The 144,179-nt window shown below is 44.0% G+C and overlaps 2 protein-coding genes across 2 annotated transcripts; both read left to right on the top strand.

Annotated features, from left to right (window-relative positions):
• The first annotated feature begins 64,673 nt into the window (after positions 1–64,673).
• On the top strand, positions 64,674–94,140 carry LOC142591406 (uncharacterized). The gene is made up of 6 exons (XM_075703734.1): positions 64,674–64,853; positions 70,902–71,017; positions 78,058–78,218; positions 83,335–83,361; positions 85,897–85,970; positions 94,058–94,140. Exons 1-6 carry the CDS (start codon positions 64,820–64,822, stop codon positions 94,138–94,140), a joined length of 495 nt encoding a protein of 164 aa, XP_075559849.1. The 5' UTR covers positions 64,674–64,819.
• Positions 94,141–96,194: 2,054 nt separating this feature from the next.
• Positions 96,195–143,934, top strand: LOC142591038 (uncharacterized). Its single transcript, XM_075703418.1, has 9 exons — positions 96,195–96,294; positions 99,898–100,044; positions 102,118–102,209; positions 111,965–112,119; positions 115,186–115,212; positions 116,493–116,519; positions 128,070–128,143; positions 133,963–134,064; positions 143,413–143,934. The coding sequence occupies exons 2-9, from the start codon at positions 99,909–99,911 to the stop codon at positions 143,604–143,606; spliced, it is 807 nt and encodes a 268-aa protein (XP_075559533.1). The 5' UTR covers positions 96,195–96,294; positions 99,898–99,908; the 3' UTR covers positions 143,607–143,934.
• The last annotated feature ends 245 nt before the right edge of the window (positions 143,935–144,179 follow it).

Below are 144,179 nucleotides of genomic sequence, written 5' to 3'. Positions count from 1 at the left end.
TGCAACTCACCAACAGATGCTCCTCGAAAGTTCGCTGTTCCTGGGGTGATGCCAACCGCCGCAACCTCCCAAAAACTTATCAGCGCGGCCGTGGTGGTGAGGTAGCTAGATCGCCTTGAATGTCAGCATGAATACGTTTACTAATTTGAATGTTTAAATTGCGTTGCGTACAATAACTGTCGTTGTTTGAAATACTTGCCGTTGATTTTCGTCTCACTTAGTGTACGTGACGGCAACGATTTCGGTGATTGCGCTTAACGGCCTCTTAGAACGAAAAGTGATGTTTTTCTGAATCCGTCTTCGTCTATTTCCTGGTGGGAGTGTGGAGTTGTTGCATCTTGTTGATGGGTGCAAGGTGGACGGTAGCTGGGGTGCTGAACTACGGAATAAAGCAGAGTTCACTTGTCCACCTCGTTCACACGTATGCCTTAATCCTGGGCCTTGATTTCTTGAAACAGAGTGGTACCATCCGAACTGCCGAGTAAGAGGAATTTTCGCATGCACCAGCTTTTTAACAACGCGGATGGAAAGCCCGCCATACCAATAAAGTATGCTTCGTTCGTGCATTGATGTTGTTGTGCCCGCCTTAACTGCTAAACGTGTTTCAGTCAACTGTTTTTCGACCACCGACGGAATGTTTGCCCCTTATTGCACGCTCGCATTTGCCCACCAGCGTAGCAGCTAACGACTCTAGGCAGTCTATTCTACCAGTTTTTCAATAATTCTAACGTTAGCCAGGACGCTCGGTAGATCAAGACTCCGACTGTACGCTGAAAATAACGTGCTGACAGCATGTAATCGTTGTTTTTGTAGCTTGACATTTCAGTGCACGTTTACGAATACCTAAGCTGTAGAAATAATCTGAAGAATAAGAATGGGCTGGCGTACGTTTGGCAGACACTCTAAGATCATGAACAGCAGGTTGTCATTATTCGTCAAGAAGAAAGTGTATAACAGCTGTGTCTTACCAGTACTCACGTACAGGGCAGAAACCTGGAGGCTTCAGAAAAGGGTTCTACTTAAATTGAGGAAGACGTAAAGAGCTATGGAAAGAAGAGTGATAGGTGTAACCTTAAAGGATAAGAAAAGAGCAGATTGGGTCAGGGAACAAACGCAAGTTAATGACATCTTAGTTGAAAACAAGAAAAAGAAATGGGCATGGGCAGGACACGTAATGAGGAGGGAAGATAACCGATGGTCATTAAGAGTTACGGAATGGATTCCAAGGGAAGGGAAGCGTAGCAGAGGGCGGCAGAAAGTTAGGTGGGTGGATGAGATTAAGAAGTTTGCAGGGGCAACATGGCAACAATTAGGAAATGAGCGGAGTAGTTGGAGAATTATGGGAGAGGCCTTTGCCCTGCAGTGGGCGTGCCGGGCTGATGATGATTATGATGAAGCTGTAGAAATACCATCATTCTTCCCGCTGGAGTGAATGGGTCACTGTTGCGTATTTAGTTATATTTGCCTTCCTGTAGAAATGTTGATTTATATACGACGAATTCTTCGTTCGTCTACAGTTATCACTAAATGTTAACGGCTTTTTTTCAATGATGGAATGATACAAATACATTGCGAGCCCAATATATATACCACTGCGACAGAGATGTGTCGAACGTCCTTTGATGGCAGGCTGGCCAGCGCTGTCTCCTTACTGATTCAGGCCACAGCTGCAGATTGCTTTGACTATCTACTCGCTAATGAATCCCTGCTTCGGGCGCGATCCGGACGTACAATATACCCTAATACACCTATTAAATATAGCTCAAACCGTACCTGTGTTTGAATTGCGTACAAGCGGGGGCTGCGGCCCCATTTCGAAAATTTCTTCAACCACCGCAAGCGGCCGCAAATAGGGACAATAATCGAATCACGCAATCAGCGCTTCATCATCAGCTTATGATACGCGGTGATATACTTTAGCCATTCTGCGAAAAGAGTGCACATTCATTAAAGTGTGAAAGTTCTGAGATGACAGACACTTTGTGTTTTCCGTTTTCGTTTCATCTATGTTTCATTTACATTAAAATTCGTAGTTGCCTATTTGTGTCCTCTCTCCAATCTTGGTTTCTCTCTCTCACTTTGAAACCTTCCGGTCCTGTTATTTCCTTTTATTTGCGATAATGTTTTCTGTGACATGTGATAATCCTTGTGTTACATAGCGATTCTTGGAAAATATGGGGAAGGGGGGAGATGGAAATTCAAGACGATGTGCAAACCAAGAACAACGTGTGAGCGGGAGCCAACGTTACGACACGTGAACTTGTCTTTTTTCAAGGCGAATTATGCTTTCCTCCGCACAGTTTATATAGGTCGGGTTATTCTAAAAGAGACAGGAGGTAAGGCGGGTGGGTGCGGCCATGAGCGAAGGTGTGTTAGCGGCGATGGTGTAGAATTGCGGATAAAGGGGTGCTGCGCACAAGGCCGGTGACACGGTCGTCTGTCAGCAGGCGTGTCAATGGCCTTGTGTCAGGTGGCGTGTCAACGGCGTGCACAGTACGCCTATATTGTGTGCTTCTCGAGTGATCGCTGGCTATCTTCTCTCTGCAAGAGATAATAGAAGGATCGGCAGTAATCGGTGCTCGTAAGAAAATATAAATAATACTGAAATGGAATAGGTAAAGAAATAAATTAAAAGGAGAAAAAGGAAGAAAGTAAAAAAAAACGCTTAGCAACCAAACTAAGTGTTGTTGTCTTTACCTTGAAATTTAGCATAGCTAATATATTCTAAAGCCCCCTTTCAAACGTTATATCTAGTGTTTTCAACGCCTCGAACTTATTGATAAAGTATCATTATCTCTACTTTGTTTTTCGTTCAGAACAGAAATTTGACTGCAAGATGTAGAGCTTAGGTTCATCAAACTTCTGACCTGGTTTGCTGAAATGCTTGGCGATGTCCTAGAAAAGCTCCTCGAATAGGAGCTGTGTCCGCGCGATGTCTGTTTAAATTGACCTTCAATAATTCTCCGGCTTGCCCGGTGTATTGTTTCTTATAGAAGTAACATTTCAGCATATAAATCACATCCGAACTTGGGCAAGTAAAGCTAGTTTTCAATTCGTGTGTGTAACTATTTCCTGTGATTTTAATTGCTGTGTCACTTCCAAGGCGCCTGCAGGTTTTGCACCGGGGGTGACAACATGCTTTTATTACGGAGGAATGATGATGGCTGACTTTTGCGTGCACTAACACGTCTTTATATTTTCTGTTGCGGCGAAAGGTAAACCTTGGTACATCTGGGAATGGTTTATCACAGACGCTGGATTCTTGGTAATATTGAGTGGTGTTTTCGTATGATGTTGTTTATGTTTGGGAGTGCACTAGTATATTTTGTTATAATGCTTGATAGTCTGCCAGATTCTGCTGTAGGTTGTTTCTCAATTCCCACTGTCGCTCCAATCTTGACGCGACATGTGAATAGTTTCTCTCTGCATGTGGATGTAGAGCGTAACTTGTGGATAGGTTCTTTCTGCTAGGGTTTTTTTAATGTCATTTAGGTGGTCGATATAATCGTTGTCTTCGCTGTAGATTTTTCTTATTCATTTCGCGTGTGCAACAAAAATTTCTTGCTTCCAGTGTCGCGGGTGATGACTGTTGTAGTCTAAAAATTGCTGACTATTTGTAGGCTTCTGGTAAACTGTCATTCTAAGTTTCCCGTTTTCTATGTAGGCCGCCCTGTTGAGGAAGTTGAATGACTAAGAGAGTGATGAGCAGTAAATGTAGTACTCGGGTGAAAGCGATTGAAATGTGTAATTAAATCGGTTAACGCGCTTCTGCCGTGTTCTAATATAATAAGTATGTCGTCAATGTAAAGAAGATAGGTGTGAGGTTTTAAAGGATAGCATTTGAATAAATCTGCTTCAAGCTGTCCCATTAAAATGTTGGCATACGTGAGACCGAAGTGTGTTTCCAAGCTATTGCCGCTAGTTTGCAGGTAGTGAATACAATGGAATTCAAAATCGTTGAGCGTGAAAATTAACCTAAAGAGCGACAGGTGAATTTCAGGAACATGAGCTTAGGGATTGATTACGAGGGATTTCGATATGGCTTAATTTCCTTCCCTTATGGGTATGTTAGTGGAATGTGCAGACACATACAGAGTGACTAGAATAACCTGGTCGGAAAGAATTTCGTTGGCGTTGCTACTGTCGATAATTAAAAGGAAGTGTGGCATGTCTTGAACAAAAGATGTGAAGGTGGTGGGGATGTTTGAAAGGAGGTGTTTTAAAAATTGAGATAATCACTCGGTAGGTGTTGAGAGTTCTTTATATAGAGTTCTTTATTGTGCATAACAATAAGGTTACAAATGGTGATTATACATACATACAGAGGTAGGTCCCATCATGAAGCGATATTCATGTTGCGTGATTAGTTCCCTGGACAGGAGCTCGGCTATTTCTGTTTGGACAGTATTGATGTAGTCAAATTTTCTGTAATAGGTAGGGTTCCTCAGTTGTTCGGAGGGCTCATTCTTGTACTTTTCCATAGTCAAGATTACGATACTGACGCCTTCGTCTGCTGGTTAATTTACAATGTCATTCCTTTCCGCGAGTCCTTTAGGGATTTGGTGCTGAGCGGGGGACAAATATTTGGTTTCCGGCAATGCCGCGCTGACAGCACAATTTCCTTTGAGATTCAATTTATGTGTAAATCAAGGTCTGGACACTGTCCGGCTCCCGATGTCCACGTGGGAGGTGGTCTAAGAGATTCTCTATCTTGGTTTGCTGCGTCTGGCCTATAAAAATAGAACTCCTCAATGCGCATGCACCTTGCAAACTTCATTATATCCTTGTGGAGTTCGTATTCGTTTACTGCTTTGTTCGTGGGACAGAACGTTCGACCACGTTTCAGGAGATCAAATCCATCGGGGCTCAGACTCAGGGATATTATCTACCACGTTGCTGCGGTGCTCTGGATGTTCGCCTGTGGCACTATCAGGGGAACTATGTGCTGTAGGCATAACATTAGTTTTCTTGGGTGGATCTGCAGCTCTAATACCTCCCCCCCCCTTTGTGTTGATATTTATCTAGTAGTTCTTCCTCCCTAATTTGGACGAATTGTCCTTTTTTATGTTCAGAGAAATTTATGCTGTTGAGTTGATTAGTAATTATCGTAAGTTGTTCCTTGCAGTGCTCTTTGAGAATACTAATGAAAGAGAGCGATGCATTTTCTAGGGCAGCACTACAATTCAATAATAGCCTGGAGGGTAAAAGCCGAGGGCACGTGTAACCTTTATTCTGAGAGCTTCTGGCAGTTTTCTTTTTTGCGCAGCTAGTGTAAGTTTTCAGGTGAAATCTGTAATGTGTGTGTTTGGCGGCAAGTTCACTGGTTTAGAGGAAAGGGCGAGATTTGTCGTTACCTGTGCTACAACAAACCTTGCCTGTGTTCTTGTGCGTGTTCCATTTTGCATTTATTTATTTATTTGGTTATAAAATCTTAGCAATTTTTTTAAATTTTTTTTCACGACCACCGGTTTCTCCCACTTTTTTCGCTGTCTCTTTCACAGACACAATAGCCCACGACCCCCAGCAAAGCAGATAATAGAAGAGCGTTGTGCCCGCCATTGACACGCTGGCTGACACAGCCGTTCACCCATGGCTGAGAGAAGGCCGTGTCACCGGCCTTGTGCACAGCACTCCTTTATTCTCAATTCTACACCCTCGCAGCTAACACACCTCCCTGGTTGCAGCACCCATCCGCTTTACCTCCTCTCCCCTTTAGAATAACCCTACTTATATAAACAGCGCCGAGGAAAGCACATGTCACCTTGTAAAAGACAAGTCCACTTGTCGAAACGTTGGGTCCCGCTCTCACCTTGTTCTAGGTTTACTCATCGTCTTTAATTTCCATATGCCGCCTTACTATACACTTTCGGAATTATAGATGCCACTTCATTGCATGTGGCTCCCGTACCCCGAACCACCATCTGTACTAGCAGACCGCTAATCCGCGACACCGCTATATTTAGCAGTTCAGGGTAGAACCACGTGAAGGATTGGATGCCCGAGCACAACCAAATAAGTGCATATAAGAAGCCGGACGAGCACGTCAAGCTCACAAACATCTTATTTCAGCTGCCTTCCCGGTCTAGATTCTCGTTTAAGGATCTAGAAGCCAACCGCATAAATTGGTCGGCTTTCTCTCAACTATGACAAGTGCTGAGCCATCCGTCCATGCACCGGCTTCACGCCCAGTAGTATGTGAGTGGTCAAGCTCAACGCAAGGTCGAGGGCTCTAGAAACTGTATCAAAATCTGCTCTGTCTTTGGAAACGCGTCAACTACAATCTATTGTCGAAGTGGAGAAAATAAAGAGCCCAATGGGAGAAATATCTGACCACATGTTCCACGTGGTGTTGTTAGAAACGCCCAGATAATATCGACTTGATTTATCTTCGATAATATAGTGATGACCTTTGCAAAAAGGGTGCCTGAGCATGCCTTGCAGCTAATGATAACGCAGACCTTTCCGCGCTCGCCCTTTGCAAATACGCCACCAACCATATGGTTCTATTCCTACAACTAAAACAATTTATCCACAAAGATGTTGCACGTGAATTTTCTCTTTTCGGTCATGCAACTGAGCCGTTGGCCTACATTCAGACCCAAGTCATCCAAGCACTAACAACTGCCCCTCTAAGCCTGCCTGTCGTTGCACCACTGACTAAAGCTGCCACTATTGCGCGACCACGTGGTACCCCTGTTTCTGGCGCGCACGAGACCACTGGAACCATTTACACGTCGTCGCCGTCTTCACGTATGGTTCCCGATGCTGAGTTCTCCACCGCACCTTCTGTGATTAGCCCATGACATATATTAATAAGCTGTCCGTATGCTGTTGACACGAACACATAATGTGAACACGAATACACACAAATCCGGACATGCATTCTAGGTTTGTATCCGTATGTTGGTTTAGATTGATTTAACGCCTTGGGACATTAGTTTCACATTAACTGCAGATGCCGGCTTTGTTTCGTGCAAGACTGAATAAATGCGGCATGCATTCATTGTTTGCCTACAATCTATACCATTTCGCGCAACCTGAATTGTAATTCTTCTTCGCTCTTTCAAATGGCACACCAAATGAATCCTCTGAAATTTCCGCACGTCCTGGAAATTTGGACATTTCCCCCTCTGCTATGTACCAAACTCCACGGCAGCGCTGGAGCGTAACTCAGTGGGCTACGTTTTTACAACCTGGTGATAAAAAAATTGGCCAAAGTTCAAGTTTTTCAAATATTAACGTTGACAGAATGCACCATTTTATACTAAGCGTATTTACGGCATTTAGTTGTGACATCTTTCATGCATTGCAGCAAAATTTCGGTCCGGACTCAAAGGCAGTTATAACGTGAAAGGAAATTTGCGAAAAAAAGGTTATAGAAGGATATACTTCCTTAAAGTTAATAACCGAACGTTGTTGAATTGTGGAGACCTTGTGGTATGGTGTTTCCAAAAATGTTGCGCAATAACTTAGGCTGGCACATCGCAACAAATTTCAGCAATTGGCTGCAGCGTGAATATTGTAAATTCTATGTTATGAATGCGGCTCAAATTTATTAAATGTACATCGTAAGTAAGTAGTGGTGACCTTCTGATAAAGAGTGGTATTCTCTCTAAATGCCCTTCAAACAGCGCACTGCAGACCGGTTAGTCGTCGAATAATATAGCACGAAATGGTGCCACATGCAAGTTGGGTATTTTGCAGTTCAGCTGATATTAGGGTGACAAATAGCAAAACTGAAAGTTGGTGGACTGGCTATTATGCATGGTAAAGTGCACAGATGTGGGTTTGTCAGCCATCTGTTGTAGTCGCTAACCTGAAGTCACCATTTGAATTGCATGTGACCTTTTAAGATTACATTTTCTGTAACCGGCACATGCTCATTGAAGTTAGCAGAGTTGACTGTATGTATAATAGTTTCCTGTAATGCGCTTATATTGAGTCAGTGGTTGCTTTTAAACAACCTTATCCGCTGTTCTTTGCGCTGCAGTTTTACTATAGCCAAGCAAAACCAATCTTAAAATGCTCTTATTTTCTTTTCAGCAATGCCCCCCCAAAACAGGAAGGGCTGTAAGTAAATTTAAATCTAACTCACTCCTAATGTAGCCCTATTCTATTTTGCGAGGAGCCACAAAAATTTCTATATCCTGCTGTGAAGAAGACATTTCTTTTATTCACAGATTTCATGTTACCTTGCTTGTCCTTATGTTAGTCTTTCTCACATAAAGCATATTCAGCGAGTTGTCATGGGTTCGACTGTAAATTCTAACAATGTGATAGCATTACCATTCAACGTTTACTGAACCGTACATTAGTAAGAAAACCAATGAGCCCTTCGCGATGTAGATGAGTCTAACATTTGTATTACGGCAAGAGAGGCTGGTAACAAAATAAAAATAGGTATTATCTCTAATATGCTTTACATCAACCATTTATTCGCCTACTTTTCTGCTTTGGTTAGTTACCTATCCGGAATTGCGTGGCGTGCTATCTCACCCGATTTCTTTATTTATTATTTATTTAAATAATGCCGCAAGCCGCGAGTTTGGCAATCAAGGCAGCGGTGGGTCACAAGAACAGCAAGGTTACTTGCGAAACAGAACCTGGAATAAATAAAGTCACAATGCGCCTGAAACTTAAATGTGGATTCATGATATTAGGCAATAAACGCATAACTAACGATAGCGCAAAATAGCAAAAGAAGATTTATAGCCACCTTGAAGAAATATGCATTTGGCCACCACAAAACAAAGAAATACAACTAGTAGCAAGAACTGAGTCAACAAAAATGAATACATTAGGCTTTACCGCAACATGCGTTCATCTGCAGCAGTTGCTGAAATGCAAGACGAAAAGACATAGAAGCATGACCATTCAAAATGCTGTCACGCAAAAAAAGGCGCAAAACTATGTCCGAGGCAAATGAGGTACAAAGATACGATAAGATCACGTGTCATGCACCAAACTGGTGACGGTACAGCCGCTACAAAAGCTGCTAAAGGCGAAAAACACGTGCCATGCTTTGGAACTTTATTCCTTTCAGAGAAACATTTCAAAAAGCAAAAGAACATTGGTAGGTGACCATTCTACTGCGAGGCGATACAACTACTGGGAACAGATTTGGTTGCGTAACCTAGCAACAATCTAGCTAAAAAATATGAATCTCGCGCATGCTATGATTAACGATGAAGTAAAGAAAGTTATGTGTCGGCGATCCAACGCATCATAAAACACGTCACTAACCCTTCCACAAATAAGATAGATACGTGTTTTAGGAGTTATAACAGGGCGCGCCAGTTGTAAGAAGAACGGCAATATGAACAAAGTCGGATTGAAAAGGTATCAGAATAATGACATGGGGCAGAAATAGAAGAAAAAGAAGGTATGGCTCTTTAACAAAAGCCATTGTCAGAAAATTTACATGCACCAATGTAGATACGCAATACGTATGCGTATATTTCTGCTTCTGTTCCTTACTGTATAACACGACATGGCGATTGACTATTATAAAGCTATCGCTCACTAAGACAGCAATTCACGCGTGGTTCTAGGCGTCGATTTCGACATTTCGCTGAACTGCATAAAACGGTCTGTATTTGTTTTTCCCGTGCCTCTCTAAATGTGTTTAAAAACAAGTTATCTCGCCATTACTGACACAACTACCATGCAATAGAGAAAATGTGAGTGCGTTGCCCTATGATAACAGCACCGAGCTTCGGTGCTAGACGTCCTTTCTCGAATCCTGTCCTTCAACAATTTTGCTCATGTTTATTGAAATTTGTATCTACTTAGATATATTCAGAACATCATCCCGGAGCTGACGCAGATGGCGAGAATTTCCCTTAGGTTTCCATGAAATTGATATCGCAGTACAATACAACATGCTGGCAAAGTCTCGTTCGTCTTTCTGAAGTTGAGGTGCATTTACCTCAAATATACTCTTGCAGTCATTCACGGTTACTTTAGTTGTCACTCTACTGAAGATTAATCCTACGTCAAATGGCACAAATATGATTTCCCAAACGATGTCAATTTATTGTTAGAAAGCACTTCTGCGGATCGTGTGTCACCTGAGGAATGATCAAGTGACCGTGTTTAGTAGCCCGGACAGCTGACCTAGGACTGAATAGGCAAATGCCACCAATGGACACAAACACTCCCCGTTAGAGAAACCAGGGAGAACCTGAAAGTGAGGAGAGATCGAAAATTAATGAAAACTGGACGCCTATATGCTTTCAACTGTGCGGATAAATTCCACGTAAGTCCTTTACAGAACTTCTTTAGGCGTGGAAAAGTTTCTTAGCTCCATTTGTTTTCCCGAATCTTCCACGGAGTAAGAGAAACAATAACGGGCTACTTTTTTTCGGTTCAAATGCAGCTACAATCTACGCTCCGTAAATTAAGATGTCTTGTTGGACAACACCTACGCATATATCACTAATTATTATTGTGACACCTTCCTTGTCTCGCAGAGCTGATTGGTAGACAGTTTCGGCATGTTTGTTTTGATACATTGTGATTTCTCTCTGAACTAAAATACGAGAGCATGCATTCTTGCCTCCATAGTTTTTGATGATGTGCTCTTAACAACAAACTACTAAATGCCAGATTTTTCATCTTTCAGGATCGGAACAGAAAGGATGATAAGAACGTACGTTGTGTATTTACTGTTTCATGATTCTTCCCCTCTCCACTAGAAAGATAAACAGTTGGAAGGCAATGCAACGTGTACTTTACGTCGATAAAAAATGATGTCTTCCTGAGCGAGTTTAGGGGAAGGCATGATGCATGATGCATATAAATTATTGTGAGAGCCATGCCGGACTTTCAACGTCTGATAGACGTTGACTATGCGTTTAATCACCTTTCAAAACCTTTTTTTCTACTTTTATTACTTCCGTTCACAATTTCTTCAGGCATGGCATGACAGTGTGAAGACGAAATGAGTGCGTGTCAGCGCTGGTCTCATTTAATGCCACTCTTCAATGTAATGACATTTCCCTGGCCCGAGCTCTACGCACAGCCCCTCAGTGGGCATAAGGCGCAGCCGCTACGTATGACCATCTATGACGTCACTCCTAGCGTGACGAGAGTAGAAGGTTTTTTTTAATATGCACTATCTCCGGCAAAGGCACATGAAAGATGCTGAGAACACAGGTACGCGATACGGAAAAGCACAGGTAATTCGCTACAGAAGCAATCGCCTTTAAAATGGCGGTACGTATAAATGTTGACTTTATGCATTCAACAATACAACTGAAGCATTTGGCAATGTAAACCATGAAGTAAAAGAACTAAAGAAATCTAAGAAAGCTTTTGTTAACCATACCCAAACTGCATGATATATCTCTCATCATCATCAGCCCACTGAAAGACGAAGGCCACTCCCTGCGATCTCCAATTACTCGTCCTGCGCCAGCCCATTCCAACTAGCGCCCGTGAATTTCCTAATTTCATCACTTCACCTAAACGTCTGCCGTCCGCAACTGCGCTTCCCTTCTCTTGGCACCCATTTTGTAACCTATGATCTACCGATTATCTAAACTATGCAATACATGACTTACCCAGCCCCGTAACCACACCCAAACTGCATGATATAACTCTCATCATCATCACCCCACTGAAAGACGAAGGCCTCTTCCTGCGATCTCCAATTACTCGTCCTGCGCCAGCCCATTCCAACGAGCGCCCGTGAATTTCCTAATTTCATCACTTCACCTAGACGTCTGCCGTCCGCAACTGCGCTTCCCTTCACTTGGCACCCATTCTGTAACCTATGATCCACCGAGTATCTAAACTATGCAATACATGACTTACCCAGCCCCGCTTTTTTATCCTAATGTCAACGAAAATATAGGCTATCCCCGTTTGCTCTCTGATCTACACCGCTTTATTTCTGTGTATAAAGGTTATGCCGAACATTCTTCGCCCCATCGCTCTTTGCGCGGTCTTTAACTTGTTCTGGAGCTTCCTTGTAAGTCTCCAAGTTTCTGCCCCATGTGTTAGTTCCGGTAGAATGCACTGATTCTGCACCTCATTTCTTTCAAAGAGAATGATAAGCTTCCAGTCAACATCTCACTTTGTCAAGCTTATGCACTAAAACACATTTTTATTATTCTGTAAATTTCATTCTCATGATCAGGGTCACCTGTAAGTAATTGACATAGGTAAAGGTACTCATACACCGACCATAGAGGCTGACTGACGATCCCGAACTTTTGTTCCCTTGCCTGACGATTTATGATTATCTTTATCTTCTGCATAATCATTTTGAACCCCACTCTTACACTCATCCGCAGTGTTCCTGAGGAGTACAATGTCATCTGAAAATCAAAGGTTACTGGGATATTCGCCGTTGATCCTCACTCCAAAATCTTCTCAGTTTAATGGCTTGAATACTTCTTCCAAGCACGCAGTGAAAAGCATTAGAGAGATTCTGTCTCTTTGTCTGACACCTTTCTTTATAGGTACCTTCCTACTTTCCTTGTGCGTAATTAAGGTAGCTGTGGAATCTCTTTAGATATTTTCTAATATATTTACATAAGCGTCCTGCACTGCTTTATTAGGTAAAGCTTCTAAAACTGCTGGCATCTCTACTGAATCAAATGCCTTTTCGTAATGCATGAAATCCAAAGCGAGAGGCTGATTGTACTCCGCGGGTTTCTCGATTACCTGATAGATGATATGGATGTGATCACGTGTAAAGTGCCCTTCCCTGGAACCAGCGGGCTCCCTTGGTTGACTAAGTTACAGCGTTATCCTTCTTCTATTGAGATAATTTTGGTAAACACTTTATGTAGCACTAGAAGTAAGCTAATGCGCATTTCATTTTTCAGTTCTTTGACCTCTTCCATTTTGTGGATTAGTATATAATTGGCATTCTTCGAGGCTTGTGGGAACATTGAAGTTGAATAAGTGCTCGTATAAAGGGCCCTGAGTATTTCAGGCATTATTTCTGTTCCATATGTCATTAAATCGTCGATTATTCCATCTTGTCCTGCCACATTCTCCCCTTTTATCTCTTATAAGGCACTACTAACTACATCGCTAGTTATAGTAGGAGCCTTTGTGACCTATTTATTAGTACCTCGAATGGAGGTATCGTGGCTGCTCTGCGAACTGAACACGTCAATAAAGAATTCCTCATATGCTTTTAGGCTATCTTCGATATTGCCGATGATGTTAACTTGCTTATCTTTCACTGCATATATATTGATTTGTCCTATGTAAAGTTTCTTCCTCACTTATCTTATGCTGTGTCTATATTTTCCTGCATCCTCAGCCTTTTTCACGATATATTTTTAATATCCCATATTTTCTCTTTATCGATCAGTTTTGACAGCTCCGCGAGTTCTCTCTGATTTCTCGAGTCGGACACTTTCATTCTTTGTAGTTTCTTTAATAGCCCTTTCTTAGTTGAGAGAGCTTACCGACTGCTTCCCTTGGTGCCATACCTCCCACATCAATTTCTGCCTTTGACGCCAGCCTAGCTACAATTTCATTCATTACCTCTATGGCATCTTCATCTCTGCGTTCTAAGGCTGCATATTTGTTTGCAAGTACCAACTTGGATCAGCCTGATTTTTCCCTCACTGCATCTAGGTTTCCCAGTTTCTTCTTGACTTGTTTTACTCTCTCGCTCTTCATATTGTGGTGAGTTCTAGACCTCACCATCCTAATATCACTGCGAGTTACGCTAACAATTCTACATGCTGCACTGTGCTGGGTTCAGCCTGAGGTACGAAATAAGTTGTCATGTGGTAGTAACGGTGAAGAAAGTAGCCAAACTGGGAAAGACTAAACTAGCGTTTTAGTGGGCGAATTTGTGCCCTCAAAAACAGGCTACTCTCAAAGAACAGCGAAAGCGGCGAACACCAGTCTGCGATAGCCGAAAATCTGATCAGCGGGTCAAGCGCATCGGCTTTGATACATCAGCCGTCAAATGTTCCAGAGTAACCTCTGGGACCCGCGTGCCTTCCACAAAGTTCTAGATTATTCGGGTCGCACACGCATGCAATTAGATTACACGAAGTTCGGTCACAGACAGCGGATAGAAGCATCCATAACATTCCAGAAACCTTCGATACACGCAGGCGCGTCCTGCGCTGTGCGATAACATTTGTTAGGCGATGAAACGTGTCGTCCGATAAAGACAAACAAGTACACGTGTAAATACCCGCCTCTTAAGAAGCATCGACACGATGCTGGAAACGAAAGTAATAATGAGAAACACCCGCAGCAAAGAGAACAACAAAGTAAGAAGTTCGTCAGCGTCCGTAAAATGAATTAAGACGCTCCACGGGGACCACTGCAGATCGTGTGCGGCGCTACTGCGAATGCGAAATGCCGCCTGGCACGACCTCATAGTGCAGTGCACCAATACGTCGAATGATGTAGGGTCGGAAATAGCATCGCAATAGTTTCTCACTCAGTCCTCGTCGGCGTATCGGGGTCCAAACCCAAACACGGTCGCCGGGCTGGCACCCGACGAAGCGCCGTGGAAGGTTGTAGCGTCGGCTGTCTGTACGCTACTGGTTTTTGATCCGTAGGTGGGCGAGCTGTCGGGCTTCTTCGGCGCACTGGAGATAGGTAGCGACGTCAATATTGTTTTCGTCAGTGACGTGCAGCAGCATGGCGTCGAGCGTCACTAGGTTCCTACCGTAAACCAGATTAAACGGCGTGATCTGTGTTAAAACAGACGTTTGGGCGAGTTGTTAAGACATTTTTGAAACAGAACAGTGCGGTTTTCAGGGGGACAAACAGGGAGAAATGACACAGACGATCGCCAATATTGACGTACAGGAAAGCATAAGCCCAAAGAGGCGAGGAAGGAACGTACCGGCTGACTAAATACACTGAACTTTAGTTAGTCATACAACGTTATCGCGCTGTAATTCTACAGATGGCTTTAGGGCGAACCTAAATACTTCTACCCACAATGCATTTGTCGTGTCCTTGGGCAAAAATATAAACCTGTCCCAGAGGTAGTGACATGCCGGGCCTTCCCACTGGGAAGGAGGTGCAGTGTTCCAGCACTAATATATTATACTTATTACAATTGTAAATAGTAATAAATGCAACAACTCAATAAAAATATTTATGTATTTTTTTGTATGTATACGTGCACAATAAGAAAGGGGAGTCTGGGCCGATTCCACAGATATCGGAACAACCCTCGGTGGAGCTAAAGCAGGCTGCAAGCCATTCGTCTCTGCTAATAGCGATAAGTAATAAAAATGACTGACATAAATAAATAAATCAAGATGCGTTGTTTCAAGTCGATGGATGTACTGGAAGTGTTTGTGAACAGCACATCAAAATGTATGTACAGCTATACACCCTTTATTTGAAAGAGGACACTGCCACGTACATTAGCAATTTTTACGTCGTACAGAAGAAAGGCAGGGTTGTGATATCCACTTTGCATAAAGACACGCCCAAGTTTGATCTCGAGAATTTCACGGCGCACTCATTTTGCATGGTTTAGCCGTGATGACACTACTCTTGTGATCATCGTTGCAAATTTCGTTGTGCACATTTCAAGAACAGACATGAAATGGCACACTTAGTGCGTGCTAGAGGAGATTCGTTTGAAGAGCCGCACCAATCCAAATCTCTCAACTACACAAAAACAGTCATGTATAAATTTAACTTTGGCCAACATTGGGCTTAATGTTGCAACCGACCCAATCAATTCATAACATAGTAATTCTAAAGCTATCATCAACAGCGTTACTTGATGAAAATAATTAAATGTACGCTTGCCTAACCAGCTGTCGTGCTTTGCTCCTTCGCAAGTCATCCACCTCCAGAGAATGAAATGGCTCCTCCATTCTTTAAGTTATGAAGGCAAAAATTGGGAAGGATTTGCCTGCGCAGCTATCTCAAATGATATGTAAAAGTACGAGAGGCATTGTCTTTTAGGCAGTGTCTGGAAATGCTACCAACTTATTCATACACGCTCATCTACTCGAAGCTCTTCTTCCACTTGACCTAATTGAGCATAGCTCCTCCCCCTGATCGAAGAAGACATTACACTTCTCATGTATATCCGGGAAATGTTTTTTTTTTCTTTCGACGGGTGGCGCTGCCATCAACGCTCGGTCGTGTAGGTGCGGTATTGAGTGTATCAGCATTCTAACTAAGGCCCCAGTGGCGTGCCCTCTGAAGGCGCGCCTATTGGAAGGAGACGCCAAGTGTCGAAATATTTGCGAAGGCCAGAAGTGGCTTCATGCCACCCAATTACATCGTGGTTACGGCACGCAAAACCCCACCCAACCACATTATACCTAGTCTGGGTTTCGGGAAGTGCGCCAGAAGGAGCGCAAGCCGCCAACCAGGTGCTGGTGACACATGCGAACCATTCATTGTTTCCGGTGTTATACTAAGAAGCAACTCACTGCCTCATTCCCCAACGAGCACGAAGACAAAGCGGCGACTGTTCAAAAATTAGAGCGACCAGATTGCCTGATTGGACTCGTCTCCATAGAAAGCGTAATTTTTACTCGCCCAAATTTACAAAGCTAGGCATCAGCGGGAGGTTGCGTCTACCCTGTGGCTGACGTGATTTCCAGAACAGGAGCGGGTGTCATGGTTCCCTGGGAGAATGTGGTGCTAGCTAAACAGACTGTGCCTACCTTCAGCGCAGGAAGGTGGGGGCGGTAAACCTGGCGTTTCTGCTGTTGCCTGTGTGCGATGCAGAACACGCCGCCGTGATAATCTGTACTATGACAGATGCACTCGCTCACATAGTCAGCCTGATTTCCGCAAATACTTGGCGGCAGCTGTAACATTCATGTTAACCCTGTGGTTGACGTGATTGACAGTACAAGATCCTGTATCACGGTTCTCTGGGAGAATTTGGTGCTGTCTGAGCAGGCTGTGCCTAGCTTCAGCTCTGCGCAGCGGTAATGGCCAACCAGACGTTTCTGCTGCTGTCTGCGTGAGATTCAGAACACTCCGCACTGATAGTCTGGGCTCTGACAAATATACTCGCTCCTGCAATCACCCGTTGTTCAGAAAATACTTGGCGGGAGCTGCAATACTGGCTTCCAGTAAAGGGAACCATATCATAGCTGTCTCTAGACTATAGTGAACGCGATGCTGCGCGCCGCAACTTTCAAAGTCGGTCGCACAATTCAAAAGTGCTTAACAACTTGAGCAGTGTTTTTAATACCTTCAGTGCTTGCCAAAACTCGTCAGGACTAGAGCCCTTGAACTTTTTCTTTAGGCCCAAATGTACACACATTCCTAGGCAGTAGTCGGTTACTGTTGAGATAAAGTCCGATCCCGAAAACTGATTCCGAGCCACAAGATTTGGTATTGGAGAAAGACTCCACAGATCAATGGCGCCACCGATAACCACGGCTGCCCACCATTGTATGCGACTGTCAATTGTCCCCAGAAGGAGAAAGCAAATACAATGTTAGCGCGTGGCAAGGGCAAGGAATCAAGTCGCACGATTTCCGTACGTATAATAGAGGGATTGCTTGTCACCCTCACACTGCACAGCAGCTGTTCGGTTTGGGGGACAATTGGCTCATGCATGTGAGCAGCGTCGTGCGTTTCTAGACTGAAGTGGAATTGGCTTGATTTTGTGGGTGTGTTTGTGTCGGCGAAGCTATGAAAACATTGAAAGATTGCCGTTTATGTCTAGAGTGTCGTCTTTTTCTGTCACAAAACAATCAAAATATCAAGCAATCGCGCGTGCTGTAGTAAGACCTGTTTTTGCTTCAAGATTTGCGCAAGTTACGACTGAAACCATCTAAATCCTTCCATCAATTCTGTCATGAAAGGCGTACTTCTCAACAATATTTTTTATTTATGACAATACCGTTTGAATTTCTTTCGTTTTTTATGACTAATGTACATCTACTCTCATGGTGCACGTTTGCTGCGCATAGAATGTATGCAAAGATTTAAGAACATATAGCAGCATGAAAGATCCGCGCATACAATATGTGCACGGATCTTTCATGTTGCGATATATTTTTAAAATTTTGCATTACTTTATTGTAATTTATTTGGGGCTATTGAGGTTTTCTTTCATGTGATTTTTACTGTTTGTTGGGCTTAGGGGTGTTTTTATTTGCTCTTGCTTTTAAAGAGCTCTATAATGACGCATCCTATATTGAAATTTGCAACTATTTCTTGATAGCAACCCCACTGTGCTTTTTTGATATTCGACAATTGCGGGTATTTGAATTAAATTCAGAAATAAAAAGCTTCATTATCATATCATAGTCTTTTTATTAGTATATTTGCAAATTATGCATTGCGATAAATGAAGCGTTATTTCAAGAGTGCCTAGTTAAATGCATGCAGCTGCAGAGTTTCTTTCAAAGCTTTTATTTTTTTTCTCAGGGAACAGATGGTTGACTTCCAAGTGACTAAAGTAGAAGGGCTGATGAGTGTCGATATCAAGAAAATAGACGGCAGTAAGATATCAATATATTTTATAACCTTCTTGCTGCAAGAGTAACAAATAAGGATAATCTTGAAACATGTATGCGGCTTAAAGTGTCACCTGGAGTGTTTATATCAGATATTTCTATATTATGTGCGCTTTCACAAAACTTAAAAAAAAATTCGTAGTTTGTTGATTACTGTAGGCAATGGCATGGTATTTACAGTTATCTTGACTAGCGTAGAGCATATATGAAGTTTGCGTTATTAGGTTAACTTCCAAAAATAAAAAAGCTATCCATCATTTACTGAAATAACTGTAAAATCAATATTCCAGAAGGCCCTAATTATAACTAGCACCGCTCATTGGAATTATATTCTTGTAGTGGTGTATTCGGTCAAGAGAATTTTTCATGAGCTGAACAACCTCCGTCAAGTATAACAGAATGTAAATCGACAATGCTGCACTTCCGCGACAGTGCTCGCAACCGTCTGGGAATATGACGGTTGGGACAGACTATCTTGCAGTAAGCCTAACGCACAAACGAAGACTCAAAGGAAGTTGCGAGGTCAGGACGCTCCTCCCCCTGTCCTAGTTATGCGTAGGCGAAAACTTCAATCGCCAGGACTGCACTGCTCTCAGGGACCGCCAAATGAGTGTCAGAATGATACCAGAAGAACATGGTTCTAAAGTGTCCTTTACTCACCCCGTGAGACGGAAATTTTGGAAATGCAAGTTGCTTTCGTCTTGATGATATCAGAACTCTTGACTCCTGAACAAACATTTCGATAAAGCGAATGTTACCTTGAGAGGAAAAATTGAGGTTACAGCTATTAATTTCTGCAGACGGTCGTAATAAGTTACGACGCTTTGATTTACGAATGCGCTATCCAGCTGAAGCCGCATCGGAAAGAGTGAAAAGTTGAAGCTGAGCAAATGTCAAAAATTTGGCGGAAAAGCAAAGCAATATTTCTAGTTATGTTGATCGTTCTTTGGTATCGTGCATAAAGAAATTATACCTGCAGGTCAAACTTTTAATCAGGCTTGACACATTGAGGCCCAAAATCGTCTGAAATATTCTGGGAGCACCGTGGGACCAAATTAATCGAATGAGGGCTGCTAGATTCTACAACAGTATAATGGTGCTGCGCACTCTAATTGATTGCCCGTAAATTTCTCGCACGCATTTTCATGACGTTTCTGCAGCGCGCTACCTTCTCTGTTAGCTCGATTTAATCACAAGAAGTGTTTCATTGGTTTCCCACTTGTAAGCTAGTGTTCTCAGGTCGTCACATTGGTGATGTGCCTAAAATTGAAAAGGAAGCGAGAGAACTGCTTAAGCGATTCAGAAAAAAAACTTCCAAGGATGTTTTAGCGATGGAAGATGAAATAGAGCCTGCCGAATGTGCCTAACAGGCAATATATTTAAGGCGACGATATTGGTGTCAGAGTTGGCAATGGAATTTTCTATGCGTACTGCGCAAAAAGCGTTTGTCAGGGTGTCGCTGTCAACGTGAATCTGCCTGTGTTGAAATCAGACAGCCATTTATGTATCACGAAAAACCGTGGGTTCTATATATTAAGCATTGTATTTTGGCAAAAACTGAATTATGCGGCATGTGCTACACGGGAGACAATGGCTCAAAGCAGAAGAATCTTTGGCCGAAATCCTTTGAATAAGGCACCGAAACGTAGGCATATTATTTCTCGAAGGAGAAATAAAGCACCTTACTCGTTTACCATACCTGGATGGACACGGTGTTTTAGAATATTGTTTCGGTTGGATCACACACAACGATTACAGCTTAGAAGAGACTGTTGCACAACTAACTCCTGAAGTTTAAAAGTGCCGAAGCTGTACATTTTATACAGAAGGTTTTATTCTGTGCAAATTGAAACACCTCTGGACTCTAACAAATATTTTATTGCATTTTATTGCTAGTTGTGCCATCAAAGGACGCACCTAAGGAGTTTCCTCACACTTACCTTGTGTTGGAGGCTCAGAAGGACTGTTTACTTGTTTCTTACAGTATAACAGAAAATGGTAAGATTTTTGCCCATCCTATAGGCACAGTAGAGGTGAATGTTTGCTAGACCACAAATCACTCCAAAAATTTGTAAATTAGTTTAACGAGTGCCATATTACTCTGTATGGGACGGCGGCATAAATATTCCGCTACTTCCGTTACGCTTATGTCTCTTTTTTTCGCCTGAAACATAATTGTGCTCTTGGCGGGAACTTCATTTCTATTTAGAAGGGATTTGGAGGGAGTGGTTGCCATTGTGCGATACTGATTTAGCAAGGCCACAAATTCGACACCCCTTTGTCATTCCTTCACTGCGTTAGTAGAGCAGGGTGGTCTGTACCAGCAAGGCAGATATAGCCTCTAGCCAAAATGTGGTCTTACATAGACTGATTTTTCCACAACAGCACTAGGCACTGAGAAGAGTGGGTTTGACAGAGAAACAGAACTGCGCAGGGCACATCAATAATCCATAAACTGTAGCTCACCTGCCAACGGTTGCTCTTATCTGCTGGGATAATTTTCTAGCAACAGTTGTGCATCTTACTCGACAGCGCAGAACAAAGAGCTGATCCTAGACTTTGATTGGCCTGGCAGCTTCTTCAATCTTTCTGGACCTGAGATAACATTAGGTGTGGAATTATGTCTTCGTGGTTCTTGAAAACTCTAAAGATTGTAATGAACACAATATTTGCTTGTGTATGATCTTATGGACTCGGCCACCGCTCAGGAATATTTGCTGTGGTGACAATTTGGGTAAGAAACTCCATCGCACTTTTGTCGAAGACTGCGTACGAGACTACTGAGCAGCTGGGGACGAACTCACAAAACATTTTCTGAAGCGGTTGCCGCCAGTGGCACGACATCTTTTCTAATATTACGTGCAGCATCAGAATTGGTCGAAATATGTTCTTAAGAGCAATTCAAATGTAGACCTCTTTTTGAATACGGGTATTCTTCTTTTGTTTCGTTAATAAAGTAACGCGCTTTGCTTTCCTTCTGACATTTTAGAATGGTACACCCTCGACATACTGGCAATGCCCTCGGTCAAAGTCAGCATATGTGCTAGTTATCAGCAATGAAGCTGTTATACTTGTCATGACGCCAGCGTCGAAACTATTCTTACGGCGTCAGAAACACCATTCATAAAAAGCGCTAACCCTGCAATAGTTCGTAGTGGCAACTTCCAGGTAATCTTCATGCTGAATATATTGCTTTAAGAACGGGAAGCCAATACCGAAAATAATTGACAAAAGAACGCTTTCTGAATATAACCCCGAATTTTCATGGTTCACGTGACTTTCAAGCGTGTCATCTTGCGGACACATGTAAGCATCCATTACTGCACCATTTTCTTTCAATGTTTGCAAGCGGTACAGTTTTGCAACGAATTGAACCGATCTTTCAAGCCTTTAAGTAGGGTGTGGTGGAAGCTCTTAGTCGTCTGCGGAGTGCAACGTATAATGAATCGATGTCATACGTTGTACCAATGCTGCAAAGGTATACCAATCAAAGCTGGTGGCTATTCTTGATTCTAGGATATCTTTGACGTATAGACTTACTCCCTCCTGTACAATATTTGTCACCAGCAAAACAAAAGCTTTACAAAAGCAATATTCGTACATGTAACAGCACGTCTCTAATTGCAGCGCAGTCTACTTTTCCTGATAATGCCGCAGCGTATGTGCAAGTGCCGGTAGCATCATTTCTGCATATTTAGGCCACTTTTGTTATCTCAAACACCTTTGCTTTGAGGATGTAGCTCACGTGATTGATCAATTCTCTCTTTGCTTGTACAGACGCTTCTGCTATATCTATAGACTGTTATGAAAAGATATATAAAAAAAGACACAGTCTTAGAAGCCAAATGAATTATTTGGGATAACCAAACAAAAATAACAATATTTCTTGCGCAATCAATAGTATTATGCGACACACAGTATAGAGATCTTTGTCAAGGTGACCTACCCCCTTTTTGTACTTATTTGCTTGTTATGCTTTATAAATGTTATTTGCAACAAGTTATTCTTTACGTAGTGTCCAGGTATATGAATATGAATATGAATACAACAATCAAACCCCGGCCCTCAGTCCCTAGAAGCCGCGAAGCAACTGACCACGGCAGCGGTCAGATCCGTGACTCTGCAGAGGGTGCTAAGAATACCTGGCTCCGGACAGGTCGCCATTGGAATCTGAACCTGGCAACGTTTAACGTTAGAACGTTATCTAGTGAGGCGAGTCTAGCAGTGTTATTGGAGGAATTAGAGGGTAGTAAATGGGATATAATAGGCCTCAGTGAGGTTAGGAGGACAAAAGAAGCATATACAGTGCTAAAAAGCGGGCACGTACTGTGCTACCGGAGCTTAGCGGAGAGACGAGAACTAGGAGTCGGATTCCTGATTAATAAGGAAATTGCTGGTAACATAGAGGAATTCTATAGCATTAACGAGAGGGTGGCAGGTCTTGTTGTGAAACTCAATAAGAGGTACAAATTGGAGGTGGTACAAGTCTATGCCCCCACATGCAGTCATGATGACCAGGAAGTCGAAAGCTTTTATTATGAAGACGTGGAATCGGCGATGGGTGAAGTCAAAACAAAATACACTATACTGATGGGCGACTTCAATGCCAGGGTAGGCAAGAAGCTGGCTGGAGACAAGTCAGTGGCGGAATATGGCATAGGCTCTAGGAATAGCAGAGGAGAGTTATTAGTAGAGTTTGCAGAACAGAATACTGTGCGGATAATGAATACCCTTTTCCGCAAGCGGGTTAGCCGAAAGTGGACGTGGAGGAGCCCGAATGGTGAGACTAGAAATGAAATAGACTTCATACTCTGCGCGAACCCTGGCATCATACAAGATGTAGACGTGCTCGGCAAGGTACGCTGCAGCGACCATAGGATGGTAAGAACTCGAATTAGCCTAGACTTGAGGAGGGAACGGAAGAAACTGGTACACAAGAAGCCAATCGATGAGTTAGCGGTAAGAGGGAAACTAGAGGAATTCCGGATCAAGCTACAGAACAGGTATTCGGCTTTAACTCAAGAAGAGGACCTTAGTGTTGAATCAATGAACGACAATCTCATCGGCATCATTAAGGAGTGCGCAATAGAAGTCGGTGGTAACGCCGTTAGACAGGAAACCAGTAAGCTATCACAGGAGACGAAAGATCTGATCAAGAAACGCCAATATATGAAAGCCTCTAACCCTACAGCTAGAACAGAACTGGCAGAACTTTCTAAGTTAATCAACAAGCGTAAGAGAGCGGACATCAGGAACTATAATATGGATAGAATTGAACAGGCTCTCAGGAACGGAGGAAGCCTAAAAACAGTGAAGAAGAAACTAGGAATAGGCAAGAATCAGATGTGTGCGTTAAGAGACAAAGCCGGCAATATCGTTACTAATGTGGATGAGATAGTTCAAGTGGCTGAGGTGTTCTATAGAGATTTATACAGTACCAGTGGCACCCACGACGATAGTGGAAGAGAGAATAGCCTAGAGGAATTTGAAATGCCACAGGTAATACCAGAAGAAGTAAAGAAAGCCTTAGGAGCTATGCAAAGGGGGAAGGCAGCTGGGGAGGATCAGCTAACAGCAGATCTGTTGAAGGATGGTGGTCAGATTGTTCTAGAGAAACTGGGCACCCTGTATACGCAATGCCTCATAACCTCGAGCGTACCGGAATCTTGGAAGAACGCTAACATAATCCTAATCCGTAAGAAAGGGGACGCCAAAGACTTGAAAAATTATAGACCGATCAGCTTACTGTGCGTTGCCTACAAAGTATTTACTAAGGTAATCGCAAATAGAATCAGGAGCACCTTAGACTTCAGTCAACCAAAGGACCAGGCAGGATTCCGTAAAGGCTACTCAAAAATAGACCATATTCACACTATCAATCAAGTGATAGAGAAATGTGCAGAATATAACCAACCCTTATATGTTGCTTTCATTGATTACGAGAAAGCGTTTGATTCAGTCGAAACCTCAGCAGTCATGGAGGCATTACGGAATCAGGGTGTAGATGAGCCATATGTAAAAATACTGGAAGACATCTATAGCGGCTCCACAGCCACCGTAGTCATCCAAAAGAAAGCAACAAAATCCCAATAAAGAAAGGCGTCAGCCAGGGAGATACGATCTCTCCAATGCTATTCACAGCATGTTTACAGGAGGTATTCAGAGACCTGGAGTGGAAAGAATCGGGGATAAATGTTGATGGAGAATACCTTAGCAACTTGCGATTCGCTGATGATATTGCCTTGCTTAGTAACTCAGGAGACCAATTGGAATGCATGCTCACTGACCTGGAGAGGCAAAGCAGAAGGGTGGGTCTGAAAGTTAATCCGCAGAAAACTAAAGTAATCTTTAACAGTCTCAGATGAGAACAGCAGTTTACGATAGGTAGCGAGGCACTGGAAGTGGTAAGGGAATACATCTACGTAGGGCCGGTAGTGACCACGGATCCGGATCATGAGACTGAAATAACCAGAAGAATAAGAATGGGCTGGGGTGCGTTTGGCAGGCATCCTCAAATCATGAACAGCAGGTTGCCACTATCCCTCAAAAGGAAAGTGTATAACAGCTGTGTGTTACCAGTACTAACATATGGGGCAGAAACGTGGAGGCTTACGAAAAGGGTTCTGCTGAAATTGAGGACGACGCAACGAGGTATGGAAAGAAGAATGATGGGTGTAACGTTAAGGGATAAGAAAAGAGCAGATTGGGTGAGGCAACAAACGCGGGTAAATGACATCTTAGTCAAGAAAAAGAAATGGGGATGGGCCGGACATGTAATGAGGAGGGAAGATAACCGATGGTCATTAAGGGTTACGGTCTGGATTTCAAGGAAAGGGAAGCGTAGCACGGGACAGCAGAAAGTTAGGTGGGCGGATGACATTAAGACGTTTGCAGGGACAACATGGCCACAATTAGTACATGACCGGGGTAGTTGGAGAAGTATGGGAGAGGCCTTTGCCCTGCAGTGGGCGTAACTAGGCTGATGATGATGATGATGAGTGTCCAAGTGTAGCCCTCTTGATAATGCAAGTTGTAACTCTGATTTCAAACATTTCGTATCGTCAGCGATATTCCTTCACACATTTGGCAGGGTTTCGCTGAGTTTTAACAAACGCGAACACAAATCAATTTTAGCTGCGGATCAGGGAACGAAATGCTATTAGGGCACAGCACAAGTGTTTCTAAAAAGTTTATCAGCATAAACCACAATCCATCAAGGCGAGTAATACTTGCAAAAATATATCAACTACATTTCTAAGAACAATTCACATTAATTCTCAAGGCTGTTGCAAAGAACGAAAGAATGATTTTGTAGGAAGCTCTGCGGAAGCTTTTAGTAATAACCGTCCCTTGTAGAGAATGTCTCTTTTATGAAGTCACACTAATATTGATTTGTTATACATGTTTATGGCTACAATATACTTTTTAAATAACCCTTATCAAAACTAATATAATGTACTTTCTACACATGTTTCAAATGCACAAGTCACTGGGTGTTATCTTCGTTTTTAGATACAGTGTAGCACATCGGATATACAATGCTACATTAGAAAGACAAAAATATAAATAAAAGTTTATTCTTTTTCCCGCAAAATTCAACCACTGTTTACGTGCCATAAATTTCGCAATGTTTATGTTTACATTCAACGCTACTAACGGTGTTTCTTCTCAAATGAAAACGACCCATTTCCGACATGAGCGCCACAGATAAGGCATAGTCTTACACTTATTTCTACTAGTTGACCAAAATGCCTGCAATAATATAACAGGCATTGACAATATTATGCACAATAGTGCAGCATTCATTCAATGCCTTAGTCCGTCTTGAAAGTACGTTATTCGTGAATAGAAAAATAAGAGTAGAAAGAAACAATTGTTGTTTATCTGGGCGGGATTCGAGAATCTGCACTTCCCTGAATCCAAATTCCATCAACTTCTCATCGTCCTAAGAGTCAGCGCCGCCAGTAGCACCCAAGTAATTGCACAAAGATGCAGCATACCAGTGTGAGCGACGTCATTCCACACGAAAGCACAGTCACCGGAGTGCCTTGTCACGGTTCGTTTATGGAAAGCGGCTTAAAATAATCGCTATCCATGTTTTCTATTCAAATGAGGGATGAGAGCGTTTGACTTCAGAAGTGAAAGAAGAATGTATATTTACATATAAAAAGTGGAAAGAAAACACACAAACAAAGGATAGAAAAAAAAACAAAAGAATAAAGAGCACTCTAGACAGATTAAAACAATCGCAGTTCTCATTATTGAAAGTCACCGCTATTCTAATCCTATGGTTGTTAGGTGTGTCCGAATACACATGGACAGCAGTCTCAGAGCGGGGTGCGGCTCCCCAACATTTGTGGCACATAATAGCGTAGGTCAAGAGCGCCGAGCCGTCGTCGAAGGAAGGCACTGGTCTGTCCTTGAGCGAACTCCAGGTTCTCACGCGGTGGGACCTTGTACTGACTGAGGAGGTTAGGCAGTACACATTCTGCCTGTGGGAATCTGAAAGCTCGAGCCCGTGGCCTGACAGCTCACTCCAGTCACGCGGTGAGACCTTGTCCTAGCTCCGGAGGCTAGGCAGTCCAGGTTCTGCCAGTAGGAGTCTGCAAGCTCAGGCCCATGCCCCGACGGCTTACTCGCGCTCCAGGCGGACGCTGGCTTCTTCGGTCAGCGTCCGCCTGGAGCGCGTGGAGCGCGTCCGCCCGGAGCGCGTCCGCCTGGAGCGTGTCCGCCTGGAATGACGTGGTGGTGTTCGGACGAAGTCCGAACACCACCACGCCATTCTAGGACCCCCACGCCCCACACCACCACGCCATTCTAGGACCCTAGACCCACGCCATTCTAGGAGACCCTAGAATGGCGTGGTGTTGTTCGGACGAAGTCCGAACACCACCACGCCGTTCTAGGGTCTCCCCCTCCTCTTTCTCTTCCATCATTTTCTTCTGCGTCACCTATCGTGCACGGCACCTAATGGGTCCTTTCTTCTGGGTATTTTGTTTTGACGGCGCGTCAGATATCACGTGCGTCGCTTCTTCGTCGTCGTCTTCCTGCGCCCACTCATTCGCTCTCGATGTTAAGTTGTCTTCGCCGCATCGCTCGCTTTATCTACGACACTGGCTTCGCGCACTGTCCCTCATTAACACACAACATGACTGTCATCTTTGCCATCACTGTGTGCCCTTTGCTAGCCACTTGGTTAACTTGCCTCTGCAATAATAAAAACAATCAATGAAGAAACGTGTACTTTCCGGAGTACTTTATAGATTGAACGGCAAGTAAATAAAAGGTTCGGTAGCTCTCAAATCATGCGTGACACTAGTAAATTGTCCCTTGCTCGTGCACGCTGATTGCAATAAAGACACGTGACCCTGTAGTGTTAACCCATCGTATTATACTGGACCTGCTTCTTCTTTGGGCCTTTTTTGTATATACCTCGAACTGGTAATTTCTGTTTTTTGCAGTCTTAGCCTCTTATTCATAAATGCGTCTAATATTGAATACCACGCTGGACTTGATTTATTTGACGCTTCTCGTGAATACGCCAGGAAAAACGCAATGAGCTCCATGGACACGTTCATAGCAGGCGCCAGCCATTTAGATGTCCAGCATTAGCTGAAAGGAGCCCCGAACGACTGTTTATTGAAGTGGAGAAAGCCATTGAAAGCGAACATGCACTATTTGAGAAATACTCTGGCGCAAAAAGTACTTCAATGCGTTCAGCAGAGCGGAGTTATTACCAGTGAAACACGGCCTGTGCAGTGTTCCCGTTCCTCCTTCACTGCCTTGCACTGTGAAGGCTACGACGCAATGGGTCGTGCCTACAAGGCGCCACCTTCTAAATATCACCATGACGCGCAGTTTAAATTTCATTTCGGATTTTAACGTGGACGCCACTTCTTCCGCCTTTGGTGTTTCCGGCGCGCTAAATGTAAGCCAAACGAGGTTGGCCTGAGCGAGCCGCAGTGCGCTTAGCCAGTGCAATCTTGGTGGCACCCTGCGGCGGCCACGGTATCCACGCCATGTAGCGCACAGCAGCTTGATGCCAACTATCAGCCAATAGCAGCCGTCTAAGGAAATGACGAAATATTGCGCCGAGGAGAGGGTGACGACCGGGTCTTCTGTTGAAAAGAGAACGTTTCAGAGAAATGTGACTTCGCTGTCCGCTTGCGAGCTCCACGCAGCACTTGTGACGGCAAAACTTGGCTGAGATGTTAACAGCAGTTTATTATACCCGCGGAATAATGTTATTTCAACAGGCCTGAAAGCTGGTTCAGGGCCCAGTTAAGATGCATTTCAGAATGGAGGAGTTAGGCTTCATATCATAACAGCCAAGCAGCTTAGGCGGATTATTCTCAATGTAGAAGAATGTTATGGCTGCCATAATGCAGCTTGCAACGAGTAGGGTAGTTTTTCACCGGCAGCGGGTTTTCTTATGTTCAGAATCTCCGTGTAGCAACGTATCGGAAACAACAATGGTTCACCGTAATATGGCTGCATGCACTGTATTATTTTTTCCTCGTTTCCCTTTCCAACTGTGATAGGGCAAAGTTTGTTTAAAAACAAACACCTATTTTTAAGGTTCCGTCATTTTGCGCTTCATACCATCTTTTATTAGAGAATGTAATACGAGACATTGTTACTTTCCTTCGCTGCATGGATTTACTTTTTATATATAAATCCTTTGGTCCTGGTGGTATAATAAATAAATAAATTAGCTCCCAGATTTTCGCGTAATATGAGCAGTTTGGGTAAAATGCGAATATAGAAGACAACACATGTCTCGGTAAATCAGTGCCGTAAATTGGTTTTTGTCTAGGTAAATGATAAAAACTAGTGAGCAGTTTATTTTGTGCGCATGTTTCCCTCTTTCAGGGGCCATTGTAATTTACAGTTTCTTATCTTTTTGAGTGTCGTTTACTGCTGCTTTCAGGAACGCAAAAATGTCTGCTTTGGGGATTATCCGGAACGAATGTTAGCGAAGAAACTGAGTGCTATAAGGCCCGACAGTCGTATTGCTCTGAAAACCTATACGATATGACAGAAACTGACAATCCTTGCCTGCTTATCGATCGTGACGAAGACAGACGTGATAAGAAAGCACAGGATGAGGAAGAAACAGATTAGCACCATGGCAAACAAATTGTTGAAAATAAAGAAACAACCTTCTCAATGTGCCCGTAGCCTTCCTATAGCATGATCTCAATACTACTTTCCCTGCCGCGGATGCGATGCGTAACTTCTGCTATTTCAACCAAAGCCTTGCACAAAGAATGCTGAACAAGTAGGACTCTGCTTAAGTGTAGAGGAAATAGGCTGGGAACAGAACCCGCGTTGGGATCCTCGAATTCATGATTGCGCTAAAGAAAAGTAGTCAAGAACTGAAAGTTACCCCTACTAATCTTAGTTAGGAGGGTAATTTTCGTAGAAAAGTTGTAAATAAATTATTGAGAAATTAAACAGGCGGAATAAAACTCGATAACTTTGTAAGTTCCAGTGTCATACATGGTAAAGCTGTAATACGGTTTGAATAGCACGCAACGCAGCTTTGGCTAGGTATACGTCTTTCATTGTTTGCATTACCGACAAAGAATGCTCCGTCTCGGTCGAAACAATATATGGTTATGAGTTGTGCATTGCAAAGGTACTATCAATGGTTTTCGATGCTCCCACTTCCATGGTGAAAATGTCCATGCAATACTTCCATAGAAGGCGTCAAACGTCCGAACCTATTCACCACAGAACAAACTCAGTGAACCTTTTCGGCAACCAGCCACGACAGCGCATTACCAACGCTAACGTGCAAAAGAATATTCCGGCGCACATTGGAAGCGCAAATATGTACACTTAAGTTAGCGGACGCAACCTGATGGTAACATGTGGAAGTTTCTTATATGAAGAAGCCATTCTGTAGAAAGTGTTGCACATTGAAAATAACTTTCTATAACGCAAGAGTTGAATGTCATCCATGCATGCGCAGCTTCCGCAGCTATGACCGCTGGGTGTGAAGAGAGAGAGAGAGAGAGAAAAAAAGAGCAGTAAAGACAGGTAGGTTTGCTAAGGTCCCTCTATAATGTTTAAGTTAGCAACATGTGCCGCGCGCGCAACCTAGGAACTTCCTGTATCAGACGGCGCCCACATTAAACCAGGGCGCCACGGCATTCATGAGGTGATAAAGTATCTGCACATACGCGGAAATACAACCTACTGGTTCCTGACTGTGGTGAAGAACGAAAGATGGCCCCGAACTGCTAAAACTAGTCGTTCAATTTCAAATGAGCGCTGAAAGAAAAATGCTCAAGAGAGCGGAATGAGTGGTTGATCGCATCGATTCCGCATGTTTACATTTCGCTCGTTCGCGCTCGTAATAAATTACATTACAATCTCACAGCATAAATTATCTGCATATATTTAAGGAGAGCGTGAAGTGTTGATTTACTTGCATTTTATAAACGAGTCGAATCACTTGACGGTGAACAACCCGGAGTCGGAGCTGAAGACGACGCGAAACGTGTGTGTATCCGCGCGAGCCTTGGTAGCTGCTTGCGCTTGATTCCGTTTGCTATGTGACTTCTTTTGCTTGTAAGTATGCTGCGTAGAAGTAGCGGTTATTTGAACGAAGAATGTGTGTAAAAAGAAGGCCGACAGTCGCTAGGACCAAAAAACTTTCGACTTAACGTGGCTGAAAAGTGCGATACTCACCGCAACTAAGCATCTTGTGTGTGCGTGTGTGTGCGTGTGTGTGTGTGTGTTTGTGTGTGTGTGTGCGGAAACGGCTGCGCGAACAGACTTCTTGTCGCTGAGAGTGTCCTGTCGTGTAGCGATTAATCGACGACTGTTCTATTTTGTGGTTCAGTGTTACGAGCAGTGCACCTGTGGTGACATTCTAAAGCGGCCATAGGGATCACGTCGGCGAGTCCCCTCGATCGTGTTCAGGCTGCCAATGCTATCTTGACTGTTCTCGTGAACCGTGCGACGTCGCCCCTAAACTTGAATCATGACGCTGATTGTTGCGTTTGTGACTTTTCGGCTTGCCTTTTCTTCTCCGCGCACCGCTAAAGCCCCGTAAGAATTAGAGGGCACCTATAGGAAACGCACGCTAAATGGCCCAGCTATTATTGCACGGTGTTTTGCTGGCAATTCGTCTATTGCTCCTGGCGTTTTTCTTTTGTTAATTTGCCGTTGTATGGTTTCATCAGTAAAATAGCACCGCCTATTACTGAAACATCTTCGAGTGTAAGGGAAACTTGGAAGGAACGAGCTCGCAGCTGTATGTAATGTACTTTGATATATCGTATTATACCTTATTATTTGATGGCCCGTAGCAGTTGCTGTGCACTATTTGTTTTTAAAAGCAGAGTAATGCAGGCATTTAGGAATATACTTATTCAAATATGCAATGCAAAAAATACGATTAGGATATACAGAGTTGGAAATAAATTTTCGGACATATTGCAAAGCGCAGTTTACAACGCATGCCCAAACACAGGAATGTGTAAAAGTAGAATTCGCTGCTGAAATTTGTTATTTTTATCATGCGTAGCGCAATGCAGATATTTATCAGCGAGTTAATGCACTTCTGCCCCGCTATCTACTTACATGCTATGTCATGATGCATGTGCTAAGTTAACAGACTCCCCCCCCCCCCCCCCCATATTGCACAAAATCCATAATCTCCACAAACTTAGGCCGTCAAAATAGGCGCGCGCGAATGAAATACTATCACAGCTCTGCACGCACACACGTGTATAGTTTTTCTGCTACCCTTGTATCACTCTACTTTACTTTCCTCGCATAGTCCTGCAGTTCCTGTCGGTTCAGTCTTTTCGTTCAATTCTATGCAACCACATTTATCTGCTGGTTATGTACTGTTTGCCGCGTGGGATGCAAAGTAACTTTTCACCGTCCTCCGTCTGATCTCGGCACACACGCGCACAGGAACAAGACAGTTCGGCCCTTCGCATCCTAGATCATACTGAGCTATTCAGCGGGCTCATAACGAACTAAAATGAACAATCTCCACAAACTTCGGCCATCAAGATTCATGCACACGAGTCGAGTAAATTCCTATCACAGCTCGACATACGCACGTGTATGCTTTCTATCGCTCCTTCGTATCGTTTTAAGTTACTTACCTCGCATAGTCGGGCAGTTACCGACGGTTCAAAGTCCCTCCGTCCAATTCTGTGAAACCATACTTCTGGTTAGGTTCTGTTCGCCACGCCGGATGCACAATAATTTCTTTCCGTCCTCCGTCCAGTTTCGGCACCCAACCGCACAGCAAGAAGGAGAAGACATTCAGGCCCTCCCTGAACGAAATTATCGCAGAAATGTGGGTAGCACAGCAGACCAAACGGGCGCTCTTTGCCTGGCGCGCAGGAAATTTCATGGCGCAAAGGGTCGGAGCAAGCTCACATTTCAGCATTCAGCCTATCGCTGGCAACGTCGGCTGTATAAAAGCCTTTCCCTAGTTGAAAATTATTGAAGCACTTTAAGGTTAGCCAGTGTAAGCACCATATAAATGTGGAAAGTTGGGCGAGTTGGTATCCATTATTAATGGTAACAATGCGAACAAGACGACGACGGCGTGAAAGTACACAGGATGAGCGCAGTCCTGTGTCCTTTCACTCCGTCGTCGTCGTCGCCGTGTTCGAGCTGTTATTATGAGTGTAGGTACCTGCTGGCTACCCTGTGGTGCGGAAAGGGTTAAAGGGAACAAAAGGAGAAAACGAGAGAGAAGAAAAAACATATATATATATATATATATATATATATATATATATATATATATATATATATATATATATATATATATGCGCTATACATTGGGATTATTTGCGCTCAGACTAATCGACAAATAACTCTGATGACAGGTATATTAAATGTGGCGATCTGGAGCGGTCAGCTGCTTAGTCGTGCTTAGGTTCGATGAGTTCCTATATTGTACTAATTCAAGTGCGGTTAAGCTAATAAAGGCAATGCGCTCAAATGGCGTTACAAGAACTTAACATCGATATTTACAAGTTATATTAGAAGCAGGCTAGGCGTTTTTTCTCCCTATCTTGAGCTTGCCGAATGGAATTAGGGGGTTCGAAGGTACGGCTTTATGCAAATGTTCTCGCTTAAACTACTGGGCTGGATGCCCTGATGCTCAAGGGCGGTCTGTCTTCCTTAACATACATTTTCGCATCTCAAGGCAGTATGAGAAGGACGACATGAAGGTTATAGTTGATAGGCTAGATGATAATACGAGGGGAAAAGACGGTGGTGCACAGGCCATGTATTGAGTTGGGAAGATAATCCGTGGTCTATCAAAATTATAGAGTGGGTACGAAGGGAAAGGAAGCGCAGTCGAGGACAGCAAAAAAAAAAACTAGGGGAAGGATGAAATCGAAAATTTCCATGCCTGAAATTGAAATCATTTAGCTCAGGGTAGGGTAGCTGAATGTCGCTGAGTGATGTCTTTATTAGGCAATATCCATCCGGGATCGTTACGTCATGTTGCGCTTGAGCCACACTGCAATTCGCATACTGACGCTGCATTCGCATTTTTACAGAATGACGTCTACTGCCGCTTGGATACACCCACCTCCACCTTGGCATCGTTGTATTTATCTGCAGTGATGGCTCCACACAAAGTACAGCGCTGTAAATATAACAATGACTTGGGCCGCTTTGTTTGGAAATCACCCAGAATGTTGAACTGTTATGTGTTTGCGTACAGTCCTCCGCAATATTCTGGCGTTCACTTGAACGTATGTTTTTATGTAGCAGCGAAATTTATAGAAGCGAAGGCGCTGATTATTGAACTAATATTGACAGACTAGCTTTCGCTTCTGCAAATGACATCCAGGCAATAAGAGGCAACGTGGTTAGACGTCGGTGTTCACATTGGTGTTCCGAAACATTCATTCTTTACCGGGCTCCAAAACTTCAATGTACGCACCTTAATGCATTTCGCTTTTCTCGGCTAGCACCCACCCGGAATCCTGAAAAATAAACTTTTGTCTTTGGGCGAGGAAACATCATCTTTTATCGGCAGCGGGGAAGCCAAGAGAAGCGATGAATGCTGATACGACGCTCAAGTGTCCCTTTGTAACATGGGCACAATCATTTCTATGACAGTGTAATGAACGGGCTAATGCAGGCCCGCTTGTTGGTGTGTTAGTAAAAGCGCAGAAAAGGAAGATGTCGAAGAGGGGTGTGCAGTAATTTGCCATGAAAATGTAGCCTCAACCAGAGACGCATGGTGTGCAATCATGCTGTCAATAGACCACGCTTCTTTCTTTCCTTCTCGCTTAATCTAACCTTTAGGTCCTTCACGTTCTCATACAGGGCCGTAAACATTCTGAATGTTGGGTGTACGGTTATCTGAGGGTAAGAACTTCATGCTATAAAATTGAGTACGAACAGCGCTCCTTAATCAATTGCGCCCCTGATGTTTCCAAGAAAGCGATTATTACCTGAATTCTCATAATACACGAAAATTTATCAATCCGTAGAATAAATAACTTCGTTTGCTCAAGATTTTAGATTTCCAGTTCCTTCGCCTTCCGAAGTGCCCGTGAACTGTACGGGCTCGTGCACTTTCCGCCGGGCAACACTGAAAAGTAATCAGATTAAGATACGTCATGTGGCAGATAAAGGTTAGTTTAGTGTCTAAGATAATATCTAAGAAGTTATGCTTGAAGTCCACAGATAGTGGTTCACTCTGGAGGCCTATGACGGGGTCCGGTAGTCCACCTCTCTTGTTCAAGAAGAGGATGCACGTATTTTTTGAGGGCTCAGTTTAAAACCGCTCTCGTTTGCCAGCTTACACAATTCAATTATTCCAAGCTGTCATTCTCGCTCGCATACACTAAAATTGCTTCATTTGAAACCTATTTGGATGTAATCCGCATATGCAGAGTAAAACATTGTACCTGGTATGACGTACGTAGCGAGCTCATTTTCACAATAAAAAAGCTTGCTCATCACACCACCTTCTAGCACAATAACCTTCGCCGTAAATTGACGGCACAGGACGTTACCAGCTCTAAACCTGAACGTTCTATAAGAGAGGTAACTGGGAATCACGTACAGTAAGTTGCCTAAAACAACCATTCCTGCCAGGTCACGTAGAACTCGAATAGCGCCCAATTATGTCGTATGCTTTTTCATTATCTAGGAATTATCATAAGAAAATATGTACACGTAAAAGCATCACGAAGCTTAGTCTCCATGCGGACAAAGCGATCTCTTGGGTTTCTACATCTCTGAAAACGCATTTAGTGGGTTCATTATATGGTTTGTTTCCCGAAAAAGGTTAAGCTGCGGGTAATCATTTTCTCGAAGACTTTGCATAGACGACCTTTAAGAGGTAAAAGCCTATATCCAGTAAATGAGTTCGGGTCCCTGCCCACATTGAGAATAGAAATTATGAATAATTTTTTTGCGAGCAGGCAGACTGTAGCCGGCGAGCAACTTGAAGTGAAACAGGCGCAGTAGTTTTTTATTGGTTGCAGGGTTTAAAAATTTCATCCTTTCATACAGTATTCTCTCGGTAGCTGGAGCGGACTTGTTACAATTTAGTTAAGCCTTGAAATCAACCGTGTTAAATGAACAATTGTATAGTTAATTTGGTGCGGCTTTGCTATCTTTAGGGGGCGAAAGCCTTGTTCGACAAACCAGAGAGTCGCGCACTGTATCTACAGATAACAATTTGAACACCTGCCAAGCTAAATAATACTACTTATTCTGTAGCAAAACAATACTGGTATCGTTCTGCTGCAGGGTTGGTAAGCTGATGGGATGGACCAAACTTCGGCACTGCTCATTACTATTAAATCACAGCCTTAACCTGTAAGGAGAGGGCCACGGTGACGACAGATTCTCAGAAATTATTACATAAACATAACTTCTGGTCTCCGAGCCAGATTATAGGCTTAAACATGCCCACACGCGCATCGCGATGCACCTTGCACAAAGGCTGGTCTACAAATGGGTACCATCGCGCAGTGGCTTCAGTGCACATATACGAAGATCTACGTGATAAGAATGCTAAATGCTAAAATTTCATGGCGGTGGTGAACAGTGTTCTACTGGAGCTGGAAGCTATGTATAAGTACGTCGCCTCAAGACTATATCACAATAATGAGAACGAGTCGTCGATAACAGTCGTCGTCGTCGGCGTAATGAAGCAGACGGTCGAACGAACAAAGCCAACACTTTTTCGACCTTTCTTACCGCTCACGCAACGATTTTGTCCATACTAAAACTGCAGGCCTTCACACCGGCTTTGTTTTTCAAATTCGACGTATTCTTTCAGCACAAACGCCTTCTATTGTGGCAATACGGCTAGTCTCAGTTATCGCCGTATTTGTTCTGCACGCAGGCTCAGTAGCTCAGTCTTTCCTCAACGTGCACTTAATTTCTCTTTGAGGCCAGTGCACTGGTGATATGGTGGAGCACAAGAACCTCGGCTAATCAACTGGCTGGCGGTTGTTGCAGCAAACTCCTCCCTTTGTTTTCAACAAGCTGAGGAGAAAAATAAATGAGTTATATAACACGCGATTCTCACTGAAATATCTCAACGATTCGAACAGTAGGCAACAAAAGACAGTTCCCATGCTGTCGCTCCCCACTCCCCGTGGTCCTCGTGAATACCATGATAGCGGAAAGAGCAAGCGTGCAAAAAAAACATACCTTACAGCAGTAACTGCATGAAGGCAGGATTCAATGAATAAAACGTAAGTTCCTCAGGACGCTAACTGTTTCCTCCATTGCAACACTTCAATTTTGCATAGTGTTTCTTTTGTTCTTTGCTTTCCATCGGTTATGTTTTTATTTATATGTTGTTTTTGATTTAGCTCTTTGTGAAAATCAAGCACTCTCTGTTGCAAGAGCCACGCCCGCTAGTTACGTCCCGTAAGGGTCATTGCGCCTATGCGTGACGCTTTGTAGAGAGTCGCTGCTGTTTCATAGGGCACCACTTCTTGATCAATGAATTCAAAATCACGTGTTTGCAACAATTTTATATGATGTATTTGTAAATATAATAATTACTTCGCTGAAAAAGGCGTCAGGTATCGTATATTTCCAAAGCTGAATTCATCATGCAAAAAGCATTTAGGTTAAGGGTACGGGGTGGGCATGGCGATGGGGCCCCGCTACTGAACCTCAAGCACGCGTGATACTTTCGCGTTGCTTCAAGCTAGGCGACATTACAAGTATTTGAACGTACGTTTATGTTATCTTTGTAGCATTGCTAGCGATATTATTGCGTAATTGGGATTGTTTTTCTGTCATACTATAGTACAACTCTGTTTGGTCGTTAAGCCCATGGCCATCTTGTTAGTTTCACTTCAAACTTTAAGGCGAATAAAATTAATGGCGCGGCGACGGCCAGGTTGCTAGCATTGAACCAAACATACGAGTTATTCAGCTTGCTGCAGTTCTGCAGCCCGCAGATCAGTAACTTTTGATAGAAAGTTGAACCAACAATGCTTAGGCAAGGAACGTGCGACAATTTCTCCAAAAGGCAATAGCGATGTCAACGGAAAGAAAAAAGTATTCACGCAACTTTAACAAATTATACATTTTTAGTGTGTCTCTCGAAATCATTGTAGCGCTAAGGAACACGGGCAAAGAAGAGTACAAGATACTACGGGCACTTCAGTTATCATCGGTCTTATTCGGTATTCATCACATAATATCTCTATCAGATCTTTCTCACGAGTATTTTCCTCCGCTACCACCTACCAAGAAACTCCGCTCATTAAGTAAGCAACCATTGCCGAAACACGTTCCTCCAAAATTTTCGTCACTCCGTTACTCCTTGATACCGCAGTCGCTTCAGCAGGCAGTCCTTGTAGCTACTGCGTGGCACTGCAATTGCTTTAGCCACACTATTGGCGGAATTACCAATCATGCTGGCTTTATATCCGCGGTCGAGGAAACTGTCTCTACCAGCGATGACGCATAGGAACAATTCTATTACTCTGCTAATCTTGTTATAATATTTGCTTTGGCAGCACTGGCCCCTTATGTGAAGTCTATGATCGGGTCATTAATAAATGGAAAAACAAAAAAAAAATAAAAAATGCGGGGAAATATACATGCCACACCTATTATACTAATAAGCTCCGATGGTGGACGAGTCACGCCGACGCTCAACGCACGAACGGGCGCCTAAGAGCCGTACTTTAAATTTTTTTTTTCAAATTTCTGGACATTTGCTGATGCTCAATTCATGGTGACATCACATTGATCGCTGAATACATGCAACGCAGCGGTATCAGATAAGATTACCGTTCGAACCTGAGTGAAGGAGAGCTCCTAGAGGGCTTGAAGGACAAGAACGCGATGCACCTACACAGAATAAAAATAAAAATGGTTGAAAACAACCATTCCAACAAAACCTCTGAGTACTTACTGTTGGTGCAAGTGAAATGTCTGACATAATCGAGACTGGGTATGTAAAGATACGCCTAAGGGCGTACATCGCAAACCCACACCGATCCTTCAAATGCCGACGCTATGGCCTCGAGACCTGTTGCCCTCGGTAGGTGGCAGCTGCTTTGTCTGGTTTGTTGGATGTCGTTTTCGGCCACTTATCAAGTAGTTTGGGCTATTAATAAGAGCATGGCGTAAAGCGTTAATGGCAATTGTACAGAGGTCCACTGACTGTCTGTAAATTGTGCGAACGTCCGAACCAGTTTTAGATGCTGGGTATAAATATGTCTGTCTGAGCATATTATCCAAGTATGAGGCACGACCATGCGGGGCCATATTGCGGCGTTAGCACGTCTTATTATTTTTTTCTTGGGAAACAAGAGATTGAGAACTGATTTTTTGGTCTTGTTCGCCCCGTTCTCTTCGACGCAAGCACCCATCTCACAGAAATTGTGTAATCACATATAGTGGCTCCATTCCATTTATGTGATCCCTTTCGCATGTTACTATTTTGCAGGCCAAAAATACGATGCCCAAATACAAAGCTTCTATATGATGCTGGGTTACCAAGCGCAGTGATCGCTCTGCTTAGTAACGTCATCGGCGTCATGCAAGCCGCTGACATAGGCATAGCACAGTAATTTCAGGCTCACTTGTCTTGAAATGCCTGAGAACGATACAGTCGGCTGACGCAAGTATCTTATAACGATTGTGGTTGGCAATTTCGGGGTTGCATTGTGCTGGCCATACGTGAGCGTGCGCTTTTATCTTTTAGTTCCGAAGGTAATCTATCATATAGTGTGAGTATTTTTCAATTATCGCGGACGATTAACAGATCCTAGTTCTCTTCACCGACTGAAAACCGATAGAGCCAAAATAGTTCACAACACGTACACTGTGGCTGATGATGTAGGTCGTTGGTTTCTGTTCGTTTGTTTGTTTTGTTTATGGCCGTTTGTTTACCCAACAGCAGTTTCCGCATAGTATAGTGTCCGATGCATTGAAAGCCCAAGTGGTGGTTTTCAAACGACCTCGTATACACTGACATCACAAACAGTTTGCGATGAACGAGCTAAACGTTTTCAAGTGATGTACTTTCACATACTTTCTTCCAACCTGGGGATTCCGCGGTACTGATATGCCATTTCCAAATTGTTCCGCAGCACGTGACAGGAAGACATTCCAACAGCACCGCAAAGGCTCAAGAGCCAGAGAGGAGGAAAGGCTCGCCACGTGCTCTCTCAAACTCGCCCTATGAAAAGGTCTTCAAAAAGGAAATACACCGCTAAAGTTTGTAGAAATGTTGATGAGGTCACCAAATCTCTAATAACAATTCTTCGGCGCGCATGCAATCGTGACTAATTTTGACGACAGATATGAATGTCTTGCCGGGGGACAGAAAGAAATAATAATATACGTCATGGAAGTTTTCATCTCCACGCCTGCTATGTCATCCGAGTCAACCTACCTCAAAGCAAAATGTTCATCATTAAAATTTGGAGAAGTTTCTTCAGAAGCAAGTCATTAAAGTACATGGAGTGTTATTTGTCATAGGCATGCAGCTGTGATATAACTCGGTGTATAAAATTGAAGAGCATCCTAAGCGATACAACGTTCTCCATGTCGTCCAACTGCGTTTCCTGATCAGTAAGCAATGTTCATATTTTTGAGGGAATGTCAGCCTCATTAGCTGTAAAATGGAGAAGGTCACAGTAACGTACCATTCCGTGTTTAATGACGCAGACGCGCATCGTGCTTACGCGGACAGCTTGAAGACGACGACCACGATGTGTGCGGTGATTGATAGAGAGCTCGTTCTCATGACTGCTAGGCTGCTGGTAGACTGATTTTCACCATTATAAATAAACCTCATTACATTCTAATTAAACGCCTGCCGTGGTTGCTTAGTTGCAATGGTGTGGGGCTCCTAAGCACGAGGTAGGGGGATCAAATCTCGGTAACGGCGGGAGCATTTCAATGAGGGCAAAATACGAAAACATCTGTGTACTTATATTTAAGTGCAGGTTAATGAACTGCAGTTGGTTCGAATTTCGGGAGTCTCTCCCCACAGAGTGTCTCATAATCATACCCTGGTTTTGTCGCGTAAAACGGCGTAATTTAGTTGTAATTAAACATCTACGCCTGCCTTCCCGTAGGGTTGGGACCGCACCAAGACCGACAACACTGACATTGGTGTGAAGCTGTCGGCACAGTTGGAACGCAATGGTGACGAATCCACGGTGAAGTCAACAACACGATGAAGTCGTTTCCGCGTTTCGGCGCCCTCTGGAGTGTTACTTGTCATAGGCATGCAGCTGTGATATGACTCAGTGTATAAAATTGAAGAGAATCCTAAGCCATACAATGTTCTCCATTTTATCCAACTGCGTTTCCTGATCAGTAAGCGATGTTCAATTTTTCGACGGAATGTCAGCCTCATTAACTGTAAAATGAAGAAGGTCACAGTAACATACCATTCCCTGTTTAATGACGCAGACGCGCATAGTGCTTGCGGGGACACCTTGAAGACGATGACCACGATGTGTGCGGTGATTGATTGAGAGCTCGTTCTCTTGACTGCTAGGCTGCTGGTAGACTGATTCTCGCCATTATAAATAAAACTAATTACATTCTAATTAAGCGCCTGCCGCGGTTGCTTAGTTACAATGGTGTTGGGCTCCTAAGCACGAGGTAGTGGGATCAAATCTCGGTGACTACGGGAGCATTTCGATGAGGGCAAAATACGAAAACGTCTGTGTACTTATATTTAAGTGCAGGTATATGAACCACAGTTGGTCCAAATTTCGGGAGTCTCTCACCACAGAGTGCCTCATAATCATACCGTGGTTTGGCGCGTAAAACCGCATAATTTAGTTGTAATTAAACATCTATGCCTGCCTTTCCGTAGGGTTGGGACCGCACCAAGACCGACAACACTGACATTAGTGTGACGCTGTCGGCACAGTTGGAGCGTAATGGCGAAGAATCGGTGGTGAAGTCAACAACACGCGTCCCTTTGCAAAAGCTTCATTGCCTACAGATGACCACGTTGAAGTACGTTTGATTGCGGTAAGCAGATTTATCAAAAATGCGATGATAAAGGCGAAGTTCGAGAAATAAGTATGAAAATAAGAACACAGGCCTAATAAACTTTGCTCAGCCTTGATGGATGTGGGCTTCGGAAACTCGGCGACTGCCCGAAGCTTACCGTGATCAGGAAGGAAGGCCGTCTTTCGAGAGAACGTGACCTGAAACAACTAATTTTCGGGCAGCAAAACGGCACTCTTTAGGGTGAGTTGTACGCCAGTTGAAGACAGGTTAAAGTGTCATGCGGACGGACGAGAAGTGTCGGTAAATCCTTTGACCAAACAACTATGTCAAGCAGGTACATAAACAAGCGTTTCACCTATAGCCGCCAAGGATGGTATCAATCATACGCTGGAACGTGGCGGGAGCGGGAACATTGCAGAGCCCGAGCAGCATGACCTTAAACTTGTACAGGCCATCGGGAGTGACGAAAGTTGTTTTGGACGGTTATACTCAGCCATCGGAACCTGCCAATAGGCAGAACAGAGATCTACAGATGCGAAGTATTCTGCACTTTGCAGGCGACAATCACGAGCGTTGTGTATCTGAGGCAATTGGTAAACTTCTTCTCATGTAATCTTCTTTAGGCGGCGATAATTGACACAGAATCGAGTGGACCCATCGTTTTTGCACCCTAGAACGACAAGTGACGGCCGAGGACTTTGACAAGACTGAAACACGCCACGCTGCAGCATGTCGTCCATTTGTTTCATGATAACGCGGCGCTCGTCTGCGGAGGCACGTTACTCACGCTGTTGAAAAGGGGCATGTATACCAATGTGAATGGTATGAGAAACACTTGAGCGAACCAAGGATGGTTGGTTGCAATCTAATAAAGAACCGAACTGTTTAGCTGGTTCATAAGGTGGGCGATGAGATGGCAAACGTCTGCGACGATGACGCAGTACATAACGCGTGGAGATGCTATTATCGAGACATGTTATGAAGTCAATACGCAAACGGCAAGGAGAGAGTTATTAGTAGACGTTGCATAACAGAATAGTGTGCGGATAATGAATATCTTCTTCCGCAAACGGGATAGCCAAATGTGGACGCGGAGAAGCGCGAATGTCGAGACTAGAAATGAAATAGACCTCCTACTTTGCACTAAACCTGGCATCATACAAGATGTGGACATGCTCGGCAAGGTGCGCTGTGGTGACCATAGGATGGTAAGGACTTGAATTAGCCTAGATTTGCGGAGGGAACGGCAGAAACTTGTGCATAAGAAGCCGATCAGTGAGTTAGCGGTAAGAGGTAAAATAGATAAATTCCAGATCAAGCTAAGGAACAGTTATTCGGCTTTAACTCAGGAAGAGCACCTTAGTGTTGAAGATATGAAGGACAGTCTTATGGGCATCATTAGGAAGGATTCAATAGTAGTCGGTGATAACTCCATAAGACAGGATGCCAGTAAGCTATCGCAGGAAACGAAAGATCTGATCAAGAAGCGCCAATGTATGAAAGCACCTAACCCTACAGGTAGAATAGAACTGGTGGAACTTTCCAAGGTAATCAACAAGCCTAAGACAGCTGACATAAGGAAGTATAATATGGATATAATTCAACGGGCTCTCAGGAACGGAGGTAGCATAAAAGCAGTGAAGAAGAAACTAGGAACAGGCAAGAATCTGATGTACACGTTAAGAGACAAAGCCGGCAATAACATTACTATTATGGATGAGATAGTTCAAGTGGCTGTGTAGTTCTGTAGAGATTTGTACAGTACCAGTGGCACCCACGACGATAGTGAAAGAGAGACTAGTCTAGAAGAATTTGAAATCCCACAAGTAACGCCAGAAGAAGTTAAGAAAGCCTTGGGAGCTTTGCAAAGGGGGAATGCAGCTGGGGAGGATCAGGTAACAGCAGATTTGTTGAAGGATGGTGGGCAGATTTTTCTAGAAAAACGGCCCACACTCTATATCCAATGCCTCATGATATCGAGCATACCGGTATCGTCGAACAACGCTAACACAATCGTAATCCATAAGAAAGGGGACGCCAAAGACTTGAAAAATTATAGACCAATCAGCTTACTGTCCATTGCCTACAAAGTGTTTACTAAGGTAACCGTAAACAGGATCAGGAACACCTTAGACTTCTGTCAACCAAAGCACTAACCAGGATTCCGTAAAAACTACTCAACAATAGACCATATTCACACTATCAATCTAGTGTTAGAAAAATGTGCGGAATATAACCAACCCCTATATATAGCTTTCATTGATTACCAGAAAGCGTTTGATTCAGTCGACACCTCAGCAGTCAAGGAGGCATTACGGAATCAGGATGTAGGCTAGCCGTATGTAAAAATATTGAAAGATATCTAAAGGGGCTCCACAGCCACTGTAGTTCTCCATAAATAAACCAACAAAATTCCAATAAAGAAAGGCGTCAGGCAGGGAGATACGATAACGCCAATGCTATTCACAGCGTGTTTACACGAGGTATTTAGATACCTGGATTGAATGGCAGAATTGGGAATAAAAGTTAATGAAGAATTCCTTAGTAACTTGCGATTGGCTGATAATAAGGCCTTGCTTAGTAACTCAGCGGACCAATTACAATGCATGCTCACTGACCTGGACAGGTGAAGCAGAAGTGTGGGTCTAAAAATAATCTGCAGAAAACTAAAGTAATGTTTAACCGCCGCGTAAGAGAACAGCAATTTACGATAGGTAGCGAGGCAATAGAAGTGGTAAGGGAATACATCTGCTTAGGGCAGGTAGTTACCGTGGATCCGGACGATGAGAATGAAATAATCAGATGAATAAGAATGGGCGCAGGCATTCTGAGATCACGAACAGCAGGTTGCCATTATCCCTCAAGAGAAAAGCTTATAACAGCTGTGTCTTACCAGTAATCGCGTACGTGGCAGAAACCTGGAAGCTTACGAAAAGGGTTCTACCTAAATTGAGGACGACGTAACGAAATATTGAAAGAAGAACGACAGGTATAACGTTAATGGATAAGAACAGGGCAGATTTGGTGAGGGAACAAACGCCAGTTAATGACATCTTAGGTGAAATCAAGAAAAATAAATGAGCATGGGCAGGACAAGTAATGAGGAGGGAAGATAACCGAGGGTCATTAAAGGTTACGGACTGGATTCCAAGGGAAGGAAAGCGTAGCAGGGCACGGCAGAAAGTTAGGTGGGCGGATGAGATTAAGAAGTTTGCAGGGACAACATAGCCACAATTAGTGCAAGACCGGCGTAGTTGCAGAAGTATGGGAGAGGCCTTTGCACGGGAGTGGGCGTAACCAGACTGATGATAATGATGTAAACGGCTGGCGCCATCTAGAACGTCAAGATGTTCAATGCACGTGATGGCTAGCACAAATCCTAAAGCCTCACTCCGCACTATGGTCACTGTGTACCGTTGAGAATTACATACGGGTATCAAAGCGGGTTCAGGCGTACCAGCGCTGACCATGAACGGGACAAAAAGGCCTTTCGATGAGCGAGCATATTAGATTGCGTAAACAGCACAACGGAATCTGGCACGACAGCACACGACAGGGTCGCAAGCGCCCACCTTTCCGGTGGTAAATCAGTATCAGCATAATCGAGGACTTGGCGAAAACCGAGGTCGGCACCAACCCATGTTTAGTCACCTAATGGCGAAAGGGGCCCATGCGCGTGAGAAAAATGGAGCATTGCACTAGGACGTGTCAGGAAGTCTCACCCGAGGATGAGATCATGATGTATTCAATGATGTACAGAAGGTCTTGGAGTACTACTCGTTCAGTGCATGCAGCTGAATGATGAATGCGCTGCGCCCTAGTAGTGAAAAGTGACATGTAAAAGAGGAAGGTATTGACCTATTTTAGTTTACGAGAAAGATTTTTCATGGATAGCAAACACTTCACTAGTATCGGCAAGCGCTTCCGCCATAGACGCCAGCGATTTTAACAGTGAAATTAAGGTCTTAGAAAGGTCTTCGAGTCGAAGTTCTTGCCTCCGGAACTGCGCTCATCAGTTGCCTTCGGATGTAGGTGGTCGCCGATGTATAGCTGACAGCGACCGTGTACATGGAGAAGGCGAACAGTGACTGTCTGAAAGGTGGTCGAGGTCAAAGAGTCACGGCAAGGAATCTCGGTAGCATGTTGTGGCGCGTAGCGAAACTGGTCCAACGCGGCATGTTTCGAGGTCAAGTTACGACGGCAGAAGCGCACAACTGGACGAGCAATTCCACAGGCGAAGAAAATTTGGCTGCTCTCTGGCGTGCGCCACGTGTCGGCTCTACGTAGAAGCTGGGGTGACCGCCACAGAAGCGGAGCAAGGGTAACCTTCCCGCGCTGCGTATGGCGCCGCCGCGCCATACGCAGCAGCCGCCTCAGTAGAACACTCTCCCCGACGCCCTAGTCTCCGGTGGCATGCGCGCGACAGACGATGGCTCGCTTCCTCACCCCTTCTCTTAACTTGTGCGCGCGATATTGGTCCGCCATCGTCGGCTCAATATTTGACGCTACCAATTCGCTCTTTATTGCGATAGCAAATTAGCATACAACTTTATGACGTAAGAATAGTAGATTTACTTGTAGTATCAACCCATTAACATTCGCTTACTTACTGAATTAAGAAGCATGGTGTCACGCACTCACAGGAAAAAAAAACGTCTCACACATCTGCAAGGTTCATTCTTTTCCGGTATTATCGTACTGACTCTGTTTCCGAAATGCTTCGGTTGCTTGATTTGCCTCCACTGGCTCAACGGCGGAAGTTGGCTAGACTTAAATTTCTTTTTTTGTTATCAAAAGGCCACTTCAATATTGAAACCACTCCCTATCCTGCTCCTAGGCAGGCTAGAAACGTCAGGTCAAGCAATCATTGCATGTTCTCAATCCCAAAAGGACATCAGGACATGCAGGCTTATTCATTTTTTCCGCGAGCGATTAAGGAATGGAACCGTTTGCCGGCATCTGTTTTGCAGTCGAGTAGCATTATAATCTTTGAGGAGCGCGTTAAAAATCTTTTATGAAATTGAATCTTAGTTGTGCCGCGCAAACATTGTCACACTATTCTAGAAATACATACAATAGACTTTGTTTTATGCTGCTTCCAATATCACTGTCACAATGTTAGAAACATGTATTTCTCAGCCAAACTACTGTATTTCGTTTTTTTTTGCATTGTATTTCCAACATTCATTGCTTCATGTCCAATTTACGTTTGTAAAGTGTTTACATTTTCACGCTATGTGCAAACTTGCTGTACCCACCCTGTTACGACCAAGACGGCCAACAGTATTTGAAATCAATAAATGAATAAAAAAACATTTCAAACAAAAATACATTTGGTGCTCTACGCAATACCACATTTGTCGCACTCTTGCTTGGTCCATTCAGAATATACCGAAACACGCGCCACTTCTGTGAATATCAAAAGGTGTAGAAAATAAAAATAAAATAGGAGGACATTCGCGTCTGCCGTCACTACAGCAAAACGATGAGCGCACAAAGCTTCACCTGTAGCTTACGGGTTCAACTTGAGAATTTAAGGAGGCGCCATGTTCCCGTTAAAGCAAATCATAAGGTTCTGCTAGGCGCAGCCGTTCGCGGCTGTGTACAGGCAAGTAACACGCAAAAAAAACGATGTTAAAACGCGTCCACTACGCAATGTGCTTACAGGCGGGGGCGGCAGTGGCTTCATCAGAAGGGTCATGCATGCCTTGTATTCCTCATGTATTTTTGGTTTTTTTTTTCGTAACAGATATCGCGTCAGTGGTCCTAGAAATATGTGCCCAGCTAGCTACAGCTGCGTGAATATGGGGGTTCCCCTTCCCTGGAGCCTAAATTCAACTCTGGAGTCTTCTAGAAAACGTTTATAAAACTTATTAAAATTGTGGTCATTTTAAGTTTTAAAAGAAAACCACTTGATATATCCCATCGGAAATACCGAAAATCTGCAAAAGCAGCTATATTACATAACGACGAAGGCATTATTTACTAGAGATATTGCTGAGTGATGGCTTAAGGAATCACTTTGTCTACTTTAGTATTTATCTACTTTTGAACAAGCCAACATTCCGCAACATTGTGCCTTGAAGTAATAGGTAAACATATGGTCTGGAGAAATCATTTGTTTATAGCCTACTTACAGAAATATGCGCACTTTACTAGTAACACGTCTTTCATGAGTGAAAAAGAGGCTTTTGTTTATACTACCACTGACAAATTGTTTACTTCCAGAGCGGTTACTCCTTGAACTACCGCCAATTTCTGTTCAGGTCAACTTCATTAGATATATCAGAAATTATTCTTCACAGTTGAGCATATCTTGAAGGAGGTCCCAAGGAAACCTTAGTCATCGTTAGCAGGACCTCTTTTGCAAGTAAATTTAGTATAACAACAAAAATAACAAAGCAGACGAAAGAGAGCATATAAATTACAAAAAAATGCATATATGAGTGCATTAATAGGGTTCGCTGGTAGATGGTATTATTTATAGTTTCAAAACATAATTGGTTTCAGCTTTTCCATATTGCTCCTTTGCAAATACCTTAAGAAATACAACGTTCACTGGCCTATACAATGCAATCAAGATAACAAAATGCACCACGGCTGTGGCGTGATGGCAAGAAAAGCGACGAAGATGGCGGCATTGTGAATCTGTGACGTTAAAGGAAAATGTTAAAGTGACCAATGAACAATCACGGCATAGACGGGGACGGAATCAGCAGAAATTCATACCGACGTCTGAGCACGCGTTGTTGAGTGTTATGGAAACCCTTGGGAACAATACCTATGTTACAAAGAGTTTATGTTTTATATGACCTACCGTTGTTGCTTAATGGCTACAGTGTTGCGCTACTAAGCACTAGGTCAGAGGACAAAATGCCGGCCATGGCGGCCGCATTTTGATGGGGACGAAATGCAAAAACGTCTGTGTTCCGTGCGTCGGGGGTAGGTTAACGAACCACAGGTGCTGAAAACTATTCCAGAGTCCCCCACAACGGCGTGCTTTTAAAGAGATTGTGGTTTTGACACGCAAATCTCCATAATTTATTATTTTGTTTTATAAAGCCTATAGAAAATACGTCTTTTCTTCAATTCTATGTTTCTTTAGTTTAAGTTTTTCATGAAAACTAAAATAACTGGCGCCTCATAATCTGTTCAATTACCCCATTATTACGCACGAGGCACCGCGATAGAACTAGCTCGTCAAAGTAGTATGGCTGTGTGAATTAAGGCTTAGCCGTAGAACGCCAATAGAGAGAGAAGGGAAGAAGGAAGGGCAGGGAGGTTACCCAAGCTGAGTCCAGTTTGCTACCCTACACGTCGAGAGAGAAACGGGGAGTGAAAGAGACAGAGAGAGAAAACATGACTCCATACCGCACTTTCACATTCACTCAGTTAGGTGAAGGATGTCTATAGTCGGGCACTCAAGTCTGTTGCTTTCAGGTAATGATGAAGCGCTCTAACTGCTTTCTGGGCTAATGAACTGTGAGGCCAGGCTCCCGAGATCTTTTCTTCTGTGATTTGCTTGTCGTCCACTCTATTCAAGGCACACTGGAGAGTCTGACGTTGGTTATGAAAGCAAGAACAGTGGCACAGAAGATGACTGATGGTCTCTTCACACTTCACCCGCCAAAAAACGATCTGCCTCATGCCTGCTGCTTAGGCGACTCATGTGTGACTTATACGTCACACATGAAGTTACCTCCCCCCCCCTCCTCCCTGAATAGTACAAATAGGAATAAGCTCGTAGGAGGAAGGAAGCGTGAAAGCAGCATCCTTTCCCGTCTTTTTTATTATGTGGCACAGCGGTTAAACTGAAAGCCGCACTCTGTTGTGCAACGTGCGCAATCAGATAAACGGAAAACCTCTCACCATTTGCTTCGGTCTAAATGTGCTCTCCTAAAACCACGTACCCCAATACTTATAAAGAACCCATTCATCTTTAAAATTACAAAAGCTACTGTACGTTTTAGGTTAGACAGAAGGGAATATTGTTATTTGTTCATGTAATAAATGACTTAGTTTTAGTTTTCTGCACTGACAATGTGGGACTGCACAGGACCCCTTGGTTAACCCCCGTTCTTGACGTTTATTAATAGTGTAGGGTGTTATCTCTCTCTCTCTCTATATATATATATATATATATATATACATATAGGGAGGTCGTACCACAGGGCGGTATATACACAAGGATGTCGTATCTGCAAAACCCTGAAGAGTTATTGGAAAATGTCTATATTATGTACATGATGTACCGTAAAGACCTAGAAAGCAAAGGCGTCCTTCCCAATCGTCACTGCGATATCGCTCGAGTAGCCGTCAACCGAGCCACGCCGTCCGATGACCTGGATAACGCCAGAAACCGATTGGGGTACGTGGTTTTAGGAGAGCACATTTAGACCGAAGGAAATGGTGAAAGGTTTTGCGTTTATCTGATTGCGCACGTTGCACAACAGAGTGCGGCTTTCAGTTTAACCCCTGTTCCACATAATAAAAAAGAGGGGAAAGGATGCTGCTTTCACGCTTCCTTCCTCCTACGAGATCACCCTCCACTACCGCGAAATGCGGTTGAGATACCCTCCCCCTAGATAAATCCTTAACAAAATTCCAACAAAGTACCTGGCGCCAGCTTCAGGCACAAACTTTTTTTTCTCCAGCTTTTCTCGCCCTGCTCCATCCAGGCCTATATCAACAGGAATGTGCGCTCTGCGGCGCGCCTAGAGCTAACTTCCATGACATAATGTTCTTATGCCCTGAGCTCCAGCCACCCTCTGAGTGGCAACTCACCGACGTCGAGAGATGGGAGACCGCGGTGTCTAGCTCAAACCCAGCCGACCAAATACGGCTGGTGGACTGGGCTCTGAGGGTCGCCGAGGGCCACAAACTCCCGGACACCCTACGCGCTCCTGAGCCCCCTCACAAGTAATGTTGTAAAAAGGCTCAAGCAATAAATGTTTACCACCACCAGCTGAACGCACTATGCCTCATTTTTGTAGAAATATTTAAATACGGTTCTTTTAAATCTTGCGAATAATGATTGTCTTGCGAACAATTCATTTACATACCATCTGCGTCATTTATATCCAGTGCCATACTAGGAGCTGGAGTTCTTGTTTCACCATTATTCGTCACATGTACGTATGTCGGGTAAGCCCCACCTCAACGAAATCCACTTTAACAGCTGCTGAGATATTGGCAAAACAACATAGTGACGTTTTTGTACAATTCTCAGTGGCTTCTTTCAATACTTCTGACAAAATAAATACTGCGGCAGCAAGGAACAAACTTGTTGGCAAGTGCTGCCTGCTTATTTTATGTCTCAGCTCTAACATACAGAAAATATCATGGGTCCGTAATGAAGAGAACAAAGCAGGCAGGTTCACTCTACCTAATTCCAATAATTAGGCGGCAGGAATAAAAAAAGTATTGGAATGTCAAAAAAAAATTTTGCTACGTTTATGTTTATATCAAGACGCTGGAGTGGCGACGATGATGCGATGACGGCAGTGTGATGACGACTGCGTGAATAGCATTGGATGACGACGCTGCAGTGATGACAATGGTATGCCGACTTTTTGATGGCGATGGCATGACGACCTTGGCATGGCGATTATGCAGAGGCGACACTGGTTCCGGGACTATCAAGGAACAGCGATGGTGTGAAGGCAATCGTGTTACGACAACGGAATGCCCATGTTGAAAAAATGCCGATGGCACGGCGACCACGGTGTGACGCCAATGATGTGACGATGATGGCGCGACGTCAAATAGATGACGACAATGGGATGGCAAAAGTGGAATCATTACCACAAAACGGTGACGACTGGACGACCACGATGGTGTAATGGTAAGCCTATGATAACTACAGGGTAATGAAAATGGCTTGACGACAGTGCAGTGATGACGATTCATCGAATGTGACGAACTAACGAGAATAAATTGACGAAGACGCTGTGGTAACAATATGCCGATGAAGTGATGGCGGCCGTGAAAAGGGCAAAAAGATGACGAGTACATGAGAACGAATAAATTATCATATCGACATAAAGGCAATGAAATTACGACGACGGAATGGAAGTTGCAGTTTCGTCCGAGAAGGAGAGAGCAGCAACGCAAGTGGCGCAGGGCCAACCGCCAGTGAACCGGCCCCGAAGTCGTCGCCAAGCGCCTGGTACGAGTGGACAAGTGCTGACCGGACGAAGCGAGCCAGCAGCCGCAAGCGAAGTGACCTTCGTGCTGTCTATGATCTCAACGCAAACGGAGCGGTGAGAACACATCATACACAAAGGTATGACCCGTCTGCACATAGTATTCGAGATACGGTGCGGGCCGCAGTGCAAGCTAGGCAGCTGCTGGCCGAATACAAGCCGCCCCCACCCGTCCCGCGCTGCCGTCCCAACCCCCTCCGTTGCGCACGATTCGGCAGCCCGTCACGTTATATAGAAAGGAATTCAGCAAGAAGGGAAACCCGGTGAAAACTGACAGCAAGAAACGCGTCACAGCTGGTGTTCACCGCATCAATTAGCTTCTGAAATGTGCGAAACAAAATGTGAAGTGTGAACTGGGATACAATGTTTCATTTTCTTTTTATGTTATTATTTCCTGCTGAAACTAAAAAAAAAAACGTTTTGCCTACGAATGAAATTTTAATGTGACATTTATTTATTATGCGTCACATAGCAACAAGCTCACGGCACGCCAGGCGGCCCAGGCGCTTGCCAAGGTCGATTCAAATAGGTTGCGAAGCTTCGGGCGAAAAGCTGGTCAGGGGCGCTATTCCGGACATTCCGCCATTTTCTTGGATGCGTGACGTAAACACGACGCGAATAAAATGGCGCCGATGGCCCCATTTTGCTTTCGTAACGTGACGCCAACTTGACGCCTTGCCTAAGCAACTGAAATGAAGGCGCTGAACGTAATGTTCTCGGTAAAGCAAAACAGTTTTCATCCGCTGTAAAAATAAAGCAGCTAGCTCAAAGCGCATGATTATTCCGTCGAAAATGCTTGTCGCTTCCGTCGTCTGCTTCATTAGGTAAGATGCGTGTTCCCGGGAAATAGAATGAGTCATCGTATGTTGGTGCGAACAAGCTTGTATTCTATCTTGAGAAAACATACGCGACCTACCAGTGGTGATGCGCGCGCGTTCTAGGCCAGGTTATCGCTATCTCGAGAAACACAAGTGCCTCAGTCCGACTCGGCTGACTGAGAAATGGCCGAATATCATCGATAGCGTTGCGCGCGCCAGAGATATCCACTAGCGCGACGCAAGCGCCAGCACTGCCATCTCTTGTTCACTTCGCTGGTTACTCGCGCCGCGGGAGGAAACTTGAAGGCGCCGCCTTGCGCACACTTCTTTTTATAAATTAGAAAGACGCCGTTGTCATAACTTTTGATTGTGCGGAAAGGCTATAATCTTGATTACAATACAAATGCAGCAGTGAAAAGTGGACAACATTGCCGAAAGTTTGCTATGTTCAATCAATATTATTTCGTATAAACGCATTCTTTTGAAAAATGATGGCCAAAACAGGAATGCCAACACCACCCGAGAGTGATGCAACTATTTGAGCATGTGTTATAAACAAAAGATTTTTATGGCGCCAAACGACGCGGGAAATGTGGCGATACGCATTCTTCTCGGCTGCCATTGCTTATGGCTGCTCATTTGCATAATTCGCGCGGCTCGTCGCACCACAAATTATGGCGGAAAATCTCAGCAATTGCGGCCCAGTGCAATGTCACGCATCGTCAAAATGACATTTACGAAACACTCCTTCCTGTGACGCTCCTCACGGGAGATTCCTGCAGCCAATCAGCAAGCTGGCATGACGGCTATCTTGGATCGCCACCACATATTCGTGAAATTGCAGATGCATTGCACTGGCTTCTGTACGCTACCGATCACTTTCTTTTTGAAGCGCTAACGTCGCAATATAGCCGCCAAGGACGAAAAAGAATGTATTAGTCGATAAAATTTGCAGCTCCACGTCGCGTTTCGTCATCTTGATGGAAACGTAAAATTGCAATTCGCCAAACTTCCGTTTCCCGGCACAAATTTCAAGGCACGTGTGCTCTCCACAGCCAATCAGAGTGTCAACATGGCGTATAATAGTGGTCGTTCAACAGCCATGCGTGTCGAGAATAGCACCCTAGTACAAATTGTCACCGACGTAAGCAAGGGTGGTTATGGGAGCAGTGATTGAACCGCGACTATGATTGGGGGGAAGAAATATTGGGAAAGAAAAAAGCGTTTTTTTTTATTTCAACCGAGACACAGATTCATTCAACGAAATAAAATTCCTGGTGAATTTTACACATTCGTGATCAGTTACGAAAATACAAGTTTTTTCATTTTATTATTATTATTAAATGCATTTCTTTTCATCACCCATCGTTACGGGGGGCGTTGACGCCGCTATCATTCGCAATGCAATGCACCTCTTGTAGGGCGCAGAAAGGCGCGCTCGTAAAGCTCCCCTGTTGAAATACGCCCCCCTCATGCGTTCTGCTTTTTTGCTTGTCCAAGTTTGTCTGAATTTGGTGACGCGGGTAGGTTCATCGCTTGATAACCTGTTCAGTCAAAAGCAGCGAGTTCCGAAACCAGATAATGGGGTAGTTGTTTTCGTGCGACTACGCTGGCAGACGGGCGGGACAACCGACGACATGATCAGCACTTTACACCTAAAGGGTTCGTCGGCCTGAAAACAAAGTATGTTCTGTGCAGCTGCGCGATTTCCACAACCGTTCGGCTGGCCTTTTCCTGCATCGCTTTCCGCGCTGAAAGCTCGAAACGCCCATCAAGTCGAATGGTGGGGCATTTGAATATATAGATCTAAATATAGGCCAGCAAAACAAATTTCGCGCCTCCGAAAACAAAATGACGTCACTACTATTTTTAACGGATATGGCGTCACATTATTTTTCCTTCCGCCGGAAATTTACCTCCACATACAGATGGCGCTAAGCATCATGAACCGCCGATGAACCGCCATGTTTTGAACGTATGGGCCAAGGTAAATATACCTGGTAGCGAAGCTTTCATAGGAACCCATGAGCCCGGCGCAGTGGCACGAAAACAATTACACAATTATCAGCCGGTCGTATCTCACTACTTTTGACTGAACAGATTAAGAAGCGATGAAGGTACCCGCGTCACCACATTCAGACAAACTTCGGCAAGCAAGAAAGCACAAACTGTGAGGGGGGACATATTTCAACAGGTGAACTTTGCTAGTGCACCTTTCCGCCCATTTCAAGACGTGCATTGCATTTCGAGTGATAGTGGCGTCAACGCCCCCTGTAACGATGAGCGTCGAAAACAAATGCATTTATAATTAATAATAAAATTGAATAAACTTGTATTTTCTTAAGTCGTCACGAATATATAAAATTGACCAGGAATTTTATTTTCGTTGAATGAATCTAACTGTGTCTCCCTTGAATTAAAAAAAAAACGCGTTTTTCCTTCCCAATGTTTCTTTCCTCCAAACATTGTCGCGCTTCAGTCGCTGCTCCCATAACCCCCCTTGCTGATGTCGGTGACAATCTGTGCTGAACCGCTTCTCGCCCGAAGCTACGCGACCTATTTGGATCGACCATGTATGGGCTCTTATGGAAGCTTAGCTACCGGGTATATTATTTATCTTGTGTATGCGTCGTGCGTCAGAGACACAACGAAGTGAGCGAAGCCGGCGGCTCATGTGAAGTTCACCTGTTCGGCGAGCCGTATCTTTGGGTGTAGCCTGTGTGTTGGCCTCCCGGCGTATTCCTTCGTTCCTTCTACTCTTCAACATGGCTCCACGGGATTGTTGCAGTACGACAAGGTGAGAAATTTTGGCAGTCTGCGAAGCATTACCAGCCACTTAGGCTTTTACGGCTAAGAAACAAGACTTGTGACGCAGTTAGTGAGATGAAGTTCTTTTTTGGAAATGCAGAGTTTAGCCAGCGTATTTTCACCTATATGCTACTCTGCAGGGAATCGGACGCACACTGAGCGATAAATAGCTCTGCCCTCCTGGCGTTGTGTGAGTTGATGACTCCTACTGCTAGATGTTAGTGACGCTTTTAATGAGCCCCAACATTAGTGCACCTTGTTTCGGTACTTTTTGGGCACCGCATGCTCGCCGCTCTCGGCTCTGTGACGAAGTTAGCGAAAAGCAGCTCGGCTGCGTGATGAAGTTTCACGCGTATTGAATTTACTGGGACAAGTTTCGCCGCTTGCTTTGACCCCCGACATTATTGTAAATAATTTCTTCACTTTTTCGGCCATTTTTGAAATAAGCACTGAACTCACAATACAGAATATGATACTGCAATACCCCAATCTGTGAATATCACTGCACAAAAGAAAATCCTCATTAAGAAAGGCGATCGTAAAATTGCAAGTGTATGCTTTGGATCAGCAATCATCCCGGCATTGTGCACTGTAACCAGTTTTTGACGCTTTCTTTAGCCCCGCAACATATACCTTGTTGCAGCACTCACGCGGCTTGTCAAAAGTGCAACGAGCGGTTGCCAAGATCGATAACACGGGAGTGTGTTGCATCGGCTAAACGCGCAGAAGATAACGCCAAGGGGGGAAAGAACCAAGAACTTGAACATTCTCTCTTCTGAACGGCTGAAAACAGGATTGGCACCCACTTATTTGTCTTGAGTGTTAATAGAATTTAATCTGCGAGCGACTAGCATGTCAGGCTGAGAGCCTGGGTTGTGGCCACCTCTTTGTATGTACCGTACCAACGAATTGGCTGAGGCCAAACTGTTTGAAATGCGCAGTCGCCCATGTATTTGTGCTCTTACAATGCAGGAAATAATTCCTGGGAATGGGGAAATGCTTGGAAATCAGATGTTTTCTTCCTATCTCATGGCAATATAAGTGATGAATCGGGCATTTTCTACGCGTTGTATGCAAAGGCGAATTGCTTTTGTTTGTGATGCCGTCCGATCACCTCTTTCGCGCATTTCATTTCTGCACAATGTATTCCTGTAAGGTCCGAATACCAAAATTACACGGGCTTGTAATTTATTTTTTCAGCTGCTGCCGTCCGGCGGAGCTTCGTACGAGAACTACTGCTGCTTGGCTAGTGTCACAACATTGGATAAATGCACGAAATGCCCGGAACAAGCATTTATATAAAGTCAAATAAACATTTACTCATACACAAGGCATCTTGCCTCTAACTCACGAAACTTTACGAGGCACAGATTAGATGTAGGCTTGTAAAGAGCATTCGCAATCATTTTTGAAAATGATAAAGTGATTGCGCACTAAGACCGCGTGCGGTTGAGCAGCAGAAGGAAAACAAAAAAGTACCACGCTGATCAGTGCAGCCGGTGTTATGGGTGCTAGCTGGCGTTGAATACGCGCGAGCCTAAAACAGAAACCGGAAGTGTGGCTAAAGTGTCAATCCCATCCGTTTGCTGCACTACAGTCAATTCGCCCTGCGGGCTTTATTGCAGCGTCCGCTCTTGTTGAATGTGTTTATCTATGGTATCACGCTTTCACTCGCACATACAGCATACGGTATACGATGTCAGAACCCTTGGACTTTATATGGAACATCGCAGCGACAATGATAGCAGAACTGCTCCTGGAGTGCCGGTATCATTGCTATCGCGATTTTATAGGAATTGCACTTATAACTTTTGCGCAAGCCGCATTCATGACATGAAACGTCGCTCTAATCTTAAAGCGAAAGCTTTACCACGCCAGCCAGCGAACCATTTCGACTCGTCGCGCCGTATGCCGTATGCAGATAGTGATCTGAAGAAGGGAAAGGCTCGATTCTGCAACCCGTGAGGGAGCACGGCAAAGCGTCGCGTATGCAGGCAGCCGTATGCCATGGGCCATCGAACGACCTTGAGCCGCCGTTGCCAAGCAACGCGGCAGCCGCGCTCCAACAGATGGTGCCGCCATCAACGCCGCTCGATCCACCAGACGTGCTCCGCTAGGCTAGAGGGAGAGGAGGCGTCACCTCATGATGTTTATATATATATATATATATATATATATATATATATATATATATATATTCACATCAGAAGCCAACAAACGGTTCCCACCGAAATGCGATGGTTGTGGGTTCGGTTCCCACCTGCGGCAAGTTGTTCTTTCATCAACTTTAATTTCCGTTACATCATCGTTCCTTTATTTCATTTATTCAGCACCAGTAATTTTTCCTATGTTGTCCTTGGTGTCAGTGTTTGTTGGCTTCTTATGATATGACTAATAAAAATCAGGCCACTCAGTTAAGCCCCTTTCTTCTCGGTTATACACAAACACACACACACATTATATATATATATATATATATATATATATATATATATATATATATATATATATATATATATATATATATATATATATATATGCTCTTCGCCTCAGTGTATTTAGTCGTTATGGAGAGCGCGAAAGAGACGCAACAACGACAGAACGAAGCGAGGAAGAGACAACGAACTCAAGAGATGCCAGAAGAACGCGCCGCACGGCTCGAGAAGCGTCATAACGAAGATGCTGCTAGACGTGCCACGTCCCGGAGCAACACGTCAACTGCGGAAGTGACTGCTTTGAGTTCTCGAGAGCGTCGGAATGAGGCGCCTTGTAGACGACGTGCCGAGGAAACGGAGGAACAACGTGCAAAAAGACTCGAGACGCTGCGGCTCGCCGATGCAGTTAAGCGAGCTCGATTGCACTCTGCGGCAACCCAAGAACCCTCAAGGTCAGAGCGTCGGATTGAGACGAGTGTCTTGTCGTGTCTATACAATAAAGCTAAACCAAACGCTTAACCACAAGCTAACACCGCAAGCATTCCCGTGCAGCTCTTGCTTTCGCATTTCAACTAGGGTGAACCTAAAGCTGAACTACAGACATTTTTTTAACGCGAAAGCCTTTCCAGGCTCATGGTGAAGTTTGTGTCAGCAGAACGTACCACCGGCGTGTCCGCCAAAGCGTCATCACGCCATAAGAAGACAGATTAAAGTATGAAAAATGATTCATAGTGACAGTTAATGAATGATGACCTTATAATAGAGATTGGTAGAGGGTAATAATGATACTGTAATGACTAATAACGACTACTAATGACTCGTAATGAATACAAGTCGCTCCGAAATGACTAATATGTATAAGTACAGCTTGTAATTAGTAGAATTGATTAGAAACGACTAGAAATGTCTAGTAATGAGTAGTAATGATTTACATTACAACTAATTACTTGTAACGACTACGAAATGACCAATATGTATAACGACGGCTTGTAATGACCACAACTGGTTACAAATGAATAAGTATGCTTACTAGTGAGCAGTAATGACTAATGAATGAAATGACTTGTAATGACTAGTAAAGATAGTGAAATTATCAATATCTCTAACGACAACTTGTAACGACTACAATTGATTAGAAATGACTAAACATGCTTAGTAAAGATCATTAAGGACTAATTATGACTCAAATGACTTGTAATGACTGTCATTGACTAGGCAATGACAAATATGTCTAATGACGAATTAAACGACTACAATTCATTACAAATTACTAATAATGCTTAATATTCACTAATAATGACTCAAACGACTTTAATTACTAGTAATGACTACGAAATGACCAATATGTGTAACGACAACTTGTAATGACTACAATTCATTAGAAATGACTAAAGATGCTTATTAATGAACAATAATGACTAATAAGGACAAATGAATTGTAATGACTACTACTGGCTATTGTAAGACCAATATGTCCAACCCCGGCTCGTAATGGCGAAATAACTGCAAATTACTAAAATGCTTACTTATTACCAGTAATGAGTAATAATGACTGAAATGACTTGTAATGACTAGCGTTGACTAGGAAGTGACAAATATGTCTAACGACGAATTTTAACGACTACAATTGATTACAAATGACTAAATATTCTTAGGGATGACTAATAATGACTGACCTGACTTGCAATTACTACTAATGACTATGAAATGACGAATATGTCAAACAACTTGTAACGGCTGCAATTCATTACAAATGACTCAAGTTGCTTATTATTGACCAGTAATGACTAACAATGACTGAAGTGACTTGTAATGACTACTGATGACTATGGAATGACCAACATGTCTAACGAAGGCTTGTGATGACCACAATTACAAGTGACTAAAGATGCTTGCTACTTAGCAGTAATGAATAAAAGAAAGAAGAGAAAGAAAAGAGGCAAAGAAAAAGAGGCGAATCATAGGAGAAAGGGTGGCTTTCACCATACACCTCATAAGGGGGTTCTTCAGCAGAGACCTTGTAATTTTCATGAGTGCCCTAAGAGCGGCAACAAAATTCATGTTCTTGTTAGGATACGGTAAGACGCAGTTTTTATTGCCAAAGGAACATCGTGAATAAGAGCAAGTCGATGAGTATTTGCATGTGTGATCACTGCAATATGAGTGTACAAGGAGGGAAGCTTTGTAACCATTTTAAGCAAATGGACTGCGCATACATTCAAATGTATTGTACTTTCTCGACAGACTGCAGTGGTGAAGAAACGAGGCAACTATCAAGATGCTGCTGCTTGTTCTCATGCTACATATATGTGAGGTTTTACCTGCTACGGCATGTAAGTGCTGTGTTTTCGAGAAAGTAGCAGTTAGGGCGTTCCTAAAGATTTCCTTGCATGAAGCGCTGAAGAGCTGCCCATAGTTGCTAAATTGACCATGAGTCACAGAGACTCGCCTAATGCAATTGCTTAGAAAGTGATAAAAACTCAGATGCATGAATAAATAAAGATACATCAATAAGTATTTCTGGGAGACATTAAGTTTCAATAGAAAGCAAACGTGCTGAGAAAGGCAACTTGCTGTGCTAAGAACAATAGTGGTATTTCTTGAAATTAATATTATTCGCGCCACTCCTCAAGAACGAGAGACAATCAAATCAGTGTTAGTGGTGGTAGATTACATTGTTACTACATTGGAATATTTACAATTATACATATGTACATTGCATGACAATGTTTTCCAATTATATTGCTTTCTTGAAAAATGCATCATACACTAATGTATGCCTGCCAAATAAATTTGATAAGATTTAGTGGCAATACACGGTAGATGATCAAGTTCAGTGTATACATGCCATATGCATTAATTATGCGGGCCCTAAAAATCTACAATTTACAGAATAATTGCATAGAGTCATTATGACTGATGGGCGCGATGTTTCTACAATCGCTTGTCAAGTTTTATGCGCAATCGTAAGTGGCTACGTGCACTGACGGACATCGTGGTGTAGTGTTAATCCACGAAGGAAGCAGAGGAGGAGGGCATCTGCAAGTGGAGCAGAGAATCAGGTGCAGGGATAATTACGAAGGAACGCGGCGCGCGCCAAGGAACACTACCTAGAGGAATGTGTAGGTCGCGTTGAGCGAAGCGGGTGAGGAGCAAAGAGGCAAACCTTCGTAGAGGAGGAGGGTAGGCGAAGCGCGCTAAAATGACCTCCTCTAGCAGTTGCCACGGGTTTTTGGTGCAATATAGAGGTACCGGGTTCATCATGTGAAGTTGCCGAGAGCCATGCTAGAAGGACAGAGCAGCAATGCAAGCGGCGGCAAGCAAACCGCGAGTCGATCGGCTCCGAAGTCGTCTGCAAGCTTTGCGCACAAGCTGAACAGTACTGGCGTGACGAAACGCGCCAGCAGCACGAAGCGAAGCGACCTTCGTGCTGTCTATCGTATGAATGCAAACGAAGTAGCGAGAACACAGCACGCAGAAAGGCATTAGCCGTCGGCACATCCCTTTCAAGATAAGGCGCGTGCCACTGCGAAAGCTACCCGCTTGATACCAGAATACATATCGCCGCCTCCCATTCACGCTGCCTTCCCGCTTTCCACCCACGAGCGTGATTAGAGCGTAAGTTCGAGACACCATTGTCTGTTCACCCTCGCGCGCTTTCACTTGCGCATTTAGCATACGGCTCGCCGCCACGACCTTATCGCGCTTCGACTTTACACGGAACATCGCGGCGACCGCGAGAGCATAAACGCACCTGGAGTGCCTATATAATTGCTATGGCAATTCTAAATTGAAATCTTACCTATAACTCAGCGCGTAACGGGCGTTGAGGAAGTGAAATACCCTTGTAATTTTTACGCGCATCAATTCCTTACATAATCTAAGGTAAGTCAATAAGCACCATAGGGGCATTCCCTATGTCTTGCTCTAAAGCGGGGCCATACGAAACATGATCTTTAACAAAGGAGACAAATCTTATACTGGAGACAACATTGCTAGACCAAAAATATCTTAGCACAGCGGCTTGTGTCATCACTTGTGATCACATGCAAAAATCATATGTGCAGCAATGCTAGCTGCAGAGGGTCGGGTGGGTCCCTATAGCGGGACTCTGTAGGACAGGTCTGGCGCCGGCTTCAGGAGGCTCCCTTGATTCTAGAGAGCGGGGCTGGACAAAGCCTTTTCCCACCCATCCCGCGTCGGCTGTGTAGTTTGTGCGATGCTGCCATTACCTTGGCAGGAGCTAAATATGTGATAAATGTCAGCCCGACGACTACAGAATTTACCCCTCACGTGAAATTGTTCCTGGTCTATTTTGGCTGCAGCATGGCCGCGCTGCCGCACGACGTTGTTTGGAGCCTGCACAGACGACTGTCATCTGTTTTAGTAAACCCGTTTGCGGGCGAAACGAGATTTCGTCTGCGCAGGCAATATAGTTGCAGTAACTGTGTTTATGCTGTAATTGTTGTTGGTAACTAAATGCCGCGGTCTGTGGTTTCCGTAGACAGAGCCCGGGGATGGGAATTATCTGGCCGAATTTCCGGCTACCTCCTGATGGCTCGGCACCCAGATGAGCTGTTTTTTCATGGCTCATATTCGTGCCTGTCATAGAATCCTCTCGTGTAGTTACTGTATGCTACCTTAGAGTCGTAATCATATAGCCTGCAGCAGAGTGCGTTGCTATGAGGGCGATGGCGGTTTCTTCGAGAATCGATGCATCCGAGGAGCTTACTGATAAACCGTCAGTTGCCTGATTTTGGTGGACAACCGCTACTGTGCCCATCCCTCTGACTGGGCACACAACGTCTACGAAGTAAGCTCCCGATGCGTTACTGTAGCGTTCATTCAGGGCTTTAGCTCGCGCTGCTCTGCTTCCTGTGTGGTATTATGGGTACAGGTTGCGCGGTAAAGGCAATGTCAGAAAACAGCCCCGCCATCCGCGGGTTATGCCTCGCCTGTCTGAATCTGTAGGAGAAAGAGAAATGTGGAGATAAATCTGGACCTTCATCCGCGCTTTGCTAGTGGTCAGTCGCATCATTTCGTTCGTGTGATGAACCTCGATGACCTCCGTACTCGTGCTGCATGCACCTAATTTGAGAAGCCGCCAGGTGGAAGTTTTAGGTGGCAGCCACAGAATCGCTTCTGAAACAACATGGCAAGGTTCTGAAGTCGACGCATTAAAGCACAGACGAAACAGTGCCCAGAAAAAATAATTCGGCAGAAACACTTTAGACTGCCTACATGCGTGCATGCGAGAGCATCAGAGTCTCTTTCGTGAAATGTTTTCGATAAATGTTTTCTTTATGCAATAAAGTTCTTTCTGTTGACTCAGTGTGCGCGTTTGCGTATATAGCACCACAGACTGGATCATTTTATAAACTCATGACGGGGCGTCGAAAGTCCATCGAAGTAGACATCGCACCGATGAAATCCAAAAAGCGAGAGACGCGCATGAGGCAGCGCGCTCATTTTATGCACTCAAGACGTCGCACCGCATTCTCCCCATAGGCAGTGCTGCCGCGTGCCCAATGGCACACACACTAGGCCACACCTTTGGTCAGCCTGACGGCTGCGATATGACATATGAAATGACGCATGCACCTTTGATCAGCCGGAAGAGTGAAGCCGCTGAGGCATCGAGGCAGCATTGATAAGAAGTATTGAGGAAGCGTGAAGTTGATATCAGTTTACTAACGCTAGCCTTTTTGTTGAGGTGTCCTTTAACAGGGCCAATTTTCGCATTTAATGAATCAACGAGACAAATGGGTGTCTTCCATGCCGCTGCATGGTAATAAATGTGGGTTGCAAAGATGGCAACAAACACAATATAAGATTACTTGGCATAGGGCTACAAAACAGGGCCCCAAAATCCTACATTTGGGTAAAGAAGTCTTCAGCGTGGACGAGACAATGTCTTTTGTTTCTATTAGTTTTTGTAGTTGTAGACTTTGCCAAGAAATTCTGTTTAAATTTCACATATCCTTGGCTATGCCGTAATTTTATGTTCATTTTTACATTTTCACAGAGCAGTGCTGCATTCACAGCTCGTCCTTTTTGAGCACGCAAGCCTTGACGCTTTGCGAAAACTATATCAGCCCCAAATTAATGGAATCGAAACGGCAACAATTTTTAAAGCATGAAATGATTTTAACTCACGTTGTCGGTCACATTCAAGTGACCTTGAGTGATCTTTGACTCCGAATTTTTTATACAACACCTCATACATGCGCGAGTTACTTCCCAATAAAGTTACAAAAAGTATTGCTTCCAAGTTCTAAAAGTATGCTTGTAAGGAACATTTTACCTGTCCCGTTTTCAAATTCCACCAGTTTCCATTGAAACTGGTGAAATCGGCAAATAGATTTTGTTCCGTGCATTTTCTGTTGATAAGCAGTTACGCCTGCTCGTTTTGCAGCGACGGAACACTGTGTCTATTATAATTAATCTATTTCTTGGGTTATCTTCATTCAGCATGTCCAGAAAATGAAGAACCAACTTTTTGCTATGGTGGTGCCTTACTAGGGCAAAGCTATTGCCCCGGAGTTGATAAAAAAGACAAGTGGATTTGTAAAAAGACAAGCTATGGAAACTGTGCGTGCAAAGGTGCTCTCCACAGATCAATGCACGATCAATGCGTAACTAAGACTCAATGCGGTAAGTAAACATACCAAGGGGCGTGGATGAAAACTTGTAACAAGTGGACAATATTTAAAAAGGCGCTAGAATATTCACTTGTATTGATAAAAAACTTGAGTTAACGTCATATGCGGTCACATGCGGCAATGCGTACAACTTGATAAACAATATTCCACCTGGTTAAAGCTCCATTCACAAAACCATCACCTTGTGAAAGACGCGTCAGTGACCTATACTACTTTCGGCATGTATTACTTAGCTGGAGTTGAAATATATTAGTAAGAATATTCATTCCGGCCATTTGATAAATTGTGCCTGTTTGGAAGGAGCTGAAATATTATAAGTACCATTGCTAACATCTCCGATTTCTCAATGATTATCCTTTCTCAAAAGTGCATTTCGGTTCTCATTTTTTGCAAGACGCTTCCTATTGCTGTTTATTTGCTTTATCTGAACTTGTTCACAAAACGATAGAAAACCTGTCATAGTCCTTGCAGCAATCCGCTTCTCTTAAGGTTAATTGTTCCTATTACAGTGTCTTGTTCTTTTTTATTCTGAGAAGTGAGTATTACACAGTTACCCAGCGTTATGTAGGGGGCCGACAGGTGGAGTATCACACTGTAGCATAAAAGGTACAAACAGGTATAAGGTGCCTCAGAAAGGCTGGTCTAAGTTTCAGTGGTTGCACCTAACTTTGTCAAATGTGGCCTTGTCATTCTCGGCAGGTTTATTTTAACAGCTTACTAGGGTGAACTCATGTTCGATTGTTGTCGGTGGCGGCTGGCTCTAAAGGAGCACTCCGGAAGGAAAATGAGTGCTGTCGTTTAACGCTTCGAGGCATAGTTTCTAAGCTAAGGGGACAAGATCACGAAAGTGGAGAGGTGGCAGGAGAAGAAGAAACAGTGAGAGCGCAGGACGAAGAGGTTATTGAAGGACGGAGAGGATGGGAAGCCTTCAGAGAACTAAGCTAAAACCATAGGTTTTGTAGCCGGTGTGGTTTTAGAACAGCCCGTCCGCACGGTAGTAACAAAGGACATGAGTTGAAAAAATGACCTGAGAGCTCAGCAGACAGGTCGCTGTCTGCTGAGCTCTGCTAATTTTTTTACGGTATTAGGTTACCGACATGGAGTCTGGGGAAAAACACTGTGCCGGTTGGAAGTAAGCTGATTGGTCTTTCAAGGGACGACAAACTCAGTAGTTCGCCGTGGTTACGTAAGCTCGGTATACAGAAGTGGCGTGAACGTGTGTGGTGGTGTGGTGGAGGCGCCGTAAAAAGCACTGACGTTTGGAATTTTGGAACGCGTCGGTGGGGGTTAAAAAATCATTGAAGATAACAAATAAGCATATCGGAGGGAAACTGTCGGGCGCCATTGTACAGGGGATCAGGTTTATATATGCGTACAAGCGTGAAGAAAAACAATAAGTTAAACGGGATGGACAGGGAGGAGTGCATATGGAGGAAAGGGTAAGCTTAGGCACCGAGATTAGCTGGTGGCGTAACATGTTCTGGCACCTTTGCTAATGATATAATTATTTAACGTTTAAATTAGAGCTTTTAGAGATGTTAAGTGATGACGTGCCAAATTTACGGCTGTCGAGTGTAAATATTAGAAATTTTGTATGAGGACAATTCCGTACATGTCCTCTCGTTTGGTGAATGAAGGTTTGTTCTTAGTATAGAGGACCTTGCGTCATGAAATATATAGGCGAGTTCATTAAGGTGGCTGGATACTGCTTTAGGTAAGCTCTTTTGTATCTGCCTGACGGCCACTGAGTATTGAATGAATTTGCTCTCCTGTTTCACTTATGCATTGATTGTTACAATTGCCACACTCTAAACACGAGAATACGCTGCTGGACCTGCAGTTGACTAGAAGTTATCATGAGAAGGTAATCTCACGCCGCCGTAATTTTTACAGTAGCAGTGAATTGTCTATCTTTGCATGTAGGGAACCTGGGGCGGCCACTCGGACCAAATGTTCTTTTCGTGTTTGTCCTTATTTTGGAATGTACAAGAACGTCATCAAAGTTAGTGTTGGGTCTGCCGGCGTCTCTCGGCAGATGGGGAAAACCTAAGTTTCTGTTTGCTTGTCACAATTGGGTAATACTTTTTCAGGACGTTGTTGATGTTTGGGAGTGCGTTTGAGAAGTTAGCAGCAAGACGAGGCGTCATTGTGTTCTTAGGAGGGCCTTTGATGACCTCGGCTCGCTCAAGTTCGGTTGTCTCCGTGTAGGCTTTTTGAAGGCCAGTGTTGAGGTGGTTCCTGTTGGATAGGGATTCTTTATGGTGATCGAGTCTATCTATGTAATTTTTGTTTTCAACACAAAGACGAGGTAGTCGTGTGGCTTGACCGTTATATATACTTTGTTTGCAATGCTTGAGACCTCTCACTGAAATGTCGAGCGAAGTGCGACATGTCGTCATCAATAATTGCTACCTAATTCTCACCAGCAAACATGAACTTAAAAAAAACTTTGGAGGACGCTAAAGCTTCGCCTTTAAGATTGCCAAGCGGTAATATTCAAAGATCGCTGACTGCTTCTAACGCTTAGCGGCAACTGGACCTTACAAAACAGTAATGTTTACCGGGAAACGCTGGCGGCAAAGGCTATGCAGGAAGGCGAACTTTCTGGTAGAAAAGCTGCCTTTTGCGTGGGGCGCGAGGCTCTGGAAGCAAGCACCATCTAGAGGTGTTGAAAGGAACCGGGCGCGCCACTTTATGGCCTTTGAGATTTGTGTATGCAAATCTGGAAAGCCTTGGCCACTGTAGGAATGGTAGAAAGGCTGGAAAAGGGTTTGTGTTCTTTTAGTTTTCGCGTAACGGATTTATCATTTCTCGAATATTCAAATCACAGTCCGACGCCATCATGTCTGTAGGTTCCTTCGATTACCCTACGATCAACCTTAATGACATGTTTACTGCTTCCGTTAATGAACGCTCCTTCCTGGGTGTTATTCTTGATGTCCATTTGAAGTACGACCACATTGCGCCCTTACGAAGAAAACTAGCTTACGGCGTTATAATTTCACTCAGACCACGTCCCTATTTTAGCACTCCAACCTTAATTACCCTATGCTATACCTGCATTCACAATCACAAACTATTGTATCACGAGATGGGGCAATGCTTAGCTAACTGATTTGTCGCCAGTAGAGCACAAGGAAATCTCTCATTCCTGTACTGATGTTCAATTCACATCGCAGCAGGGCCTCTACGTTGCTTAATAGTTCTGATATAGTTTCAGTTCGCAGTTTACTTAAATGTCACCTTGCCAGTATCCTGTTCAAGTCCTTAAATAATCATATACAATCAGGTGTATTTTCGACTGTTGGTCTTTTTACCCCTTATTCCACTAAATTTGCGTCAGACGGAAATGTTCTAGCACCGCTAGTACGGACTAATGTCCGACCATCAGCAAACTTTCCTGTGTTATCTATTCGAAGTGCTGTAACTACCTATCTCAAACACTCTTCATCGTTTCGTGAGTCTAAGAAATTATTGTTTTCAAATTTGCTGAAATATCAGGTTTATATTAATCTTCCTCAAATAATCTTCATTGTTTAAAGTTTTCGTGTCGTATCTTTATAATTATCTGCATTTATTTTCCTGTCTAATACAAGCACGTTTACTGCTGGTGTAATGGTTTTTCAGTTTACTCACTATACTTGTTTGTAGACTGAACTGCAGCTCCGCCTGCCGACTAGTACTGTATATTTATTTGGTCGCATTTTTGTGCTACTAAGTTAATAAACATGGAGTCTCATTCTAATGAGAAAAAGTGAGAGGTTGTTAAACCAACCGGGGGTTATTTAAACTACATCGGTTTTCTTTAAAAATTATTTGCGTGGATAGATTTATTGGCAATACGGACCTACTCTGCCAATAATGACGTCAGTTTCAGTAGAAAATATTGCTACGTGTAGCCGATGCAAAAGCCCTATAATGTCCCTTCCTTCAGAAGAAACATCCAGTGAGAGAGGCGTCACCAGGCGTTGATTCCAGCCGGTTGGTGAGGGCTCAAAACGAAGAACCTCGACTTTGCTAATTGCTGATATGAAGAAATTGTGACACAGACAAAACTGTAGCGATGGCATGCGCATCTGCCGCTTCTTCTTGGGGCAGCGGGTTAAAAAATATGCATCGTAGTGCGAGCGTCCCTTCTTATTTACGATGGAGAAGATCTATTGTTGCAAGCGTAAAGCCCAGAGAGAAAGTCGTCCCATGGGACCTTAAAGCAAGAGTAGTCAACAAAGGGCACGTTATCAAAGATGGCACAAAATTGGCATCCATACGAGAAGGGACAAAAATTCGAAACTGCCCTAGCAAGGTCGGGACACTCGCGCTCTGTAACTGAACAACTACGCCCGGCGGGTATAGTAGTCCGCTGGCACAGGCTATAGCGCAACTATGTCCACGCTCGTGTTGCGGTAAGTGCTCCTATGGCGAGGGCACTGGCATCCGTTTGAACTTTTGTTGGTGCAGACGGATCAAAGTAGGCCAGGATTGTAGGCGTGGTGGGGAGAATAGCTAGATGAGAAAAAGGCACGGCACCCAAGAAAGTGGATGGGAAAACAGCGCCGCGGTAGCTCAATTGGTAGAGCATCGCTCGCGAAATGCGAAGGTTGTGGGTTCGGTACCCACCTGCGGCAAGTTGTTTTTTCATCCACTTTATTTTCCATTAATTCTTCATTTCTTTATTTCATTTATTAAACACAAGTAATTTCCCCTATGTTGTCCTTGGTGTCAATGTTTGTTGGCTTCTTATGATATGACTAATAAAATCGGGACCCTCGGTTAACCCCCTTTCTTCTCGTTTATTACATAACGAGGGTCTCGAATCCGGCTACATTGATGCCTTCAGGTAGCATATGTGGGTTTATTGACAAGTTGCCTTCACCCAAAAAGATCACGTTCTCGTGACGCCTGCGGCAAAAAGGACGTCCCACGTCCGCCGCCAAGGTCTGTGTGTGGTGGCGCTGGCTAACACTCCCAGGGTTCTACTAGGACACATAAATACCCAAGAAAGTGGACGGGAAAACAGCGCCGCGGTAGCTCAATTGGTAGAGCATCGCACGCGAAATGCGAAGGTTGTGGGTTCGGTACTCACCTGCGGCAAGTTGTTTTTTCATCCACTTTATTTTCCACTAATTCTTCGTTTCTTCATTTCATTTATTAAGCACAAGTAATTTCCCCTATGTTGTCCTTGGTGTCAATGTTTGTTGGCTTCTTATGAAAGTGTTGTTCAGGAACTCTTGGACACACATGCATATGAGTTTCTTCTAATGTGCAATATAAACTACCCGCCCCAGCGTTGTTATAAGAAGTAATCAACGATGTTTGTTAATTAGTCATCAGAACACTACCTTATTTGTATGTTCACCTCACCTGTTATCTTTCTTACATAAACCCCATGTTTCCCACTCCCATACCATTCTTGTGAAAATTGTTAAAACTTTATTAAATACCCCGTGGACTAAATTCCTTGTTTTGTCAGTTTCCAAATAATAAAGACTTTGACACTTATTATTTTTTTGCGCTTGGTTTGTTACGCGGCATATTGTCATAACGGAGCTAAATATGAGCATGCCGGCCCGTTTCGTGGATATACTGCTCAGAGATCAACGTCCAACTTTCCTTGTATTGATGAAGTTTCCCACTAGCCAGGACCAATACTGCCAGGTTACTGTGGAATCTGGGAAGTGATTTCAATGCTAGCTGAGCTGGCATACTCTACAAAATGAGGTATACCACTTATATAAGAATAATCAATGTAAAGACTTGAAAAGAAAAAGAGGTAGAGAATAAAGAAATAGCTCCTAATTCAAGAGCATTAAAAAAAAACCTTTGATGAAGATCCGCAGGGCGCTAGGAAGGCCGGCCTTTATGCCCGCAGAAAACCAGCAATACCTGAATGTGTGCCCTTCTGTTATTCTGAAAGAATTGTGCTGTTTTCAGGACGTAGTCACGACTGAATGGTTTCAATGATTTATTGCGCTGCTCAAAATGGCCTGTTCTTAAGCAAGTCGTGTGCTCAGTCCAATAACCTATTCGGTTTCAACAGAAGGACTGCCGGGAAAAGCGGACGATGATGCTGGGAAAGGGCGTGAACCAAAGCCGGAAGAATATGAAATACCTGAGCAACTACAGGGATCCCCAGAAGATGCTCGCAGGGTTCTCAAGGTAAAATAATTAATCTCACAATAGGCGCTGTACAAGCTGTAAAGGCAACGCTTCGTCATTTATGAACAGCCTAGACATGAAAATGGGTGACCTACTGGCGCCCTTGATCCCCTCTGAAAGAAGAAAGCACAAGTGATAAGAGAACACATGGCTCTATATTTGTTTTTTTTTTCTCTTCAGATATTTAATTAAAACAAGAAGGACCCATTGCGTAGATGCGTTTGTTGATGGCTCTACCCTTGGGATCGCGGCCACACTGGTGGGAGAGCAGCAGTGGTAGACCGCTCGGGAGAAACTTACGTGGGCTATTGGCTTCATTATTTATAAACACCGTACAAGCTGTGCTTTGGGCATTGAGTAACAGATACCTGAACAATAAGGAGTATATGAGTAACGAAAACTAAGGTAAAAAATCAGATTATAAGCAACGTATTAAAAGCGAAAAAAGAACCAAGGACTATACGAGCAGACGTAAATACATTTCGCGAAAAAAGTAACGACTACAAAAATGAAATACCTAACACACTATACGCTATATATGAAAATTGCGCACAGGTGGTAGCGGTACGTTTTACGCGCTGTTGCAGAAACAATTTCATTAGGAATACTATTACGCTGAGCTTTGACATGGGCCCGAGCACATAAATTCAAGGCTCGCGTCTTGCCTAAAACGCGCTAGAAGCTAAGATGATTGCGCGATCAAGGTGGAGGTGCCTTCAGGGCGCTCAAGGGGTAACGATCATATGATATTGGTATAAATCGAATGTTTATTTTTTGTCTTAAGGGCAATTTCGCAGTAGCAATATATTTATTTTATCTTTATTGACGGATAGTGCCCTCTCGTTTGGAAAAATTGCAGGAGTGCGTAGAAAGGTTCTTACATACGCGATAAACTACACTTGACATAGCATACAATAGCACACATGTAAAAAAAAATAAAGCCGCAGAAGGTTAGATGCAGCAGAAGGGCATGTTACATATACACGTAGGTCGAAACAAAACAGAATCGCGTGCATAAGAGCAAATGTTGAAAGGTACCGACATCCAAATAAATAATAGTTCACACAAGTTGCTCTTAAAAATTCATGAGATATGCGATGAGGGATTTAATTATTATATTTTGTGGGAGCTAATAGCCGAAGTGATTGGTGGCAACCATTCGAAAGTTCGACTGTTGATATCAAAAATTAAAACCTAAAACGGTTCAATCCTGGTTGCACTTGAACAAGGTTAAGGTGAGAAGCCACGCACACAAGAACCTTTCTTTAAATTAGAAGCCAGGATTTAAATAACCTAGTGTATTTAGGTAACCCAACGATTTAAAGTAAAAAAAAATGTCGTCTTATTTTTGGCAGGTAATTCTTGTCATAAATTGTCTTAATATACCAGCCGCACCAGCCATATGTTGTTGATTGCTAAATTTTATATATTAATATACTGCTGAATGGAATAACGCTTTTTGCATTTCTTAAAATGAATGTAGGAACTATGCAATGAACTAGCACAAGTGGAGTGTGCCAAATATAAGGGCAGTAATGTGTGAAAACTCAGCAGAGTGAGATAAATTGCCCATTCGGACTTAATTTTTCTGCAAAATGAGCTGTTTATTCAAAAATATTGCAGCACTTTCTCTTGTCCGAGTTTGTAGCACAACCTCTATGTGCAGAACGACGGTGGAAAATTTCATTTCCTCATATTCGGTCAAGAAGCGTTATCAATGTTTGCGTATAAGGTGGCTCAAAATCTTGTTTTGAGAAAAACGTGCAGATATGCTGTTAACCATGCAATATATGTCAAAAACAACACAAGGAGGCTGCTTTATAGAACTTAAAAGAATAACAAATGCACAAATAAGTACAAAAATATGCAAAAAAAGTGTAAACACGAACACCGGCAACACACGCAAATGTGCGCATGGGTGTTCGCTTGGCAAGGGAGTCGACTGGTGTCGTTGGAATCTGTCCACTAAGAGACCCATCGGTGCTGGTGTCATGAGCTGAAGCCTAAGGTTGCCGCTTCCATAGAAGATGACTCGCCAGACATTTCGCCTGCCGCTTCGACAACGCCTGCACCGCAAGACTTCACGAAGCTACGGTGGTGTTCCCGCTAGCAATGGTCGTGCCTTTCTATACATAGCAGGAGCGCCAAACAAAGGGATTTCAGAAACGTAATGAACCATTTACGTGCCTAAATGTTTAAGTGACCACACTATTAACCAATTTAATATGACCCACAAGTTTTCGCGACTTTCCGTTAAACATAGGCAGAAATGCAGACCAAAGGTAGCTTGTCGTCCCAAAACAAACAAAAAGCCGTGCAGGTTGAACTCACTACTGCAATTCGAGAAGTGGTGCTTTGTGAAGTTGTTAAATAAGTGCCCCGTAACTCGATCATTATGTTCTTCACAGCGTTTTACATCATAGGGTTTACCTGCCTTAAAGGGAAAACGGCTAGACGCAGAAATCACGTGACCACGCAATATATCCACTGGTTACTTTTACGTTTTACCTGTATTAAGTTTGGGCACGCCAGCTAGAGCAAAGAAATCCTGAAGATAGTGCAATAGTAAGTGGCATTTTAGTTGCCAAAAGATCGATTAAAAAGACCTGCCGAACCCCAGACCCAAAGAAGAAAACGTTTCAAGCGTTTTTCGATGTCAACCTGCGCATTTGTGTCACGTCTTTTAATGCGTGGGCAAGAGGAGTATTCAAGCGCAATAAAGTGTTAACATGCACATGAGAAGCGTGGGAAGTGGGTCACGTTCTAGGTGTTCAGAATGGATGGGAGGGTTCAGGAGAGCGTGTATGTATAGAAATAGATACATAATTGTACTTCATTTTAAGGTAAAACCCGAGACCCGAGTCCTCCCTGAAATTTCCTCTCGCTCATAATAAATAGTGGTGTCGCATAACGAATTCAAGCTGCCTTTATCTGTCAGATATATATATATATATATATATATATATATATATATATATTTATATAATGTATATATGTATATGTGTATGTGTGTGTGTGTGTGTGTGTGTGTGTGTGTGTGTGTGTGTTTATATATAGGCCGCGGCGGCCGCATTTCGATGGGGGCGAGATGCGAAAACAACCGTGTACTAAAATTTAGGTGCACGTTAAAGAACCCCAGGTGGTCGAAATTTCCGGAGTCCTCCACTAAGGCGTGCCTCATAATCAGACAGTGGTTTTGGCACGTAAAACTCCATAATGTAATTTTCCTAATATATATATATATATATGTATATATATATTAGGAAAATTATATATATATATATATATATATATATATATATATTGCTTTTACAGCGGAACTGTTCGTCTCTACTTAATCGGCATTTGTCGCGGTGTCACCCTCAAGAAAAAAAACTAAATACCTTTAGGTGATTCAAGCGAGAAGGGCTTACGTTCTTTGGTATCACCTATAGAACGCAAAACACGTCGTTCGTTTCAATAACGAAGAAGCGTCCAAACCGCATTTTGTACATAAGATGCTCCTGACAACAATGCGAATCAAGTTTCGTTCCCCGTATACGTTTCCAGGCAAAGATTACTGTTGCGCAAGCTGGCGCGGCGAAGGCAGCTCGTGACGTTTCATATATAAAACAACCTGCCTAGGAATTGATTTCATTGTTGTTGGAGCACCATTATGTGTAGGCAATGTTTAATTACGACTCCTGAAGAGTAGCTTGGATACTACGAGTGGCAAACGGGAAAAACGGCGATACGACCAGCGGGGGCTTGCTGCCGTTGGTTGCATTGTCATGGAATTCCAGCACAGGGGAAGTCCACGAGTTCACATTCTCTTGTGGCTCAATAACGCACCGAAGGAGGAGTTGAGAACTAAAACATTGTGTTCCGCTGTCAGCAGTTGTAGTGCTGGTTTCCAACAGGTTTGCTGGACATGCGCTTTTGCAGAGCCGGGGAGGAGAGTCATTTTTAAGCAGCCGCCTCTAGTGAAAAATGGTGCTTTACATCGCATTCCCGCACGTCACATACTATGGTAATGCACTTTAACCCGAAATAGTGGAAGCGCTCACGCTGCTCCGCATCGGGAACGTTCGCTGCTTCACTAAGAACTGCATTGCGTTCAACAAAGGCTAACACCATTATAAATGTTGGAGCAGTGCATATTGGCAAGCAATAAAATATGGCAACAGGCAAACAGGCAAGAACGGAAAGCCCGACAGAACCCCTCACGCCAACCTTCCCTTCGCCACCCCCCCTCGTTCACGATGGACAGAGAAATAATCCCAATGAATATTATAACGTGGTAGGGTGTAATGTGTGATAATGTGGTCTACAAACCATCACGGCTTGTAGATAAGAAAAAAAGCATCACACCACCATCGAAACATGCCCATGTGCACTGATTGTTTGTACTCCTTTCCTTTGTGTAAAAACACAAAGAGAATAAAATAAGAGAAAGGAGCCACAAACTTGTCTCTATTTGTTCTTTATGTTATTGTGGTTTCTTATAGAAGTAATAATAATGCCTTACAAAGGGTGGTTCCAGAGGGATGTCTGTCATGTGAGTAGCCCGCAGCGACATTTGCGTTACATGTTCCTATGAGTGATTTCACTTGTTGAAGTAGAACCATTGCGTCCGAAAAAAGAATTGTTTACGTGTATGGCTTGAAAATGGTACGAAAAAAATGTCGAGCTTTTAGTTGCTCAGACTGCAAAAGCGCCGCTGTGGCCGATTTTCCTGTCCGACAACAAAAGCCCCAATTTCTCTCCGGTTTTCCTCTCTAAACTAAACAAGCCATTCTTATACCAAGAGGTTCTAAAGATATAACGAAAAACGCAGGGCTCAATGTCACGCAATTTTTTTCTGTCTACTCCTGACCACTGTCAATTTCACCTCGCTCCTCGGAAAAGCAGGGCGTGTCTTGAGTGAGCTCCTGTACAACATTTTTCAACGGGAAGAAGACTCGTTAAATCAACGGTGTTGGACCTCGAAGAGGGGCCACGTAAATCGTACGCAGTTGTCTTGCATTCTCCGCTGAATAGCATGTGATTTTTTATCCTTTTGATACAAAATACGAATGCGTTGAAAGGCGTTCTAATCGCGTGCAACTGCCATGGCGGAGAATATGGTAAAACTAGGAAGTAAATCTTTTAGTGCTAGCTGTTTGAAATGTATTTTCTAATTCCAAAGTTTGCGGTTACCTGTGGAGGTGTGCAAAATTTAGAACTCCGAATACCACTCCAATCCTTCTTTCTATTACATCTGCATTTGATGGAAGAATTCACTGTTAGAAATTGCGGAATAGTTCTGCCTTTCATTTAGTGATGGATGCACCTTGAAAATGTTTGTTTACCTACCGGTTTAACTTGACGTTCGCATTGTTCTTATTCTTAGTTTCACAATATTTCAATTTAATATGTTTGGAGCTGCGCCATGTAGTAAATTCGCATTAGCGTAAAACAGACTCTTGGGAGCTTATTTTAGGCTCATCCTGTGAACTTATTTGATTTGCTCAGTTTACTGTGTAACACAATATTGTCTTCGCCACCCAGACCATCCTCGAGCCAGTGCTTGATTGTCGGTCTTGTAGAACACTTGTCAATACGTTAAGGAGGTTACTCGAAATAGAAGTGAAGGCTTTTACAGTGAAATCTGTATATGACTAATCTTCCCTACTTTTTGCGGCGTCCGGCAACAGAAATGAACTTAGCTACTTCTAACAAACTCATACACAAGGTGTTTTATTGTTTGCTTTGTGTGCGATCACGCATAGATGCAGTGCGGCAGCGCAGATGTGCAAATTCAGAGCAGATTAGAACTTTCGCCGTGAAAAATAGCGTAACACCAAGGTTATCGCAGCATATAAGCACGAGAGGCATAGGCGCTAAAGACAACTGCATTGTCAATGGGGCGGCCACGTATTGTTCGTAGACCCTAAGAATAACATGCGTACGAGGAGCGCAGGAGAGAACAGCAACGAGAACGTAAACGGCACCGGCACGAAACGACCACCGATAAACAATGCTCCCGCGATGCTGAACGAAAACGATAATCGCGAACTCGCGCCACCATTCCACTCTGTGAAGATGGAATGTCAGCGAAAACACTTTGCTTTACCATTGAGAGCTTTGACTGTCGTCAGCTTTCGCTGCCGTTCCATCTTCACACAGTGGAATGGTCATTTTTTCAGTATTTTTCTCTCGTAGACATCCTTTCCGTGTGCATTTCAATAGGTCTCAATGAACGCCTTGCAGTTATAACTTGGCCACAAGTTTTTCCAGGAAGGTATATACGTTTCAAGCATGACGTAAAAACTATAAAATTGATTTGATATTTCTAAATGCGCTAAATCCGGTAAATAATTCGACCGAAACCAATTTCATTCAAATTGTTGCAAAATGAATCGGTGCTCAAAAACCACAACAAAGAAAACAATGCGTATACTCAGAACTAGATAAAGTGTTTACGTCACCATTGTATTCCTTTAGCCCCAGAAGTTACTACCTATTGACTGAAGGAATTCTGGGGTTTGACTTGCCATAATAATATCTATAATAATATCCATTATTTCTATCAAGTTTCATTAAAAACCACATATCCTAAATATTATCGCTGCAGTGATATAAGGATGATTTGCATATGTAAAGGCCAGTTGTTGCGGTCCATTTCGTGCTATACGTATTAACAGATTGAGGTTTCAAATGATAGATGAAGAGAACACCTACGCAGGAATGTCGAAATTTTCAATATAACCGATCCGTCATAATATGATTATCACTGTGGCATTATCTGGAAGCGCACGCGAAAGTTTGAGGCATAGTACCATTATTATCGTCGACACTATATCATCGGCACGTATGAATGGTAAAGAACGCAGTGTGAATCAGGTAAATATAGTTACTCGATCGTGGTATCTGCGCCGTATGTTGGTGCACACTACAGCCAGGGTAACGACAACATACTTTCATTGATTGGTGCAGTAGGATTGCGTCAATTAGCCAAAGCAATTGGTAGGAAATCGATGCGCCATTTTTAATGCTCTCGTTTATCTCTATTGTTTCAGTTCATTCAGAGTACGGAAACTTTCTGCCTTCTGATGGTTAATAAAGACCAGTTGCCTTATACTTTCAAGGACTACAGCCCTTGCTTGAAATCAAGATACATTAAAAATACTCCTTCAGGAGCTGAGCGCACGTTAGAAAGCTACGAAGAAGTGAAATTCCCGTAAGTCTCATCAAACTTTGTTTTTAATCAAGCTTCTAACAAGAGCATAAAGGTGGGTTCAAATTGCAACATTCAAAACCTAAATTGACGCAAGGATATCCGTGTGACTTCATTTTGTAGACACAATAAACCAGACATTCTTATAAATTTCAATAGTAAGCCGTCGTCGCCGCGAGAGGCTTGAACTAGCTCTAGCGTTTAGGAACAGGAAACACCAGTTTTCGAGCACTTCAACATATTCAGTTGAGTCGAACCTTTTTTCCCTACCTTGATTGGCCAGTACTGCCACATGACCATTTTCCCCTGCTTTAACTGGATAATCGCTGTATTTATGATACCACCGGGCTCAAATACTCACTTTTTTAGTGATGGTCGTATTGTTGCGTTGTAGCAATAGGTGGCTGTAGCTGGCGATCAAGGTCGGCAACCACTTCGGCTGTGCTTTTTTATTCTTTTATAAAGTTTTTGTCAATTTCACACCGATAGAGGTGTATCGAATGTGGTGAGTCTAAGGTTTATGTAACGCGTAAAGCGCGAATAACCTTATGTCAGTATGATCCTGTTATCGACTTGCCCCTGTGAGTTAAGATTCGACGGCAGACTACTTATAACTCGAGTGCTGCTCATTTTTATGAGAAAAGTGCGACCTAATATAATTTTCTTACTTGATTTGTACTTGCTGTTTCTGTTCTGTTTCTGCTAGTACAGCCCGTTGGCACATAAAATGTAACTGATCAAGCATATTAAAATGTAATCCGTTTTTAATAGCCCCTGAGGAGAGTACAGCATTGACAAAAATTGGTTGATCCCTCTGTTTGAGCATTTGATCCCTCTGTACGAGCATCGGTTGAAAGCACCTCCGTTGACCCAGCGCCTTCGGCGCTTCACCCTGCAAACAAACGAGCACTTCCTGTTGTTGGTGGCGCTGCTTTATTTTTTAAGGCTCACTCACACTAGGCCGATGCGACACCGATTTCGGACTGCCGACTGTCGGCGACAGCGTTTTTTCCTTCCTGTCGGCGCCTCTGTCGCACTGTACCAACGCCGACAATGGGTTGATGGTCGGCGGATAGCTTGGCGTTGGTACAGGTGACAGAGGCACCGACACTAAAGTAAAAGAAAACGCTGTCGCCGACAGTCGGCAGACCGAAATCGGCAGACTGAAATGCATGGCCATGAGGCTCGGCTTTTGGCATCCCAGTGGCGGTGGAGTCAAGCGCACGCGCCCATAGGGCTCCCAACCTCAAGTTTGCTGACAGATGCCAGCGCGACTCTTTTCCCTGGAGGAGAATAGCGAAAGCATGTATAAGGTCACCGGTGGGGCAGCCAAGAGGCTCGATACTGTTGCCTCGTGAACTGTCATAACAGTGACAAGAAACATCCGGAGCCTGAGTGTCCAAGTGGCCGGCTTTCATTTGCACCGAATTACATAGTATCAAGAATAACGACATGTAAGTATCCTCATTGCAAGAAATATACCTTATCAAGTGCACATTCAAAAAAAAAATTAAGCAGACCTTTCCAAACATTCCACGCCTACTTTATTAGGCACTAGGCAGACACAAAGCAGCGAAATATTGCCGTATCATGGATTTGTACGCTCATGATTCTGTTACGTGTGTACGCGGGAAAGACTTTCGCTGGAGGTTGAAACAGTGGCGGAATGAAAAGGGACACTGTAACACTTGGGTTGTTTTCTGTATGATCGCGTGAAAAATGTTTACCTGAATAGTAAACTGGCCATACTGAGCTGCGTGACCTATCGCACGAAAGAAGTCGTTGTGCCAGGTGGATTTCATATATGCTGCAGCAGCCCAAGAAACGGTATGCATACTGCATCATTTGCATGCCTCATCAAGAAAGACTGCCTCACTCAGCACTCTGCGGTAGCACGCAACATTGGCTTATGAAAGAAATGTTGGTCACCAGATGCTTGGAGCACAGACAATGCACTACAGGTGATCGTGGAGGGCACGAATAGACTTGGTAATTGGGAACGATTGCTACTGATACCTTTATAACCCCTGTGGGTTTAGGATATTGCGATGAATATTTCTTGTCAGTAAGCTGACAACAATCTTACCACCTAAAGTTGAGAATCCTGCGCCTGAAAGCCATTTCACAACAGCGGTATCACAAAAATTCGAGCAATATGACAAGGTGACGGTTTCATGTTGGTAACGGCGTGTTTCTCTAAAAACACTACTCTCGTTTTTTTATTTGCGGCCTCCCGAAATACCTGTGTAATCTTGCCAATGTAACTAAAGCAGGAGCAATCATGGTTATTGTAAGTAATTGACAAATCAGATGGAAACATTTGGTTGTGCTACCAGTGGTAAGAATCTTTAGGTCTGTATACGTCCGTATCGTAGCACGGATTTTTCTTTCGTTTCTCACTAGACATGTGTTAAGTTGCAGCATTCGAAACTAGAAAAAAATTTACCAGCCATAGAGTAAATGGATTCCAGCCAGGAAAATTCGTAACCGGCGGTGAAACCGCAAGGCAAGTGAAAATAAGCAATTTGTTCGATAAAAAAATTAAACATAAGACGTGGAATAAACAAATATCTGGGGAAGAGTGAGAATTGGCACCACGAAACGTGTGTGAAATTGCAAAACGTCTACAGCAAGCGCAGGTAATAAAGCAATGCAACAAATTTAAGAAAGAAAAACAATCCGTGCCTGCTTTCTAGTAGGTGCATCCCGCTGGTACGCCGTCGTCTTTCTTTTTTCGCGATCACAAAATCAGGCTATGAGTAGGGTTGATAATTTGGAACCCCTTTTGAGAGTACTGTTCCACACACGCGACAGGCCATGATTAATTAATTCTCTTCGCATTTTTTTTCGAACTTAGCTTTATATTCTTGTTAATGTATTGCGGAGCAAGTTCTAAACACCTTAAAAATATTTGGATGTAATGTTCTGAGATTGGAAGTTAAAAATATCAAGTTTTTGAATGTGATTCCCAATTGCATATTTGAACTGACAAAATCATGCAAGCATATATTATACTTGACACATACATTTCGCTAATGAGCTTATATACCCCCTGGTTAACCTTGTAACAAAGCACCATGGGTCGCATCGTCATATATGGAAGCAGTGTTCTCTTTTTTAACTTCTTCAGCTGTGTTAGCTGCGAAACATGGTATAATAGGTGCTGAACGCGTAGGTTTTATTTTGAAATTACTTTCTGGTAATGACTAACTTTTCATCTTCTTGGAGCCGACCAGTCTGACATCTTTTACGAATAACGGGACATATACGATTCTGAAAAAGACGACATTTAATTACACGATAATTACAGATTCCATGCACAATATACGCAAACCATAATTGTACTCATATTATGTTCACTCCCTCTTTTCTGCATCGTATTTGAAATAAGTTGTATTTTCAAACAGTTATCTTTATTACATCGAAACCGTTGACTTAAGCGGCTACTGTTTATTTTGTTTTACAAGTACTGCCGGACTTGTTACCAGGCCTCAGGCAGGAGTAGGCATTTGGAACAAAAAAAAAGTATGAAATAAGATCAAACAAGATAACAGACACTGAACAAGAATCTACATAACAAACAACATATGAGAAACCTTTTCACAATCACGATTTGACTGGTAAAGACGAGGGATGAACGCTATGGTTTATTCACAAAGTGGAGAAAGAAAGGATGAAACTGTTATACAGTCGACAGTTGTGGCGGGTAATGCTTCCATTCGGAAATCGTGCGCGGGAAAAAAGAATTTTTGAATGCGTTGGTCCTGAAGGAAAAATCTCTAACCTTTTTGTTGGGATAAGAGCGCGTGCAGCTGTGGCTAGCCTGTAGAATATATATTGTGTTATCTATTCCTGATTGTCTATTCTATTCTATTCTGATATCTATTCCTGATTGTTCATTCCACCTAAGATCTGATGTTATTGCTACTCCCAAGTATTTCTACGTAGATACGACTGATAAAGACTGGTTGTTAATGCTATAAGTAGGGGTAAGGGATTCTTTTTGCGAGTAATGGTCATTGCAACAGTCTTCTTGAGGTTAATAGTCATCTGCCATTTGGAGCACCATGTTTATAGTGTAGGCAGCGAGGTGTTTAAAGCTTCCTGATCATTTGAATTTTTTTTATACAAAATGAAGTCATCTGCAGAAGCTTTATCTTGACGCGTATATTACTGATGACGTCGTTGATGAACATAAGAAAAAGGAGCGGCCCTACTCACGGATCCCTGTGGAATGCCTGAGTCTAAACGCTAAATAATTTCGTCCAGATAAGTCGGGAAACTAATTAGTATTTCAAAATTATTAGCTTCATGGTATCAACAATTTTTTATTTTCCTCGTCCCTGATTTCGCGAATGAATCGTGTGATAAGTCCTCCATTAGTTCTGAATGCTGAACGTATAGAAATTTTAATGAATATGTAAGCAAAAGCATTGCGCCTCTTACTGAAAACAAACTTGTCATATGAACAGGAAGCACCAAAACAGTAGCATCTCTGAAATGACGATGGGGCTGATTTCAATTCTTAGGCCATATTAGTATTTCTACAAGTACAAAATTTTGTCTATGACGAACGCATGCGGGCTTCACTTTTAAATTCTTGCCACACTAAAGTGAAATATTTCCCTTCGAGAGCACCGGATATCGTTGCTAATTTTTGTGGAGTCAATACACTTGTTCATTATTCGGCTGCCGTGAGTTCCATAATTTACTCCGGCGCTACCATTTGGTAGCAGTGCCGTTATTTTAATCTCTAGAGAAGCTACCCCAACACAGGGGTGTTCTGGGCTTTGATATCGGGAACATGATCTGTTTTGGATGCCAAAGTAGAGGCCACTGGCCAAATAAAGGTAAAAAAAATTCGGAGATGTTTTAGAGTGCGTGTGTATCACTTTGCGACAATAACAAAATGTTTTGCTAAGCTGTGAATTTTTACTATGAAAAGTTTTATCGTTTCTTCCTCAGCTTTATGCAATGTTTCGTGTGGAACAATTTTGAAGAAAAGAAGCTTTAGTTACTGTTGACTGCATATTATCTTTTTGTAATTTGTCTTTAGCCAGCACGGTAAGTGCCACCAAAATGATTAACATAGCATCTATAAAAGACTTCTTATTTTCAGGGCCACACATTTCTCAATGCCGGTGAAGTAAGTATATCTCAATCAATTTGTGCTTTATGTCAGTTTCCTAGCATCTTACCAAATCAGTGGGTCTTTCATCAGGGGTTTCATATTCAAGCAATTTTACATTCTAGAATACATAATATTTAAAAACACTCTATCCGCACCTTATAAATGAACTTCTATATGTTCGAAGCTTCGATAACCATTATGGTATTTTCATCTCTGTCTCTGTAGCAGTTGAACATATTGGTGTTTAAGATTAATGGCGTAAATTCGATTAGATGCCACCATTAGCCTTTTTAACCAGGAGCATCATGTATTCATCGGACAGTCACGCTTTCCCTGTTTCAGGCAAGAGGTACTGACCCAAGAATAACTGATTTTACTCGCATCAGCATCAGATAAGCATTACTCTACTGCACCAATTGAAATTGTTCAGTTGTGTCTCTTTATTTAAACAATACCGCAGAAAATGAGCTCACTGGATAGGGAATAGGGACACTTCCGGTCCACTGACTAGGCATCGACGCAACATAAGCGCAACTGTAGCCGTTTATATAAGAACGTAGGGTTACGGTGTAAGAAAGAAGCATAGAAAGCCATCGCTAGGTATAGCGTTGCCATCCATCTTCTTCGGTGAGGTTCTGAAAGTACTAGTATTGGCGCCCGTGTGGTCAATACTGGGGCTGCACAGTCTAAAAAGTCCCGCAAGTACAAGCCATTTGATAATGCTTGTATATTTAAGAACAACCACAGCGACGTTGCTGGCGAAGCCCATTGATTATGCTGTAAACGAGACCAACAAAAAATTTTCAGCGTTTCTGAGCGCCCAATAAGAAGATGAGAGACCTTCTACTGAACGTCTTCGGCCCATTGCGCTGAATAGTGTATTGACCATGGTATGATATTAGGCCTGTGCAAAGTTACCAAAAGTTGCATCATGATACAGATAAAAGATGCTGATGCCAAACAGTCGGTACAATCTACTTGGTTCCAAAAAACGCTGCAATAAAGAAAGTTAAGCGTCATTTTGAGAAACTAGAATTGAGTGGTGTGTACCAGGGAGCAAACGCGGATAATTCTTGTCCTAGTTATTATAAGGAGAAAAAATGAAACTTTATAGGCCGTGTATAGCCTAAGGTACATAATCGATGGTCCAGTATAATCACTGAATGGCTGCCAAGGGAAGGGAAGTGCAGTCGAGGACGGCAGAAAATTATCTAGAGTGATGGAATCAGAAAATTTGGTGGGGTGCGAGCAGCATTCAGCCAGCGCATAATAGGAGTATTTGGGGATTGGTGGAAGCAGCCGTCGCCCTGCAGTGGATATGAAACTACGGTGATTATCATTATCCTAATCATGATAATAATTAAACTGAGGCGTTAAGTGTCGAACGAGCTTCTTCGCCTGGAAAGTTCACCCTTAAACAGAACACAGTGTCGGGCGGCGGTGCCTGTGGCCATTTTGATAACAGATGAATAACCAGTGGCCGCGTGCTGTTGAACCCACATTGGTCTGCTACCTAAGCATACACGTTAAGCATACCAAATTGCTAAAGAATAATCTTTAGGCTTTTGCAGGTTTCGTTCTACGTGTCTTTCACCATGGCGCGGACTAACACAAACTTAGCATCTTGCGCCTCCCTATACATCTGGCTCAACGAATCTTACCAGCGTGACATTAAATATATATCAGCTCTTCCCGAGGCACCTGGCGTCGAATTCGTGTTTCTCAAGTTCATTCGTGCTTGCATTCTTCGTATTATATAGGCTGATTGTAGATTTTGTGCTTTGTAGATTTTGTAGATTGTGATTTTGTGCGGAAGTTGTGCAGGATCAAGTTCCGCTCAACATTGATTTAAGTAATCCTGATGGACTCACGTCTTCGAAATGGTAACTGTTGCCGTTATTACTATTTCTGTGAAGGTAGGTTATAGTTATTGTGCTCTTTCTAGTTTTTTGACGCGTGGGCGTATCTGCGCCCGCCTTGAAGATTCGCGATGCGGGTGTGCCAAGCTGAGCGACAAAAGATGGCGCACCTCCAAGAGTGACGTCAGAGGCGCACTTGAGCCGCGCTGCGGATGACGGTACCGGCACGTCTGGCACGATGCAAACTCGAACAGGTAGCGCGTTTCCGAGCGGCTGGCTTTAGCGTTCACCATAGCTCAGAGTTCGGAGAGGCCCGTAATCAGTCCTGTATCTGCACTTGGAAAGAACAATTATATATGCAACAATACACCAATTAGACAAAAAATGAAGCAAGAATGAGAGAACGTGCGCTGATCCCAAATATCCTTCAGATAATCATTCAGATAAACAATAAAAAAAATTACTAGATAAAGATGACGGCAGAAATGAGACTAAGTACGCTCGCACGAAATTCGGGTTCGCTTCGTTAAACGAGGGTCATTTTTTGCTTTGTTCATATGTCCTCATCTGTATATGTAAGTGTTTCATGACATTATATGCACAGCTCTAAGATTTATGTGAACCTAATGCAGTGATCTCTTTTCGCAAAAAAGTTTTACATACACTGACCACTTTTTACAATATCTCATAGACACAGCCAAGCAGATTTTGAGCTGCTTGTTGAACATGGATGGATGAAAATAACCATCAACCTTGGTGAATATGGTAAGACTTTATTACAACTGCTGCTCTGTGTATCGTGTTACATTTAGCAGTGGCAGTTTGCAATGCTATGACTGCGCTTAGGCTAACGGGCATGGAAAATGTTTACTGCGCTCAAAACCCCGTTAAATTCTTGCCATGATAATACATATCAGGATAGGTTCTGTTAGCAGGTCAGTGCTGTAAGTTCTTTCGTGAACGATGCATATATAGAGGAATTCCATTTATTGCAGAAATAGTAGTTGGACATTCCGCTAACAGCGAATAAAAAATGCAGGTTTACTCTGCTATTATTGTAAATTATCTTTCTGGCATGGAAATAGAACAAGCTCGAAAAATATTACATATGTTTGCGTGAAATGTACAAAAGTATACTTCATTATGTAGATTAATATACAATGAGAATCATTTACGAGGTTTAAATTATTAAAAATGTGAAATATACTTCAATGCACATGGGGTGAAACTAGCACGCTCGTTTCAAATACATTAGATCCAATGAATAAATAAATATATTATTTAATCCATAAAAAATAAAACTATTCAGCCTTCTTTTAAAAACTGTAAAAGGTGTAACGTATTGTTTCTATAGCAGTTACAAGCCCAGGCTATTTGAGAAATTTCAAGTGCAGGGAGGAGCGTCTTTCGAGTGAATTGAATTCTGAAGTTTTACATGCCAAAACCACGCTGGAAATATGAAGCACGTAGTGGGTAATGAGGATAGATTTTTGGCATCACCGCATCTTTGAGGTGCCCCCAAAGCACGGGACACGGTCGTTTCTGCGCGTGACTCCCCATCGTAATGCTGCCCACGAGGCCGGAATTTTATTTCGCGAGCTCGTGATTAGAAACACAACACGGTAACCTCAAAGCCACCGCGGTGCTTGAGGCGCATCTTTCTACGAACGATAACTTTGCAACTGAGGTTAGGTTGCTGCCGACTCACTCTGCAGCGTTGTCCTGGTCGTGGGGCTCATAACGCAACAAAATCAGGCCCGGCAGAATTCAAAAAACGAATTCTCCTTAGGGATTTCCCTTTTGCAAATTTGAGAACTATAACATGATGACACCTCCTGCATAGCTCTCTAGCTTTCGAGGGCCTTTTTGAATCGCTATTTTGTGGCAGAAGTACTTCAGCCCATCTATCCTTAAGGTCCGACTCAAAGCTGCTGCTGCAGAGTTATTGATGACTTGTTTTTGCTTAACTGGCACAAAATTAGCTGACTACTTCTCATCAGGGTTAAGCAGCAGTGAATAGCCATGCTAGTTTGATTTTATTAAAACGTCTATGGCAAGTTTTATTATTTTGACGCACTAATTGAAAAGAGGTATACAGCGCTTAAGTTCAGCTTGTATCTAAAGTGGAGTCAGAAAGGTTTATGACTATTTCAATTGCATGCAGCATGCCTCTCATTAGAAGTCGGTGTTTTCCTCCCGAAGGAAATACTTCTACAGAATATTATGATTATAAAGAGGAGATAGCCGATGTACGTCAGGATATGGCTCCTTGTGCGTGCGCCTGCTATTTCAGAACTTCATCTGAAGGATATATTTCCGTGGGAGTGACTGCTGCGTTGTTGTTGCTGCATTAAAAACAAAGTGGACAAGAAGGGGTGCTTTGCCTATGTGTCCAAGATTAATTTGCGCTACTATACCATAATAATGATATCTGAGCGTCAAGAAGGATGCCTGCATTTGCCTTATCCTATGTTTGGCCCGAAACCATTGGTGATCCCGCAGTCTTGTTCATCGACGAAGATTTGAACTTGCAATACAGACAACTGCGACCAGCAGTCGGTATTGCGACGGAAGCTGCCTAATGGAAACCTTACAGTTGTCGTGTAGTACATCGTCCTGTTCGCCGGCTCTGAAAATTTGTACAGTGCTCAACTTGGATCGCGTTACGGTCGGCGCTTTCTCCAGTTTCGCTGAACCCCTTTCACCTGAGTATTACATTTACGGCTGACTAATCTCCTAGTCAGATCAACTTCCTGGACACGATGGTCTACATATGAAACGGCAAACTGAGAACGACACTTAACCGGAAGCCCGCGGATAGCAGGCAATATATAGACTACAACAGTCATCACACGCCACACTTCAAAGAACGAATTTTTGTCTGCCAAGCGAAGCGAATAAGAAGAATCTGCAGCGAAGACCACGATTATATACACCACCTAAATGACCTTAAAACAACGCTAGCAGAAAGAAAGTATCCCCAAGTAGCTCTCGATAGAGCTCACGATGCCACGTCAAGATTGAAGAGATAGTCGAAAGTGGTGAAGAAACAGCCTCAACCAGAATCTGACAGACCACCGGCCTTCATAAAAAATATTCTAATGCACACCCAAACATTAACAACATCCTACAGAAACACCACCCTATATTATCAAAAAACGAGCATCTGAGAAAAGCATTCTCGGGTGTACCTAGGGTCACCTATCACCGCTACAGGAACATTAAAGATATGTTAGTGCACGTAAATTCAGCCCACAGCATTCCCCCGAAATGAAAGTATCTTGTCGCCCCAAGTGCAATACCTGCAGGCACCTTCAAAGTGACATTAAAATTAAAAGCACCGCAAATAGTTATACACACGAAAGGAAATGCAGTTTCACTTGTGCAAGTTCGAATGTGATTTATATGCTTGAATGTTCTTTCTGTAAGAAACAATATATCGGTGAAACAGGACAATCAATGAACGTCAGGATAAACGGACATCGCACGCACACAGCTAAAACGCTTGCCCAAGCCATGGCGGAGCATGTCAACCAACCAGGTCATAACTATCATGAACATAAAGTCTGCATCTTACTCAAATTTCAGTTCTTAACGAGAAAGAAAATAGACTCATACCTTATCTGTAAGTTCAAAACATTGCAACGAATAGGCATAAACGCTTAAAAGGGAGCTTTAGAATGTATTCGCTATGCTAAATTTCAAGCTATAAGCAACAACACTTAGTTTGGTTTGCTTCCGTTCTTTTCTTTCTTTTTCTTTCCTTGTTTTCCGGCCGGCGTGTCAGACGCCGTTGACACGCCGGCTAACACGCGGCGTTGACACGTGTTTGACAGACGGCCGGGTCCCTGGCCTTGTGCACAGCAATGCTTTATTCTCAATTCGACAAGCTAACACACCTTCGCTGGTTGCCGCGCCCACCCGCCTTACACCCTCTCCCCTTTAGAAGAACCCACCTATATATATATATATATATATTATATACTGTGGTGAGGAAAACGTATGTCGCCTTGAAGAAGACAAGTCCACTTGGCGAAACGTTGGCTCCTGTTTCACCTTGTTCTCGTTTTGCTCGTCGTCTTGAATTTTCATCTCCCGTCTTCTCCGTGTTTTCCGAGCTAATTAATTGTGGTACTTACCATGAAGGTGAGAGCCCTTGCGGCACAGTACGATTCCAATTGGTCCTCAATAGACGACCCAGCGAGACTGTGTGGCGCGAAAGGCACTGCCCCCCATGAGCAGCGAGTATTGCCTCGCAATCGCTGACCAGTGAATATGGATGCAAAACATCGACGTTAAAAAACTAATTGCAAGAATACGTGACTATAATGTCTTGGCTGATCATTATGCATACAAGAGACACAATATGAAGTGGAGGAAAGTGCGCGCCAGTGCCAGAGAAAGGTGAATATGGCAGCTTTCTTTTATGTAGTCGCTATGTGAAAAGTACGTGAACTACAGAACTAAAAGTACAAATCCTCAGCAAAGAAGAGTTGGCAGAGAGGCGTCGTAAACGTGCCGAAAGCCTGGCTGACATTTATGGCAACGCAAAAACATTTATCATACGCAAATAAACCCATGCTCTCCTGTAGGTGCGAGTAGTTAGTGGCCAAGTAATCACTAGGCAGCCATCTTCTACTCTATTTTGAACAGGGCAGTCTCCGACTGTTCAGACAAAAATTCAGTTTTGTTCAGCATAATAATGCATATTTATCGCGTACGTGTCACCTTGACGCGCTCAGTTTTTGCGGTTTTGCAAAGTCGCAAGACAGGCAGGTGAAGTGGCGCAGGCCGATGTCTTTTGACCAATCGCTGAGTGCTTGTGCCAAAAGTGCTTGAAGCAGTAATAATCATTTTTCTATTGTTGGGTTTCAATTATGCATAAACAGTGTGTACACGTAATATAAGTAGGGGAGTGTACGCGGGTTTCGTTTGTCGCGTGGTAGACAGGCGAAGTAGGTGGGGTGGGGATAATAACTTTATTAAAAACCGGCAAATTCTCGGCCTGGGCCTCGGCCGCCTCCGAGGAGGGCTGGAAATCTTGTCTCCTCACCACCTCGCGGGCTTGCTGGATGGCTCATAGTTGATCTTGGATGTTTGAGCTGCGCAACGCGCCCGTCCACCACGTCGCAGCTTCATCAGGGGAAACTGCGTTTTCTCGGCATATAACCTCACATTCTCAGACAATGTGTCCAAGAGATGCGTGAGCTCCGCAGCATAGTTTGCAGTTATCGTTTGAATAGACGCCTGAATATATCCTCCTGAGATTGACGGGGTTAGGGAAGGTCTTGGTTTGTAACTGCCTCCAGTCTACCGATTGGGTCCTGTCAAGCTTAGGGTTAGGGGGTGGATAAACACGCCTGGAGTTCTGATAAAATTTTGTAATATTATAGTACCTGGTTAACTCGAAAGCTTTTTGAGCAATCGCCAGTTTTGATGCCTAATTGGAACGTTCCATGTTTTTATTGTAGTGCAAGAGTGCAGCTGTGCAAAGCGTCTAAACTCTCCATTGAAACACTTTTCACATAAGTGGCAAATAATCATGTTGTATGAAAACATTAGTGCAGAACACATTTCACAATTATTGTCAATAGCAACCAGAAAAGCAATTGAGCAGTGGCGGAAAGTGCATTGACAGTCCATATTTCTTAAGCGTTTATTCAAGAGCTGTAGCGATAATTCTGAGACCTTGCTTGCTTGGTAAACATGCAATACACTCAAATGTCGTCCAACGTTTGTAAGCCACTCGCTTGCCAAGGCCGCCCACAAGCATGGAATCATGGCGACTAATCTATGACGCTGACGAAGTGACTATAGAGTTATGAAGAAAGAACGATATCTATCGAACGACACAGGCGCATAACGGCTATGACATCACCACAACGAATTGTCGATTCTCAAGTTATGACGATGGTATAATGACGGCGACATGAAGACAATGAGATGTCGGCTAAATGATGACGATGGCACAGCGTGTACTAATGACGATGGTGTTACAACAAATGCTTGATAGCCTCTTGTGACGACAACGCAATGACGATGATGGCATTTCGGCTGCTGCATAATGATGATTCAATGAAAATAGCACGATCACAACCCAATGAATAACGAAAAAATAACATCGATAGGACAACGAAGGTAGTATGACGACGAGGACATGGCCAAAATGGCATGGCAATGGCGGCGTCCTCACCACAGAACGATGACACTTTGATTAGGATAGACTGAGGAGCAAGATATGATGTCGCTGCATCCACAAAGCTGGGATGACAGCGACGGCATGACGGAATTGAGATAACATTACTGAAGTGATGACGACGGTGAAACGACAATGTAACGCCGACAGAATGACGATAGTTGTATTTTGATGGTACAATAATTACGATGGAACGACCGCGATGGCATCCCGACGAAAGTATGACAACGAATTAAAGACGAGACGACCACTGCATAACCACGATGCAGGCACGATGATGATGAACCGGCACATAGTGGGATGATGATGAAGGCATGACGAAAATGGCTTGAATATGTCTGTATAACAAAATCTGTATAGCGACAATGGAATCGTGGCGACTGCATGACCAGTGTCGGATGGCGGAGTGACAATGATGACCCTACCACGAGGTCCAAGTGACTGTCCGACGATGACGTTCGCTATGGCAAGGGTGGAATGATCACCACTGAATGACTGAGCAGCCATCAGAATAGAATGACGCAGAAAGAATAAAGTCGATTGAAAGACGAAGGCCTCGTAGCGTTGTCATCGTGAAGCCAATAGAATAATGTTGCTGAAATGATGACAATGAAAAAAATGACAGCATAACGATGATGGCATGAACACATTCAGGTGGCGTTGCTGGAGTGATGGAAACGGTGGAACTATAGCTTGATAACGGTGGCCTGACCAAAACGGGATCAAGTTGTTGAAGTGATGATAACCATAAAACGACCACTTGAAAACAATGACCTGGCTTCAATGGGATGACGTTACTGAAGTGATGGCAATAATAAAAGGACAGCACGACGTCGATAGCATGACCACAATGGGATGACGTTACAAAAGTGATTGCAGTGAAAAACCAACCACGTGACGACAATGGGATGACATTAGTGTAGTCATGGTAATGATAAAATAACAGCTTGGCGACAATCGCATGACTACGAGTGGATGACGTTACTGAAGTGATGGCAATAATAAAATCAGAGCATGACGTCAGTGGCACGACCACAATAGGATGACATTATTGAAGTGAAGGCAATGATGAATTGACAGCGTGACGACGACGGTATGACTACTGCGTGATGATGATGGCAAAGTGAGGACATCTTGAGGAGAGCCGGACGACAAAGCTGAAATAACGATGATGCCACGACCACTATGGCGTCACGACTCGAAAAACAGACCTAATGGCCCACGCTTTTAGACGTCTTCAAATAACTGCATCGGATTGAGTGAGTGAATGAGTGAAAACGTTATTGAATATAAATAGAGTAACGCACGATGGTTGGGGCCCCTGTTCCAGAGTCCCACTGGCAAGAGCGGCTCGCTTGGTTTGGTCCAGAAAAGCCAATTGGCTCTGCCGACCCTAGTCCGCAAGCCTTGCCTCCCACTGCCTATTATTCATTAGTGGATATTGCTGTAATATTGCGGCTGTCTATATGCGGAGGCCTCCTGGGACACTCCCATGTGATGTGTTTTAGTGTGGTGTGTCTGTATACCACTGACACTCGTCAGTGAACCTCATGGGGTGTATTCTATGTAGGTGGTGCGGGTTCGGGTATGCATTCGTCTGAATACGACGCCAGTCTCTCTCCTCTTGGTATCCTGGTTGATTACGTAAAACTGTGAGTATTGATTGGGGTGCCGTTCCATTGAGAAACAGGGATCAAGCCGCTTGTGAGTGCGATAATATGACAACGGATTAGGTTTGGTGCTCGGCGTCCTGAACGGCAAAGGCGGTAGCTGCAGCATCTACCACTCGTGCCGAGCTGGTTTTGAATTTGAAGGATACCATTGTTATGTTGTGACATGTAGAGGCTATGGGGAAGGTGTCTGCGCTGGTTCGACTGGCATCCGTATAATACACTGCCGGTCCCATGCCAAAACGCTTGTGAAGAGTCTTTACACTTGGCATGCGTCATCCGAGATGGTACTTGGGGAGCATGTGTTTGGGAATTGGGGCCATCGCGATGTGCGATCGAACGTTGTGGTCTACCTGTATCGTATCCTATACGCAATACTAGGGTCTCAGGGGAAGCTTAACCACGCCAATATTTCCCTGGTTGAAGAACAAAGTCAATCTTTCTGAGCGTATACCGTCGCGACTGCTTACTCGTCAAAAGCGTTGTACAGGCACAGTCCCTCGAGTCTATCTGTGCTAGCGCATTCGGGGAGACTAAGGGCGGCTTCGAAGGCTTTTCTTATTGTGTTTGCCAGTGTGATCTCTAGGTTTGTCAAGGCCTGATACGGAAGGGCGTATGTGATGCGGCTAACTGCGAATGAGTGAACCAGGCTCATAGTCTCTCCCTCAGTTAGGCCGTCTCTACTTGTTGCCACTCTCCGTATCATTCTGGCGCCATGTTTCCTCTGACCCCCTTAAGTTTTCGAAGGGTACGGGATGTTCCAGCATTCTCCGGTATCCACATCACCAATATTCTGAGTGTCTCCACTTCACGAATCGGTGGCCCGTCGAGAGTCAGTGATTAGCACCTAGTCCTTCTTTCTTGCGTATTTCGCACGCACCCGATTGAATTCCGATTTTTCGAGTGCGCATGCCACCTCCGCCGCCCTCGCGTGTTCCGCGACTGCATCTATAGCCTTTTGAAGAGTTTCTTGCTTGTCTCTATAGGACCCCTGGTGAGCTCAGAACGCGATGTCATCGGCATATATCGCACATTCGAGATTCTGGTGTTTATCTACCTCCAGGGCTAGCTTTCTCATTCCAACAAAATAGCAGCGGGAAGAGCATAGCTCTTTGAGGGGTGCCTTTGTCAGGACAGTTGAATGTGTCGGACTTCGTGGCGCCTATTATTAGTGGCCATGCGGTCACTGAGGAACGAGCGCGTATAGTTATAAATTGGTGTTCCGCACTACACCACTACCAATCACTTCAGAATAGTGTCGTGGGAGACGCTGTAAAAGGCCTTTTTGATATCCAATCATTACAAATTGGTCGTAGGCTTTTTTCTTGGGTGCAGGACCTCGTGGTTTAGTAGTACAAGAACGTCCTGCGCAGATACGTGAGGTCGAAAACCGAGCATGTTAGAGGGGAACAAGTTGTCAGTTCTATGTGTTTCGAGAGTTCGACCTGCACAACCTTTTTAAAGAGTTTTCCTTCGCATGACGTTAGGGAGATGGGTCGAAGGTTCTTGATGTTACGAGGCTTGCCCGGTTTAGGAATGAAAATAATTTTTTGCTTCCTTCTATTCTTTTCGACGGACGCCGTCCTCTGTCTAGACCGTGTCATTAAAGAATTTGGTCAAACTATTTAGCGTGTCCTCACTTAGATTACAAATCATTGCGTTCGTGATCTGATCTAACCTTCGGGCCGTTTTTTTCCTGACGGAGTGTGCCGCTGCATAAACATTATGAAAGTTATGGGGGCGTGCAGTTTCGGTTGGTCCTGATTTCGCAAATGGGTTTGGTGGATTGCGCGGTCGGAACAGTTCTTATTCCCTTCTTATTAGATTCTTATTTTCCTTCGTGGAAAGAACACGCTCCCATCCTGGCTTCTGCTTTCCTTTCATCGACCACGGTAGCGATTTGCATGTTGTTGTTGATCGTAGCTGCCTTATTGCAGTCGTGGTGGCGTGTTGCATCACCCACTTCAGATGCATTGAAATCCATCTCTTCTTGCAGTCGTGACGTTGTAAAAAGTCGAGGGTTCAATGTCGCAGCCGGAGCTCTTAAGGTCACAATGCTCGAGTGCGTGCCCGCACGACGGTGCCGGCGCTGCTCCCCTACTCGAATGTAGGCTTAGCAGCCCGCTGCGTTTTGACGGTGGAAATTGGGCACGCCGAGATATTGTCCGACTGACCTGCAGTTGGTCTCCACAGGTGCCAGACCACTTCTTGGAGATGGCGGTGAATGTTTCGGGCCGGTCCAAGAAGGTGGTTCACCCGAAAAACAATACATGCGGATCCCTTTGTGGGAGCGGCCGTTTCGAACGGCGTCTTCTTAAACTGCGTCGGAGTGATAGGTGCGTCTATGGCACCATGACGAGAGTACGATGATGAAGATAGAATGATGAACGCATGACGACAGAATGATAGAACGACCACGGTGAGCAGACCATGATGACATCACCATGGCGGTGTGACAACGAATGCATGACCGGTATATGATTTCGAAGGCTTGACGACGACGGCATGACCAGTGCTGGATTCGGATTATATATTGACGGTACTGCAGCGACCACAACTGCATCACGACGACGTGTCCATACCAGATTTAACAAGCTATAAGTATTCTTGTGCCAATGGGTCACGATAGAAGGCGTGACGATGTGGTGCATGACGAGAATAACACATCAGGAAGTTCGATTGACAGCGGAACGACAACAATGACATCACAACCGGGAGCACATATCTAGTGGGCCAGACACTTGGGAACTTGGCCCACTGCGTCGGGGTGAGAGGATAGATAGATAGATAGATAGATAGATAGATAGATAGATAGGCTCTAAAGGGCTGAATAAGGCAAAGTATGCTATTCGTAATAACAGAAAATTTTGTTTACGTCCATCACATATATACGAAAATTTTGAACCATTTCATTTGTAAATTTTTGAGCCAGTCCTATTTGTCTCGCACTTTTAGATATATAAAATACCTACCACGATAAGGATCAGGATAATCACAGCAAGCTGCTGCCCTTCTTAGTTCTTAATGTAGGATTCTGTTGCGATATTTTTGGAAAAACAATATAAACCTGTTGCTTTTGCCAGTAGCCGTAAGCAAACTTGTTTCCTAAATGTTCCAGAGAAGCCTCTTGCGGGGTCAAGTGAGCCTGACTTGCGAGAGAAATTTGCCCTTTTAGACGTTACAGATGATTGCTTACTTCTGACATTCGGTTCATGGAGCAACCGTGAGTATGCTCACATTAACCAAACTGTTAGAGTTTCAAACAGTGTTTTAGATGCTCTATAACATGTAGATATAACATGTCGTATGTAGCCACCTCGCCGGTATTACACATAGCTTATGCATATTGAGAACAAATGAAATTTCTCTTTTATCTAAAGAAATTCTGTAGATCAAATGTGCCTTGTTGGAATCTTTATGCAGCCATGCTTTTGGTAAATGCATAAGGGTCGCTGAAACGTCTGTTTATCCTTATTTAATATGAGTGCAAAGAGAACCCATATGCTTTATTCATGTGGATGGCGCGCCGTCCCGCAGCCGAGTATGAGCTATTCGGGACAAAGCAGGAACAGCATCAACAGGCATCCACAGTCAACAGGAGAGGCCGAACGGTGTTCACAAATAAAACTTCGGTTTGAAGTATAGACCCCGTGGAACAATTATTTAATGATATATAAATGAATAATACATAACTATACGTTGTGGTTTAAAAGTCGTAAAGAGAGATTAAGTACCTGAGAAAGGCTGGCCAACGTATTGATAGGAGAATGTATCACCCTCAAACACTCCCTTGTCCTCTGCCGGTCAATTGAGCAAGTTGGTTGGGTTGCGTCACTTGTGGTCATTGTCGGTGGCGACTGGCTTGGAGGGAAACGAATGAAAAGAAATTAGGCCTCGTCGCTTCCTGTCTAAGGGAGTTCTTGCTATTTTTTGTCATTTTCTATTATCAACTTGGTATCTTTTGTTAACATAACCACAATTTTTTTACAATTCAATGTCACTGTAACTTATTCATGAATGGCTATGTCAGCTTCGTCTTTTTCTGTTATTCTGCACAGGCTCAGCGTATCTTTCTTTCCCATCAACAAGTTAAAAAATATACACAGTGATATTACCACAAGAATTCTTCAGTTTGCTAACATTTTGAAGGATATCCAGTTTTCCCCAAATGCAAAATTTGGGCGCATCTCGATGCGTGTTTTCATTTCGTGCCGTAGTGAGGCAAAGAATTGGAGACCATAAGAACGAGAAAACATTTATTCGCAATGAGATTGGGTGACTTTTTCGTAGGGTGGAGCCCTTAGTTAAGGGGCCCATAGGCTCGCGGCACTCCCCGTGCCCGCTGGATCAGCCGTCGCTGCTCTTCCGGGTCTGAGCTGGTCAGTGCAGTCTTCCAGGTGGAAGGTGAACGTGAATAAATAGGCGAGTAACCTGGAGGGTCTGGGCACTCCCAGGTACAATGATATACTGTGGGCTTTGCTCCACAACTGGGACAGTATGAGGGATATTGTGTGGGGTGGAAGAGGTTAAGGTAAAAGAGGCAGGGAAATGAATTAGTTTGAAGGTGTCGCCACGCAACGGCATCTTCTCAGTTAAGGGAATGATGTGGTGAAGGGGAGTGTCTCCTGGGGTTTTTGTATTATTGTAGAGTTTCAGTGTAGTTCAGTGGTTCTGTCGGTGCGTCGTATTGTTTCGACGGCTCTTCCAATGGCGTCCGGTTAGCAAGCTCTCTGGCTAGTGCATTAGGGCGTTTATTACCATGCAGAGAGGCGTGTCCAGGTGTCCAGACAATACGCACCCTGTGTGACGCTGTGGGTGTAATGATGTAAGGATACGGTGTGTGTAGGTTGTCACCCTCCCTTTTGCAAAAGTCTTGCAGGCGGTCGCTGAATCAGTGATCACTGTGACAGGTCCATGTGGTGGCGGCTTGGTTGAAGCGTGTACGATGGCTAGGGCGATAGCAGCCTCTTCCGCCGTGCCACTGTCCAAAACGTTGAACGTGGCCGAAGCGCTCAGAATGTCTGTACTATCCAGTACGACTAGACATAGCGCACGTTTCTGCAGGTAGTAGGCCACGTCGCTATATAGCATTGGTGTGTTCGATGTGTCATCGCCAAAGAGTCGAGCGAGGGCTTGTGCTCTGGCTCGGCCTTTATGACGGTCAGGGTGCATATACCAGGGAATTGGGGTCGCATGAATTTTGTTGTTAATGCTAAGCGCAAGAAGTGTGCTGTTTTCCTGTTGTGTTTTTTTGTGTTAAGTAACCTAGCCGGGATAGAATGTGGAACCCTGTAAGTATGCTTCTCATGTTACATGCTCCCAGTCGATTTTCTCCTAGAACTTTGTACTTTTTTACAGGAGTACGAGTATTTAGGTTAACACTTGTCCACTGGAATATGTGCAGAGGTACCGCTTTCTAGGTCAATTACTCAAAGAGCACATTTATCATGAGCAGATGATGATTGCAGTATACGCGCTGTTTTTGGCAAATCTCTTTGCTTCAACCGACAAGATATCCTGGCATGAGTGGAAGCCAGGACTATGGTATTTAATTCATGCCAGTTTCTAAAGTTATTTTGCGCGTTCGGCATGCGTGCAGCACCGATCATTCGTACGTGGCTTGTTTGAAGATTCTGATGTGATTGCGCGTAAGCGCTTTTTCACATGCTTTCAGAAATCTCGCGCGCTTTCTCTATACCGCGCAAAACAAATTACCAACGATTACGATACTCCCTAATGCTAAAATTTAGTGTAGCCTTATACGTGTTTTCACTTCGCAGTATATTGGTTGGTGCGGACAATCTATCTCGTGTCGCACGTTACAAACACACCGAAGTGTAGCGCGAGTGCGTCACTAATCGAGAGATCACGAGGCGCTTAGCGTGGGGGATGGTTGGGAGCGGGTCATGACAGCCACCTCAGACAGACCTCCGCTCACGCAGCGCTCTGTTTCCATATATGGTATCGGTAGTCGCGCTCGCCCCATGCCATTGGTCAAGAGATGACGCCGCGCTACTCTGGCGCCAGCTCGTAGCAGTCGTCGCCGCAGGAGACGTCTTGCGCGGCAATACGCTTTTCTCCTCTCGCTTTCGCCATACCTTCCTCCTCCGTTTTCCGCCTCATCGTCCTACTCCACCCCCCTCATATTCCATCATCGCGCTCTCGTCGCTATCGCTGTCTTTCAACCCATGCTGCTTTCCGAGTTTGGTCTTTCATCCTTCGCTGCGCTTGTTGTTTCGGCTACGCCGAGGGACGCCGAAGCTCAAGGCAGGAATGGTCGCATAAAGATGCATTATAAAACTTAGGACATTTCTCAATAAGCTCTAAGACTTTTTCCCTAAACGCTTCGCTTTCACATAATAATTTATGAGTAGCTTATATAATAGGTATAATTATTTAACCAAACTTAAAGTGGCTCAATGAATCAGGAACAATATTAAATTGGTTGCATTCTCGTAACTCACTCGTAATCTTCCTTTTTTTTTAATTTGGCCCGCCTTATGAAATATCATGTATGTATGTGTGTCTGTTGTACATGGCAATATAAATTGTATAGCCTAGTGTAAAATTTTAATAATTTTTATTTCTTCACTTTACTACTCCAAAGCATCTAGTTAGCATTGCATGAGAGCGTGACTTCCAGGTGATTACATGAACCTCAATTATGAACAATGTAAACTGAACAGAAAGATACTAAGAGAAAAAGAAGGACAAAGAAAAATGATTGTTAATTTACACCAAGGTGTCCCGAATATCAGTGCTAAAAAGTTATGCAGGAATGTGCGCACTTGTTCACAAGGTTTTTGTTTTATTTTTCTTCTATTAGACTTGAAGTGTATGTTGTGGGGTTTGGATCCCGAGAAAACCAGACAGACCCGGTGTCATAAAACCGCGAAAGAGATGTCCTGTTCGAATATGGAAGAATTGTGGAAGAAAGGTGGTTCTTGCGTTCCCTCTGACATGCCGGAAAGAGGTAAGAAACGAGAGACACAAAATCAGAGCAAGCCTTCTGAGCAGCTTTCACTCAGTCTCACTTTGTCATTGTACTTTTCTGCAGGAACATTATTGGTTCACAGAGTTCCTGAAAATTTTTTGACTTAGCTATGTGTAATTATTAGGGGTAATATTTTGACATGAAGTTATTTTGCGGCGATGTTTCCTTTGTCAACATCATTATGCCTCTTGCCTACTTGTCGACATCTTGAACAGTTAATCACTGTTCCCATAGTTCGCCTACCATGACGACAGCCCGTTAATTGGAAGCAGAGAAATTAGGGATTTTCATAATTTTTCTGCTAATAATGTCATAAACATCTTTTCATAGGCAAGTTGTTTTGTGGGTGCAGACTTATCAATCGCTTTGGCCTCTGCATGTCTATAACAAGGGATAACAGATTTAGCACAATTTACTTTTGTATCCCGGAGTAGGAGGGATTCGATTTCTTTCCCAAACTGATGTATAAAATTAAATTTTTGATAATAAAGCTACATGGTTAACCTGTTGCAAATGAAATACTCAGAGACTGTATTGGAAACAACTCGTGGATGTCAATAAGATGTAAATAAAAAAAACAACGTCTAAGTTTACAAAAAAGACGTTCACCGACGATTACGTTACTTCGCAATGCAAACTTTGCGTGCAGCTCGATCCGTATTTTCAATTCGCGATGTATTGGCTGGCGCGAACAATCTCTCTTGCGCGGACGTTGAAAAGGGATTGAAGTGTGGCGTAACTTTCTCGGTAATCTGAGGATCGGCAGAACAAGCGCGTTGGCGTCGCGTGGGTGCGAATCACAGCAGAAGACGTCCGCTACTCTAGCGCCCTCTGGTGGCCGTCATCGCTGCACTACTCTCAAACTTTCGCCACAACCTCCTCTTTCGCTTGGCCCCTCGCGTCTGTCATCTCTGGCTACGCTCCGCGTACGCTTGCATCTTTCGCTCTGCTTGTTCGCTCCATTGCACCGGCATCGGCGCTCGCTGAAAGAACTGGTGTGGAAAGCTTCGCTCTAAAATTGCCCGTTTCACCTGAGGAGTGTAGTAGTGACGCCAGTATTAGTGGTAACGGTAGAGCTTGGACTCATCGGAATGTGTTCCAACTATTAGCGGGATCAACAATCCGCCATAATGCAGCACGCAAGCTCACTTTTTTCAACCAGAATAAACAACGCGCTGGCAGCTACCACGAATCGCAGAAAGATGGCGCAATCATGAACGCCTTCGGTGGAGTTTGTGAAGTCCCATTATGATGGCGTACGAGAAGAAATCGACGATACAGCACCGGCGTTTTGCAGCGCCCATTTAAATATCAGATAAGGTCACCTTATCATTTACCGTCCAATCCACTGAACACAAATTAGACAAATATCAGTTCAGTATGCTCGTTATATCATACTGTATTCATGGTGCACCTTTTGGTATACAACTAATGATGTCGATAACATTAATAAAATAGTTACCCATAGTCTCAGGCACAAATAGGTACAAATACAGTATTGTTGCAAGCACTACCAAATCTTAAGAGCGAAATTATAATTAAATTCGTGGACACCATTACCTACAATACGCGTAGGTAATATATACTGGTCCGTAAGACAGTTTTATAACATTGCATGATTTGCGACTGCACCTTGAAAGAATACATATACGGTATATATTGGACACGTATAAAACATGTTAACATGCTACATCAAGCGGCAACAATGCTATCTCAAAAAGAAAAAGTGTCCATCTATTCCTTTAAAGCTTTCGCACGCTGCCATTGTCGAAAGACCGATACGTAAAATACGTACTTGAAGATAGTGCAGCGTAGTCGTTTACATGTGAGTTAAAGGTACTCAAGATTGTTATTGCAGGGTAAGTAAATTATGTCATTTGTCTACTTCTACATTCTGAGGTAATTAAAACAGAATGAGAACTGCTGACTGTTCACACCACGGACTTTAGATGTTTTTCTTATAGGGCAGTGATCGTTTGAATTAACGTATATTTTTCTTATCAAAATTGATATTCAAAACGAGTGAAAACTGATATTCAACCATTTTAATAGAGAATGTGCCTGAAGACCCGAAAAGGCCTAGTGAAAACAGCCCTCCTGTGACGACATTTAGGAGTAACGTATCCGCCCACGACGTTTTAGAGGTACGTATTGGTCGAACGGGCAAGTAAAATGATTTCGCAAATAAACAAGTACAAGAACCATAGATACTGCTTTCCTAAGGAAACTAGTGAAAGCTATTTAGGGTGACTCAGCCATAAAGCTGATGCAAACGAATTGTGCAGCTTCAGAAAAAGCTAACATGCCCCGAAGATGGTGGCGTGCGGCAACCCTGGCCGCAACTGTTTAGGTGAAGGACATCTTATGCCGAGTCAAAAATAAAGAAACAGTCTAAGTGCGAGATATGCTTGAACAATAATTCCACGTTTGTTTTTCTAGAATTACGGCCAATATATAAATCTGGATCACGTACTTCTAATTGAATGAACGAAAATAGTATGTGCAAGATAGTAACAACACTATGCTGTATGGGAAACATGATTATGCAACTCACGACGCTGTACAATACAATACAACCGCGAGCTGCGCTGCGTTTTTGCGAATATTGTTCTGCTCTCATTGCTACGGTCTGTTGGAGGAGCAAAGTAGTGTGCGAGATAACGCGAAAATTCAAGTGGGCTGGACACGAGGGCTAGAATAACATACACAAAGAGATTTGAGCAAATACAGAACAAAACCACTGTTCGAACTGAGGTTGAACAGCACGAAAAAGTCGAAGACACAAGGAAACAAATACAACAGACAAGCGCTGACTGCCACCTCCATACTTGAAAAGACAAAATTCATAGGGAAAGGAAAAGGTAAGAGGCAAAGGAAGAAATAGTAGAGGCTTTTCACATTAGAAAGGAAGCAGATAAATGTGTAAGCACTCCCTCTCTTGCCTTGTCCGGAAAAGAAATAACTTTTTTGGAAGAAAGATTAAAATGTTGCAGATTTGCAGATGTTTTTTCGACTGGTGTGCGCATGCGTATGCTGAAATATGTATAAATTTCCGGTCAATTTCAAATAAACTTCCAGCTGGCAGTCAGCGCTTGTCTGTGGTATCTGTTTCCTTGTTTTCTCGTCTTTTTCGCGCTGTTTAACCTCAGTTCTAAGTATGAACCAACTAGCCCTCATCAAGATCTTACTAAAACCATTGTCTTCAAGGGAGCAACGAGATTCATCAGAATGACCAAAAAATATCTGCACAAAGTTCTGCACTGGCCGGATATTTCTAATCGCAGCACTGCTTTGTATGGGTCGCTAAGAATAAATATGTTGTAAAAGACAACTATACATTTCCGGTCTTTAGGGCACAGCATTACTTTCAGAAATCAGGTACTTTATTTCGCATTCGATCGAACGGAATTTCTTTTCCTGTTTTTCTGGCCGTTCGTTGTTTTGCTTTGTCTTTGTTTTATATATATTACTGCACTGACAAACGCTTTAGTTGTTTTGTTCTCCACAATGTCTCCGTGGAGACAGAACTCCGTCAGAACTGTACTTCGTTGCAGCTTTGGATGTTATTATAAATCAATTTTGGGAGCTGCCGGCTGATCGATATCATTTATACAGTCTGTCGTGCAATGCTGCGTATATACGCGCTGAGGTGGCAACATGAGACCATACCCTGTGAGGTGGCATATGAAGCCATATATATATATATATATATATATATATATATATATATATATATATATATATATCGCGAATATGTCTGTGGATCCAAGGGTTTGTGAGCATTCTAGATGAAGAGAAAATAGATATTTAGCAAAATATGAATGCATGCTATACCAACACGGATTCACTTCCACTGTTTACAGCGTACACAGAAGGCAAGTAAATTGTGTGTTTAGTCTTAGCAGTTGAAGAAAACATAGCTCTATGGAATAAGCCGCATTGTCAAACACCCGCCATCCCGGACACGGCCGAGGTTTGACAAGCTTTGATATAATGATGTCCACGTTTGTCACACCAAGACATCGTCGTAGGCTGAGTCATTCCTGCTTTTCTAACGGCATCATATTCTGCAATAATGATGCCTGATGACTTCATTCATATTGGATTGGATTGGAGCCAACTTTATTTATGCCTGCAGTTAGGCGCTCGACTGCCCCGACGTAGGCCTACGTCATCCTCGAAGTCGCCGTTACTAGGCGCGGGTCTCCGCTCGCCGTTGCCGGCTCGCTGGGTCCGTGCCTTTCGAGCGCCTCGAGGACCTGCCGGACAACACAGAGCTGATCGCCTCGGTCGTAGCTCTTCGCGGCTGCCTCGAGCCGCGGTGGGAGCGTTCTTGGTTTTGCTTCCTCTGGAAATTCAACACAGTCCCACAAGATGTGCGTGTAGTCTGCGGTTTTCCTCCGGCAGACTCTGCACATATCTGTCGGATATGCCTCGGGGTACATGCGATTCATCAGTCTCGGGCTCGGTAGCGATCCGGTCTGGAGCTGTCTCAGTACTACCGTCTCCGCTCGACTCAGTCTCGGGTGCGGGGGTGGGAGAGTCCTACGAGCCAGGCGGTAGGCCTTCGTGATTTCATTGTAATCCGTCATGCGGTCCTTGGTTCCGAACGACGTAGGACGGTCTGTCACCGGGGCGCGGTTGGTTAGCGTGTGCTTTCTATTATGGTTCTCATTGCGTTCCGACGCGTCGCCCGCGTGCGTCGGGAACCACTTAAGTCGTACTTTTCGTTCTTCTAGTTTGACCGCTCGCAGTACGCACTCAGCCTCCCTGCAGATTTGGCCTTTGGCGGAGTTTAGCACCGCCTGTCTTGAGTCACTCAACACCGTGTGGCAGTCTGCGTCGGCGATGGCCAGGGCGATGGCTACCTCCTCCGCTTTTTCCGATCCGGCGCTTCTCACGCTCGCTGCCGTCATCGTGGCGCCGGTTGACGCCTCTATGACGACTGCTGCGAAGGCGTTCTCTTGGTATTCGGCCCCGTCCACGTACCGCGCGTGTTCTTCGTTGGCATGCTGGTCGATGGGATCACAATTTATGCGCACGCCATATGAAACACATATATTTTAGTAAGATCAGCTCAATTTACTGAATGATGATGTAATCTCTATTAACTACCTGGAATGCTAATTAAAAAGAAAGTTTCGGCAATCTGCTGAAAGAATAATATGCGTTGGTCTATGTCTATCAGCTACAAGAACGCAGCTAATGTATCACGCAAAGTAACGTTTCGCAATCAGATTTTAAGTTCCCAGAGTAAGTTTATTTTGCAGGAAGAGCCCATAAAATATAGTCTACAAGACGTGTTCTGCGTATGGTCCCCTGTCTATTTGTTAGGTCGCTAAAAGAACCACTTGAGAATACATGTAGCGTTCTTCATTCCCGTAACGTCTTGTTCGATGTCCTGCGTAACCACGTGCGCAAGGCGGACCTCCGCAGCGAGTGTAATCTGAAGCAGAGCCGTCGACCGAGGCCCTGTCCTCTACAACCTTCATGGTGTCGTAGCCACGGTACCCTGAATTGTGCCTGGGGCACACAGCTTTTCCTGCGGACACTGGTTGCAAACATACTATCGTGTCAGCACGCAATACGCTGGCTACTTAACAAAATTTATATGCTGGTTAACCTAGCATTTCATCTGCGAAAAAACTCAAAGGGTGCGGTTCGAAACGCAAAAAGGAGAGATTGAGAAGGGAACAGCTCAAGCGGACGTTCTGCCATTTTTTGCGCCAGCCCCAAGGACGTGCCCTGACATAACGCGAACGACATAGACACTACCGTCAGTGCGGACAAGGCTTTTGCCGCCCACACTGGCACGTTGACGCAAAGAGACACCACCTCGGATCTCTGCTTCGCCAAGGACATTACTCACGCCCGCTGGTGCAACCTATGGTAGATCTCGATAGCGATCACTTCCTACTGGTCGTACACTTCCCAACCGTCGGCAGGAAGACGAAGTCGTACACGTAGGTCGATTAGGACCTCTTTCGTAAGCCTCGCGCAAAACGATTCCCTCATGACGACGCCCCAAAGCTTGAGCCATGGACGGCTCAGCTCAAAGCGCACGTCACTCATCAATCAAAACAATAAGTACGGACCAGCCCACCGAGAAGAGGAACAGCCATCTCGCGCACCTGCTCGAGGTCAAACAGCTCCTCCTGGCCCGCTAGAAAGGCCAGCCCTTCAATCGCAGGCTGTAAACGCATATACGAGCTAAAAAGAGCATAGCGGATCACTGAAACCCCATTTTCAAGCAGCAGTAGTCTGAGATCTGTAACTCGATCGAAGGGCAGGTCAGTATAGGTAAGACGTGGGACCTCGTTAAGCATCTGCTCAACGACACCAGCCCCTTACTTACCAGTGCTATTCGCTCACGAAGATAATTAATCATGCCAAACGGTCTGCACCACAGGAAGACGTCACCAATATCTTCATACAGAAATATTTACAGCTTTCTATGGGTTCGTTGACCCCTCATCCCGAATACACCGGTCCCGGCAAGACCCTCCTCAACGCCGACTTTTGTGCCGAAGAGGTACGCGGCGCTCTCCACAAAAACAACGACCACTCCACCTCAGGTCCCTACGGTATCACTAACAAACTCATGCGCAACCGGGATGACGCCTCCGTCATTTACCTCGCTAACACATGCAACAAAGTGTGGAAGAAAGGTAAACTACCCGACGCCAGGAAACTCGACCATGTCTTCTTCATTCCCAAACGATCAAAGGCGTCTAGCCTAGATCACCTCCTCACTATCTCGCTCGCGTTGTGCGCGAGTAAGATGGCCAAACCCGTCATTTTCAACAGGATCGGTCGATACCTCGAGGACCACGAATGCCTTTCACACCACATGATCGGCTTCCGACCCGAGTTATGTACACAAAATGCTATGTTACTCCTAAAGCACCAGATTGTTGACGGTTGAAACACTCGGGGCACCCGTGCCATACTGTACCTCGATTTTTAAAAGGCATTTGATAACATCGCGCATTCGTCCACACTGAAGGCGATCACATACCTTGGCTCACGCGTCGGTTTTATGAGATTGTCCGCTCCTTCTATTCCCGGAGCAAGGCTGTCCTACGCACACGAGACCTTGTTCCGGAAGCATTCTAGCTCGGACAGCGGCACACCATCCAGGGATCAGTCCTTTCCCCGACACGCTTCAATCTCGTGATGATCGGGCGCTCCGAACAACTCTCGAAGATCGACGGGTTCCGCAGGGTCGGATGGCTTCGTCTGATCCCTCCTGCAGGAGGCGGTCAAAACCGCCGAGTCGTCCTTAGAACAGACTGGTGTCTAGTGCTCCCTTACCAAGTCGGACCTGTTTCCGTACTTGGGCAAACGTCGGGGCGCCAAATCCAGATGGCGGAAACCCCCAGCCGAACGCAACAACCCCCTCCAAAGCAGGAACGGCCATGCCGTCCTGAAGGTAGACTACATCACGGTCCTCGACAAATTCGTGGAGTCTTGCAGAAGCAACACCCAACCGGTGCATAAGCTCAGGACCTAGACGGAGAATGCCATTCCACTCGTACGCAGAGTGGCTAACTGTCACTACTGCCTCAAGGATAACCTGTTACGTCTCGTGCATGCATTTGTTCTCTGGCAGTTTATATATGCCGCTGCCATGCCCAACCGGCTATGCACTGAGCGCAATAATCGCAAAGTCCTCATTAGAAAGGTAGTGAAACGTGCCCTCGGCCTTCCGACCACCAATTCCACAAAGAAATTGCTCGAGCTCGGCATGCACAATACGCTAGAAGAGATCGCCGAGGTTCATGAGTGAATGCAGGCAATACTGCTCACGACCACTAAGGCGAGCCGCCACATTCTGCGCGAGCTCGGATTTTTCTCATCGACTACCAGGGATTCACCGAAGTTGGTGCCGGTTCCCCGAATGATGCGAGGCTTCATCACCATCACTGCTACTCCGCAAAGCAATAGAGGCAGGTTCCTTACCCGGGCGACCGCCCTTCTCCAGCGCATAGACATGAAAGCGCACGACATCACGTTCATGGACGCCGCCACCTACAGAAAAAAACTAGGCTGTCGTGGTCTCATCCATGCAGGGGACCATTGACTCCAATACGGTCCTCACCCGAGACCCCGAGGTGGCATAGCGAGTAGCCATAGACCTGTCGGTGCTGGGCGACAAACGAGCGTGATCTGTAACTACTCTAAACCTGCAATCAAAACCTTCGAACGTGGCGTCGTCTCCGACCACGCGTTACGCATCCTACATAGCGCGGATATGAGCGCCATCAAGCGCCACACTGTCATCTGGTTAACTGCCCATCTCGGTCGGGTGCCGGTCTCCTCACACAACCTCAATGACATTGCCCACCGCGCAGCGTGCGCGCTTACCGACCATGCCGTCGCCGGGCTACCCCTTCTTATCAAGTTAGAGGACAATCGGGACGCGCTGATTACCTACAGCGAAATTACATAACTCTTTTACCTGGGGCGCCGTGTCGTTCCGGCACGACACCACAAACTTAGCAGGCCGCAGGCGCCAAAAATACGCTTACTACAGATGCACATGCACCGAAACCGTGGCAAATTACGTTTTCCATCCCGACGCGTACTCCAGCGGCACATGCCCCTCATGCGGAGATACGGCGACACACACGGACACATCCTCTGGAAGTGTATAAAGGCTCTTCCCGACTCTACCTCACACAAGTGAAATAAGTCCCTCAGAAGCTAACTACTCGCCAACCAACAATGGGCTGCCCAAGAGACCCGTGAAGTGGCCTCCAGGTACACCGTGTCGGTGCCTACGTGGGAGACGCCTGTTACGGACAAGCGCGTCGTGCAGGACCACAGTAAAATTTTGCAGTCCTGTCCAGTGATTGCCACTTAGCTTCTCGAGTCTGTGAATGAGTACGTTTATCTAGGCCAAATACATACAAGGGACCCTGATCATAAGAAGGAAATGAAAAGAAAAATGCTAATGGGTTGGAGCGCATACAGTAGGCACTACCACATTCTTACAGAAAGTTACTCAGTGGTTTAATTGAAAGGTATAGAATTGCTGTATTCGACTGGTGTTAACATATGGGGAAGAAACTTGGAGGTCGACAAAGAAGCTCGAGGAGCAGTTAAGGACTGCGCAAAGAGCGACGGAAGGAAAAATGCTAGGTGGAACGGGCAAAATTTGCGCCGATACTTTTCATCTGCACCATCGTCACTGAAATGAACTCTCTACAAAACATTAGTTCGCTCCATACTAGAAGACGCGTGCGCCATTTGGGACGCGGCTAACATAACACTCATCAATAGCATATAATGCATTCAAAATCCTGCAGCGCGTTTAATCTTATCAAAGTACTCCCAATATGCCAGCGTTAACTCAATGATACGAACACTTAACTTGCGAGAACTTTTTTTCCATGCGTAGATGCCTCCGCCTTTCGCTCTTCCATAAAACCTTCCACCACAACACTTTGTTGAAAGGACAGCTTATTACCCAACCATCCTACATATCATCTTGGTTTGACCCCAGTTTCAAAGTTGGTGTGCCGTCGTCACGTACGAAAGTTTGTAGTAATACGTTCATCCCTAGCACAAGCAAAGACTGGAACCATCTTCCCGCCACCACTGCAGCCATCCTGGATACCCACACCTTCACAACCACTATTCATCAAACGCCAGGTTAAATGTTTCTGTACCTCGCACAATTTTTTGTTATGGTCATTCACTGCTTTCTGTATTGCCTTCGGGCATTGAAAATATTTTAAATAAATATATAAGTAAATCGGGAAGAGAGCACTGTGGCTCAGAGAGAAAACGCCGATAGCCAGTATTGCATTTGACATTAAGAGAAAAAATGCAACTGGGCAGGTTGCATGATGCATAGGGCAAGCAACCGGTGGACCATTAGTGTTACCAAATAGGTTTCAAGGGAACGGAAGCACCGTCGAGGATGGCCGAAAATTAGGAGAGGTTAATAAGTTAGGAAATTTGCAGGTGCAAGTTGAACTCAGCTAGCGCGAGACATGGACGATTCAAGATCTCTTAGAGAGGTCATCGTACTGCAATTGACAATGAAACAGGCTGCTGCTGCTGATCATGACGATGATGTCAACAGCGGTAGAAGCCAATGGTTGTATACTTTTCAAGAATAGTGGTAAGCTGCTAGTCATGGTTTCATAATGTATGTCCTAGGCGCTGTAACCTATTTTATAGCATTGGCATTGGGAGTTTCAAATTGGAAAATACCTGTAAGATTGTGAAGTCAAGAAAGCTAGTCACGCGGTTTAGGTAGAGACGAGATGAAGGGCTTACAAGAGGGTGTATGTGCATTCGTGTGCATGAGTATCAATGTATTGATGAGAACGGCAGAGAACTACGCGGGGGGATGAAAGTAGTAAATTTGCATACGCAAGTTGGAATAACCTAGAGTAGATTGCCCGGAGAGGCCTTTGTTGTCCAGTGGACATACAACTATTCTGATTATCACAATGATCTATATAGAGCAGAGAGAAAAAGTGACATGGACACTACATGCAACACGTAGCTACGCAAGCAAACCCCATACAGATTTACACCTAAAGTTGCACTTGGCGAAAAATTTTTTTCTGGTACGGTACTTCTGGTCATTCTGTGCGGGTCGTCCTGGTCAGCGATCAATTTTTTCTGCCAAATTTACGTTTTCTTTCAAGAGCAAACTTTTGAGTTTCCTTTCTGGCTTTCCTTTCCAACTCAATTTAGACAAACCCCTTGGAGTACATGCGACCACTTTGCGGAAACCAAAATAATACAGGATAGCCTGCTACCTCCAGAATGATTCGCCCTTTGTTTGTTATGGACAGCTCAATATAACCAATGCACATTACTCCGAAGCGCATTCCAATGGTGAATAGAAGCAGTCAAAAGCATCCACAAAGTGCTCTCTAAAGAGTAGCTGCGTTAGAATGGGAGAAGAGGAGAACGAGCGCTGTGATCCGATAGCAGGACAGGAGCAGTTTTGCTACACCGAGAGCAGTCCAAGCTGTTGTGAATGTGAAATGTGAAAGAAGCCACATCACTCATACGCCTATAATTTTATTTTGCTTGTGTTCCTGTGGTTTTTGTTCAGCGTGCGTCCGCAGTGGCAGCTGAGAAGCGAAGTCCGCATGATAATTGTCCCGTAAAATGAAAACAAATCTGGTCAGGTGATATACTTCATCTCATCTGCTCCGGAGCGCATAGAATGTTTCAACGGGGATGCATGCTATCACATTCCCTCTGAGCTACTGCTTCGCTCGTTTCTGCTCGTTGACACAGCTGCTGTTGTCTCAATAGAATGCGCAAATAGCGCCGTCGGCCACAATCGCCAAATCAACCAAATTGTTTATTTAAACATCATTTACTAACAAGCTTGCTCTGCATCGTTGTGCCTTAAGATGACCAGACATTAAAAAAAATTTTAAGCGCAATATTGATATCTTTCATTTTATAGAAGCGACATCACACCCTCAATCATATTTAAATACATGAATTAGACTTATAACAACAATATTTAAAGACTGTTTTACTTTAGTCGTCAATTTTGCTGAAATGAGTGCCACTGTCATACCTACCGAATTAACTGCATTACTTTTTTGGTTGTATTACCATGATTGGGCGAATAACATTTGTTAAATCATTCAGATGCAATGACAATGCGTAGGCCAGAGGAAGGGTGCATTAGGAAAGAACTGTTTAAGTGTAATATCCCTCAATATATGTGCTTTTTTATTTTGCCCACCGCAGCTCATCTAGCATAGTCACCAGCAAATTTTCTTTGAAAACTCTCTGTTAAGCAGCGGAATTCAAATAGACGAGATATCTGTGTGAGCTAACATGCCTATTCAATTTCGTCTTCTTTAAATAGTACTTCAGATGTCCAATAATTCCCTCTTCAATCACGCAGTTTCTTAGCAAACCGGAGACTATTCACCTGCAGATGATGGACATGGGTGACTGGCTTAGCAGTGACTGCGAGTGCGTAGAGTCGGCATCGCAAGCGGGTTACGATGAAGCATTGGTGGTGCGCACACTGGCGTGTTTCACGTACACGAATGTTTTGTGAGTGGAAATTTGTACTATTTTTTCTATAGGTAAAAACGTTACATTGATCTTTTCTTTACTTCAAAGAAATAGTGCCTTTCGCGGTAACAAAATTGCAAATTGTGAGAAACTATTCTTATAACGTATGTGAGAACATTACACGGTAACCGTAAAGTGTATGCAAGGCCTGTACTCGCAATTCACACTTGAAAGATTCGTACCTCAAAGTTTCATCTTACCGCAGCGAAAGCAGGCTCGTGAGCTAGGCTCAATACAATTATTATGCAGATGGTATATGTGTCGCAAGGCTAACTGCCATGCAGTGCAGTTGGAAGTAGAATACCTTGGTACTAATACGAGCCCATGTGATGTGTAGTTCTGAGGGTATTTGTTGGTTTTGCTTCAACATAAATTCCCTCTTCGTAACTGAGTTTGTCCTTCTTGTCTCCTTTTCGGTTTCGCGTATTTTCCCCACTGTACTTTCAAATATAGGTAGACGTTTACATCAACGAAATGAATGCGTAAAAAACAGTTCGACGTGCTAATTCTGTTAAGTTGTGTTTCGTCTATAGGTTAGAGGTAAAATAAAAAAATGCAATGCACCTGAACATAATGAGAAGGTCCCTGCCTAACACCAACCGCGAAAGTTCGAGAGCAAGAACCAAAAAAAATTGATTTTGGTGCACAAATAAATCTACCTTGAAATTGCAATGTTTCGCTATTGGTCTTTGATCATCATCTCACTAACCAAAATTTGTTGTCTAGCGATGGGGTCAGAAAGAACATTCTTAGTCTTGTGTTCTCGTGAGCTCGATGTTTTTTATGGTTGAACTATGCGCCATCTCATGCTATGTACGTAAACGATATCGCAGCAAACATGAATGTTATGTGTGAACGATATTGGAGTGCCGAAGGAAGTTCAGTGGCTACGTGTGTCACCTGCTGTCGTGGCTTAGGGGCGATGATTTTGCGCTGCTAACTATGAGGTAGCGGGATGGAATCCCCGCCGTGGCGACCGCATTTCGATAGGGGTGAAATGTAAAAAAAACGCCCGTGTCTCGTGCATTGGAGGCAGGTTAAAGATCCCCAAGCGATCGAAATTGCCGCAATCTATCGCTGTAGCATGCCTTCTAATTATATCGCTGTTGCGGCATGTAAAGCCACAGTATCATACTTTTAATATGTGTGAATAATGACAAAAATGTGTGGCATCGAAGCATCGTAAAGTAATCGAAATAAAGAAAAGCAATACGCAGGTCTAGGAAAGCATATTGCTTCAAACCTATTTAGTGTCTACATACAGTCATGAGCTTCTCGTCACCGTCAATGTAAATATTATGGCTTGTGCCAAATCTGCTGAAAGGAATTTGCAGTCACGTAGCTTATTAATGTCTAGAAACTATTCAGCTTGACTCTGAATTATTCAACATATTGAGCGCGAAGACGTACCACACCGGTGCAATTAGCATGGCACCGGCGAACCTCGATCTGGCGGCGTGGTCTACATTGAGCAAGATATTCAACAGAACGATAGCAAAGTTATAAAGAGAGATTAGCAGATAGCTAATGTATACAAACGAGTTAAAAGAGAGATTTGGCATTTTAAGATTGTAAAAAGAAGGATTACTTGCGATAACTGATTTGATCCCCGTCCACAGTTATGGCTTGATCTTAAATACACTCGTTCCTTTGTTTTGTGGGCAGAAAGTTTGACAGGCGAGTCCACCCATTCATTATAGGGGCTAGCACTCTTCTATTGATTATGATTCCATGGAGCTTACAATAGTGGACTGTTACTGACTAAAATCGGTGACAGTGAAAAACGCGGGACTTGAGTGATTTTTAATGAAGAATATAAATATTAGAATATAACGTAGAACGTACATATAGGCGCAAATTGAAGAACTTAGCGCCTGACAAAGTACAATTGAATGCACCATTCTTTCGGGGGGTTCGTTTCTTCGTCAGGGGGTATCCCAAGCCAGCAAATACTTCACTGCTCAATAGTGGCTAGACAACGTTTTGATTGAACTTATTCACTACGATGTTGCTCTTGTTAGATCCTGTGCTTCCGCGCCCATGGAGCCGTCAGGTACAGCACTGCGCGACCATTTATATAGGCCAATATAGAGTATCCCCCTGGTAGTGCTTCTATTGAAAACATTGTAATACTTAACCGCAAGTGAAGCTATGGTAACGCACAGAACGCCAGGCAAGGAGACATGGAAGAAAAAGGCAGCAATTATTACTATGGTTGAATAATGCGTACTGGTGGCCATCAGTTTTAAGCCCAGCATGAAAATTGGGTTCTGGTGAAGAAGTACTAGCAAGATAGAGACAGTGGCGTCCATTCAACTGAAAGAGGCCAGCACATTGGTCGTTTTTGGCCAACTTTGCGGATGAAGCGTAATTCAGATGGAATAATGAACCACAAAACCACCGCATAGCCTATACTTACATCACTGGATTCATTTCAGTACCATGGATGTCTTGAGAAGAGAAGAGAAGACAAGAGAAAGAGAAACTATAGCTGACCCGCTCAGTGCAAAATTATTAGAGAATACATCATATAGAAGAGCACGTGGCTATATGGTCAATTTCGCTTGGCTCTGACAATGAAGTAGACGAAGAAACTGTGAAGCCGTTTTTGCTCCTACGGTTTATGATAAAGCATAATTTATAGAATGAGCGTAAACGCAATTCTAGGAATAGCCGTTGGTTGTAGAGCATTTCTTTACAATAATCACTAAAGGCTGAATTCGTAAACCTTCCAACATGTGTGTTGCATCGGAAATTTATTTTTTTATATATGAATGGGATGTACTACATATTTCACATGTTTAGATGCACTACTAGGGGCACTTTCATGGCTTCCGAATCAAGAAAATCTGAGTTGAATGTTTCGGTAAAATTATTATTCGATATGATCAATGAAAACAAATTGCACCGCAGCATGCCTCTTGGCCCATGCAGCGTAAATATCAGGTACATGAAACTGGAGAATGCATGTTCTTTTGTAATTGTTTGTGCTAGTTTTTTCATATGCTTTCATGACAAGAATGGCATACAATCTTTTTTATTCAGGACTCTTGCAAAATATAAGAAGCCAGCGTAAGTATATTTCTTTAACTTCATCCTTATTTTGGAGAATAATACACCACATAATAATAAGGAACCTATGTTGAACATTCGTATGTATCGCGGCATAAAACAATTGTTTTCAAAATTCTATGCACTTCAAAGAGCGTTACTAGTCCCACTCATGTGTCGTTTAGAGTCAATGTCAAAATCTCCTATTACAAAAGGGCGTGAATGTGGACGTTTTGGCTGATGTTAAAGAGCAGTGCTGTTGGGTATCTTGTGGTTCATGAGTTTTTGCACCCTTTCCCGAGCCTTCTTTGGGGACCGATGATTGCGTTGTAGCAAATTTTAGCCTAGTTATCTGTGGTAGTAGTTGAGTGACTATTGTGCTGCATTGTGTTAGATCCCGGCGACGGCTCTGGTACTCCAATTACGACAGAATAACGAAGCGCTCGCGTACCGGGCATTGAGTGCAGATTATGTGTTCCCATCTGGTCAAAATTATTCTGGATGCCTAAAATGAATGCGTCCATCCTAATAGACTGCACAGTTACGGTATGTGAAACCCCACGCAGACACAAAAGCAATCAGATGGATCCTGGAGAATTAAGGTTCGCAAGCTACACTGTTCTGTGATGAATATCTCATTCTTGGTGTCAGAACTTTTCCTCCAACCTATGAAGTTTCGCTCTGGATGTGCGCTACGTACGCCAATGTTTGTGCACTTCATGTCGATCGAAATGACAACCGAAATTACTCCTGTAACCTCCCTATAGAGCAGGAAAATGCCATCACAGCTGACCTACAGCGGTGGGTGCGGAGACAGTAAGGGGTGCCCAAAAAATGTCAATGCCTCGTGATTCTGTATACAGGGCGTCCCAGCTAACATTAGCCGGAGTTTAAAATTATGCAAAAGCCACGCTGCTGGACGGAACTAAGGTAAAGTTACTTGCTGTCACTTGGAGACGCTCAGACTATTTCTTTTATTCCGCCTAATTAAATAATTAGTCTTAATGCATTACTCAACTTGTTTAATATTATAAATATATGATAAGTGTTATGTGATAAGTGATAAGTGATATATGATATGATAAGAATTGAAGACCGACATAAGAAATCCCCGATACAGCTTACTGTTGCTCAGTACATGCTACATACATCTTCTTCAGGGCGTGAAAGCAGCCCTCGAATAAACGCAAGGTGTTTCGAGCACCCAGTCGCGAATGAATTGCCTGGCTAGATCTTCTAAATTTTAGACAGTGTAGAAGCCAAATAAAGTGAGTAAAACTTGAAACTTCCTATTTTTTCAGGATTGTGCAGCAGCAAATGGTAAAAATGTACGTAAGTAATTCATCTTAAGCAAGATGAAGCGTTTTACAAGAATCTTGACGTGTTGGCGCTATATTGACGCAAACAATTTTTGTTTGTACTCTCTACACTGTAACAATTAGAAAATAACCATCACATCAACTTTACCTTTCGCCAATAATTTGGGCAGCATCAAGATTCATGCATTTTCTAAGCGTGATAAAGACTTCCAAATTATGGAAAGCACCATCTCGCTGTCAATGAAAATGTCTAGAGGCAGTGGCAAAATTGTGGATTATTGTGTGTATGAAGACATGAACCATGATTTGATATGGAGATGATACTAACAATTACTTTAAAAGACAATTGGGAGCTAATGTTCAATAACACTTTGTTGTGAAATGCGGTATCAAACTCCATTTTATAAATGATGACAGGTATGCTTACTTGTGGCCATTTGTACGCAGTATTCCAAGGCGGGAATTGTCCTTGGTATTGAACGATGTCAAAATGAAATTTGTATAAAGGACAGTGAATATTATTGAATAATTCCTAATCAGCGATGATACATCTAAAATTCCATAAATTCACGGCAACATTGGACTGCTAGGAACTGCCACTACGTGCATCTCAGCTCGAGATTTCCTTGGAGTCCATCTCACGATCAGTGTCGACGTTGATGCGATTAGCATTGACGCAGTGTAGCGAGACACCGTTTTTCCAACGCAGCAACTGGCTCATACCCTGTGCTCTTTGCTGGCAAGAAATCAATACTTTCAACCACTACACACAGATAATGTCGCATACCCAGTGACCCAAGATGTCGCCAAAGAAGTTAACTGAAGAACGGTGAATACTAATTGCCTCATATCGAGTGATTCCAGTTAGTCTTGCGGTTGGTTTTGAACCCTGCTAACACAGCATAGCAGTCGAGTAGAACCCATTCAACCTTAGACTACCCACTGATATATGTTGCCCACAATACGGTTTGAGGCAGACACACAAAAAGTCATACCCCGGAAAGTGTGTCAAATGCGTTAAAATGCTGATCGCATTAACACCGTCAAGTAGGTGTACTGGGAAATGGCAATTCTTAGTATGTTCTGATTTGTGTGATAGATAAGAAACAGACACCTCAGCTAACGAGTACCTAGCGCTTCATATTGCGTTTTTAAAATCGTTAAAGGTGCTCATGTAAGATTTTGTATTAGTTCCGAATACTAAAATAATGAAATAGGCATACGTGGCATGTTCAAAAAATGTAAACTGCTGCTTCAAAACCATTGCAGTTCTTCTCAACAAAGCAGGAATATTAGCGACTAAGATGCCTCAGGCAATATGCCAATATGCACCTCTATTTACTTCGTGCTTTCGAGATGTATTCACGATTGCAAACGTTCAAGCAACTGAACCATTTAGAATGAAAGTAGCCAGTTCTTAAATACGTACTGCACAGACAATTCGTGATATTTCAACAATCTGTGACTAGATTTAGTGACTTTCTTCTCTGTGCCGCAGCCTGTTTTTCTATTTAGCGAACGACGTCTTCTTTCACGTAGCAGGGATATTGGGGACATTTTTGCGAACTTTTAAGTGGGAGAAATTACTTTCAGATTAGCCTTGAAACCGTACTTTATTATTTAGAAGTGATACATCGGCGGCTCAAATTGGCTGTACGACGCGTGTGCTTTCAGACATCTGTGACCATGATGCAGCAAACATTGCCTAACATCGGTGATCTTCACACTGCCTCGAAACCACGGTGTCTTTCGCAGTGTTCCCAGGGTGCTCAGACACTGCGCGTTTAGGAAAAATATTTTTTTTAATTATTTGCAAAACCAAGCAATCTTAATGTATCTTAAATCTTCGAGCTGTTCACTTTCACTAAATACGTTCCATTGGTGTGCAATGACAAACAAAGTAGTAAATAAATTTATAAAAAAGCTATCGCGCTCAAATTTAAAGTGAGATGTAGAACGCAAAGAGTGAAAAAAATACAAACGTGGGGCTCGGCTCTTTCACGTTGGTCTGAAAACGCTGATTTGTTCACTTAATGTCTATTACTAACCTCAGATTGTCATAGATTGTCTCTCAATATAGCCCCACAGGCCGTCAAGGAGGGCATAATTTATTGAAGAATTAGACAGTACAAACAGCATTATGGAATAGCAGGTATGAACAAGAAATATAAATTATACAGATCCCAGGCGCTGTGGAAGTCGATGTCGAAATTTATGGGCTGCTTGCGTTGACTCGCAATAATTCACAGTGATGTCTAAGGCGAATGCTGAAGTTCATAAATAAAGTGGCGAGTTGATGGCAAAGGTTATTTGCATGCAATGTTTTCGTCTGGCTGGCCTCGAATGGATAACTGACAGTCAGACATATTTACTTGAAGTGTTGTTGCGGGCCATTACTAGTAGCCTGTGAGAAGGTTAGCAATGTACTATCATTGCTTCACTCAGCGACATGCATCGTGTTCAATGTGTCAAAACCTAAATAACTTATGGGGATTTACGTACCCAGCCCACAAGTTGATCATAAGGCACGCGACAGTGAGGAGTACCATTTTAATTTTGACCACCTGAGGTTCTTTTACTTGCACCTAAGTTTGAATACACGAGAGTTTTTCCATTTTGGCGACTGCAGTGTTCGGGATTAGCCGCTATGGTGGCCTCGACCTCAAGCAACGCTACAAGTGCAACGCTATCCTAGCCTTTACCGTTGTAATTTACTTTGCGGCCGCTTCAATGGTGTCGTATAGATGCTGCAGTTTTGCGTCTGCACGCCTTAGTTCACTTGTCTGCTTGACAAATTTACATTGTGTTTATTTTTCAAAACTGTTAGAAACGTACCGTAACCTACTTTAAATCCTAATTGATCAAGATTTTCTGTAACTGATGCCTTGCATAATAGTCGCGCTTCCTTGCCTTCTTCCGTCTCTGCTTGCCTCTCCCGAATTCCCCTTCATGTATGCAACCTGCAATCTAAGCGCAGCAAGGTTGTTATTCACACGTTTCATGACTGCGTCGGTTCTACGTCATTCTCTGCCTCATCTCCTCCCTCTCTCTACCATTCTATCTGCCTCCCCTCTGGACTGTTAAACGTTAGTACAATGTTAATCATTGTTATTTCTGCAGTGAGTTTGCAGATCGTAACGGAAAATTACAGCAATCCGGAGGGTACTCTGGCGATGCCCAGGGACTTGCAGAGGAAATCGTGCCGATGAGAGGGAAAGGCCCAAATGGCTTTATAACTGTTTTTGCTCTATACCGCGCCTTTGAAGTGTATATACACGCTCTGAATCATCTCCGCACCCGGCGTGAAAGACAGCGGGAGTAGCATCAGGAGGAGCAGCAAGTGAAAAGTTGAAGAGGAAAAAAAAGCTTCGATTTATCACAGCCAACACGTGAATATTTGTAGCCTTAAAGTTCATCATCCATTACAAATCCGTATGGGTCAGTAGGCAAACCAAAGTAAATATTAAGTAGGTTGATTGCCTTTCTTTCCCACCCGAAGACATAAGTATTGCCTAATGGATTGGTAAATCTTTTCTCGCTCTTGTGGAGAACTTCGGAAGCTTGAGTTGTGTATGCAGAACGGCTTCTGGTTAGCCACGATCAATACCGAACTCAACGTTTAGCCGTGGTTTAGCACTGTATAAGCTTGTAGTAAACAATTCAAGATTGTCGGTTGACCTCTGGATGGAGGAAAAGAACCTTACTGATGAGCCCTCGCAACAGGAGGAATGTTCACTTGCTAATAATTTGGCAAGGATTCAGAAAAAACTTGCCCGAAAACATGTCAGTTTTTATTTTTGTCATAGCGTTTCTCAGGGATTCAAAATATGCTATTCACGCGGTTCGTGGAAGCCCATAATATGTCTGTTTCACGCTCGTTAGTTTCGATGTGGAATATTTACGTGGCAATCTACCTAAGCATATCGCTGTATTTAGTGCATTCATATGAAGCAGAATGTCAAGCAACGGCTCCTATTTTGGCTGATAGTTTAGACAAAGGCTTTTTAATAATGTGCAAGCTCTTTCGCAAGGGAGCTGGAAAGCTGTTTCATCTTTAGTTTAAGGAGACTAGTTTAATTTGAAACCTTTGACACATATGAACAACCTCACAAAAAAAGAGAAATTGTATAAACATTTTGTCATGAGCCTAATGCGGAGGCCTTTGTCCCCTGAAATAAGTATTAAATATTTTATTTACAATGTGTGCGTTCTAGTGGCCGCAATATTACTAAACTGCACAGAATGATAGAGTATAAGGAATAACTTTTATTACCTGTTGTTCCCGCAAGGAAGTAGAAGATGCCAAAAGTGTATCTATTGTTGCGAAAACTTTTCTAATTGGACATGCACGATTGTCACCGTATTCTTACGGGGATGAGGCGAGTATGCAAAAACTATATTTACAATATATATGCAGAATGACTCAGAATAGCTAAGGTGGCTGACCACCAACAACACTCAGCAGCCAGCGTCTCCGATCTTCTTCCTCTCTCGTCTCTCAGCCTTCCGTAACAGGGCCCCCAGGTGGCGAAGTGCCGTCTGGGCGCATGGCAGGCGAAGAATTGCGAGCCAACTATGGCTTTAGCCGCGAAACGTTCACGACGTCGACAGGCGTCTGTATGAGAATGCATCAAACTGTAGCGGCAAAATCTGGTAATTGACGTCGTTAGTTTGGCGTAGAACTTCATAAGGCCCTGTGTAGCGCGAAAGAAGCTTCTGAGGGAGGCCAAACCGACGATATGGTGACCAGGGGAACCCTGAAGCAACAGGTGAGAACTTTTCATCCCGATAGCAGCGGGCGTAACCTCTTTCTGTATAAGCTGGGAGGTTAATAAACCAGATTGGGCGACTTGACGTGCCATGCGAGCGCGATCGATGACTTCACGAACGTACTCAGTTGCAACACGTGGCACATAAGGGAGGACGGTGTCAAACGGCAGTGTGGAGTCGCGACCATACAAGAGATAAAAGGGTGAATATCCTGTGGTGTCATGTCGGGAGGAGTTATACGCGAACCTCACGTAGGCCAGCACGGCGTCCCAGTGGTGGTAATCGTTGGAGGCGTACATCGACAGCATCTCTGTGGTTGTTCGGTTGAGAGGTTCCGTAAGGCCGTTCGTTTGTGGGTGGTAGGTGGTGGAGAGCCTGTACTCGGGAGCACAAGAGCGGATGAGGTCGTCGAGAACTCGAGACAAGAACGGGTAGCCGCGGTCTGTAAGTAACTGTCGAGGTGCACGGTGCTGGATAATGACGTCGTGAAGGAGAAACTTGGTGACGTCAGTTGCGCAACTAGTCGGCAACGCATTTGCTCTCGCGTAGCGTGGCGCGTAATCAGTAGTGACAGCGATCTACTTTTTCCCTCTAGTCCTTGTCGGAAAAGAGCCAAGCAGGTCAAGGCCTACGCGAAACAACGGTTCAGAAGGAACTTTAATGGGATGGAGTCATCTGACAGGTGCCAGGGGAGGTTTCTTTCGGTCCTGACACAATTCGCAAGTTGCTACATAACGACGCACAGAGCGGTAGAGACCCGGCCGAAAGAACAGGCATCGTACGCGGTCGTATGTACGCAAAACTCCAAGGTGTCCGGCGGTCGGTGCATCGTGAAGTTGTTTGAAAACGACGGGTCGCAGATGACAAGGAAGGACAAGCAGCAACTCGGGCCGTCAGGGTTGATATTGTGGTAATAGAAGAGGCCGTCATACAGCACAAACAAGCGGCAAGTGCCGTCGGTGCTGCCGGATTACACTCCGGCGGTGATGGACTCTAAGGATACGTCGCGTTATTGTTCAGCGCGAATGCCGGTCATGTCAGTCAAAGCCATCACCCAGGTCAACGGATCATGCGCCGCAGGATCGGGAGGATCCACTGGGTGACGAGAGAGGCAGTCAGAGTCCTTTTGGAGGCCACCAGTCTTGTAACTGACGATAAATAGAAATTCCTGGAGCCGCAAATCGCAGCGACCAAGCCGTCCAGTCGGGTCCCGGAGGAAACACAGCCAGCAGAGTGCCTGGTAGACTGTGACGACAGAAAACGTGTGACCGTATAATTATGATCTGAGGCGAAGGCGCTAAAACGACGGAGGACAAAGAAGAAACACACACACATAGTGTGTGTGTTTTATGATCATGTTTAACAAGATCATACTTTCAGGATCATGCTTAACCAACACTCCCAACTATCCATCCTAACATCGTATAATTATGACCGGAACTTGGCGACAGCCCAAACTAAAGCCAAGCGCTCACGCTCGGTGGAGTCATTTCTCTCGGCAGGTGACAGCAGGCGGCAGGCAAAAGATATCACGCACTCGGTACCATTCTGGTGTTGGGCGAGAACAGCGCCAATGACATAGCCACTTGCGTCGGTGTGGACTTTGGTCGGTGCAGACGGATCAAAGTGAGCAAGTCTGGGAGGGGTGGTCAGAAACCCGATGAGAGCGGCGAACGCGTGAGCCTGCTCCGGGCCGCATGGGAATGTCGTGTTCTTCTTTAGGAGATCTGTCAAAGGCCGAGCAACGTCGGCGAAGTTTATGACGAAACGGCGAAAGTAAGAACACAGGCCGACGAAGCCGCGCACGTCAGAGGCAGAACGTGGCACAGGGAAACTGCGTACGGCGCGAACTTTTTCTGGATGTGGTCGTACGCCGGATGCGTCAACGAGGTTTACCAACACGGTGATCTAACGGCGCCCGAATCGACACTTCGTGGAATTCACTCGAAGGACGGCTTTTCGGAAGACCTCAAGAATTGCAGCGATTCGGGTAAGGTTGCTGCCGAACCTGGTAGAAAAAACAATAACTTCGTCAAGGTAACAAAGGCAGGTGGTTCATTTGTAGCCCCGCATAAGAGAGTCCATCATGCGTTCAAATGTCGCAGGAGCGCTGCATAGGCCAAAGGGCCTTGATTTTGAACTTATATAAGCCATCCGGCGTCATACAGGCGTCTTCTCTCAGTCTATTTCCTCAACTGAAATCTGCCATTAGCGGGATCGAAGATCGATAGACGAGGAGTACTTAGCTCCGTGCAAGCATTCCAAGGCTCCACCGATGCGCGAGAGTAGGTAGACGTCTTTTCGCGTGATCTTGTTTAAGTGGCGATAATCGACGCAAAAACGCCAGGTGCCATCTTTCTTTTACACAAGGACGACAGGTGAAGCTCAAGGGCTGGATGATTACTCAATGACCCCTTTGCTGAGCATTTTGTCCGCTTCTAGTGGCATGACTCGACATTCAGCATGCGAAACACGATAGGGACGCTGATGAAAAGGGCTCGTATCTCCAGTGTTTATATGGTGGATAACAACAGATGTTTGGCCTAATGGCCTGTCGTCGAAATCAAAGATGTCACTGTACGATTCAAGCAAGAGTCGTATGTCCATGGCCTGTGGAAAGGTGAAGTCAGGTGCAATCATTTTCAGGAAGTCATCCGTTAAGGAACCAGAGTTGTCAGCTGAAATTGGCGCTAATACGCCAGTCTCGGCATTCCGGCTCTCAATGTCAAATTCGCGACCACTAGAAACACTGGCCAAGAACATGCCGAACGAAGGCACTTGAGGGCACAGACTGAAATTAGGAAGCGGTGTAACGAAGTCGTTAGTAGTTGCCGTGACCAACGTATGCGGAACGGCAACATTCTGGTTGAAAAGCACATCGATGATGGGGTAAAGCACATATTGACCGTCAGGAACCTGCCGCCGGCGGTCAAAGTAACGTAAGTAACGGCCACGAGTGACAGATGCACATCTTCAAGCGAACTCAAGCGCGGTGGGGTGGTGCTCGGAGCATCGGTGAGATGAGGCAGTTCTAACTAAAGAACGCCGGTCAAGCAGTAGATGAGCGCAGAATGAGTGTATAAAAAAGCCAATCCAAGGATAACACCGTGACGGCAGTTGCCGATCACAGCAACGAGAAGAGGAGGGCAGCTGGCTATAATTAAACGCCAACAGTCCAAACAGTCCAAGAACAACCAGCACGCCACCGTCGGCCACACGAAGAACTAGGGCATCTGCTGGGATAACAACCTTCTTTAAACATCTACGTAGGCTAGCACTCATCACAGAAACGTGGGCTCCAGAGTCGACGAGTGCTTGGATATTTACGCCGTCTATTTTAACGTCACCTACATTTCTCCTCGTGGGCACAGACAGAGGATTTGCTGCAGTAGTCGGCAATGCAGCACTACCTCCGAAGGCTGCATTTTCTAGTTTTACGAAAGCTCGCCGCCTAAACCCACAGGTGACGAAAGCGACACGGCTGCGGTGAACTAGACTGGTGTCCGCGCGGCGATGGTGAGCGGCTGTACCATGTGTTCCGAGCAGAGTTGGTGGTGCTGTTAGACTCGGCGGTGGGTCAAACATTGCAGGTACTTTCATCAAAACGGCTCAGGTTTGTCGGCGTGCAAGGTGTTGAGAGCTACGAGTTGTGGCAGTCTCGGGCGACATGGCCAATACAGCAACAGGTGAAACATATCGGCTGGTCGTCCGCAGTTCTCCACTCAGTCAGGTTGCGACAAAGTGGAGAGAAGCGTCGGGGTGGAGCAAAAATAGTAGAAGGGCGTTCGTTAGCGCTGGGATTGGTGACAGCACACACAGACTGTAAACCAATGTTTTGAAGTTCTTGGCCAACAACGGCTTGTACGAGAAGAAGTGAAAATGTGGTAGCATCAGGGCTACGCGAACAGAAATCTGCGGGCATGATCTCACAGAGTTGACGCCTAACGATTCGCACCACGTCCTCTGATGGCGACGCATACTGTTGTGCGCGTTGATCTTCACTCGTCGACGTTGCGGCAGTATTGGGAAATCTAGTGAAAGGTTGCGAGACACGTCGGCTTTTGGTCTGCTCGAATTGTCAGCACTCGTTTATGATTGCGTCAACTGTAGAGCAGGTCTTGCCCGTGAGCAGATTAAACGCGTCGTCAGCAATGCCCTTAAGCACGTGCCCGATCTTCTCAGCTGCTGTCATGTCGCAATCGGCTTTACGACAAAGTGCCAGCACGTCCTCGATGTACGAGAAATAGGACTCCATGGGGGATTGGGCACGGGAGGCCAGTTCTTGCTTTGCGGCCTTTTTACAGCCGGATGGTTTGCCAAACAACTTCGTCACTTGCTCTTTGCATTGGTCCCAACTGGTTAGCTCCTCTTCGCAGTTTTGGTGCTACACTATTGCCGTTCCTCTGGCGTAGAACAACAGGTTAGCTAGCATAAGCGTAGGGTCCCATCTGTTGATTCCACTATTGCGTTCTTAGATGGCTACCCACTCTTTAACGTCGGGGCCATCGGTCCCGCAGAAATTTCCAGAATATTTGGGTTGCACTACGACAACCGACGGTGACAGCGACGTGGCTGGTGACGGTGATATTGGAGGTAACGTCCACTGCTGAGCTCCGTTTCTAGCCGCGGTACCCCGCAGCTCTCTCCAATGTTGCGAGTATATAAAAACTATAGGATATGTATATATACAGGAGGAGTCAGAATAACTACGTTGGCTGACCACCAACAACATGCAGCAGCCAGCGGCTCCGATCTTCTTCTTCTCTCTTCTCTCATCCTTCCTTAACCATATGCTTCAGACATCGTAACAATTAACCCACTGAAGCAGAAAGCTTGAATATGGTGCAAATGCGAAGCCGTGGAGGTTTGGAGGTGAAAGTTCGGCGCTCTTGGGAGATGCACGTGCTTGTATAAGACGCCATCAGCCCAGGTATTTTTATTATTGCTGCCTGTACAAGGAGCTTCTTTCACAAGAAATTGTAGCGACTTCACTACCCTTGTAAATAGGTTGCTTCTCAGTGAGCCTGGTAGACACAGAAACTTGTAAGCACCGAAGTTCACGTCACCGTCAGACATTTCGGACAGTCGCCGCACTCAACAGCATGCACGTTGGCATCGCGATAGGTTAACAGAAACGCTTTGAGGGCTTCTTTGAATTCATAAACACAGGGCCACATCTATTCGTGGGCGTCTGGACAGTTGACGCGCCATACAAAGTCTGCACGCGTCTTCACAGCATGCGGATTTTCAGTGCTCTTGTTCTGCATCAAGCCTTGACCACATTGACGCCACCAACGTCCACTCTAAACTTCCCGTCAACGCTTACAGCATTTCCATCCCTCGTCACTAACACACAGCAGCTGATGAGCACGTTTATGTAACCATTACGATGCAAGGACTTCAAGCTTCAATTTCTCTTTCACGACGCTCATCGGCTGTAGGATCTGAAGTTATCAAGTGGGCTGCATTCTCCATCTAGTTAGAGAACGAAGAAGCATTCCCTTTTTCGTTCCACATCGTAACGCAGAAGTAAGCGAGTGTTTGAGATTGTTGGAAATAGACTCGCATTACAGCGTTGCCTAAAGCATAGAGCTGCTTCTTCGCTTTCCCCCTACAAGCCGATAACCTTGGCCAGTTGCTTCGGCAATCTAAAAGAAGTAAAGATGGCGTCATGAATTGACTACCTCCTCGGTAACAACATTAACCCTTTTAAATTTTGCGAATTGAATTCAAAGAGCCCGGCCTTCCATTGACGTTGTGGTCGACATCGTTTTCATTGTTGAACAGCCGCAGCCACCCAGTTATGGTTATTTTACTAGGTAATAACAGCAATGCCCGACAATTCATTGTTTCATGCAATTCTTAATGCAGCAGGTGGACAATCTGTTGTGTTGAGCAGATATTGTGTGGAGGGTCAGGATACCAGAATTGGTACAAAGTAACAGAAGCTGTCTACCACGGCAGGACGTTAGGCGGTGTAATGACTTCACAAGCCTATGAAGAAGTAAGCTGAACTGAGAGGGGTAGGAATTAAACATTAGGAAGTGGCTACTCGGAAACAGCTTCGCACATTGTTTTAGAGTAGCGATACGATAGGAATGGAATTTATATACGTTGCTACACAAGTAACCAGCTATTCAAATATAATTGAACCATGGTGCAGATAAAAACTTGTAGGGGGTATCCCTTTTTAAGTAGGGTGGTAGCAAAGTCTCCGAGCCGGCTTGAGTAATCACGAATACTGTAGATGTTTCTCATTTTATGATTTCCCTATACATTTCCTTATTCTCCTTTTCTCCTTTAAATTTCTATAGATACTTTCTACTGCTACCCATGCCAAGGGCGTCCTATGAATCTCATTTGTACTTTTTCCCAGCAACAGTTAAAACATATCTTCATTATGTAGATCGTTGACCTGTTGATGCTTTCTTCCGCAATCAATCCCACTGCTCATGGAATGTGTATTTACGGGTCTCATTAGGTGAGCAGCTTCGCATTCTATTAGGTTGCACTGTGTCGTCGATGGATTTTGGCTGCAGCAAAATATGCTTCATCTTCTTGCGAATGCTTGCTCCGGTACATTCATTCCAATGGTGACAACTACACTGCAACCACGTATTATCGTACAAAATGTGGACCAAAATTCTGTTTAATGAGCATTTGGCTAGTCTTGTGGGACAACAGAGGGACAGGGAGCTTTGGACGAAGACATACGCATGCTTGGGTTTTGTATCTGCCGCAGCAGCGTTTACCACTCCCAATAATATCTCTTGTTCAATATATTTGCAGTGGAAGTACTGTAGCCTTCGCTGTGACTAGCCAAGATGGAGTCACAAGTCTCAAGTTCGTCAGCACATTAGAAGGTATGAGATTTTCTTTGCTAGTCCTTGTTCGATGTCAAAACACTGCAAATATATATTAAAAATACTTTAAAGTGCATATTTCATAATATTGCCGATCTTACCTTTTCACATATGCTTTAAAAATTTAAGAAAATTCGTTCTCCGTGGCTCGCCAGTGATTAAGAACATTTTTGCAAAGAATTTGATGATGGAGTAAAATATTTTAGTTACAATCAATTTTCTGCTCCAACTCATCTAGAATTACTGTTAAAGTGATCAGTGCAGTTGTTTTCCTTATATATTTTAAGCAGCTGCATTTTCAAATGGACACGAAGTGCTACAAATGCTGAGTACGCGGTCGCGTGATCAAATCCTGGCCACGGCGGCCGCATTTCAATGGAGGCAAAATGCAATAACACCCGTGTACTTAGGTTTTGGTGCACGTTTATGAACCCTAGGTGGTTGAAATTTCCGGATTCTACGGTCTGCCTCACAATCAGAAAGAGGTTTTGGCCCGTAAAGCGCCATAATTTTTAATTAAAACGAAGTGCAGCAAAGTTTTAAGCTGACATTATTTCAGGCTTGGGTGTGTCTGGGTCAGAAACTTCCACCTTTTTCTACGAAAACAAGGGCTGCATAGCCGTATGATGACCCCCTCGATTGACATTAATCTCAAACCAAAGTTAACTTCACAACTCTGGCTATGAAAGTGAAAAGCCGGCAAATGCTACACTGATAAGCAATTGACCAACTATGAGCCGTGAATCAACGCGCTTGATTATTGCATAAATTGTAGCTCATTATATATTGAACCAGCTTCCTTGGAACCCTAATCTCCATAAAAAAGCACTCTGCTGACCTAAAAGGATTTCAGTTGAAATTTGTGAGTACGCACTGTTCATATAAAGTCTGTAGAAAAGGATAAAACTAGTTTCCGGTCATTAATAGCCTATTACTACCAACGTGAAATATATCATAACGAAACTGCTGCAGATATACAAGCTTCCTGCTCCGCTTCGTATATACATATGCATATCAAAAAATCTCGTATTAAATTATGCGTGCCAGGTATTCATTCATACGTGGCACGTATACATTCTTATGAGCCTTGTGTACATTCTTACTAGGCAGATATCGGTTCATACGTGCCACGTATCCCTTCAATATGTGCCTGATATGAAGGCATACGTGTCCTGCATTCGTTTATATGAGCCTCGTACAGAACAATGCGTGCCACATGTAGAATCTAATGTGGCTGGTACCCATTCTTCGTGCCTTATTTATAGATGCATGGGTGCCTCGTAGGTGCTTCTGTGCGGTCATGTCTGGCCCGAAGCGGATGACATGCAAACAATAGGCCTTTTAGCTATCTTAATGCAAACTTGCACGCGTCTTGTGAGAACTTTATTACATATCTGCATGCTACATGTTTTATACATATATTGTACAATTAACTCTGCAGGATCGACTGAATAGCTGTTTGCGAAATATCTACACGCCGAGGCTGTTCCTTAAGTCATAGAGCAAGCTTGCTGGTGATGTTAACAGTGCACCTACTGTAAGGTTTTATGAGAAAACTCATCACAAATTTTCTCTTCAGTAACAATTTCAAAAATTTCGTTGTTGCATCATTCTTATTCTGCACTAGTTTCTAGAAGGAAGCATATTAACTCAGAATGGGGTTAATGAAATGTAGGCTCAGCAGCTGCGATGAAGCTGCTAATTGTGGAGAGGTAGGGAGCATAGAAAAACATCAACGACACAATGTGGTGACAGGAAGAGAGAGTGGCAAGCTGAAATTTGAAAGATGGAAATCAGTGCAATGGAAACTATTGTAAGACAACTGTGCGCGCAACTTACGACAGAAAACATGAACCTAATTATGACATCGTGTGCAGTAGCATAAAGGTTTCAATGACCATTAAGTTACGCATTTGCTTTGCCATATTGCGGGATACACGAGAAAGCTGCTTTATAAAATGATGATAACTTCTGTGTATACATAAATTTATACAGTTTCAGGTAGTGTCAATTCACAATTATAATTTACCGTTAAAATTCCTTACTGTTCAACTTGTGTGACAAAAACGGAAAATTCTATGCTTAAGCTTTTTCTTGGTACAAGTAGAAGGCTCATGGGAAACAGTTAAACAATGGCGGACAAACAACTCAGTGTATATTATACTTGTTTTATCCGAGTGTCCCGCTTCTAGAGGTTGGGAAATCTGAAGCTTTCAGAAACGTGGAGAAATGCATGAAACAAAGTGCTTATGATGAATTAAACGTGTGGTTGGAGCTTTCACAAAGTTAATTTCAAATGATGAGCGCAAAGCTGTTACTCGTACCAAACACTTGTGTTTCATGCTGCTTGCTTTTACTTACGTTATATTATACAAAACATTATTTAGGGCTGCAACAAGCATTCCGCAATGTAAAGGGAAGAAAGGGCGGATATTTAATAAACACACAAACTACGCTTACAATGGATTTGCAGATGTTTAACTCGGAATTCCACAAGCACGTTCGCTAAGTAAATCTGTCATTTGAACAGAAGTGAGGCAGATGAGCTTATGTTGTAGACAGCAGGTTTGTGCTTATGTCATGACCTGTACCAGCGTCCAGACAAAAAAAAAACTAAAAATACTGTGTAAAATCATTCTATCAGTGCAGGAATTACGTTTTTGAGGGCATGGCGGGTACGTGCGCGGCCCAAGACCAACGCAGAAAATCATTTCTAGAAGGTTGAAAATGTATATCTGCTCTTTATTGAGTTATCTGCTCTTTATACATTAACAGGGTAATGTATATCTCCTAAATAAGGAGCTCCAGATAGGCAAAATTAATACAGAGTCAATCACAAGAGAGCGTAATGCTGCAACTGCTTCATGAGATATCAGGCTTTCCGCTAGTATGTTTGTTGTACAGCACACGAAGCCCAATATTAGCGCAAGGCATTGAATGTAAGGGATAAAAGGCCCTTGCAACGTACTGCAGTGCAGATAGGGGACACAAGACACTCGTACTGCCACGGCATAAGTGGGAAATGAGGCCCTCATATTCATGTGTTATACGAGGCCCTCGTATTCATACGTGAGATACAAGGCTATCGTGTACATACGTGGGATCTGAGGCCCTCGTATTCATACGTGGGATACAGGACACATACTCAAGAATCTCGTATAGAGGTATGACACGTATATTTCACAATTGTCAATAGGGACACTATGATACCAAGCATGCAGAATTATCCTCACTGAAAAAGTCTTCAAGTGCGCAAGTTCTTTATTAAAGCAAGCATTTCTTTTGTTTCACAGTCTTTAGCTAGGCTGCTCAGTTTTTAGATTGCACAACAATAATATTGTTAATAACAACAATATTGCACAACAATAAACTGTGGTGACCCTGGAAATGGGTGCAACTGAAAGCAGGGTGATAAAATTGTCTGTGTGCTATGTGGTGGCGCATAACACATGGCTGTCGTTGTGGGGGATCCGCATGTTCGTCTCTTGTATGTTGCTTGACGCGTTGCAATGATAAACACTTTGATAACATCAAAATTGACCCCTTGAAAAAAACTTCACCTAAAGTTGAAGACGCGCACTTAAGGTATACAGCAATTTTCAACTTTTTCTTGCGCAACAAACGCTGCGGCGTACAATTAATCTGGATAATACAACTTGTTATTTCATCGGAGCGAAGTGGTTCTTGGAATGCGTAACAACAGGTTAAAGCACAGAATGCATGTATGCTTATATATATATATATATATATATATATATATATATATGTGTGTGTGTGTGTGTGTGTGTGTGTGTGTGTGTGTGTGTGTGTGTGTGTGTGTGTGTGTGTAGGTGGCCACATAAATCCAAAAAATTACCTATCTCAGAAATGTCGATAAAGTTTTTCGTACCCGTGAAACCAAGGAAAGCACCGGGGATATTAGATGTAGTTGAAATGTAGAAAATTATGAAGACATGAAAGTGGGCGAAAAGATAACTTTTCGCTGATGGTTGCCGTACCCACAACCTCCGCATGCAGAGGTTACCAGTGTACTTCCGCTCATCCGATAAATGACCCAGCCCATACGCACCTACCGGAATATCGGACACCCTCGAACTCTGGAGTAATTTACACCGCGAGATGGAGCCATAGAGCTGATCCGCCATAGAGCGTCATATTAATAGGGCGAAAGCACAGAAAATGTTAGGGGGCTCAAAGAAAGAGAAGACGAGCCAACGGAGTCGTTCGTTGCACTCACGTGAAAAATCTTAACAAGGTTTTAACTAAGTGGGTCCACCCTGATGGCCGTAGAAAATGAGAGCCCTAGCTTAGAGAATATCACGTGGGAGGCAAAAGGAAGGTATGGCTCAAAAACGCAGTGCAAACGCAGCATACGCTAGACAGGGCGCTCAATACGAAACCGATAGAAAAATGGACGGGGTCGGCCGTTGCGCCTATGTAAGAAAGCCTAACACGATAGGGTTGAGCAGTTTCGCCGTAGTGGCCGAGGAAAACGCGAATCCTAGCATATAGAATATTCAATATGATGTAATCGGCACAGTTGTACCTAAAAATGCTAGCTTTCTAGCGATTGTTGATAGACTGTAGCGAAAGCGTGGAGACTGCAAAGAAACGGAGTTAGGTCAGATTATCTCGCAGGACGCCTTTCATCAGGATGCAGGTGCTTGCAATATGGAAGCTCGTTTTCCGAGCAGCCAAGTGCTAGGGACACTAACTGTTTCGGCTACTCAGAGCAACCTGTGGTCACACATGTCAATGTGTAGCCAGGCAAGTGGGTCAAATGGAAGTGCTATTGAACTTGTTACGCGTAACTACAGACTCCTCTCGGTGGCTCGCAGAGGAACCAGTCGTAGTGCAAGGTGTGCTTTATATAGCAGCAGGTCTGCTTGCCGTACAGAAATATCGAAAAGAGGCAAGAATAAACACAGCAGAGAGAAACGAAACGAAAGCAATATATCTAGCATAGTAACGCATGGTAAAGTAAAGCTAGGGTGAAATCTGCGAAAATTGGTAACGAACGCGTTTAGTGCATTGATGCTACCTCGCCATATTATCAAAATGTATTTGATGCAGAGGAGATAGGCAACATCTTGTTACAGAGATAATTCCAACCGCTCTAATTCTAACTGGACCATAGAAATGTTTGCATTTGTGGCGCAAGAGGGTTTCCCATGCTAGTGGTGAAAGTATGGGGATAACTAATTCGACATACTTTCGGGCTTTTACACCGTAGGTCATATCGAATCCAATAAAGTTACGCAGAATAACTATTAACAAATAGTAAAGGTATTAAAATGTAAACTTCGGCCGCCTGGGCTTGCTATTAAGTGATTTTGAGAGTTAAGGGAGCAGAGATATGTTGAGACAGTTACAGACCCCGCATCTAGCTAGCACACTATTGTCAAGCGTTAGTTTCCCGTCGACAAACCAACCCGACTCTTTCATGGTTAACCTCCATGCCTTCCATTTATCACTTTCCTCTTTATTTTGGTCTGTTAAAGAAAAGCTTCTGCAAGCAAAAAAAGCTCTCCCAGCGTTGACTTCTAGAATAAACGTTTTTTCTCTTCAGAAGCTTATGGCCGAGCGGTAAAAAGCGTACCACAGTGGTATCGCATAATTAGCTTCACTTAGTTAGATAGAACACGCTGCCGAGGCTAATGCATGGTGATGCTGTACTGACACAGCAGACGTGCTCTGCTTGCTTTTTTTTACCTGTACTTTATTGTTCTACACTTGATCACACAACAAAGTTTGTCTCGTCTTTTCTATGTTGAGAAACATCGCTAATCAAGGATAATTTCTACTCTTTTTTGTCCCAGCTTCGCGAACGGAGAACCCCTTACAAGGATCTCATTATGATGACATTGTTCTAGTGGTTAGTAATGAATGCCTGCTTGTGTCATATGGACAGTCATCTGATGGTAAGTGTCTTGTCTTTTCGCCTGTGTCACAAGGTTCAAAAGAGTTTCATGAGTGAAATAAGCATATTTTACGTCAGGTAACATATAGCTGTTCTTTATAGGCTCCAAGGTTCCTCATAAAAATGCAGTAGCACTCACTAAACAGTTTGAATGGCCTGTACCTACAAAGTATTTAATATTGTTTAGCAAGCCAAAGTTTAATGCAACCGAATGAAAAATTTTAGTTCTTTGCAGCAGATGTGATATGCACTGCATGGTGCATATGAACTAAACAGAATAAAGCCTGCTTAATCAAATGTCCTACTTTTGTGTTTTCACACCGGTTACGACAAGGTAAGCGTCAGTAGAAGAAAGGCTTTATAGGAAACCCGGATAAGAGTGGCATGGTATAGCACGCTATAGTCTAAGAATATATAGCATGGTAGAGTGACACGGCAGGACATAATCAGAGCCAAATAAAGTATGTAGCAAAGCAAACTGCATGTAGTTCTTGGAGGTAGTAATAGGGAAATACGAGCGTAAGCAGAACTGGAAAGAAAGAAACAACCGCATCGCTCAATGTTCAATATTAGATATACTTGATAATATTAGTAATTCCTTTATGGAAAGGACCGATGTTACTATTACAGACTTATCAACTCATCAGATGATTGCATTTCTGATATGTTGTTAGGAGGAACAAATGCCCACATCTAGGCGATTCATTAAGGGCAATGTTTGCCTGATTGCTATGGACTCAGAGTAAATGTGTGAGATAGGTTGGTTTATATATCGCTAGTTCAGCGTAAAATTTAAGTTGCACATTTTACGGGACAAACAAATCTAAGTCACTTTGGGCGTAACTCAGTCTGGGCATCAAAACTGGTGCACAAATGCCATGTAACAACTAGCTCATTAATTTAAGTTAGAGTGGCGAAGCCAGCCCTGTTTGAGATTCAGTAGTTGTCGTATAAAAGTGAAAACGATTATAGGTGTTTATTGCTCTCAATGTTACATGTCTTTAGTTGTTATTCAATTTATGCATCCTTCTCAATGCATGACGTGTTGTAGTGCCACGCTGGTAGAGAGTATTACACGTCCTCTACAAACATACTGGGCGAGCGAAGTTAGCCATGAATTGATATAATTTCTACTGATGCCCATTGTTTGAAGTTTGCTTATTCATAGAAAAATTTTACAGCTTTCATGGATAATTTGGCAGTTATCTCAAGCACAAGATGTAGCCGTTGATATTGAGGTATGGTTGCTATGCAACGCTGCAGATTTTTAAACATTCACTCGTGTCCACGTAGGACAATCCTGAGGTAACATTTTATGCTTCCCACAATTTTCAAGAAACAACGTATCCAAAGTTCTCGCTTATTTCTACACATGCAGCTGGGTACAATAGTGCTTGAGTTAGACCCATGCGTTGACAATTTTTTTTGGTTGTTTGTCCAGACAAATTAGAGAATAAAAATATTCTTGTAGATGAGGAATTCCTCCCGTCATGTGTCACCGTTGATGCCGATTTAATAAGATTCATTTTAGTGTGATAGCAATAATATGCACACTCCAGGCACATTTTTGCCGTCACCGTCGCCTTCGTCGTGATGTACCGTATGAAGTCCTAGGGTGATAACACCGTCGCCATGCATTGTATGCTATGTGCGCGAGTGAAGGCTCGCGAGGGAAGCCGACAATTGCACCTGAAGCTGGCGCGGTCAAAAGAGAAAGCGGAGAGAAAACATGCCGCATTCCTTCGAGCGAACGGTCGTGGGGCATGGAATTGAGTGTGTGTGTGGGGGGGGGGGGAGGGTTGCGCTCGGGCAGCGAGTGCGCGTTCCTGTGCGCAAGGGGAACTGACAATCGCGGCTCAATCTCGCGCAGCATATTTAGAAGAAAGTGGGGAAGGCAGGACAGGAGGGAAGGAGGGGCGGCTTCGACTCCGGCAACAAGTGCGTCGTGTGCAGGGCAGCGCGCGGTAGTGCGCTGCATATTTTGCGAGGAATCTGCAGACGGCTAATAACTTGTGCGCGCTGTGATCTCGAGGATCACTTCGAGAGCACAGCGAGCACTTCGATCACTCGAGGATCTCTTCGCTCACTGCTGCTGACACGGTTGCAGCGGGTGTCCCTGCTCATCGAGTGTTATATGTTCTTGTTTGCTTGTGCGTGCTGACGCGATACTTAAAAAATAAATTACGGGGTTTTACGTGCCAAAACCACTCTCTGATTATGAGGCACGCCGTAGTGGAGGACTCCGGAAATTTCAACCACTTGGGTTTCTCTAACCTGCACCTGTGTTTTCGCATTTCACCCCCATCGAAATCCGGCCGCCGTGGCCTGACCATAGTCACTGCGCAACCACGGTGTGTGCTGACACCATACCTGTTATGTTAGTAAGTAAGCGAGCGTTTCCAAATTTATTAGAGCGATAAAACTGCTATGCTTACTTCGCATAACTGCGTGTGAATTTGCTATCGGAATCGAGGCTTCGCCTTTCGGGCGAACCTGCGACTCTATTTGATAGTTGCCAATGTGCGGCAGGAAAGAACACTAACCGCTTTATTTGTATTTGTACAGCAATAGGTCGCTTTACTAATATAAAATTTCCCAGTTGTTCATAACTACGGAAATGTGATGCTAACTTTCTTATATATAAGGAGTCGAATTCAACCAAACAACAATGAATGAGGCAGTGAAGCTTCCGTAACCTATTATGCACAACTGCTATAAACAATATGGCTAAGAATGGCATGGTGAAAAAAATAAACAAGGAATGTCTTGTGGTAGTAAAGAAATACCTATGTTTAAAAAGAATGGAAAATATTTATACGTAAATGAATAACTAACTTTTATACAGTGGAGCAGAGAGAAAACACTAAAAAATATTTGATTGTCTTTTAGGAACTGTCTGCACCATTCTTGTGTTTTACATAAAGAATTGCTTCCCACTTTTTTTCCAAGAAAGCACTTTGTTTTGCTCTTTAGAAACTTGTCCATGCCAGGGATGACGTGAACATCAGGTTGCATTGGAATTTAGAAAAAAAAATGTCGTGTTAAGTGGAGAATGTTCTCGCATTTCTTTCAATAGCTTTCATTGACAAAAGAATGCGCAACCTTTTCAATCAAGATTTAGTGATGTCTACTTATTATTCTCACAAGCGGAGAGACAAAGGAACCACCTTCAATGTATGTACTGGAGTAGTGCAGCCAGAGACCGAAGTAGAAACCAGCTCGTGCAAAATACATGTGGCCGTCTTGGTCTTCCTTTCTGCAATGTCTCTTAAGCGTCTGTTGTACTAACCCAACCCACCGGCGGCAAAAGCCCCGTCCCAGCAACGTCGGATATCCGTGGCAAGCAGAAGAGTTTGAAGTCTTGAACCTGGTGACGTGGACGATGTCTTTGGTGTTCGGAGTGGAGGGCGTTCAAAGCTGGGTGGAACGATTTCCTATGGGACGTCAGTGGCCTGACGAACCACGCGGTGTGGGCCTCTGTAACAAGAAAGGAGTTTCTCGCAACGACATACTCGACAGGATGGTGACCAAAGCAGCACTAAGGCGCGAACAGTGCACTTCACGGTGACAGAAGCGGTAGCGACGTTTCTGGTTCTTTTGTTGCACTATTAAGCAAGCATGTGCAAGTTGTCGAGCGTGGCTGGCGCGAGCGATGACATCACGGGGATATTCACTTGTCAAGGTCGTAACAGATGGCAAAAAGGTGTCTGTCGGTAGCGTGGGATCATGGCCATACAAGAGGTAGGACTAGGAGCAGACGGCAGTGTCAAGGCGAGAAGAATTATAGGGGAAGGCAATGTAAAATAGAACGATGTTCCAACTGAGGTGAAACGTATTTAGCCAGCATATCTGCAAGATTCCGGTTAAATCGCTTGGTCAGGGTATTGGTTTTTGCATGGAACTAAGTGGTGAGCCTTTGCAAGATAGAGCAGAGGCACATGATGTCAACAATAACCTTACACAAAAGGATACAACCCCTCGGTCTGTAAGCACTTCATATGCAGGTCGATGCACCAAGATTATGTCGTGTAGCAGGAAATCTGATCCATCAGATGTGCAGTTGGTTTGAAGAACGCGTGTGATGGCATATCTGGTCGCGTAGTTGTCAGCGACAGCAACCCATTTGGTACCCCACGCCGGTAGCGGAAAAGGGACAAGGAGGTCTCATTCGAGACGACCGAATGAAACTATCGGGATTTCAAGTGGCTGCAGGTAAATCAGCAGAAATAATGAATGGCTTCTAGGGGCATTCACATAGCTCACTAGCTGCATTGTATTGTCGCACAGAATGTGCAAGACCGCGCCAGAAGAAGTGGAGAAGTACTCTGTTGTCAGTACGACGCACGCAGAGATGTCCAGTGGTGGGCGTGTCGCGAAGCTCCTTTAGAACGGTGGAACGGAGGTGCTTTGAGATGTCGAGTAGGAGATCGGGACCGTTGTTATGAACATTATGAGGGTACAAAGTGCCATTGCGGAGAACGAGGAGGAGTAAGGAACCGTCGTCGGGCTGGTATTCAACACGATCGACGAACGCTGTGAGTGAGGTATCATGATGTTGCTTGTCGGCGATACGGAGGAGCTGGGACACGAAAAAATACAAGTAGGATTCTCGATGTCAGGGGCGTCAGAGCTGTCGGCGAGGTAACGCCACAAGCTTACTGCGTTTCGACGCAGAGATGCGGATTTGTGAATCACAAAGTAAGAAAAGCCTTGCAGTTTCAAATCCTAACGAGCAAGCAGCCGGTGGAATTCCTTACGAAGGAAAGCCAGCAGAGAGCACGTTGATCGGCTACTACGGAAAAGGGATCGCCATAAAGATAGGGACGCAACTTGGCTACCGCCCAGACAACAGCAACGCATTGCCGTTCTGTATATAACAGTTGTGCTCTGATGGTGAGAGGAGGCGGCTGGTGTAAGCGATAACGAGATCGCGGCCACACTGACGATGAGCTAGTCCAGCGGTTATACCATGAGCACTGGTATCTGTACCTACTTCTGTTCAAACTGTGTCTTTACCTGACTTCATGGTCAAAGTGGGAGAGGATCAGTGGTGACGTCAAATGTGTGATGAGACGAGAGATGCGGGGAGATTTGGTGTCCTGGGGAAAATGGCACGCCTTTCTGAAAAAGGTCAGTGAGAGGCCGGGCAATAGCGGCAAAATCTTGAACACCGCGGCGAAAGTAAGACGAGAAACAGCCCAGAAAACAGCGAACGTCTGTAGTGACTTCGTTACGGGAAAGTCTGCGGCGACACGAATTGTGCCTGGAGCAGGTTGTGCTCGAGAAGCGTCGACAACATGGCCCAATACCGTAATTTGGCGGTGGCCGACACGGCATTTCGATGAGTTGAGTTTAAGGCGTGCATTACGAAAAACGTCTTGTATGGTTGAGAGACGTTCAACGTTTGAAATCTTGGTGAAGATACAATAACGTCATCGAGGTAGCACAGCCATGTGGACATTTGAATGTTTTGAACGCTCGTAAGTGGCCGGTGCTTTACATTATCTTCCGTCCTTCCGTCCTTCTTCTTAACCAGTACCACTAGTGACGCCAACACAATCGAAAAAGGCTCAATGATATTTTTATCGAGCATCATGGCATTCTCAATTTAGTTATCTGGCTCTCTGATCGAGATGCTGGATATGGCCAACTGTCAATAGGAGCGGCATCATCACTAATAATAGGACGCTTGACAGCAAGCGACTTGCCTAAGGGGCGATGGTCAAAGCTAAAACATCTTTGTAGGAATACAAAACATGGCAGCAGTCTCCGCCTTGTGCAATCGAGCGGTGCTTCACAATAATTTTCCCAATTTTGGGAATGAGCGCAAGAGGCACACTGTACAACTAGTAGGCTCCGACTCTTGTCGATTGAGAAACCGGCCACGCGATGGTGTTCTAGATGCTCAAGTTCGCGAGACACAAGCTGCTTCGTTAAACCGAAGTTTACGGCAGGAATGCAAATGCGGCTGGCCGTGATATTCATAACTATCTACGGTACTCTGGTACACTGCAGGGAAATGTCGGGCAGCGGAGTGAAAGATATCTCCATAAGGACTGGGTGCGGAAGATGACAGTGTGATATTTGATAATGATTTGGGCGGCAGTCGAACGATGCCGGTAGAGCTTAAGCGGCTGAAATTGCATTTTAAGTTCCGGAAAGAACGGGCGGTATGAGGCGGAGCAGTCAATAAGAGCCGAATGCGCTTAGAGGAAACTAATGCTGAGACTTAGGTCGTGCGGGCAATATGGGCAATATGGGTATGGGCAAGAACTGTAAAAAGGGCAGCAGTGTGGCAGCCGCTGATTCTGACGCGAGCTGTAAACACGATGGCGACAGGAGTACCGCCTTGCGCAACGCGGACGACGTGTGTTGATGCAGGCGTAAGGAGCCTTTTAATTTACGTCGGAACTCAGTGCTCATAATGGAGAAGGTGGAACCTGTGTCGATCAGCGTAGTGACAGCGCTACCTTCAACGTCATCTTCAAGAAGGTTCTGGTTTGGGGGCAAAGTTGAGATTTGAGGGCAAGGTCAATATCGTAGCTTCGCCTTTAGAAGCTGCCGTTTCTAGTTTTCTGGCCTGGCGTAGGCGTGAAATGACGGCGACAGGAAGCGACGGAGCTGAGCCGAAGGGGACGGCTGACGTCGGAACGACGGCGATCAGCCGTGGAGAAGGTTCGGAGCAGAGGCTTCAGTGGTAGAACGATCCTGGCGAGAAGCATAGGGAGCAGTATGTGCAGAGTTCCGGAAATATGCGCGGTTGTATGTCGGAGACTGAGTTGGTGATGCGTTGCGGCAGTGACGGGCGATGTGGCCAATGCGGCAGCAGTGGCAACAGATGGGCCTGTCGTCAGAGGGCCGCCATTCAAACGGGTTGTGGGATGTGACAGGAAATGATTTTCGGGGACGGGGAGCGCCACGAGAGAAATGCTGCACGCTGATTCGTGGGTCGACGAGCGCAGGAGGTGAATAGTGGCTGGTGACACATTGGTGGCTGCCGCAGCGCAGGAAGGCGAATAGGCAGCCTCAAGCTAGCGGCGAACGGCACGAGTTAGACTGTCACATCGGATTGGCTAGAGGGGAAGGTCCTCAGAAGTCGACGTAGTAGTGGTACTCGGCAGGCGCACGTTGCGAGGCATGATACGCCGGCTCTTGGCTTGTTTCATGCGGCGGCATTCGTAGATGATGGCGTCAATACTAGAAGAGTGGCCAAAAAGCAATAGCTTCAAGGCGTATATGTTCCTTACATAATGTCAGTTTTTCGCCAAAGAGCCACGGCATCTTGTATGCATGAGACGTGCGGCTCTGTGGGGTTCTGAACACGGGAAGCACGCGCCTTTTTTGCTGCGACTGTGCACTCAAGGGGGCCGGTGAAGGAACAAAGGTTACGGCGCTAAGGAGACAAGGACGATGTAAGAGAGAAACTTCGCATACGGGTGCGTTTGGGCCTCACTTCGTCCTCTAGCTTAGCAGCGTAACCTGTGTTTTAAAGGGACACTAAAGCGAAGCAATGAATCAGTTTAGACTAATGAAGCGTTGTTTGAGAACCCCGCAGGCAGTCATTTCAAAAAAATAGTTTGATTACTAGATGAGAAAATGAAGGTACAAGTATCAGTATTTGAATTTCGCGCGGAAACTCCAGTGCCAATTCTTCAGTGTGACGTAAGAGATTCTAAAGTATGTTTTCGCATTTGGGCCGGGGTGGCTGAATATGGATTCCCAAAACTTGCCATGTGTAATATTTGTTTCCTTTAGAACACAATGTAGTCAATCTCTACCGCTATATACAATTAGCAGGCGCTAGAAGATGCAATCAAAATCCAAGACGTCACAGCCCCCAGGTGCGGGAACTTAAGTAGGCGTCGCCACCCGTATTTCGTTGTTGCCCTTTTTCTGGCTTACCAAACATCTTATCCTTGTAAAAGTGGTGTTTTTGGAGTTGTAGCACGGTAATTTACTGATGGAGAAGAAATCATTTTTCACTATATTGTCCCTTTAAGTCATCAACCAACTAACTCTGCAAAAAGCTTTGTTAAGCCGTCAAAGAGTTCGCTGAAATTTCTTTTGAGAATGTGCTAGATTGCTAATTCGTCGAAATGGGTTTGGTACCACAAGCGTCGGATGCCTTTCAGGTAAAAAATCAGGCAAACGAGTATGATCATTCAATCTCACCTGATATTAGTGCAGACGTTTCCAGACAGGTGGATTCATTCTTCGTCGTCAGATTCATCTAAGCCGCAAAAAAGACCAGGGTCTCGATTCGTAATGGGAACAGTGCGAACAAGATGAAGACGAAGTAAAATGACGCAGGACTAGCGCTGACTCACAACTATGTTTGCTGAAACACACATAAGGTCAAGAAGCTACAAAAGGGATCACATGGTCAATCGAAGAACGCACAACCGGGCCACCATGGTCGATTGACCATGTGATCGCTTTTGTATCTTATATACCTGATGTGTGTTTCAGTGAACATTCTTGTGAGTCAGCGCCCGTCCTGCGTCATTTCACACCATCGTCGTCTTCTTCGCGCTGTTCCAATTATGAATGTATACCAACTAACCCAACTTTCCACTTAATTCAGGGTCTCGAGCCTGGGAAATCATCACGACTGGAGTAGTCGGGCGAGTCGTAGCTGACGCTGAGAGGGTCTGATATCCGGGAGGCATGGCAGCAAACTCAATGTAGCGACCGTTGGAGAGCTCCTTGGTGAGGACGAGGACCGCAAACCTCCACCAAAGTGTTGCGTGTGGAGAGACGCAAAGGAACTAATTGTAATCTTTTTACAAAAGCATCGCAGTTAGAGACCGAGATGGAAACGAGCTTGTGCCCAAAACCCAGATGCCTGCTTTCGTCTTCCTTTCCAGCATGTCTCTTAAGCGACTGTCGTGCGGTCAGAATACTGAATTTTTTTAACATAAATAGCCGTGCTAACTGCAAAAATAAGTGTTTTGGGCTTATGCATATTTACGCACTGTTATTCGTATTTCTATACACCCGAAAGCTTTGTCAAAACATGAACAGTAGGTGCTTTAGGAGGGTAACTTAAAATTCCGCTCTATTCAACGTGTATTTAACCTTTATGGTATCGAATAACAGCCTGCATGAGCCAGGCGCACTACTCAAAATTATCGGGAATCGTATGTTCTGTTTACTATGTCGAATAATATTATCTGCACATAAAAACTATTCTAGAATGAAACTGCCACCTAAACTAATTTGTGACAAGTTCTGAACAAATTAAAGAATATTTTTCTGGGACGCGCGAGATTTTGTACATTTTGCCTTCTATGAGCGACCAAATTGTTCTCAAATATATTTTCTGTATATCATTCTCCTATTCTTTCAGGTAGGCATAAGTGTCTGTTATGGGGGCTATCAAGAGAACAAGTAAATACTAGTACACAATGCTACAAGACCTCCAAGTGGCTGTGTGCAGCAGACTTCTACGACATGACGGAAACTGAAAACCCATGCACCCTATATGAAGTCCACAAAAATAGAATTCACGTTAAAGAAAGGAGAGTGGGAAGAAAGCGCTAATCATAAGTCTCCGAAAATCGTTCTCCATAAAACTATGTACCCCCGAACTAGTAAGATTCTCAGCAGCATCACAATGCTATCAATTTATCCTTGTTACCCTGCTCTTCTTTCTACCATGACGTACACAAACGTTATTTCACACACGCCGTCTGATCACGGCTGCAGCAAGCGTGTAGTGTCTAGCAAAGGTTGTGCCAAAATGTCGATTAATGATTTAACAGCTGAAGTACCCACATCTTTCTTCACTTTAGATTTGTCAACTTTACCGATTTGTAGCTGCAGGTTCTCGCAGCTGTGTCGTTGTGAAGGGCCTTGGTCAATCCTAGAAATAAAGATTATCCTGCACCCAAGAGCATTGGTGATGTATGAATTGTAGTGACGCGCCATGGGAGTTCCCGCCGGCGTGAGGTTCCTTATGAATTCCAAACGCGATAAGATTACATCGCACAATGCGAGTTGCATGCTGTAGGTGTCAGCCAAAGCGGGCGAGGGTGAACTGCGAAGGATGGCGGCTCGATGAGCGCGTGAGGAAGGGAGCGGAGTAAGGCTAAATGAGCGCGCAGAGACGCGATC

This window comes from Dermacentor variabilis, chromosome 8 (genome assembly GCF_050947875.1).
Source record: "Dermacentor variabilis isolate Ectoservices chromosome 8, ASM5094787v1, whole genome shotgun sequence".
NCBI lineage: Eukaryota > Metazoa > Arthropoda > Arachnida > Ixodida > Ixodidae > Dermacentor > Dermacentor variabilis.
This window is presented reverse-complemented; position numbering and strand designations above follow the sequence as displayed.

Excerpts from the sequence above, each read along its gene's own strand:
- LOC142591406 (XM_075703734.1), top strand. The coding sequence starts at position 64,820 with ATGCACGATCAATGCGTAACTAAGACTCAATGCG. Across the intron at positions 83,362-85,896 it reads CATTTCTCAATGCCGGTGAA|ACACAGCCAAGCAGATTTTG; the intron begins GTAAGTATATCT and ends AATATCTCATAG. Across the intron at positions 85,971-94,057 it reads CATCAACCTTGGTGAATATG|GACCCCTGGTGAGCTCAGAA; the intron begins GTAAGACTTTAT and ends TTGTCTCTATAG.
- LOC142591038 (XM_075703418.1), top strand. The coding sequence starts at position 99,909 with ATGTTGTGGGGTTTGGATCCCGAGAAAACCAGACAGACCCGGTGTCAT. Across the intron at positions 100,045-102,117 it reads CTCTGACATGCCGGAAAGAG|AGAATGTGCCTGAAGACCCG; the intron begins GTAAGAAACGAG and ends CCATTTTAATAG. Across the intron at positions 128,144-133,962 it reads GTTCGTCAGCACATTAGAAG|CTTCGCGAACGGAGAACCCC; the intron begins GTATGAGATTTT and ends TTTTTGTCCCAG.